This window comes from Cyanistes caeruleus, chromosome 3 (genome assembly GCF_971803275.1).
Source record: "Cyanistes caeruleus chromosome 3, bCyaCae1.hap1.1, whole genome shotgun sequence".
In the NCBI taxonomy this organism is placed as follows: Eukaryota; Metazoa; Chordata; class Aves; order Passeriformes; family Paridae; genus Cyanistes; species Cyanistes caeruleus.
In genome coordinates this window covers 7999132-8141875 of record NC_141703.1, presented here as the reverse complement: position 1 = coordinate 8141875, position 142744 = coordinate 7999132, and the positions used below count along the sequence as shown (strand labels likewise).

At 52.0% G+C, this 142744-nt stretch overlaps 1 protein-coding gene and 1 long non-coding RNA gene across 35 annotated transcripts; both read right to left on the bottom strand.

The window, feature by feature from the left end:
• Positions 1-45716: 45716 nt before the first annotated feature.
• Positions 45717-48070, bottom strand: LOC147653922 (uncharacterized). The gene is made up of 2 exons (XR_015284068.1): positions 47981-48070; positions 45717-47705 (listed from the first exon to the last, which is right to left on the bottom strand). It is a non-coding gene; the product is annotated as an uncharacterized LOC147653922 (long non-coding RNA).
• A 643-nt stretch (positions 48071-48713) lies between these two features.
• Positions 48714-131985, bottom strand: BCOR (BCL6 corepressor). Of its 34 annotated transcripts, none has more exons than XM_086879708.1 (15): positions 131706-131975; positions 88370-88499; positions 86796-86874; positions 83048-85876; positions 82297-82350; positions 81635-81818; positions 72657-72938; positions 71903-72253; positions 66141-66469; positions 65539-65808; positions 59471-59637; positions 52571-52716; positions 51347-51424; positions 50985-51135; positions 48714-49839 (listed from the first exon to the last, which is right to left on the bottom strand). In XM_086879708.1, the coding sequence occupies exons 2-15, from the start codon at positions 88453-88455 to the stop codon at positions 49545-49547; spliced, it is 5301 nt and encodes a 1766-aa protein (XP_086735834.1). In that variant the 5' UTR covers positions 88456-88499; positions 131706-131975; the 3' UTR covers positions 48714-49544. The 34 variants fall into 34 exon arrangements, with proteins under 34 accessions (XP_086735834.1, XP_086735849.1, XP_086735833.1 ...); XM_086879723.1 differs by having other exon boundaries at positions 71903-72154; positions 131706-131963; XM_086879707.1 differs by lacking the exon at positions 131706-131975 and adding an exon at positions 108661-108734.
• Between the last annotated feature and the right edge of the window lie 10759 nt (positions 131986-142744).

Sequence of the window (142744 nt, the reverse complement as noted above, 5' to 3'; positions counted from 1 at the left end):
CAAAAGAGAAGCTCCAGGGTTTTTTCCAGCAAATCTACTGCATTTATTGCTTTAATGAGGAAGCATGGGGTCTGCTCCCTCCATAAACCCTAGATGACAATTCACAGCCCCTCAAGCAGCACTTCCAAATATCATAATTGACTTTGGATGAGACCTGGCTTGTCTGAAAAGACAGGAGCAGACACAGCTTCACTCTCACTGAATCACCCAGAGCCTCTGAGGGCAGTTGTTTTTGTGGTGCGTCCCTCCAGGGCTTCCCCAGCTGCTCCCACGAGCAAGCTGACTGCTGCTGTTCCAGGCACTGAAAAACACTCAGTGGGTTGAACAGAAAGTACCATCCTCTCATGGTGATAGGCCACCATGTTCCTTTCAAAATGTGAGTGGAGAGCCATTCTGGAGGAATGTGTACTGCTTGTGCTGTCCAGCTCTAGAGATAAATAGAGGACAAGTCTCCATGGCTGCCAGTCTGGCACCTTTTGTGGGTAATAAAATATGCTCAATGCTTTTCAAGCTTTTCTACAAATAATCAGAACTGTTTGTCACTATGTTGAAGGAATTAGGGGTTTTAGACACTGATGGAATGATTAAATAGAGGCCTTTTTTTCAGAAGGGCATGAAATTTAGCTGAAAAGCAGGGTTTGTGAGTGTTCTTCTGGGTGGACAAAGTAGCCAGGACAAACTAGCAGGAACAAAGGCAGGCTCTCCAAGGGGGTGAATTTCCCCAGGGTGTGTAGGACCACAATGCCCGGTGACCTTGAGCATGCTGGCTGCCCCTAATGCTGTCCTTGTCTCTGAGTGGGATGAAGGGAACAGAGAAGACACATTCTTGTGAGCCAGTTACCCTCTGGAACATGTAGGAGGGTTGTTACCATTCCCATGGTGACATGCAAGAAAGGAGAGGACTGAGGGCCAGCCTGGAAAGAGACAATTCTTGGAGAAGGGGGGAAAGAGACATAAAGGAGAAGGTGCTCTTGTAGAATGGACTGAGTAATGCTGAGGAAATAGATCTGTGAGTTGTCAGCACAAAAACAATCACTGAAGTGGGCGGCAGGATAGAGCTATCCTGGGGACAATGAGAAGGACTAAGGCAATGTCCTAAGGAAGTCTGATAGTAGGGAGGAGAAAAGCATGTAAAGAAAACAGTGCAAGGACACCTAGAGAGGTAGGATGAAAACCAGGAGCACGAAAGGCTCCGGAGCACCTCAGGAAGGGAGCTTTTCAATAAAGGAAGAATGATTCACTTCAAAGGCAGGCAACAGACTGGGAAGGAGGCTTCAGAGTGTGCCAGGAATAACAACTGTGCCTCAGCTCATGTTGTGCTCCCTCTCTGCCTGCTGCACTGTACTCTTCACATTTCATCTGCAAACTCTTCAGGGCAGGAACCTGGTCCTCCTCCCCGTCTTGCAGTTCAAGAAATCATTTCCATTTGTACCAAGAATATTAGCTGGACAAATGTGCATGTGTGCTTTAACATGCAAGAGTTGATCTACCCCTGATATATCTGCTGTTGATTTACTCACTGTACTGCCACTCACAAGCTCAAATTCCTGCATTGGATCCCTTCACTTCTATTGAAATTAGGAGGCTGTATCAGGGAAGAAAAGACTACATCATGGGAGAAAAGAGGCCATTGTTTCAGCTTCTATTTTTTTATTTCCCAGGATCACCCCCATATAAACACTCAACCTTAAAACACATAAAATGCACTTGTAATTCTGCAGACCCTGGCTACCTCTCTTGGCTCATTTTTGTTCTTCTGCTGCCCCAGAAAGCCCCATTTAACATGATGACTATTTGCCTCCAGAACCTACCATGCACCACAAGCTGCAGTGGCAACTTGGCAACTCCTAGTTCTTCCAGCCCCATTTATGTAGTAAGAGCTGTGTTCAACCCAGAGAGTCTTTAAATTTATTGTTAAATGTTTATACTGTAGTTAGCAGTGATCCAAGAAGGAATTTAAGTGTCTGTTTGTGTCTCTCTAGCTCCAGTGGCACTCAAAACATGTACATAAGGGCTTTGCTAAATGGGAGTGGGCCTTAATGCACACTTAATCACCTTGCAGTCTGGCCCCAGATGTTTGCCTGTATTGCAGTGATCAAGCTCTGTCTCTTGATTTCCTGTCTGCAGTACAGGGATGAAGAGAACAGCCAATGATGTGTGATGGAGACTCCACTGGTCTGACCTTGGGTTTGCTGAATAACTCATGACTGGCAAAACTGTGGATTGATTTCAGTTGGATTTTATGAGGCATGGAGCTGGAAAGACTTGATTTTTTTCTCCCTTCTCATTACATGGCAATGACAAGCCTAGCCATGGCTCCTCATCTTGCATTCAATATTTCCTGGGTCTGATGGATGCCAAGTACTTTCTTTTGTTCCTGGTGTCCTGGTTTTTAACTTCTTTAATTTGTTGACCCTGTGTATCTTCTAAAATAGAAGTAACCCCCCTCTGGAAATTCAGTAGCCATGGGGCTACTTTCCAGGTCCATGGACTGCCAAGTACCTCCCCTGGCTCCTGCAAAGGCTTTGTTTGCTCCCAATTTCAAGTGACACTAATGACAAACAGTATGTGAAAAGGTTTGGATTTAGACTGGGGCAAAGTCCCTGTAAGCCAAAACTCCTTATCATTTTTTCTTCTCTTCTCAAGTGGACCTATTCCCTGCACTCAATAAATTCAAATTTTAATGGTACAGATTTTCTGCAATGGAGCACTACCTTGATAACCATTTAGTATGTAGACTAGGAAGCCATTAATAGCAAGCAACAAAGAGGAAAGAAGATTACTACCTTTTAATCTTTCATTTATTCTGTGGGTAGCTAATAATTACTTAGACATTATGGCCAGTTGCTATTAATTGCTAAGTTTCACAAAGCTCTCTTTCTACAGTCTTTAAAAACAGTAAAGGAAATTATGTATCTAATAGAAATAAGTAGTTTCTGAGCATAAAGTCACAGAAATCATAGACCAGGTAGTAAAGGTTTCTAGGTACCTGGTGCTCACTAAAACCAGTAAAAAGTAAACATTACTCATGCCCTTCCTAATCTAAATCCTCATGACTACACCACTTGCTGTTGAGTGGTATGATGGTAGAAACCTGAGATGAAAAAGCCTCCATCTACTCACAAGGGGCATAAAATATTTCTAACTGTTTTTATTTTTAAACCAGAATTTCAGGACAGGCCTTCTCTTCACATTGCTGCAGTGTTAATCAGAGCTGTATTTTCAGCTCTGCTAACAGTATGAAGAAAAAAAGAAAAAAAAATAAAAAAGAAGTGTAGCAAACCAGCTGTGACTCACTAGGTATCAAAAGCCATGGAATAAACCATGGAACATCTGTATCTTCAGCTGTCATTTCAGGGAGCAATCCTCTCCTTCTGCCAGCCAGCAAGAGAGGCCATGACAGCAAATTGGTGTGTACCGTCAGAGCTGGACTAGGGGCAAGAGATGGGTGCTGTGCCCAAGCAGCCCAGCCTATTTCTGGCTCTGGGCGAGCACAAGTGAGCTGCTCTCAGCAGCAGCAGGGCCCAAAGTCTTCACTGGCACAAATCACCTGCATGACATTGTGCAAGGGGATTGCTGTGGGTTTTCACTGTAGGTGGTGCCCAGTCCTCCTGTGTGCTCTGAAGGCTTAGTTTGAACAGGCCAGGCATGCAGAGCAGTCCACAAGAGCTCAGACCTGCTGGTCTTCCAGGTAAGCTGAAAAATCTGCCCCTTATCCTTGGCTTTCAGCAAGGGAGGGGAAATGCAAGAGTAGTGATTGGCAGGAGGAAAACCGCTGCTGGGTGAGAGCTTTATGTCATTGTCTCTTTTAATTTCACCATCACTAGCTATGTCAGAGAGTTTAAATATGAGCAATGGTGTTGCTCAGTATTGTCAAGGGCATGCAGAGCCCCAGCCCAGTATCTAAATGAAATCCTCTGAAAAATGACTAAACAGGATTAGCACGGCCTGAGTGCAGATACAACACACCTGCACGCTCATGAATCATCCTACACCCGTGTGCAGAGGTGCAGAGGCCCCCACCAAAGCCAGCAGAACAAGGATCCAGCCCCTTCTCCACACAGAGCACTGACTGTAGCTCCTTGTGAGGGCAAACACAGCCCTGGAAGGGTGCTCCCACCCCAGGCAGCCGCTTGCAGACAGCTGAGCAAGCTGGGGTGTGTGGCAGGGACGGTGTGGGGCAGGGGCCTGACCCTCCATCCGCTCCCCACTGCTGCGGCTGCTGAATGCAGAGGCTCTGGGGCTCCTGTGCCTCAAAGCAATCCCGCTGTGGGGATGAAATCCCTCTCTGTGACAGCACCTGGGAGCCAAGGAGGAAGGAGGGGACCTCTCCCGAGCTCATGGTCCTGCAGGAGGAGATCTGGTGTCACAGGGAGCTGGTGTCACACGTGGAGCCGCTCATGCACGAGCGGGGCCTCCTCGAGGGAGGGCCCCGAATTCTGACATTTGTTTCCCTTTTCAATCTGACAGGGCAGACACAGATTTTATTGAGCTGCTGAGCAACTCGTGAGGCCTGTCTACTCACTGAGGCTTTTCTGAGAACACGGGTTGAGCGGTTTATTGGATCGGGGGATAATTTAGTATCCATTTTTCACAGCATGTCCATTCATATTAACCTGCCCTCGCAGTCTGTTTCCCTCCCTGCCACCCCTGGGCAGTGAAGGGACAGGAGGGGAGGGAGTGCCCTGTCTCTGGCTGTGATGGGACCCCCGGGTTCCCAGGATCACCGTGCTCATGGGCCATGGGCAGGAGTGTGGGGCTGCGTCACCTTACAGCACCACCACTGCCTTTTTTCAGGGTGGGAGGAAAGAGGCCCCAGCGAGATCTGTCAGCCCACACCCCCAGTGCCCCTCTGCTGCCTTGCACCAGATCCTCCCAGCAGAGACAATGGGGTATTTCTAAAGGACACATTAACTGTGAAAGAACCCATACCTCCCCGACAGAACCTGTCCTCCCCACCCGTCAGGAGGCTGAGGAGCATGCCTCTCCTGCCTGGCTTCTGAGGACAACCCACAAGCAGGGGACAGGAAGGTCCCTGGCAGAGCTGCTCCAAGCTTTGAGTGCACCAGGTTTTCCTGCAGGAGAGCTTTCAAGGCTGCACACCTTTAGACAATAGTACAAATGCTGCCCAGGGGTCACTTGAAGCAGCACCCTATTGCATCTGCCCACCTCAGGCTGGGACTAGAGGCCCAGGCCTTGGAATGTGATGAGGGCTCCCCACAGCCACCTGTGATCCAGAGATCATCTAGAGTTGTCACTTGGAGGGAACATCACGGATGACAGTAAGAGCTTCTGCTACTACAGTACCAAAAAAGGCTAAACAGAGAAATGTAGGCCCATTGCTGAGCAGGGAAAGTGATCTACTGGCGTGGGCACAGAGAAGGCTGAGGTACTCAATGCCTTCTCTCTCTGTCTTCATCAATGAGGTCTTTGAGGGCTCTGGGCACAGAGGAAAACAACCAGCAAGAAAAGTGGTGTTGACTCAGGGGTTGCCTGAGACATCTCTTCAAGTCCATGAGACTCAACAGTTCCATCCAAGAGTGCCACAAGAGCTGGCCCGTGTCCGTGCACCATCACTCTCTAACATTTTCCAAAGACTGTGGAGATCCAGAGATTTCCCTGATAACTAAAGGCAAATGTGAGCCCCCCACACCCACCTACAGAAAGGGAGCTGGGAACTTCACTGGTCTGTATGGCAGGAAAACCAAACACACCAGGTGTAAACCGAAACTAGAGAGATCAGATTAGATGCAAGGTGGGGGGGGGGAAATTTGCCATGAGGACAGTCTAGCAGTGGGGCAGGCAGCCCAGGAGTCTCCACAGGCTCCATCCTGGGAGTTTTCAAGCCCCAACCAGACACAGCCCTGAGCAGCCTGGTCTGGTCTGGGGATGACCCTGCTCTGAGCCTCTCAGGGTCATGCCCAGCCTGAATTATGCTATGTTCCCATGCTGAGTTGAATTGGATAGCAACAGTAGGAAATTAAAAATACAGAAATATAATCCTACTGTTGACACAAATAACCCCAGTTCTCCAGACTGCTGTCGTCCTCTGTCTGTTCTGACTTATGCAGGAATCCAGACTAGGTCTGAACTATCCCAAATACTCTTTTGCCAGTCTGGAGGCTTGGGGCTGCTACTGCTGAGAAAAGGGTCAGATGTGTCCAAAGCAAGTGCAAAGGCTGGCTGTTTCTGTGGAGAACCAGTCACCATCACCTCCACTCGTTTTCCAGCTCCCTTTCTCTCCTCTCCCTCTCTCATTGCTCCTACAGTAAATATCCAAACATGAAAACAAGCCCCAGGAATCATCTTAGAGGCTCTGTGTCCCACATCTCCCTGTCCTCTCCACTCCCTAAACCTAGAGGGACTTCTGCCAGAGTCCCTCTCCTGGGGGGTAACATCAGTGCCCTCCAGCAACTGCAAGTTGAGCAGCCTAATGATATTAAAGCTCCTTTCATCCTCCTTCCTAGCTGAGGCTAAGCCATCAGGAACAGGAACCTCATCATGAGCAGGGAGATGGCCAGAGAGATGATTTTGAGGGAAGGCTACAGTAACCTCAAGCTTAGAAAAGATGCTTGAACTCCCCTTTTAAGTGGTCATGGAAGCTATTTTCATCTTCAGCTACTGCAGATTTGCTCCTGGGATGGTGGCTGCACCGAGTGGCTGACATAGACCTGAGAATCAATCAAAAGTAATTGAAACAGAAGAGGCTCAGCAATCAACCTATTAGGTTGCTGGAGCCAGAAAAATGCTGCTATGAGGAGCCAGAGAAAGAGGAACTGACTTCCCTTCTGAAAACTTAATGTGAGGAAGAAGCTTCAGCTGCACCATCTTTTCTTACAAGAATAAAAATTTGTGGAATTCTCTTTTATCCCATTTAATGGAAGGGGGGTAAAGGAAAGAAACCATTAAACCCTTATCTGTATAAAAAAATATGCTATCTTGATCTCTTTTATTTTCCTCATTCCCCCCCTCCATATGCAATAAAATGATTCTTCGCTCTCAATTGTTGTCTGCTGTGGCAGCGGTTGGAATGAGCTTTGTTTTTCTTCACTTCACTGCTCCTCACCGGAGGACTTCGCTGGCTGCAGCAACCCATTAAACTGGTTGCTGGCTGTCATGGTCTCTTCTGTCAGAGTGGGAGTTGCTGCCAGAGTCCAGTTATTTCCAAATGCCTGCATGAATCGGCTCCTGAAAAGCCAGACCTCAGAGCCGTCGACAAGAGCGTGAGCTGAAGTGTTAGGGGGTTGCCAACCTCCAGTAATTAACAGCATCCACCCCTCCACCATCCCTCACCCAGATTTCACAACCTTCTGGCAGGTGCCCCAGGGGGATTTGCAGCAGTGAGCTTAAATATTTCATCTAAATCATTAGAGCAAAAAAGAAAAATTAAACGTGATCTTTAAAAAGGAGGAGGAAATCTTAACCGCTTGCATTCTTGATAAGACACATGCAAAGAGAAAATGTAGCAGCAAGAGTTCAAATTTGGAAGGGACTGCTGTGTATGCTGGTGAGCAATACCTCACCAGGCTTCTCAGAGATGAAATCTGGGGGGCCACCCAGTCCTCTCTGCCCCACAGGTATCTTTCTGAGGTGCATTATTTCGGTTACAGAGGATGTACTGACTTGACCCTGACACCAGAGACTCTTGTTGGCTCTGAATTCTGCAGAACACATCCTAAGTCAGATGCAGTTATGAAACACAATAACCCCTGTTACTGTCTAGATGAGCCCTTCCCCCACACCTATCTGTAATTACTCAAGGGAATGAAAACAAAGTTTCTCCTTTCCACCTCACCTAAAAAATACAGCAGGGGAACAGGGCATAGGTTTAATGTTATGATTGAGGCTGGAATGGGAGTCAACCCGTTGACCAAGGGGATTTGGCTTTGGTTCTGGGGTGATTGCAGTGCTTGTTCCCACCAAGGAAAGGCTGCGTGCACCATGCTGTACTTGCTCCTGGCAGTCCCCTACTCCAGGGACTTTTCCACAGCTGGGCAGGCTGTGGAGGGGACACTCACAACAGTGAGGTTTGACCGGGGCGGTTCTGCCTGACAGGGGTTTTTCAGTCAGAGGGAAATGTGTCCTGGGCTCTACAGAGCAGAGCTCCAAGTTTTATTTGTACTTACTCTTTTCTGAGGGTACCACTAAAAATGTATGGGCAAAGTGCAGGTTTGGAGATCTTTGCAATTCACACCTGCACCTAGACAGTGCCTATGCTACAGTAAAAACACTGTCCAGATTCACCATCAAGCACAATTTATGTGAGAGATGTGCTCTCCCTGCGGGCTGAAGCAATAACACTCCAAACACACCTTCGGAAAGACTATTGCTTTCATGAAAGGTTTTCATGAAATACAGGGGTGAGAGAAGGGGGTATGAGAAATTAGAGGCTGAAATTGTGTCCTAACACTGCTAAGAGGAAAAAAAATCAATTTTTTTCCCACTAACCCCCTATAGCAGTACTTGATCCAGTATTACCCTCCTCCCAGGGATCAAAGATGATGATGCCACGCAGGAGTAATGCTGGAGTAATACAGGAGCTTATAACTGCAGAAGAGCTGCGACCTAAAGCAAGCCTCCCCTGCAGATGCTGAGTCATCAGAAATGTGATGCCCTTCCACCATTATCTAAGAACAGCATCTGAAAGAGAGAGGGGTGATTAGACCTGGGTTGTGAGCTGGGACAATCCGAATCCTGATGCTGGTTCTGATATATCCCCCACATGAACTGGGGAGTAGTTAATAGGACTCAGATGTTCAGAGGTTCTTAACATCCGTCACTCAAAACCCCTCAAATGCGCCATGGGTACTTAAATCCTCCAAAAAAAAATTATGTTTAACCTTCTGAACACAGGCAGAAGAGGAATTAAGGTTAATATTTGTAATGTGCTTTTCAGAAGAAAACAGACTATTACTTTTAGTTCTTCATTACCTTATGCAGTAGAAAGCAAGAAGATATAAAAAATTAACAACAGGATAAGACTGGTTATTAGTATTGGGAGTGTTGTTGGGCCATTTCTGGGTTTTTATGGGTACTTCTATCAAATAAATGCATGGATTATATGCACCATGAAGGAATAATTCTGGACAGGTGATGTTTGTTCCATAAAAGGGACACTCTCAAAGGACATACAAAGTCCTCTAAACTTTCCAGGATTAGCACTGAGTGACCTAATATCTCCTCCCACCACTGGTGCCTAACACTTTAGAGAAATTTATGCACAGAATGTGACAACTTGTCATGAAATGCTCAACTTCATCTATCCCGTTTTCCTGTAGAGTTCTCTGCATAATATATAAACAGAGGGGGGTGGGGGAAATCTCTCTGAAAGCTCCTGCCAACTCACATCTATTTCATTCTTTTCTTTTGAAAAGAAACCTATTCCAGATGGTTTATCATTAGAACTTTTTTTAATCTCTGACGTTATGAAAAAACAAGAAAAAAAAGAAATCTGTGTGGTCAGTTCGAGCACAAACTGGAAGCCCTCCTGAAAATCTTTCACACTGAACCTGGGGCTGTGGATGTGTGTCCACTGCAGGGACCAGTGGACTGCCCCAGGTCAATAGAACCAGCACTGGATATTGCTGACAGGGCAGGATTTGGGCCAGCCTGTGACTGGGCAATCTGTTCTCCTGTCCTCAAAGCTCTCGCTCTTCCCAGGGCTTGGACACCCACTGTACCACATAAGCAAATATGCTCAGACCGATGCCAGTAAGGTCATTCCTGCTGTGACCTGGGCAAGCTGTTCTGTGTTTATATCGAGGCTCCCATGGCACCCTACAAACAATAGAGGGAACAGGAGCTGCAGTATCTCCCCCTGAGCTGCACGCCCTCCTGGGTGTCAGGACTGCAGCCGGGCAGACAGCCAGCACGCTGAGGGATGTTTGAAGCAAGGCCTCTGAGACAAACCTCTGCTTTCAATAAAGTGCCACAGGATTTTTAATGCCCATGCAGAGCAGGCAGCTGTTACCCAAAGGACATTCTCCACCCTAAAATTACATGGAAATTATTTGCCTCTGAAGCTATGTTTAGCCTACAGAGATTCAAACATATAATTCTAGGATATCTAGTTATTTGATTAAAATGCTAATATAGCCACCTCACTGCTAATGCTGCCAACCGACCGGCCTCCCTAGGGCAGCGCTGTGTGTTTGCTTTTCGTGTCTCTCTCTAAGCCAGAGTCTCACCCTAAATCGGGGATCGTGATCACTGCTCTAAGCCCAGGGGTTCAGCCTCCCCAGCACGATGACTCAGAAGAGCAGCCAGCTGAAAGCTGGAGAGGAGGCACAGAGATTTGCCCATTGCCTCATTCCAAGCAGTTTCCCGCTCCTGCTAGGAGCTGTCAGGCAGCAGCAGTGGTGGCAGGTTCCTGAGGAAGGTGTGCATGTTGAGGAGGCACACCCCTTCTACTGAGAAACTAATTTATTTTTTTTTAAGAGGGGCCCCTAAATAAGTGAATGGGAGCCACGAGGTTTTTCCCAGGACTTTTCTTAACTGCCTTTTTTCTCACTGTCACTATAATGACTGGGAATTGTGCCGTCAACATTTTCCCTGTGAAGAACAGCTCCCATTTTATCCAAAATTACCTCTGTCCAACTTGATTTAAAATTTCTAGTTTGTCAAAGTTAATTATTTCCACTGAAAATCCAGGTGCCAAGATACTCAAAACCAATATCATGTACAAAGGAACTCACAGCACATCATTTTGAGCTCCTGCTATGAACAAACATCCCTTCATCCTGCATCCTTTTCCCACCTCAGGGTCTCTGTAAAGCACTATGCCACAGCAGTACTACATGATCTTATGATAAATAGACCTAGGTCCTTCTCCTAACGATTGCTGAGGTTTGTCAAAGCTGCTATTCATTTTGCTGAGAGGGCACAGAAAGGATGACCATCCTGATGATGCCAGTCCTAATGATCCAGCCTGAGTGCAGGGGCTGAGCACAAGGCCAGGGATGCTCTGCACTTCTCTGTCCGTGTCAGTGTAAGCTGCCTCATCACTGGCTCCACAGGAATCAGGAGAGAGTCTGAGGGGGCACTTTTCAGAGGAACAAGGAGGGGAAGGATGAGTGTACATGCCTGATTAGTTACAGGCAATTAAACACGTCTAGCTTCCCCTTGCCTCTCATCCCTAACCTCCAGCCACTGGAACAGAAATCCAGAACAGCCATCTCCTGATGCATGATCCCTATATCCCTTTGCCTTTATAACATGGTGCCTGCACTCTTTCAGCCCCTGGGCATCAAAACATTTGCACACAGGCAAGTGAAATGTCTCAGGCTGTCAGGAAGGAGACCACCCCTTCCCTGCAGACCAATCCTACCTCTGATCATAGGACAACACTCTCTAGCACAGTTCCTGGAGCTGCCATTGCTCATCTTGAGCCAGAGCAAAGGCAGCTTTCAGAGATACGGGATTGCAAGAAACTTCTGTCATCCTCTGGTTTGCAGGCCCTTGGGTTTCCCTGGCTTCACACAGATTTGACCAAGGGTGCTTCCCTTACAGAAACTTTCTGTCTCCATTTAATTTTAAAACTGCTTTTGCTCCAGTACCTGTCCTCCCTGCCAATCTTCTTGACCAAGAGCAGCACAGTCTCAGGGTTTTCCCATAAAATCATTGCTCTCCTTGGTAAAGAAGGATCAGACTATTTGTCCCTTTTCTCCTGTCTTCCCCCAGGGCCTGCCAAGAGCCCCCTAGAACCCTATCATCCCTTCTCTCACAGGGTTTCTACCACTGTGGCTGAGTTCTCCAACAAAAGTCTCGCCAGGCTGGGTATCATCCTCACCCACGCTCCCCATCCTGCTTCTTCTGCCACTTCTGCCTCCAGGGAACAGGCTCTAGACTGCTCCTGCCAGCAAGGAACACAGCCTCTTGCTGTTTAAGGAAAGAGGTGGGTGGGGAGAGAATCCCTCGGGCTAAGTGGAGAGGCACAATCTGCAGTCAGAACTCCAAAAGCTCTTCCTCCCCAGTGTACTCATCCCTGTCAGGCCACAGCCAAGGCCTTCTTTTTAGAGAGAGATGGTGAGGCCAGTGCTTATTTCATTGCAGGCAGTACCTCTTCCAGGTAAGCTACAGGTACATGGATAGAAAATACGGAAAAAACTAGTGCATAGAATGAGTCTTACTACAGCATGTAACTGTGTTTAAACATGATCACCACCAAAACATCACTATGACTGAACAAATCTTGTCCTTAGGTGCAGGCAATAGCAAATTTCAATTTGCAAAGGTCAATTTTCACCCCTGTGTTGCAAAGTCTCATAATTTTACTGAGGACATTGTGATACCCAATACTCTTTAAAGCCTGTATTCTAAGATTTGGGTATACAAGAATGACACCTTGAGCTCTTTTCCAGATACACTTCTTTGTGTCTTCTTGTCACTCTCTTAGAGATTCCTGATTTTGTGAAGCTTATGTTTCAAAAAATAGAGGGACACCCTCTTCCTCACCAAGATTTTTTATCTCATGACCCAGGGAACAACTGGACTTTTGATTTTATACTGGTTGGACTCAGCAGTACTATAAGCACAGTAATTCAAATATAGACAACAGATAAACTACCAAAATGCCTTTTTCTTTCTGACTGACCCAAAATCCATGTCCAATGTTCTGTAAAGAAACAGCAAATACAGTTGTGTTCAGATATGAGAAAATATCACACTTAAGGCAGACCTTAGCACACAGAAAAGAAGCTGAAAGCATCCTTACCTTTTTCTAAGGTCTGTCTTCAGCACCTCACACCATGGCCCAGGTGTACCTCATGCAGCCCAAACCTTCTCTCCTGGTCTCCCTGCATGAATTTTTAGCAATATTCTGTAAGTTACTTTTACTCAGAATAAAACCGAGTTTTACACCAGGTTATGTCCTGTCAATCCAAAGAACCAGCTCACTCTCTTTAACTATAGGCATGGGGAACATTAGGAATTATTTCCATAAAAAGGTACTAGGCTGGTATTTGATACAGGGGTCAGAGTAGAGGACGTGGTCTAGATTTGACCAAGACAGAGTTTAAAAGTGGTCTGGATAAATGGACTTTCACTGTAGAGTAGACAGGGTTAGAGGTCAGCCTTTGCAGAGAAAGAACAAAAGAGTACTGATCCAACTAGGTAATTTCTGCAAAAAGCAGACTTATTTATCAAAAACTGAATTGATCTAGCTTGCACAACATTAAAGCCAAAGAATAAATAATAAACAGCACCTCCATTTGTCACATAGTAAAAAGAACAAAAGTGCACAACTGGGAAAATGTAATTTGGAGAAAAGTCCAATACAGAAAAAAATAAGGCAGAGTTGCAGTAGCGAAATAAAACCAACCTGTGATTTATTAGCAGCCATTGTGTGCTCTGTGCCATATTTCTTTATTCAAATAAAGCCCTGTTCAGATTCCTCTGAGGTGACTTTTCAGCAGCATTTAGCACATTGCAGGGCAGGGCCTGAGGGTCACGAGTTCAAGAAAGGACTTGTGTTCCTCTATCCTCCAGCCACCTGATCTGAGCTACAGACATGACTTTCCTCAGCTGTGGTGATGCTGCTGGTGGAAAGGACCAGTCTGCCCTGCGCATTAACGTCTCCTGTAAATTATCTTAGGAACAAGACTGATACAGCTGCAGACTGAAGCAGCTTTTCAGTTGTCCTAGGTTGGGAGAAGCTACAGCAGATGACAAGAAATGGAAAGGAGGAAGGAAGAGAGAAAAATGCAATTTTGGAGGGCTCAGTATGAAAATTTTGACTGCATTATTTGCACGGGCCAGACAGCAATAAAGCACAAACTTGTTGGAATAGCTTATTCTCCTCTGGCTTCAAGCAATGCAGGAAGGATTTGCTGTTAGGTCTCCCAGTGCCACCTTCCCCCTCCCCTGTTTTATTATTAACCTCCTACATTTTCTCTGCCTTTAACGGTAAATTGCTTTCCAATCAGCATGGCGTGACAAGGCTAACCAGAGGCAGCCAGAGCCCGTGCAGTGCCGGGCCCAGTCAGGCAGCGACGACTCCTATTCACAGCACTGACACCTCTGTGTTATTTTTCCTACCTCCCCTGACCCTTTGAGATCAGGGGGCCCTGACCATAATGCTCAAGCAGTGAAAAAACACAAATCCTGCTGGACTTGCAGCTGGGGGAGAAACAACCTCAGGAGCTGGGAAAGGAGCTGTCAGCCTTCATTATTAATATCCAGCTGTTAATATTTAATGTCATAAAACCGCGTCTCCCTCTGCAGCCTAGTCATCAGACATGCAGGGGTCACAGCAGCCAAAATCCTTTAGACAGACAATTCAATGTCCCTGTGCTTTAGCTGCATGCCAGGACTGCTAAAGGTGTTCTAGATGTATTTGAGATGAAATGCTAGAAGCTTTAATAAAGCCTGAGATTGAAAAAAAATAATAATAATAGGAGATGGAAAAAACAGTGGTCACATTCCTCCCGCCTTCCCAGCCAGCCCTGCTCACAACATTGACCCCATCCACGAAGCCAAAGGGCACCTGCAGCTGGAAAAAAATGAACAGGGCCGGCCAAAGCATTATCACAGCACGGACACGGCCCACTGCTGCAGCTGCAGGGCCAGATCGCTGCTCTAGCTTTGGTGTCCAGACACAGAGGGAAGGTTTGAACATGAGGTAGAGAGAGGGCCAAGATTTAAATCCTTCAGACTGCAAAAGCCAGATGATACTGCTTTAGGAAAAAGACTGTGTAGTCCACCCCAGCCTGTGTTCCCAGGAGCTGTGGCACACACTGAGGAGTGCCAGGCAAAGCACGCCAGGAAATGCTGTTGAGTGTTTGATCTCACAACAGACGAGACAGAGAGAGGGCCTCTATCATGGGGGGCAGGCAAGGGACATTTTAGTGGTTATTTTCAGATCCTTCACCCTCACAGCTTCACAGAAGGGTCAAACACCAACGTTGTTTGCAGGCAGCTTTCCTCTCAGCGGGTGTGAGAGCATGTCACCTCTGCTGGCACAGAGCCACGGGTCCTGCTCCCTGCTGTAGATCCCAGGCTCTCCCTGCTAGCGATTCCGCTTGCGCTGCCAGCATTGCCACTAAAGCTGCCTCGCAGTATTAATTTTTAAAGACTCCTTCCTCCTCCCGGGCATAGATTCCGAGACAGCTCCAGAAGCCCACACATATATACCAGCGCAGCGTAGCAGCCAAATGCGTCAAACGAGATTTTAAGGGAGAATGGGGGAATAAAAAGCACAGCCAGAATGTTTTGGCATGCAGCGCAGAGAAAAGCGTGGCACCACATGCAACATCTGCTACCCTTTGGCCTTCCCTGCCTCTCCTGTTTCCACCTGTAAGCTCAAGATTGATTTCTTTCTTTTTTTTACAGAGCAGTGTAGTCAGAGGGGCTGGAGCACCCCAGGCAATGAAGAAACATAAGTAATGAGAAGCCTCCAAATATGTTAGTCTGCATGACATGAAGACAGCTGAGATGGTCCTCAAAGAATTGGTCAGATCCAGCAGAGCTCATTAGCTCTGGCTTGGGGCTACTTCTGCCAGACCTGGATTAGCACAAGCTCCCAGGTGTCTGCGAGCTGCACTCTGGGCTCCAGGCTGCCACATCAGCCCAGCACTGGCCTTTGCTGGCACTGTGGCTCGATAGAGCACAGCTCCTCAGCGAGGTGAAGTGCTGCAGAGCTCTGCGGAGCACGATGCACAGGTATCCAAGCGACTCTCCAGGAAACAACCTGGGCACAGCTGTGCCCGTACTGAGATGAAGCTATTTAACCTATCTGGGTTTGAGCTGGCTTTATCCAGTGCCTCTGTCCTCCAGCCCCAGTTTGTGGGTTTAGGGACGCAATGCAGAGACACCCCAATAGCCCTGCCTACAAAACCATCTTGGGTTTGCAGGGATTAGTAGTACAGACTGAGCACTCTGGGGACACAAGGGGTCTAGGTCCCTTTTGGTCTGGAAGTAGACAGCTGTGTCCTCACAGCACAGGGGCAGAGTCCAGCTCAGGCTGTTTGGCACAAAGGCAGTTCCTATTTCTTATGGATAATCCACAACCCAAATAGATTGCCTACAGTGAGGTACTGACAGCAAGTGGATACTAAAAGAAGGTGGTTATGACTGTGGTCAAGTGTGACAAGCAGGACAAGTCTCCCCTTCGACCACACTCTGGCATGGTAAGGTAAAAGTGACTATTTACACATGGCATCTCCCTGCCTATGGATAACAGTAACTTCAGACAACTCTTGCAAACTAGGAACTAGTGAACTCCAGCAGTTAATTATAGTAAATATTTACATAACAGCTGGGCCCTTCAAATTTAGAAGGAATAGTCAATGCAAGGACATGCCCTTTAACCATCCCATTTTATTACACAAATCACCAGGGAGCCCAGCACAGTAAGATTTGCAAATGAAGTGTTTGATATTGGCTGAGACATTAAACTACTTACCTCGTGCTATAAAATGCATAGGTACAGTACATCATTCTTTTTGCAGAAATTTCAACCCCATTTACTTTAGTTAACTCTTCCTCAGCACTTAATATTTTGTGTGCTACAAAGAAACACAGTACATAACCCTGAGTAGATCTAGTGCCACCGCTCTAGCAGAGTCTGACTTAAAATAAAAATGTTTTCCCCTTTGCTGTTACTAAATTTGGCATCGCTTATGTAGATTCTATTGATGTGTCTGATCTACTTAACATCCTCAATGTTCTCCTATTAGCTGGTTGCTTGGGAATTTGCCTTACGTGAAAGATTCTGCCTCTGTCCCATCCCGTGCTTTCTCCACACACACACACCGGATAATTAAACCAGGTTCTGTAAGTGGGGTAATATGTTATCATCCAAAATGACTTGGTACTCAGGAGCATTGTAAAAAATCCTGTAAAAAGAAAAAGCTGTGGGTGCTGGGAGCTGTGGCTGCATGGTTTCCAGACAGAGCACAGTTTTAAAAAGATCACGGTCTGAGTTTGGAAATCCAAGTCAGTCCCAAGCACCCTCGACTGGCAGGACTCAGATGTGCCTTGGGTAGGGTGTAATCTATACCAGGAGCAAGATGAGACACTGACAACTCTCGGGAGCCCCCAGCTCCTGAGTGGCCAGTGGCTGAAGTAACTCCAGAAATACCTGGAGACAAAGCATGATGTGCTGATCCTCTTCAGGAGCTCAGTGTGGAGGAAAGGGGAAAGTAATAAAACACAATAATCCCAGAAGATATTTCCTTCTCACCACTACAAAAAATTGCATTCCCAGATGCACAAATCAAATATGGAAAGGGGTTGACCATGGTTGCATTAGGCATAGTTTTAGGTGGTCCATAAAAGAGTTCTTCTTACTGAAACGTTACACCAGATAGTATTTACTGCTCTATGACTTCCTTTCTAGAGGATTTTTGTGTTACCTTAGGGACGAAAATGCTGAAAGGTATCATAAGTCAAGGTGCAAAAGTGTGCAGTGTAAAATTAGCTGTGAGAAGAGAGGATGAAGCAGCCCAAAAATGGTCAGGTTTAGCCAAGGGACAGCTGCTGCAAAATCAGGAACCCTAAGGACTTAATGGATGGGGGTTTTGCATGCATCAGAAACCTTCTGCCAGGCTGGCTGATTTATGTGGCTGAGAAGGCTCAGATGAACCCTCCCTCCTGAGCTTGCTCATAACATTATAGGGTAGGCTAAGAGGGTTACTCAATGTTATTACTGCTGTTGCTGTTGTTTATTTATTAATGCATCTGTATCAGAGACCGTGGCTGATCCTGGGAGTCTCGCTGTGCTACGTGCACAGGATGCAGAGCAAGAAGGAGCAGCCCTTGCCCAAGAAAACTCCAAGTGCTGCCTTTCCCCAGAACCAGAGCAAGCTCCCAAAGCTATCCCAGGGACATAGATCCCCCTTTTCACTGCCATGTTAGCCACTTATTGTTTCCCAGCATAAATATGTTTTAAAGAGAAATAAAGTCTGCAGTTCTGAAAAGGGAGTGCTTTCATACACCCGCTTCTCATCTATAAAGCCCCATGATTTGGCATCTCAGGTTAAAGTATGAAATTATGACACCAGAATTGACTTTAGAGTTTCTGATGCTTCCTTGGATGATTGCTTCTATAACTTATAGAGACAGGGGAGCGTTTGTATTCTACTGAACACATAAATTAATATCCATACATGAAAACGATGTGTAGACAGCAGGACAGAGGCAGGGATGAGTTTGCTACAGTGAATAACACCAAAGGAGGGCTTGTCAGCAGCAGTTTCTGCTGTATTTGGAATGTTGTGGTGAGAGTCTGCAAGAGTAATGAAGTAAAATAAAAGGGGTTTGTACTTGACTTGTTAAAGCAGCTGAGAAATTAATATTTTCCATCGTCATACCATTTGGGGGGGGGAGTCCTACTGAAAATAAATATACATTTTTATTTTTGCTGGTGGATATAAACCAGAATTTCATATCTTCATGTGCTCTGTATGTTTTACACCATGAGCAGTGCAGGTTATTTCGTGGCCTAAAGAACATATGTAAAGGTATTGGAATCTGGTCTTACAATGTGTAAGAGATAAGGTTCTCTTGCTCATGCTTGCTAAAAGCTTTATTTTAGTTTGTCGTGGCAGAGACAACATTATTTGATTTTGCTTCTTCCCTATGTTCCTAACAGTAGCAATATTATATGCATTGAAAAGAAATTGGAGCAAAATAAGAAACAGAATACCCCAACCCCTGCATATGCCATGGATCTGAAATCCTGTTAAATTCATGGCAAAGTTTTAAAAACAAAGGGGGTGAAAACCGTAGCCCCACTGAAGCCAGTGGAAAGCTCTCAGTGAGGGACAGGAAGTGGGAGCTGGATTTCACCACGTCCCCTGACACTGTCTTACATTAGAAACAGCAACCAGGATGTTTCTGTTTCTCTCACCTCTGACCCAAACCTTTTTAAAAATTAAAATAAAATGTTAGAGATGCAGCATCAAAGGGCTGGAGGCACAAAGGAAACGTGGGCCTGCTCCCAGCCCTACACACTGGCAAAGCTGTGATGCTGATGAGCCGAGGCAGCAGGTAAGACATTCCTGTTGTCACGGCACGCTGCCTGCCGGATGCCACTGCCATCAGGAGCAGCAGAGGGGCTGGGTGACACACACCAGTGGCTGAACCAGATGGAGGATTTGGACTGCACTGCAACGTTCAAATTGTCCCCAGATCCGATGGCAAAGTCCTGTGCCAGTTTGTTAGTCTGGAGAGCTCGAAGCGATCCTGGGAGAAACCCTTATCCCACATAAATCGTCTGGAGTTGATGGATGGCAGGAGCCTCAACTATAAAAATCTCAGCCAGAAACATGATAAATAGTTGCATCCTGTTAAAAATAGGCAGCAGAGCAGCAGGCACATGCATTGGCTGAGGAGGATTGCCAGTCAATGACTGAACTGCCAAGGCATTTTGGCGTTCAGCTTCGGAACAGGCTTTCAGGCTATTCTTGCAAGTGAACAACCTCTGTAGTAACCTGGTTTTCAGTACACATCGAATTTCCTCTGGGTACCTCAAGAGCTGGCAGAAAAAAGCCCAGAAGAATGTTTTGGTTGACTCTGGTTTTTGTATATAGCAGGTATACCGGAGCCAGCTTCTTTTGGCCAAAATCAAGTTTTTCCCTGTGGGCATCATTTAAATGTGTTTGCTTTCCCACCAAATCCTGATTTTGTATAAAGTACTCAAGGGAAAAAGTTGCCTCCCTGCCTCCTCCAGCAGAGTTCCTGTGTTTACTGTAACAGTAGCGTATTTGCATGGCGCCTCCTGCTTTGGAGGCTCAGACTCCCATAGTGCAGGTAATAAACAAATATTACTGTGAGCTTTCTGGAGCAGCTCTCTTTCCCTCATAAGAACTTCTATAGAGCAGTTGCTAGATTACAGATGGGAAAGCAAACCTTTCAAAAACATTCTCTCAACACTTAAAACTACAAGCTAAGTATGTCAGACACACGTGATTTGCTCTTTATGCAGAACCAATAAAACCTTGCAAATTTCAATTGTAGACCTCAAAACATCCTGTCTGTGACACTTGAAGCTTCCTCTCACCAAGAAATTTCCACAATAACATCCCAAATCCTTCCTAGCCCACAGTCTCCAAGCTGTTCTAGCTTCAGGTCTCTTCCATGCTGCTCAAACACCCAAACCAAGTCTTCTTTTCATCTCTGCAGTGCTCTGCTCCTGCCCTGTATGGTTTCTACCATGCTTCCATATGCCCTCATACCACTTTTCCAGCCTCTTAGCTTGGCAAGAGACAGCACATACTGTGATTCAACCAAAAAAAAAGCAGATTTGGATGGGGGAGTTGTCAGATGCCAGTCAACATGCACAGCATCTTCTTTCCAGTTTTTCTTTGGTGGAAGTACTAACTGGTGTCTTTCCTCCCCAAGTACTGCCACTGCCCCAGCCCTCTGCCAGATTTGATTCCATGCTGACCAGTGGAGTTCAAAAGCTCATAGTTGGGGACTAGCAGATAAACAGTGTGTTTGTGTAACTTTTGTGTCCCTAGGAAACAAGGCTGAAAACAGAAATATGAACTCTGTCCATGTTTACAGATATCTTTCTTGCTAATATTTCTGTTGAACTTGCCCCTGAGACTCTGAGCAACTCTATGATAAACACTGTATAAACAGATAGTAAGGCATGGTCTCTACTCCAGTTAAAGAAGACAAAGTAAAGTATGAAAAACTATACCATTCAGCTATTTTAAAAATGGCTCTTGCAAAAAAGCAGTGAGGAATAAATTGCACACAAACATGACACACAAACACAGAGATAGTTTCAGGCTGGCATCATCCGTATCTGATCAGCTGAAAACAAAGATAGATACAAACTTGTCCTATCTGAACCCTACTTTAAAAACACAGTATTGTGCATTCACAATAGCTCAAATGTTAAATATAAAGCCTCATTTATCTCAAGAGGAAATGCTGATGAAAGGGGTAAGACTTAAACCACATCTTTTGTAGGGCATCAACTTCCCAACTTCAGACTTGCAGCAGAAGCTTATCCTCTCTAGAGATTCTCTACTCCAGTGCTTTGCCATCACCCATCTGTCATATTTTCCTCAATATTCATGGGTTCAGGACACTCATAGGGGGGGACACGTGTCTTAAAAATCCATTGGCCCAGGCTTGAATTTCTATGGGTGCAGCATCTCCTGATGCTGCTGTTTCATTTCACTTTTCCCTGGAGCAGTTACTGACACCTTGCTCAGCCATAGCTCAGGGAGATGCCATGGAATTAGCAATCATCTTAGCTCTGCTATCAGTCTGTACAGTCCTGAGCTTGATGATCAGGTCACTTTGCTAGGAGAAACACGTAGATCTGCCCAAATTAGGCAGGGTGAGGCTTTGAAAACAGGTTTTCCATCTGTTGAAAGATTGCTCTAACCAATGGATGGTGGGTGGAACTTGCCCACAAACTCAGGAAGTAGCTAAGTGGGGAACATGGGCCTCTCAGCTTGCCTAACTAGAAGCCTGAATGCCTCCACTTACCATAAAAATTTGGTTCATGAGCTGAATCGGACCAGACTTGTTCTCCATCAAGGCTCTGCAGAACACTCAATCACCCTTCCTTTTCTTCGATGCATCAGGAAGGAGTTATGCAATTTAAAACTGTGCAGATCAAACTGTACAAAACAGACAAAGCCCTTCCCACCAAGAGTCCTTTTGCCATCCCAGGGAGCTCTGGGATGCATGGTTAGCTCAGTGTCAGGCTCCTAAAAGAGCCCCTTGTTGGTTACCAACACTGGCAGGGCATGACTTGAGAACTAGGGATCCTGCTTTGCAAAATACTGCCATGCAGGTAGCTTGAAGTTAACTACACACATTGCAATGAAAATGGACATGTAATGGTCCCCCTCATTATTTAGTATGGTTTGGGTTTGGGATTTGAGGGTTTTTTTTATGAAAGAAAAGAGGTTTTGGGTGGGTGTAGAAGATTTGGCAGTAAAGCATCAGGACAGCCAGTCAAATAGACAAGCAGGACTTCCATTTTTACCTCTCTTGTCTTTAATCCCAGCTTTCCTGCAGCTAAATCTAGGGATAGGGACGTAGGGAAGGAAATCTACACTTATTTATTTCTGGAAATTAGGATGAAGTCATTATGGCCTGCACAGTATGTTTGCTATTATGAAGTTGCAAACTGAGCTACAGAAAGGGCATTTAGTGGGAAATACTGTCAGCTGGCAGTCTCGGGCACTTGAGTACCCTCCATAACATGCATAACGGAATCAATTTAAACCTAGTGAAAGGGACATTGTCTGATAAAGTAATTCCTCTTTGAACACAAGATGGCAGCCTTAAATAAATGCAACCCCGCACAGCTTTTAATCTTACACATCATTAAATTCCTAATTTACACATTATGTTTTCATGGGCCAACCCATAACTCATTAGTGTTGAACTCTTGAGTTGTAAAGACCAACACACTAGACAAATGTGGGCTTCTTTATCTGCTTTTCTTTGGGTGGCAGTTCTCTTTTAATTTACCACAGAGGCAGACTTCAAATTCAACATTAAGAGAGCTTTCTAATCTTGTGTGCTTTGTGCATCCTCTACCCCAAAGAAAAACCACTCTGACTACTGTTCTATACTCACAGATTTTACTGATGAAGTGTGGAATATGGAATGGGGAATACCATCTTTCTTCAGCTTGTTCAAGATACTGGAGTTCCTTGAAAGATGTGTCTTTCAGCAGGAGAATTTCAAACAGGCCTTGAAGTCAAAACTAAAACAGACTGAAAATAACATAGGGTTTGAGCTGGTCTTCCCACTTTTCCACAAAACTTAACACAGCAAATCATGTTTTGACCTCTTAGCTTTCCATTCTCTTGTCTGGGTGCTGTCTGAAAGAAGTCACGAACGCCATCTGAGCAGAAGGGTTTCCATGGGGCTCCAGTACCATGACACTAGAAATAATTCTAGCAGAATGGAAAGGAAAGGCTATAATCACTTTCCCTTCCTTTGGGAACTACAAAAACGTCAAGCATAGAAGGAGTCTTTACAAACCTGGTACCACTGCTTTAGCATTGAATGTAAGAACATAAATGGCTCTTGGAGAAGGTCAGACCAAGGGCCCTTCCAAGACAACCCCTGGTCTCAGATTCCCCATTCAGGCAAGGGCAGTGGGAAATGCGACTCATTATGTGGGGTCAAGGAAAGCAGAGCAGCAAGGCAAAGCTTTGAGCTAAGTTTGTTCTTCCTGGCTGGGCTGCAGTTTATCATGGCCACAGGGCCACTGGTCTGCAAGAGCTGCTGCTTTGAGAAAGCCAAACTCCAGTAGCACAAGGCCCTGCATGCCCTGATGGAAACTGGACTGAGGTTCACTGATGGCTGTAAAGGCTGCTTATGCAAAGGAGAAAATCAGGATCATTCTTTTCCACCAGAGTTGAGCAAGCTTCTAGGGAAAGTCAGTGCTCCTCAGGGGAATGTTTTGCTATGCCACTGCTCAAAAAAAGCTACAAACCTAAGGAGAGAGGAGGAATATTCATACCTCAAGTGCAAGCTATTGCAGGCTCTCCTCTCCATCCTCCACTAAGCCACATGGAGGCCATGCATAACACCAGCAGAAGAAATCTTTATGAAAGCCCCCATCTATTCTCTTGCTGCTTATGCCTCCAGCAGTTCACAATGATTGCCCCACTGGGCATCTTACAGACCCTTCAACTATTTTAGAGAATGGCAGTGCTGATCCAAGTCATCTGCCTGGCACCCCCATGGAGCTAAATTGTTATTCTTATAGGATGGATGTCTTCACCCCTACCGAGTCCCTTTTCCTATCTGCTTTATTATATAGGCATTCATTTTTCTCTAGTATTCTTCATCCCTCCTTTCTCTTCTTTTTGGTGGATGAGAACATATAAATTTGTCAGCAGATAAAGAGGTAGTAACCAGTCAAAGTGTCTTCCTACTGACACCACTTTCCAAGTGGAACCTTCCAGAGAGCTTGTGGGTAGTGAGGGACAGTGTGTAGCAGCAGGGGATGGCTGTGTGGCAAATAAAGGGACTCTGGCTCTTTCCTGAGACTAAACTACCTGGGGAAGGAGGTGGGCTTGTGATATCAACTCAACATCAGCCTCAGTAGGTTTTGCTTCAATTTCTGGCACAGATTTACAGATATGATTTAAAGCCAAACTGGGCTTCCCTGCCTTAGTTTACTCCTAGAGGAAATGAGTCTAGCATTTGGAGCATTTATAGGATCCCACTGCATGCTCCTGCAAACACATTGAGACTTGGAGACCCAAGCTGCATTCTGTCCATTCTCTATATCTTCCCCATCAGAGATTGTTCTAGAGGTCTAATGCAACCCCCAGCAACATCTGTACAACCTCGAAAGGACATGATTTTAAAACAATGCATTGCACAAGCATACCAGGAAAGGATGGATTCCTTTTGTGGTTAAAGCACAGCAGGAGGCCCTCAAAGATTTAGGTTCCATTCTCAGTTCTGCCCAATAGTTTGAACAGATCATTCAATCTTTTCAAGCTCCCAGTTCCCCTTTATAAGAGGGGAACAGCTCTTGATGGGAATGCCTACGAGGATTAATGCACACAACATGAAAGAGGTGAGGGCTGTATTGCTAAGCTGCATGACAGCGAGTACTCTCCTCAGCTTGCCAAGTCTCCTACACTCCTGCCAGAGATGGGACACGGCCTCCAGAGGTGGCAATTAGAGCTCTGCCAACTATTACAGTGATGCGTGGCACACGGCACGGCCACCCTTCCTTGGCAGGGCGCCTCTCCAAACAGGGCTGAGGCACACCACATCTCCCGGGCAGGGCAGTGTCCCTGCAGGGCCCGACCCTGCCCACGCAGCTCCGGCCGGCTGCAGGGCCAGGGCGGCCGGCAGGCTCGGTGCCCATGTCCTGATGCCATCTCTGCTGCCTGAGCACGGCTGTGGGACCTGCCTGCACCCTGCCCATCCTGCCCACACCCTGCCTGGCCTGCTTGTGCCCCCCTGCCCACCCTGCCCAGGCTGCCCACACCCTGCCTGGCCTGCCTGTGCCCCCCTGCCCACCCTGCCCACCCTGCCCAGGCTGCCCATGCCCAGCCCACACTACCCTGCCCCAATTGCCCTGCTTGTGGCACTGCTCACCCCGGCAGTGCTGCTCCCCTGAGGTTCACAGAGTCCTCCACAATCTTCTGTTCCCCACAGCCCCTAGTTCTGGCCAGCCCCTCTCCAGCCATCCCCCACCATCATGTCCAGAGTCAGCACCTCCCCGGTGCCTGCCCTGCTGCTGACACCCACACACTGAGCAGGCACAACCCACCTGGCCATATGGACCAGCAGCCAAACATTTTCTCCTCATCCACAACCCTTCTGCAGTCTCCCATCTGCCCTCCTTGCTTTGCACACAGGGCTCAGACAATCAACCCTTCATGTGAGCCTCTGCAAGCCTCACCAGAATACAGACGAGACATACCCTGCAGCTACACACTGCCAGAGACAGCCCCTCACACCCTGCGCAGGGCTCCCTCTACTCCCTCTCTTTTGGCCTCCTGTGCATACCAGACTTACTCCACACCCTGCACAGACAGACCCTTTCCACCCCCAAATGCAGCCACAGACACCTGCAGCGTGCGCACACCTGTAGATCCAGAACTGCACAGGCACAAATCATTGATCCTGTACGGGCAGGAGACTGAGTGGAAAGGCAGCCAGGAGGTGTGGTCAGACCATTAGTGGAGGGAGTCCTTAAAGCCCGGTCACAAGACAGTGTGCTGCCTTTTAGGAAATGCTGTTACCACATTTCCAACTGCATCCACCTCAGTCAGACATCAGCTCCGTTGCCCACAACATCACAAAGTCTTCATCTGTAGATGAAGACTTGCCTGTGCCCCACTGACATTTATCTTCCAGGCAGCTCTCCAGCACTGCTGTAATGGACAACCCCGTGGCAGAGGCAAATGTTCTGAATCACAAGTATCTCTCCACCAGTCTCGCTCTGCATGTGCAAACACACAAGTCCTGGCTCCAGGGCTGTGCTGCATCTCTCCCAAGCACTCCCCACCTCGTTCAATACCTGCACACTTTACAGAGTATGCTTCTACAAGCATCCCATGTATAACCCCTGCACTTCCACAGGAGTGGCTTCTCAAACTCTCCACGCAACTCGAGCATCACAAATACATCTACACATCACATGTGGATTTTCATGTTACCCAAGTCAACAGTGGTCTGCTGGCAGGGCAAGTTACATTGTGGTTGCCAAACCAAGAAACAGATCCCTTAGTTCATCATTAGAGGTAGATGAAGTCTGCTGGGAATGGAGACTGGGACTGCTTAGGGTTTTATTCAGCTTATTCATTTGTCCACTTGTATTTAACAAATTATTTTAAAAATTGTAATATTTATTTCTATTTTTGTTGTGTTGTGTCTGATGTTGTATGAAAACAGATCACAGGCTGACCCTTGTACCAAACAGAACATATCCTAAGTAAGAAAACACAACAACCTGTAAATAATAGAGATGACGACAATATGCAGAGTTGTTCTGTTGTCTCCTCTTGCTGTATGTACCCCATTATTTTACCTTCAAAATCTCTCCTCATGTTTAACACTACAGTGGACTGATTTATGCCTTCCTGCACTTCAGACACTAGGATAAAACCCTCAAACAATAGGTTCTTTTCTCTCTGTCATACTGGTGGCATAATCAGCTCTGCCTTGGTTTTCCCTGGCTTCTATCACCAGTTTCTGGCCACAGGTAGTGCCTTTGGTGAGATTTTGCCCCATTTTATGCCCTTTCCATTGTCACAGGGTCGGGTCACTTCCTTAAAAGTAACCTGCTGTGGTCAAGGTTGTTTTCCTTGACCTGGTTTATTGCCTTTTAAATGTTTTAGTGTTTTGACTGTTTCTCAGGTTGAGCACAGGATGTTTGTTGCACTGGTAAGAGGTTAGTACTGCGAAGCCTAGGGAGTGATATATGGATGGTTCATGCTTTCTTTTGGATTTAATTTTTCATCCTCTAGTGCTCTGTGGTGAAAGGAATGTTTGCTGCTTGCCTAGGGAGACACCTGACATTTAGACTTTATCTTCTGTAAAGGCTTGGGCCAAAATTCTCTTCTCTGACTTTGGGAATGGCAGTAAAGGGCACAGAGTTGAAATGAAGGGGGGGACGAAGAGGGATATGTGTCTTTGTGATACCAGGCCGCAGTAAGGAACTCTGCAGCCCTCTGATAAAAGTCAGTTCCTCCAATATAAATGGGGTTTTCATCCCCAGGTGCCTTGCAGAACTTCCTCAGTCCCAGAGTATCTTTAACAGCTCCTGCACACCCAGGTAGAATACAATGGCTGACCAAAAGATCAAGAATCTTCCCCTTGAATACTTTTTGCTCAAGCTCAAAACACTGAGGGTTTCCTTTTTATATATATATTTTTTAAATTTTTTTTTTAATTTTTTTTTTTTTTTTTTTTTGCCTTTGACGAGTCCTAATTTTGCATTGTCCTAACCTGATTTGGCTGCCCCTGCCTCTGGCTTTATCTCATGTCCTGAGTCAGTAATGTTGATTTAACAGAGGCAGATCTGACAGGAGCAGAAATAATAAGGAAAGGACACCTCTCTGGAGATAACCCTCCAGTGTAAAATAGGTAAGTGTGTGAATCTTCCATCTCCAGGGCTTCAGGAGCCATGATCTCCCCCTCCAGAGCATTCACTTTCCCAGAGCTAAACACACTGGCTTTCAGAAAGTCTCCCCTTGGGTGCTTACATCTGGTTTGCCACCTGGGCTAGGAAACACCAAGAGAAGCTGTGCTGGTCTTCCCATAGCTCTTCATTCCTGGCTTTCCCTACCCCAGCCTCTGACAGCACCAGAGGACAGTTCTGAAGGGGAGAGCAGTTCTGTGAGAATATAAATGCTTGATCACAGGCTAAGATGCCAGGAGAGGTTTCTTCTGTGAGTGAAAGGTTGAAAGTTTGTGTTCCTCACCTGTGTGTGCCCACACCTGCCCCTTCCCATCATTCAGATATCTGAGCTGAGGTGACTAATGGTCCATTAATAGCTAAAAAGCCCCCTTGGCACAATTGCTAAAAGAGGTATGAACTTTCTTTAAATGGCACTGGTTTATAGCTGTTAGAATAAATGCTACTTAGATGGTTCCCCAATTTTTAAATTAAGGAACTAGGAATTTTAAATTAAATTTAAATTTAAATAAGGATTTTATGTCTTCCTTCATGTGCTCAGTGTGAGGAAGGATTGGTATGGTTGCAAGATGCATTTTTGCTGGCCTTCCTGTGGATAAGTAGTATCTGCTTTGCAGAACTACAGGTGAAGGTCTTCTGCATGATTCTTTTATTTCATCAAGTATGATGGGCTGTAAAAGATAGACCTGCAGCAAGAAGGACTCAGTTATGCTCTGCCCAGTTCTTTTTTTATCAGAAATTTCACTTCACTCTGTGGGTTGTGTCTGTCAGGTGGATTCTCCATCGTACAGAAAAGCTGGGGAGCTTTCCTTGCCACGCTTTGAAAGGAGGCCTGAACATCCTCGGTCTGGCAGAATTTAGAGTGTGTTTAATTTCCACGTCACTGAAATAACATAGTATTTGTTTTAGAGATTTTTGTGAAATACTGTTGTTGTTTTCTCGGCTGACCTTTGGAGGCTCTGCATCGCCGTGGCAGCAGGTTGCTATGGGGATCGCCTCACATGGGTGGGAGCATGAACCAGTACACACAGATCCGCTGGGTGCTCCGTGCTGCACCTGTTCTGTGGTGCTGTACCACTGGGAATTGCTCACAGAAATCTGGTAGGCTGATTCATTAACATGTAGGAGATCCAGCTCCAACTTATGTCCCTTTTTTCCTGTATTTCCCTGTATTGTTTGGCAAAAGTAACTTTTTTCTAAGTTAGTTATTTATTTTCAGTGGTGCCATAGGTTTTGTTTTCTATTAGCAAATATAACTTGAAGCAAACTGAGGATCAGTCCCGAAAAGCTCAGGTTAAGCCAAGGGTTTAAGCTATACATATTCATGATACAATTACTCTCTTCTTTTTGTTCTTGTTTTTTGTATCACCTGTAAGGTAAAAGTATGTCAGTGGTTAATTCCTCCTGGAGAAATCCAATACAAATTCAGCAATACTTTGCTGTTGGACAGATGGCTGAAAGGAAATGATTAATCTACTAACCTTGGATTTAGGAGATATGGATTTGAGTATCTGCTTGCTGCAGATTTTCCATGTGACACTGATGTGTAAATATCCTCAAATATGGCCACTGGCCTCTGTGCTTGAGTTCCCAGACTTCAAAATAGCATCTCCCTGTCTCTCAGGGCAAGGTGAGGAGAAAGAAGGCACATGGTCTCAGCCAGGTAATGCCAGCTTCTTTACAAGGGAATCTGCTGGCCCACAGCAGCAGGGTAAGCAGAAGGTGAATTGGAATGAGTATGGAAATATTTTGTTACAGTTTTGGGGTGGTGCAGATTTACGCTACCAACTGAGGCTGTCGGCTGCTGCGGGGATGGGCTCCACACAAGTGTCTGGCAAAGGCAAGGCTATTTTCAGGAAACTAGACCATAATTTGCAATTGCTCATGCTGACACAGATTTTTCTATAGTTTCATGTCTCAAGCACACTTCTGTTTTGTATGGGCATAATTAGTGCCAGTGACTGTCTCCCGAGGGAGTGTCTGAACTGGAACTCAGCCATCCTGAAGATACAATATCAGGAGAAGGTTATCTAAGTAAACAGGTACATCCTCCTAATCCACATCCTCCGTCCTCATATCCCATATGCAACCTCTTTTGCACAATCCCAAGTATTTATTATTTCCTCGGCTATCCTGAAAGACAGACCCAATATTTGCCACCCTGCATGTGACATGAGACACACTATGGACTGACTTTAAGCACCACATCCAATCTTCCAACACTTGTATACCTGCACTGTCTCCCTTCCCTCTTCTAAAACAGATCTCTGCCTTTTTGGAGAAAAATCCATCATCAAAAGTATTTATTGGTTTTAAGTGACTCCAGAAACCAAGTCTTCGAACTGCTGTCTTTTGCAATTTCCTGAGCCAACCCCAGATCTCTGCACAATTCATCACTGCTTTTTTTGTGCTCTGCCTGCTCTACCCCCGAGAAACATTCAAAGACATTGGGTACAGGCCTGAAAAGCTCACATGCCTGTGCATGGCTGTCTCTGCACATCCTGAGCCTGCATGGCCTGAATTCTCCAGGATTTGGAGCTCGGGGGAGGAATGCATCCAGCAGACACATCACAGGCAGGGGCCACGAGAAGTATTGCTAGGGCTGAGCGTAAAAGTTGGTACGTTGGAGAGAAAAATCACAAACCTTCCCCAGCAACTGTCATCATGGTCCATCTCCAAGAAGGGTTTCACATCTGGGAAGAAACTGCCTGCGGGTAATTGGGTTTGCTGGAGTTGCCTCTCTAATTAATAAGTGATTTGACTTGGAGATTGGAAATAATAGTTGAAATGATGGCATAAGCACAGGGGCATTGGGGCTGCTGTTGCTGCACTGTTCAGAAAGGACTTTCCTGCACAATCTAATGACACTGTATGGCAGTTTGAGGAATGTGAAGTTGTTTGCCCAGGAGACCAACAATGTGATAATATTGGCATATAACCTTCTAGTATTTGAGTAATTAGTTGCTTAGCTACTTTGGATAGGTCATTATTTTGCAAACTGGAAACATTTGCAAGTGGTGATATTTTCCTCGGTATGGTGAAAGAGCTAAACCTATTCTGGCAGTGTACAACTCCTAGAAATATATATGCATAAATTGTTTCTAATGAGACCATCTGCCTTTTATAGCCCCTTTGGAACTAAATAGTACCCAAAGACCACTCTGTCTTTTAGATATCCGTGGTCAGGAAGGCTGCTCCTGGCAATAACAGTATGTAGTTTTTTGCAGCTAGAGAAGCTTTTTGATTCCTACATTTCAAGACGTGTTTGTGTGTGCGTGCGTGCATGATACTGCTTATATTTGTTAAAGTTATTAGAAACCACTGTCCCAAATCTCTTAAGAGATAGCATCTGGTAACTCATCTGTTAAATTAGTATTTTCAAAGATAACAGAAAGTTCGATCTTTCACTTGCAGAGCTGGGGGCAGCTTGGCAAGGATTCTTCGCCTTGTCGGGATCTTCCTGTACTTGCAAAGAAACAGCACTGTTTTAAAGGAATACCCTCAATTTAAAAATCACAGCTGAGCTGCTCAGACTCAACATCTCACTTTGAGGCACTCACATTTTGACACTGGTGTAAAATCTGTCCGACTTCCTGGGTGCTGTGTGCACAGCTCCCACTGAGCTCAGCATGTTGAGGACACAAAGGAGCTCAGCATCCCTCAGTCTCCAAGCAGCTGCTGTCCTGGCACCCAAATCAGGCCTAGGCAACAAGTTTCTTCTTTTACTCATGTTTATAACTGCAGGATTATAAAAATAACAGGATAATCTGTAATTCAGCACTTGCCTGCTCCTTTCCGCCACCAGGCTGGAGCCAACACTGAGAATAGTGGAGTCAGGTGCTTTTCTCCACATCAAGTTTTCAGTCATATCCCCTCCCAAGTCCTTCTATAGGAACACAGACCTTTAAAAAGCCTCCACTGACTATTTGTTTACTTGTTTGTTGCTTTACTCTTCAACCACATAGATGCATTTGCTTTAGTATGAGGATTTGTAAAGTCATGCTCCATGTGGTTTCTCTTTAAATACTCTATGCCGTTTCTGTTGGAGGAGACCTCAGGCATGTGCTGGGGGACAGCCTGTGTGGGAGGGAGATCAGCATGGGCAGGGCAGTGCTTGGGTCATGTCCCCTGGCAGCTGGTGAGACCAGCTGGAGTCCTGACCTCTGGCTCCAGGCTGGCTGTGACTGGGCACACTGGGTGTACTGGGCACACTGGGTGTGTACTGGGCACACTGGGTGTACTGGGCACACTGGGTGTGTACTGGGCATGCTGGGTGTGTACTGGGCATGCTGGGTGTACTGGGCACACTGGGTGTGTACTGGGTACACTGGATGTGTACTGGGCACACTGGGTGTGTACTGGGCACACTGGGTGTACTGGGCACACTGGGTGTGTATTGGGCACACTTGGTGTACTGGGCATGCTGGGTGTGTACTGGGCACACTGGGTGTACTGGGCACACTGGGTGTGTACTGGGCACACTGGGTGTGTACTGGGCACACTGGGTGTACTGGGCACACTGGGTGTGTATTGGGCACACTTGGTGTACTGGGCATGCTGGGTGTGTACTGGGCACACTGGGTGTACTGGGCACACTGGGTGTGTACTGGGCACACTGGGTGTACTGGGCACACTGGGTGTACTGGGCATACTGGGTGTGTACTGGGCACACTGGGTGTACTGGGCACACTGGGTGTACTGGGCACACTGGGGGTGTACTGGGCATACTGGATGTGTACTGGGCACACTGGGTGTACTGGGCATACTGGGTGTGTACTGGGCACACTGGGTGTACTGGGCACACTGGGTGTACTGGGCACACTGGGGGTGTACTGGGTACACTGGATGTGTACTGGGCACACTGGGTGTGTACTGGGCACACTGGGTGTACTGGGCATGCTGGGTGTGTACTGGGCACACTGGGGATGTACTGGGCACACTGGGTGTGTACTGGGCACACTGGGGGTGAACTGGGCACACTGAGTGTGTACTGGGGACACTGGGGGTGTACTGGGCACACTGGGGGTGAACTGGGAACACTGAGTGTGTAAAGGGCACACTGGGTGTACTGGGCACACTAGGGGTGAACTGGGCACACTGAGTGTGTACTGGGCACACTGGGTGTGTACTGGGCACACTGGGGTTGTACTGGGCACACTGGGTGTACTGGGCACACTGGGTGTACTGGGCACACTGGGTGTGTACTGGGCACACTGCGGGTGAACTGGGCACACTGGGGGTGAACTGGGCACACTGGGGGTGAACTGGGCACACTGGGTGAACTGGGCACACTGGGGGTGTACTGGGCATGCTGGGTGTGTACTGGGCACACTGAGTGTGTACTGGGCACACTGGGTGTGTACTGGGCACACTGGGGGTGAACTGGGCACACTGGGTGAACTGGGTAAGCACAGTGGGGAGCGAGCAGGGTTGGTGAAACACCCGGGGAAGGAGGAGGAGAGCTGTGCTTGCACAGAGGGAGAGGAGACCAGGCACACAAGTCATGGAGCAGGGACACAGCATTCCCACTGCAGAGGTGCCTGGCTGTTGAATGGAAAGGTCACCCAGGGATGGATTGTCTTGAGGCAGTTTCACAAACCTCTCCTTCCTGAAGAACCTCTTCCTCTCAACGTGTGTCCTCAGCCTCCCCAGAGCCCTCAGAAACCTCGTGTCGGCAGGGCCTTTCACCTGGCTCAGCTAACAACTGTGGGTGCCCATGGGACAGTGCACAGGAGGCTTTTACTGGGTGTACCTGGTAGGTGACCAGCCCTGAGGCAGTCAGATGTTTCCATGATACTCTGTCTTGAATTAAATATTCTATGCCAGGTCACGTTAATTAACATTCCATCTGTCATAACACAGCAGGGTAGTGAGCTGAGGTAGGGGGGAGGATAAACACTTTCCTATTCACTACCTGCTGTTAATTAGAGGAGAAATTAAATAATAAAATTTTTTTAAAGGCTGCACTCTTTTTAAGGGTTGGTGAATCAGTGCTTTGTGATAACTCAGGTGCTTCAGGTGAATCTAAGGTCTCAGCTATAGCCAAGATTATTCCAGAACTTTAGTCAATGAGCTTAGTGCATATTCTCATCTTAATTACAGCCTGACAGTAGCCATGCTACATACAGCTCAGGACAAATGCACATTCAGGGGGCTCAGGCTCGGAGGTTTTTTCAGTCATCATCTCAGATGTCTCCCTTTGAAATCTCACTTGCCCTATTTCCTGTCAGAGGAAAGTTTTGCTGGGAAGTTTGATAAAACTCCTTTGGTGTTTTTAGAGCTGTAGCACTTTGAAATGTATCTGAACTTTCCTTTAGAGAACTTTTTTCTCTTTTTTTTCCTTTTTCTTTCTCAGCTCAAACACACTCCACAATTGCTTGGCCTTGTTGTGTACCTGTTTGAGGTAGGTTAACTAGCATAATAAAAATATTGATGAGTTAGCATTTTGTCCTATTTTTTTTTAATGCAGCAAAATCCCATTTTCTCACATCACATGTGCAGGAGTCACCACAGAGTTTGTTATTTTATCTTACTTTATGAATAAGCATTTGTACACACTGTGGTAAGGAACAATATATCACAGGAGAGCTCTGGTAGTGTAGGTGGCTGTGCACCAGGTGTGTCCCAGCCATGCCAGCTGGGAGCATCACTGGGATGCAGGCACACTCACATCCAGCTAACCAGGCATAGTCAGCTTGGAGGCTGCTGGAGCTCCTTGCTTTTCTCTTTGGCAGGGCTGATTTTGTACTTTTATCCACTCAGCTTTGCTGCTACATCTGTATTCCACGTAGAAGCCTTTTCCAGTACAGAACAGAGGTGTTCCCCCACCTGAAAAACACCCTGATGCTGACACGGTGTGACTTAGCTCTAAGAGGACAGCTCTGACGCAGAGCTTGGTCCCTGATAGCCTTTGTTGCTGAGATAATGGGATTTCCAAGATATGGGGCTTGGGGAGAGAGTTTGCTTCTCTTTTGAATATAATGGCTGGGGTTGGGTTTGGTATTGTTTCCAGTGAAACACACTTTAAAGCAGAACTTTGTTTTTATCTCAACAGGTTTGTTTGTTTGCAAATACAGAGACTCTATCATCAGGCCAGGTCTTCTGTAAATAAGTATCTTAGTGTGGTTAAAAAAGGCCATACATACATAAAAGTTACCATCTGGTTTGTAAACCACAGCCCAGGATCAGAGGGGAACTTCCCCTGCACTTTAGTCAGAGCTCCAAGATGTTTTCCTCTCGGCTGGCTCGCAGCTCTGAGCTGTAGCACTCTTTGTGTGTTTCAATAGAAATGAGCAAGAGTTCATCTCTCAGTCAACAAATGTAAGGAGCTCTAAAAAGTAAATCAACATGAGCAAATTGCTTCTGTTGCATAGAGAGCACTGGTGTGGCCAGCATCACCACCACGTACACTAATTAAATGTTATGTGCATGAAAGGACGTTCAACCAGAGGCAGGAAAAATAAAAGTTCAAAAGAAAATCCACGAGGAAGAGCAAGGCCCACAGAAGCGAATGGCCAGAGATGGACAGCAGGTGCAGAGCAGGGATGGACTGTGGGATGTCCAAGAGCATCTGGGTTTAGTCCCTTTCACTGTAGCTGTACTTTGCTTGTGTGACCAAACACCTAGGGAAGGAGGGAAGTGACAAGACAAATGGCTACACTCATTTTCATAGGTTTGGGCACCGAGGGATGGAATCCAAATTGGCAGTGCAGTTGCTGTCAAGTACTATTTCAGTGGGTAGGAGCAGCAGGAGGAAGTTTTACTCTTTACCATCTCCATCATCAGGTGGACTCACCAGAAAACACTTACCAGGGTGTGACTAAAATCAGAAGTGTACAGACAGGGTCTTCCTTTAGCTGTTCTGCCTCAAGGGCCACCCTTTGGGCATAAAGAACACAATCAGAAGCTGAAATCTTGAGGGAAAGTGTCTTCACCCCCACCTGCCTGCGTAGACAACACTGGCAGATGGCTAGAAATAGCAACGCCTCCATAAGACCTGGTGCTAAAAATCTTAAATTTTGTGTTACAATGATACAAAATGTTACAATGTTGTTAAATTTGACCACACGGATTGACAGGAGCCTCTCTGTGTTCCCCTCTTGCCTTTTCTTCCCGGTCTTCAGTTTCAGCTCCATCTCTGCAGTGCTGCTCCAGCCTTTTCTGATTTTATTTTATCCTTTCTGCACAAAGACTCGTTTCTTTTAGGACTTGTCCCTGTTCCCCGAACTATTTTTACCAGTTCCACCTCAGTCTCTTTCCCCTCTGACTCACTGCTGGGAATCCTCCCCTGGATCATTCCTCCTTTTCTCATCCCCACAGCGTCACTCCTCCTCTGCTAGAGGTCAGAGCAGGAATCACTTCTGGATTCCTAGCTTTAAAAAAGTGATATCTTGGAAATCCAGTGCCTGAGGGTAGGTTGGTGACTGCTCCTTCCAAAAGCAGAGCAAGCAGGCTTCTGTGGCTCTTGCAGGGTTTAGCCAAGGTGCCCATCACTCGTGAGGTTTGTACACTGAAAGGAGAGGCGTCCTTACTTTTTCTGTTTGGTCCTCCTGCGCTGTCCTTTGGATATTCAACATCTGCCAAAAAGGGCTGGGCACTGGGTGGGAGCAGGGGTGCTTTTGACCCCTTTCTGAGCCCCTGGTCAGAGACCAGCCACCAGCTCCAGCCTGGAGATGGCCACCTTTAAAGGCAAAACTCTGTTTCTTGCTGCTGCCTCCCAACATTGCTCCCGCAGAAAGTTGTTCTCCTTGTCCTGTTAATAAATTTTTAAAGGCTATAAATCTTCGCTTCTTTTAATAATTCATTTTCATCTGACCAGGTTCCAGGTGGGTGTTTAGGCTCCCCCTTTCTCCTGGCACTTTGTGGATGGCAAGGAGCCTGTAGACCCCATGGTTTGGAAACAGGGGCACTGACAGCCCTGCCCTGGGAGCTGCCTCACCCTGTCCACACAGGCATGCAGGGAAGCTGTGTCTTTAAGAGCATTCCCTCCCCAGTGCCATGCCTTTGGGGTTGTGCTCTCCCTCCCCCAGACCTTAGATTCCCTCTCCACAGGATGTCGGCTGTCCTCCTTGTCTCCTCCCTTCAGTGGGATGGCTTCCTCTGCTCTCGCTGTGATAAGAGTTTGTTTTCTTCTCCAACATACCCTGGGCTAATACCACTCTCTGCATTTTTCTGCTTTGATACCTGCATTTATGTTCTGATTTCTTTCTCTCTCCTGGGGCCATACTGCTTTTCTTTTCTCACCCAAAGCAGCTCTGCAGTAAAGACAGGTATAACTAATAGCACTGGGCTTCGTCAATGAAGCAGAGTTCAATTTACCCTTTGCAGAGATCGTACAGGCAAGAAACATCAGGCTAAGATTTATGTGGAACTGTTTGTCTAAATGGGCTTCCTACTTCCTTATTTCCATGGAGCGAGGAAGCCGCCAACATCTGCTCTGTGCCTGATACCACTTCCGATTCTACAAGTAGAAACTTTTCCCAAGAGACAAGAAGCAAGTAGTTTCCCAAGCTGGTGGGGATTTTGGAGGGTGTGGCTGTGCTCTGCATCTCCTGGCTGCACACAGCCTTCATGAGCACTGGAAATCATTTGCTTCAGGCAGGTTGAGCTCTGCTTGCTCTCTGAAGGGAAGGGGAGACACCCAGCTTGAAGTCAGTCTTCTCAGAGGGCATGAGGGCAGAGGAGCTCTTGTTTTGCTCAGGCATCATGCATTTCCCATCCTCTCCAGAGAGAAACCCCACTGTTGCTTCCACTGTTGCTGTTGTGCAGGGCTGATGTGAGGAGTGATGCTTCTCCTGCCCAAACTGTGGCAGTCTTGTCTCCTGAGGGACAAAGTGCAGCTACTGGAGAACGAGCAGCATGTCCAGAGCAAGATCTCTACTGCTGGGCACTCCAGGGGTTTGATGCTGAAGGAAGCCTCAGACCCACAAAGACTCTTTTACACCCAGGCTTCAACTAGAGAGAAATCCAGTTTTCTGCCTAAAAGTCTCATGGTTTATGGCTATTGGAATGTGTTCTAAAGCTCTTATGTGTCACATGTGCCCCCCTGCATGGCTATGCAAGCATCCCAGCATTTTACTGTGCAGATACTCTTGCCTTCAGATGGAAGGAGATGTTGAAACTAATGGAAAATAGTCTGATTTTATACTAGACCTGCAACAGAATAATTTGAGGGGAGTGTGTTAACTTTTGTTTTATTTAGCTTTGCCAACTTTCAAGTCAGCTCTCAAGCAACCCAGAAGGTTTTAGAAAATGTTTAATCTAACTCAGACAATTTCCTGAACTCCCTAACTGGACCACCCCATTTTCTGAAACACTGCCAAAAGGCTCCAGCGTGCTGCTCTTTCACAACTCCTTGCTGTCCTCTCACCCCACTCTGGAGCCGTTGTGTGTGCCTTAATATAGCCCAGAAAGAGGAACCTCCCAGACCTCACTGTCAGTGCCTGATGGGGCAAGCACTGCCAACAGGGCTGGGGTGCCTGATGAGCCACTGCTGCAGTGGCATCCAGGCTGTGAGCATGGACACCCAGCCTGCTTGTGCTCATCTGCTGCTCCAGGTGTGCCCTGCCCAGCCTCCCAGCCCCCCTGCCTGTGGCATGAGCCCCTGGAGAGCCAAGGGACACTCCCTGCTGGCCCTGCAGGACAGTGGTGCAGCCTTTCTTCACCACAGCTCACACGCTGGGTTTGCTGTCCTGATGCCTCTGATCCTCCCTGCCTGTGCTTGGCAAAAAGCAGCAGGGGCAGCTTCTCATGGTCACAGGACATGGAGATCCCCTCTCCTCTCACCTCCCTCACTGCTGCACACTGAGTCCATACAGCTGTATACATAGGGGCATATACAGCACACAAGGATCAGGCCAGAGCCCTCAAAGATCCATCTTCCAGACCTTAAGAATTATTTATTTCTCCAGCAGAGCCAGAGCACAGCACGGTTTTAACAAAGCTGCAGCAAACTGGGTTTTTAGTCACTCCCTCGCTGAGAGATGCTTGCTGTTTGGGGACTTATCATCATGTGATAGAAGTGTCCTCCTCAAACTTAGTTTCCTGCTCTTCTCCTGTGCTTCCCTCTGTTGTCCACCCACACTGCTGGCTCCAAATAAGGGCAGTGAGCTCCCTAGAGCTCTCCACCACCTACTCATCACCCTGCTGTCCTTCCTACTCTGCCTACTTACCCTGTCCCCTCCTGGTCACAGAGGAAGTGGGATGACAAGAAAAAATGGCTCAACTTTTCCAGGGATTTCTGTAGAAATTTGTTCTCTTGACCTGGACCTGGACCTGGACCTGGACCTGACTGACTCATCTTTAGGCTTTTTACTGGAAAAGGTGTTAGGCATCCACAGATCCAAATGAAATACAAAGCTGGAGGGAAGAGAATGAAGACAGCAGTAAGAAAAGTGATGAATGAAGCTGCTGGGGTCTGCAGCTTCTTGCTGGTTAAAACTGTCACAGACCTCACCAGAAGCCATCCAAAGTGCTGGGGTCAGAGCTTGCAGCACAGTCCTGCCATGGGATGCTCAATCCCAGCATGTGCAGGAAGCTGGGGGTGTTCCCAGCTCCCCACGCAGGGCTGGAAGAAGTGATGGAACCTCCAGAGTGCACAGCTTTCCTCCCCTGCCCCACAGGAAGCAACTCTGCTGCAGGGGGAACAGTAATTTTGTGAAGGCAAAATATTGCCAAGGGCATGGGCTTTCCTGGAGGAAAATGGGAGCAGAGCCATCTGGGAATGGCAGAGCTGGGTTCCACATAATCAGGATGGATGGCTTTCCTTGGGTCTTGTAGGTGAGATAGGTCTCTTAGGAGGTTAAACCTCCTGCTTCCACTCACTGGAAGTCTCTGCTCTGATCAGGATGGCACACAGGGCTCCACAGCTTCAGAGTCAAGGAGTTATTGCTCAGATATCATTTCCCTATCCTTCACAGAATTATTGCAGCAGGGAGAGGATTAACAGGTATGCAAATCACAGTGGAGGTGGGGGGAGAGCTATGCTAAAAAATTAATAAATGCCACGGTGGTATTGCTGTTCAAGCTCTCTGGTGCCGTTTTAGGAAAGCTTAATGTGTTTGCAGGGTGACTGCAAGCCTGATGGGAAGAGAGAGCCAAGAGCCAACCTTCCTGCTCCGGGCTCCTGCTCTGGGTCAGGCAATGGGATCTCCTGCCCAGCTGGGGCTGGGAACAAGCACCCCCTGCACACACACACACACACACACACAGACACTCACACACACACAGACACACACACACACACACACAGACACTCACACACACACAGACTGTGCACAAGTACCCCCTGCACACACACACACACACACACACACAGACACTCACACACACACAGACACACACACACACACACACAGACACTCACACACACACACACAGACACTCACACACACACACACACACAGACACACACACACACACACACAGACACTCACACACACACAGACACACACACGCACACACACACACAGACAGACACACAGACACACACACACACACAGACACACACACACACACAGACACACACACGCACACACACACACAGACAGACACACAGACACACAGACACACACACACACACACACAGACACACACAGACACACACACACACACACAGACACACACACACACACACACACACACACACAGACACACACACACACAGAGACACACACACACACACAGACACACACACACAGACACACACACACACAGACACACACACACACAGACACACAGACTGTGCACAAGCACCCCCTGCGCACACACACACACACACACACACACACACACACACAGACACACAGACACACACACAGACACACTCACACACACACAGACAGACACACAGACAGACACACACACAGACACACACACACACAGACACACTCACACACAGACACACAGACTGTGCACAACTGCAGCGTGTCCCCCCTCAGATGCCAGGACTGCTGCCTGCTGAGCAGGGGAGGTGGCAGAGGATGGCAGGAGCACAGCCAAGGCTGTCTGTTAAGCTGAGTGAGAGAGGGAAGGCGCTCACCAGAGCGTCTGTCTCTGCTGGGACTGACTGTGGTCCCTGACACGCTGGGCTGCCTTGAGACCTCATGTCATCCTGCAGCCACACGGCACAGCCTGCTCCTGCCGTCTGGCCATCATCTGCCGCTGGCCAGCAGGGCCAGGCAGCAGCCGGGGTGAGCAGGCAGCTGAGTCCCTCCTCCTCCTCCTCTTCTTCCTCCTCCCCAGCAGCACTGTCCCAGCTCCCTGCCCAGGTCTGATTTAAATGGGAGGAAGCACATCTGCACCCCCACCTCACCTACCCCAAGAGAGTACCTAGAGTTGCAGGGGGTGGCTAATGGCAAGAGTGATTTGAATAAGTCCCTTAGTGCCCAATCTCAATTTCTAAATAAGTCTGCTTTAAATTACATTGATTTATGATTCACATATTTTTATTTGATCAGTCAGTGGTGCTGCAAACCTTCAGGCGCTTTAGGTGTTTCTAATCTCTCCATCCTGTTGGATGGAGCAGTGCTCACAAAGGGCTTGTTTTTAACCCCTGAATCCACCAGCCACTCAGCCAGGACGGGCCAGAAGCCTGTCTCCTGTCCTCTTACTGGGGCTCTTCTGGTGTCATCACAGCATGGATTGTCCAGCACCTCTGGGGTCTCCTGCTCTCACACCAGGACACTCAACAAGAAATCAGGGTGAGAATATTTTGGACACTGGGTGTGACAATCCACACCTCTGGGAGTTTACATTTTAACATTTGTACCAGGAAATCAGGTCTCTCAGTGTCATGGAGTTAGACAAATACCTGATAAAGACATAAATCTGTCAAATAAATTCACTTTATAAAGGACTAAGCCCTGCAGAAGTCTCTGTTGTGTGTTTTTCGAACTGCCTCACGCTTTCACAATCAGACAGCCTGGGATGCTGCATTCCTGTGCACTCGGGAGCCACTGGCAGCAGAAGAGGGACCGTCCTTGGGGCCAGCTTGCTGTGATTCAGCAGCAGCTGCTGAGCAGACCCACTCTGCTAATCCTCCTCCTCCACATCCTCATCCTCCTCCTCCTGCAGCGCTGCTGGGCGAGGGATGGGGCTGACTCACCTTGTTCTGCCTCCAAAGCAAAGCTGGGGGCCCCGTGGAGCACCAAGAGTTACCACAGGTGGAGTGAAAGCAAACAGTGAGCAGGAAAGGCTTTAACCTTGTTAGAAACTTGGTGGGATGTTTGAAGCCCTGGCAAGTCAAACGTGGGCTGAGCGTGAGGCTGTGTTTGTGAGGTGATCTGCAGCTGTAGCTGTAAGCCTGGGCAAGGGCTTTCTGCATTCCCCCAGCCTGCACTGCCTGTGCCACATCTGCTGTGCTCACAGGATAGCCGGAGAGTGCCTGGGCAGCTGCGGGTTCCTTCCCTCCCGACAGCTCTTGTTTACTATTAAATAACCTTGAAGACAGAGACGCTGCTTTGTGTCCACAGAGCCGTGAGCCGGCCTGAGCCGCTGCTTTTCCCAGAATAACACCCTCCCTTCCCCAGCCTTTCCAGCTCTCAGAGCTGCTGCTGCCCGCTACCCAGGGCCCCGGCTCCCAGACTTACAAAGCACCTTTTTGCTGCAGCCTATTTGCATCTCTTTGTTGATTTTGCTAATCAAGCTCACTCCTGAGCCTTTGAAAACAGCAGTACTCAAAGGCACTCCATCTCTTTGGGTATGGCAGCCATTTCAGGAGAGGTAACCCCTTGGGGACCAGGCAGGTTTGGTCACTAGGCTGTGAAAGGAGCACCAGCTGGTGGATGGGCACAGCATCCAGGTTTTGGAGGCACAGGCTTACCCAACTTTCTGAGCCAAGGTAATGCCACACTGCCACCAAAAGGGCAACACTTCCCTGGCTCTCCCTGACCCCTTGCCCTGCTCCCAGACCCAGGCAGCATTGCCCTCTTCCCTTGCAGGGGGATGGGTGGGCTCCCACCCTGTACCCACCCACCCTGAGTGGCTTCTGGGTCTGTCATCTGCTGCTTTAATGAGTGCATGCAGCCCCTGTGGGGACATTCCCACACTGACATTCTCAGCACTGCCATGTGCTGAGCTGGCCCTGCAGGGAGATGACTCAAACCCCCAGAAACTCACAGCAGCCAGGGGCTAGCACAGACAGGATCCCTGGGCTGGGGAGTTGTGCTGGGCAGATACAAAGCCACCCTCATGACACTGAGCTAGGGGACAGAAGGATGAACTCTGGAAACCCAACAGCATCCCTTGCTAAACTGCCCATGGGTTGACCCAGTTCAGAAAGAAGAATTACATTTGTGTAGACTGGCAGGTCACAAAGATACTTAAAAGTGATATTTAAGTGATGTGAAGTGGGGAGACAAGGTACCCAGCTTCAAACTATTTGTTTCCCTCGGTGTCTTATGCCATCAGTTCCAGCACCTCAGCAAGGGAGCCCAAGCCTGGCCCCACTGCGTGGTCAGACACCAAATGCCCATTGGATTCCTGTGGTGGTGGTGGAGGAACTTCTCCTCAACAATCACCCACAGACCACTGACACGACACGTGGCAGTGGCAGCCCAGGTCTCCCCACTCCCAGGGCTGGGCTCTGTGCTCACCAGCAGCAGTTTGAGAGCAGCCAGGCCAGGCTGTCACACAAGAGTCCCTCTGGCACACGTTGGCTCCAGCTCTGAATTTGCATACTGTATTTGCCAAGGGTTATTAGTGTTGATCAGCTGTTAAATAATCTGCCCTTTTCATTTCAGGAGGCCTGTCAGGACTTGCCTTCACATAGGCTTTACTTAAACAGGAGTTTCATGGCACATTTGAAAAGGGTTTTCATTAGGTAGCCTTTTCCTTGAAATTTTGACAGCTACAAATACTAAACACTGTCTCTGACATCACGAGCGTCTGCCACATGTGTTGCCTAACCCTCTACATCCTCAGTGTGTGGAAAAGCCTGCAGCCACAGAGCAGTGGAAATCGGGCTGCAGTCCCACTGGCACTCCTCCCTGTGCCAAGGAAAGGCCCGAGCCAGGAGATGAAGATAAAAGCAGATCCCACATCAGAAAATGAAATTATCCCTTGTTGGAGAAGGGTGCTCTGAGCTTGCTGTACACAGGTTTTAAAAACAGCCTCACCCTGCTCTGCACCTGCAGGGATGCAGTCTTTGGGTGACTTACGGTTGCGTTTCAGCATCCTTGGTTTTATCTGTGTGTCTTCAGGGCCGTACACCCTTTGCAATTAGCCAGAAACAGGAGCTCCAGAGCCTGGGCAGGCTGGGAGCACAGGCCAGTGGTTCAAAGGGGGTGGCTTGTGACTCACAAGGAAACAGCAGGATGGGGTAAGAACCGCATTTTGTGGTTAGGCAACACCGTCAAAGGACTCTGGAAAGTCAGGTCAGGGAAAAAGCCTCACTTCAGGACTGAGTGGAGCTGCAATAACCAGCTGGTTTCCTCACATGTAATTATGCCCACTACCCTACAAGTCTTTAAAAGAACCAGAAAGGAATGAAAAATATGGATGTGGTAGTAGGGATCTGAAGAAGGGGTTGCTATGCATACTGGAGAGCCTTGAAAAGCCCTGTAGAAAAACGTTGTGCTACTTTGAGGGCAAAGAACCTTCACTTCTACCAGCAAATTAATTAAAACACCTGCCTGCAGGACAGCCCCACGCTCCACATCTCCCACTCCTCTCACCTGCAGATTTGGAGTGCCTGCTGAATTCCAAGGGCTTTTCACCACGGTTAGTTCAGCACAGGGGAAGAAACCCTGGTGCCAGGGAGGTTTTCTGCCCACCTGCCATGCTGGGGGCAGAGCTCTCCCCCCTCCTCGCCAGGGCTGAGCCAAAGCTGGTGTCTAGGTGGTACCTCCAGGTGGCAGCTGCCTGCTGGCAGAGAAAAGGGGGAGCAGGAGGTCCCTGCAGAGCCGAGCTGGCCACGTTTTCCTCAGCCATGCCCAGTAGGACGAGAGGGTGGCACTGGGTACCACAGCAAGCTCAGTCTTCACTTTCTCTCCCACCACTGCTCTGGGGACAAGAAACAAAAGCGACTGTGAAAACCAACCAATTTGACTGTAACGAAGCATAAAACATGGGATCAGCTCTCCACCTCCGGGTCACCTCGCCAGCAGAGTGCTTGGTTGTGCCTTGCTGGTACTGCCTGTGTTACGGTCATCAGGCAACAAAGCCAGCATTTAGAATTGATTAACTGATTTGTACATTAAATAGGTGTTTGTGCTCAATTATTGGCAGGTTTGTTAATAGATTACTATTTAAACAATTGTGATATTTTAAATTACACGTTCTTTTATGGATGCACATTTACTTAAAAAAAAGAGCGTCCCTTGCATCTATTAACATATTAAAAAGAAAATAAAACATTCAGGCTGTTATAATGCACAATGTGGCATTACTCTGGTACTTTCCCTAAGCTAGGGAAATCTTATTTGTTTAATAATAAGTTAACCATGAATATGCAAATCTGCATCCGTGCAGTACCTCACTGCTGTCACTATTAATGAGTTGCAAATTAATGTGACAACAAAAGGAAAATCTATTTAGTGACAGATTTGTGGTTCCTACCTGGCTCAAGAGAGCAACCATCTACAGTCACGTCAGTCTGCTGGAGGGAAATGTGCACATGGCATGGACAGGGTTTTCTTCAGGACTGGCAAACCAGAAAGAAGCCACGGCTCCCTTCACCCCAAGGGCAGAAGGCAGCGCTGCTGCTCAGGATCCATCACACTTCACTTGCAGGAAAACAGCCTCTTCACTATGCAATCACATGCAACCACATTAACGGGTGAAATGCAGAAATAGCAAGGCTCATGCACGTAGATATCATGGTGGGATGCTTAAAGCTTCATCTTCTTCAGATCTCTTTGGAGATTTTTGCCCCTGACACCGCTCCAAGTGAAACTTGGATTCCTGTCACCTTCTGCTCCTCCTTCTAGGAGAAGTGCAATGGTGAAAGAGCACACTGAGAAAAGATCTGTGTCTTCAAAATTATGGCATTCAACTCTTCTGCCTTGTGTGGTGGTGCCAAACCCTCTCCTACCACCACTGGCCTCGTACTGAAATGAAAATATGTTCTGCAAAAAGTTTGAAGCAGATAAAATGCTATTTTTCCAGTTACCTTGAATCCATGCAAGTTAAAGCAATAATGTATGCCTTTTTCCTGTGCAAACTGATGATGCTGAATGTTTACCAACAGCCCCACAGAGCCTGGGAATGGCAGCTGCACTTAGCACTCCCTGATACATTAATGCTCAAATCATGGGTCTCATAGTTTCATTATTTAGCATAGAAATAAAGGGAGGAGTCAGCTTCAAACTCTTCTGATTCATGGAGTGAGCTTAGTCCTTGGCAGCAGTTTTTAAAATAATTTCCATTCTGTGCTTGCTAACTAAAATCATAGAATCATTAATGTTGGAAAAGACCTCCAAGATCGTCAAGTCCAAATGTTAGCCCAGCACTGACAAGTCCACCACTAAGCCATGTGCCTCAGCACCACATCAACCCTTCCTCTGACCCCTGCTTGCCACTCACTGCCCCAGTGTCTCTGGCACAAGACTCCAGCTCAGCCACCACAGCAAAGGAGAAGAAATGAGAAGAGTGGCTGGAGGAAGAAATGTCCCAAAAAGGAAAATCCCAGGGCTGACCCCCCCTGCAGAACTCTTGGGTAAGGCAGGAAGGCAAAGGAGAGGTTCAATATTTTGGTCCTCAGCTGCATCACTTACCTCAGGGGAAACCTCCCAGCACTGCCTGTGCTGTGGCTCCCCCTTAGCCTCCCTGCCAGGCAGCCAGCCTGGAACTGGGTATTCCCCGGGATTTCCCAGCCAGCAACAAGTAAAACTTGACAAAGGAACCTCTTTAAAGTGAGGCTCATCTGCCTGCTCTAGCTGGAAATAGGGTTTTTCCCTACTGCACCAGTGGTTGTCCAACACCTTCACAGGGCAGCACAGACTCCCAGCTGGGCAAATCCAAGCAGCAAGCAGGGGAAATTCAAGGAAACACCCTGGCTTTGCCCCCAACAGCATCAACACCACGCTTTCACCTTGCAGAAGGCAAGAAACAGGATCAGCAGGGTTTTACCATCCCCAAAGGCTGTGTTTCCATTTCCTCATTTTTTTTATTAACCTGGAGCAAAGCCAGCAGTGTGAAGCAAGCGTGTTTGGCCCAAGGAGGATGCACAGGAAAGCGCTTTAAAGGAGAACAGTGTGAGATCAGAAACTGAAGCGCTGACCACAGCCCCCACGCTGGCTGGAGCTCGCCCAGCCCCAGCTCTGTGCCCTGCAGGATCCAGACATTCCCAGCGCTGGCCAGGGTTTCACTCCCCTGCCCACACTCGCTGTCACCACGCTCACGCCCTGCTGGCACGCTGCCATCTCTCCTCTCCCAAGGTAACTCTCCCCTGGGCTTGTCCTGCAAGATTACACCTGCATCCAGCCTCTCCTGTGACAACCTCTCCCAAAACACCCAGCACAGGGGCAGCCGAGCCAGGCTCGTGCCCGCTCCTGCCACAGCGATGTCCCTTTAAAGAAGCACATCCCGGAGCAGAAATGGGCTGTGTTACACCAAGGGACAGCGCTGGCATCAGGTGTTCCCTGCCATGGCCCTATTTTTAGAGCACAGGCGCCTGGGGCAGGCACACACTCTCCATGAGGCTGTCTGTATTCCAGCAGTGGGCAGGAGCCAGCGTGGAGAAGGCCCAGCTGTACCCAGGGAAGGCAGGGAGAGCTGACTAAGCAGAGATGCTCGGGATTCCTTCAAGATGAGCTGGCCAAAAGAGGAAGCCCTGTCAATCTTTTGTTTGCCCGAGGGGCTCAGGGAGAAATGAGGTGCCTGCCACACACCCCGGGAAGTGGCTTGAAGCTGATTTATGCCCAGCTCAAGCCATCCAAGCATTGCACAGCTGATCAGATAAAGGTGTCCGTAACAACTGCTTTCAGCGTTCTCCCTTAAGATTTTCTGGCCCTCTTCTTTCTGGGAAAATCAGGGGGTGAAAGCAGATGGCACTGGAGAGTAGAGGTGTCTGTGTTTCAGTTCCTTGCAAAGCTGGAGACTGTTTGAAAAGGAAATCCAGTATGCACATAAAACCTGTGCAGGGGAGACCGTCATCCTCCTTACCCCAAGTCTGGAAAAAGGAGGTGGGTAGATGTGTTAGGACTAAAAATTCCCTGTACTGTGCAGAAATGAGACTTCAGCATCCAGCAGCAGGCAGCTTTTGGACCCTTCTCTCACCTCCTGGCTCAGCTACAAAACCACCTTACCCACAGGAACAGCCCCACTGTGAAGCCACACAGCACAAATGTTTGGCAAAACACTCATGGGCAACACACCACGAGAGGCAGCAGCTCTGAGTCTTCCCCTCCAGGGCACCTTCAGAAATGAGGCACTGCTCTCCCTTACCTTCAGCCTTCAAGACAATGGAGAAACTTCTTCCCAGATGCTTTTCCCACTCACCAGGTGCTCTGCTCAAGACCCTTTGGGTGGGGTCCTGGCCCCCATCAGAGGAGCAGTGCAGTTTAAATACCTTAGTGGTGATTGGCTATCCTAAGACATACTGCTGTTAATAACAGCCCCAAATTAAAACTCAGGAGTTTGAGTTCACAGCAAGAATTTCCTTCCACAAGGGGAAGGCAGAGAGGGTCTGCCCAAGCCCAGGGAGCCCAGCTTCTTAGATACAAGTTCTAGAGCTGGGCAAAAGTGACATTCTGGTCACTGTCCCTTTAAATCCTCCTAAAATGTGCTCATAGCTTTAATGCTCCCCATTAAAACTAAAGCATTTCTCCTGGTAGTATTTTCCTCCACTCTGCAGGCTCCACTGAAAAGAGAATTCAGCCAATTGAAATGAGAAGGATGTCAAGGGATGGAAAATGACTGAACCTATTCACAATTCTTTAACTAAAAGACGGTGCAGAAGGTATTGTGAACACCACTTTTAAATCCTTGTCCCACCAAAAGCACCCATCTGATGTTTCCTTGCAACATGGAATTTAGAAAGCCAATACAGATTGTACCCCAGATTTCATCAGCTCTTGCCTGCCCCACTTTGGAAACCACACCCTCCTTTCATAAACACTAATGAGATGAAGCTCATGTCACAACTGGGCACAGAGTTAATGGGATTCACTTTAGCCTCTTCATTTCTCAACAGTTTTATTGCCTTTAAGAAAATTTTTGTAAAATATAAATACAAAGGCAGAAGATTTACTTACAAAGTTAAAACACAGATCTCAAACATAAACACACAATTCAGAAAATTTAGTTTATGTACAGTTTCAAGCAACTTCAACATATGTTAGTTTTTCAATATTTTACAAGGTACAGAAAAAATAGTTCAAAGTCTTCTTTAAATAAAGAGCATAAAATGTTTAAACATATATAAACAATCCGGTTTGATGTGTGAAAACTAAATTTCACAGCTTTTAAATTAGGATATAAAAGTTCTTACAATTAGTTGATGCGTATGGATATGGTTTAATTTATATTACAAACTATTGAATTATATTCAATAGTGCTTACCTGGCCAAAGCAGGTAATTCTGTAAACAAAAAAAAATGAAAATAATATCACCAAGTGCCTTACCGAATTCTATCTCCCAAACAAGCCACACGACTTTGATCACATCACCTAGAAAAAGTATGTTCTGTGTAATCAGTGCTTTGTATGAAACAAAGTCAATGTGTGTGGGTGTGTTCTTTAAAAAAAAAATGTGTTCCGAGTAATAACAAACTTATCCCAAAGCCTGTGTGCATTTAAAGAAACATTATATAACAATTTTTGTAAAAACCGATTGAAGTTAAAAAAAAATTCTTCCAAAATCCATCCAACTGGAATTCATATCTCTTATATAAAGGAAAGATATTTTCATATTTAATAGTGTCCTTTCTTTACAGAAACAATTTAATTTGAACACATATACATAAAGAAGTAGCTGTATAGAGCACTGTACATTAAATGGCCTGATGGTTCACCAGACGATGTCGAAGGGAGGGTCCTCGTGCGGATGCAACCAGTGAAGCTCGGAGCCGAGCAGAGTCTTGAGCTCGCTTGTGAACTCTACCAAGTCCAAGAGCTCTTTGCTCTCTGGGTTAAAAGCTTCAAGGTCCGTAGCACAAGAGAACAACTGGCTGAGGGAAGTCTGTTTGTAAAACTCTGCCTCCGTGATGGTGACGACTTCCAGGTTGGGGAAGTTGCAGCGGAAGATGCGAGATGACATTTTTAGCCTCTTCACCACGTCCGAGAGCAGAAGCCAGTTCCGTGGTCTGCGGAAGCCAAGGAGAAAGAGGCTCCAATAACTGACATTAGGTCAAGGGATTCCTGACTCTGCCCCACATGTCTGTGTGGCAAACCCTCCCCCAGCCCACAAACAATCCCTCTGAAATCAAGGCTGTCGCCCAGGGGTCGAATATAACAGATGAGCAGGTGTGTATTTATTTATTCAGAGTACTGCTACCTGCAGCTCTGGGAAGGAAGGATCCAGGCATGCAGGGGGCACTGGGACCTATGAAACCTGGGCTCCTCAGTGCTCACGTGGGCCAGCAGCCATCCCAGCTCAGACACCTAAAGGTTAGCCCACCTGAACCCAACTTTTGTTTCACAAATAAGGAGATAGCTTGCAGTTACAAGCACAAAATTGAGCACCCCTGACTTCCAGAGATGCCAGTATAGAACAGAAGTCAACGGTAAGTTGACTTTTTTGTCAGATAAAGAATGCAGTTTTAAAATTTAATCTTTGTACTTGTCCACTTCAGGGAATTAAGTTAGATCCATCACCTATGTAACAAAGACATACTAAAACCCACACTCCTGCAGGATCAATATTTAAAACTAGCTGTCATCAAAATTGGTGCAAATGGTAAACAACAGTCGCTTACAAATCTAATTTATATCTTGAATATAAAGGATAATACAACTTTCCAGGTATTGGCTTATTATTAAGTATCATAGGATCTTCTCTAAGATACTTGTTTGTTCCAATTCAGAGCTTTAAACCAGTTTTGCTACAAAGTCTAGAAAAGCAGTAATGGTGTCATTTTGTCATCCACAAAGGTGTGTCCACTCAGCAGCAGAACAGAAAAGCCCATGAAATATAATTAACACCTTACAAACATGATACCCAAATTTAAATGCTAGAAACACTTCTATTCTGGGAAATTATAAACAAGATGCCAGTCTGGGATGAGGGAAGGAAATTTGTGTTCAAACATCACTTGGGAATATGGCAGTAAAAACTCAGCCCTGACAAACCAGCCTTTTCACTTCTCACCTCCTATTAGTTTATTTCCAAAAAACCCTAGCAGTTAGAATATTGGTCTCTCATTTATGTTACATAAATACACTATTCCAAACTGACACAAAAGCAGCTCATCCCAGCTGTTTTTACCCCAAAAGCTGTATTTGTTCTTACCCCTGAGAGAGACACACTTGAATGTTGTAACATGGTAAGGGAGGCTCATCCAAAAATTCAAATTCAAACACATCACTGAAGCCATCTTCATCTTCATCACCCGGGCCAGGAGGATTTGCCAAGACATCAAATCCAGATTCATCTTTTGGATCTAAATAAAATTGAATAAAGGTGTTAAGTCAGCAATGAAAAGACTGTTACAGGTCTTGCTTTTTTCCCCCCAGTGACGTGATCTGTAAACAAAATCAGTTTGCTTCCTTCCTAGCTTGCTCCACCACAACAACAAAACTGCCCCCACCCCCACGTGCCCCGTGTTTTTAAAGTCTCTTCATACAAAGAAATAAAGGGCAACATTTGCTCACCACAAACAGAGCTGCCATAGAAATCCCAGTACAAACCAGGGTCATCAACACTTCGACCTTGCAGGTCAGTTAAATACTCTGGAGAGGGAAAAACAACAACAAAAACATACTGATGAGAACAAAAAGCTGGCAAGTTAGGAGACAGCGCGTCACAGAGCCTCAACACGCGTCCTCCACACCATCAAAAAACCCCACACCATATTCCTGGCACTCATGCCACAAACAACAGCATATACACACCATTCCCCCACATCAAATAAGGACCCACCACATCAAATAATCACCCAAGGTCTAACAGGGACAGACCCAACCTTAAGCTTCAGGTAATGAGAGCAGCATCTTATTTTTGTGAAGGTAGGGCGTACCACATTTTTTGGCCTTCACAATTATTCTGGACACCAACTTGAGGGTAAAACTGCAGCCCCAAATAAACTGATGAAAAAGGTTTTTCCATACAGGTATGTTCAGAAGATGTGGTTCTTTTCTACAGATATAATTTGGGAGATTTACAAGCTGAATTGATGAAAAGATACTAGGATTCAGGATGCTAGGAAGTCAAAGATACAGACTTTTACTGGAGTCCTGAAACACCTGTGTGCCTTCTATACTGCACCATTTAAACAGGCAAACAGGTGAGTTCTTACAGTCATGGACTATGAACACTGCGAATATGTTCAAAAGTAAGTTATTAGGGAATGCAAGTGTCTTCATCCAAAACTAAGAGGAAAAAAACCCCTAAAACCGTGTTACAACATGGATATGTTTAAAGGCAAGAGCCTTCAATGTATTTTTACAGTCTTTCAGATATAAAAAAAGGCAGAACTGGCAAAACCAAAAATAGTGTAAGATAAAAAGCAAGACCATGGGAAAACACAAGTATGTTTAACAAACATCTATTTGAATTGGCAAGTTTCTTATTTTCACTTCAAGCAGAAAACTGAAGGCACCGAAACAGCCCGCTGACCTCCTACCCACCTATCAAATCTGACAGTGGAATAATCCTTATGACTTATTAGGAGTTTCAATTAGAAGGAGCCCCCAAGCATGGCTGTGCTTCCCACCTGCAGCCTCTGGGTTTTTGCAGGCAAAGAGGGAGCTACTGCAGCCCAGCCCAGCCCAACCCACAGCCCCTTGGCATGAAGTCACCCTGCCTGGCAGGAGGGACTTTGGGGGACAGGGAACATCTGCCAGGACCAGAAAGCCCCATGCAGTGTGGGCACAGACCTGTGAGGAAGGTCTCCATGAGCTCACTGTGGGTCATTTTCACGATGGTCCTCCCAGAGTAGGTTGCAAGTGTTGGATCAGCACCATAGGACAGCAAAAGGCGGACAATTTCCAAGTGGTCGTTCTCGACCGCGTCGTGGATTGGTCTGGTGTGAAATAAAAGGAAAACCACGGCGTTACATTTTGACTCGACAGTATTATGCAAATGTTTTTGACAAGAAACTTCTGACTGTAGATCAAAAGTTATTTATAGAGAGTAACACTATTAATATAGCTGCCAGTCATCTTATTGTCAGCTTTACTTGCACATCATCCCCCTCCCCTCTTGTCTTCAGCCAGATTTCTCAGGGCACATATTTCTGTTACGTCTATTCCTCGCTGCACACATTTTCGAGGGACAGTAAAATAATTACACCACTGTAACACAAAGCAGGAGTTTGTGTGAAGCCTCACAAACATCATTTTGCTGCAAGTCACTCTAGCGTTCCAAATCTCTGCCAATTTAACAGCGTGTTGTGGAGCAAGGCTCATTCAGCCTGCCTCTGGGCAAGCACAGAAATCAGTTACCCGAAGCTCCTAAATTATGTACACAGAAATAAGTTATGAAAATTTGCTAGGAATTAAACTTCTGTGCAGAACATCCTCTTTAAACAGTACTTGTGAATATATTTGCAGCACAATTCAACCCTTCTAATCAGAGAATAGAAAAACATATTATTTTAAGTGTAGTCCACCCGGAAATTAACGCATTTCATGCAGCATGAGCAATCTATACAAGCTCAGACATAGATTTTGTGAGCCTTCAGAAGGATTATTCATTAATACACAGGCCTGCAATTCCAGGTTTAGAATTCCTTATCGCTAATTATAAATCGCATTAACTTTTGCCTTTAAAATTGATTATACGTAACGAGGAGTTGTCTGGAAGTAGAACATATTATCCTTCAGACTAATGAAGATGTGTTAAAATCCCATCTTTTCCTTAGACAGGGAACTAAAAGCAGAGTCCAAGGCGTGGACAGTGATCATGGCAGCCCAACTCAGCACAATCCTTTGGGCCGCAAACACTGCTGCCCCCAACAAGGCTTTCAAGCTGTCAGGGAGCTCCTATGAAAACACAAGGAAGGACTTTAACCAGGATCACACACTGCCTTCCTGGAAAGCTTTCACAGTGGTGTCACCAGGGGAAGTCACCTGGAAGCACAGCCAAGGGAACCTCTCTGCTGCATCTCCCAACCTGCCAAGCAACGCTCAGCTGACAACCAGGGCTTCAACTCCCTCCTGCCAAGAGGTCACATCCCACCACTCCTGCCCCACAGGGCAATGTCCCCTCCATGCCACCACTGCTTTGGCATGCCCTGGCATCCACGAAAACTCAGGACAGAGGAGGGGAGGGTCAAATCAGTCAGAAGAGGATGGCACACCACAGTTTTCCCATCTATCACACAGCACTGCTGGTAGGAGGGGGAGGAGGGTGACTGGTAAGTCTCAAAAGATGTTCCAGAGGTATTTACTCCAAGTATTTTCCAATAGGCCTTGATTTAGGGTGGCTAACATCTGCTACATGTGAAGGGTTCTTGCTTGCACCCACCTTGCTGGAAAGCTGCATGTTGTATCAGTTTTGATATGTGCACATTATACTGACTTGAGGAGGTGCACTTGGGGACTTGGTGGCTCGTTCCCTACGGAAAGAGCACTTATCCCATTCTGCCTGCCTCTCATACACCCCATGCACCAACAGAGTGAAGAAGCAGGTGGTCCTCGAGCTGCTGAGCACAGTCCCCAGTCTAGCCTGTGCCAGTCCTCAGACCCTTGGCTGCAGAGAGCACAACATGTGGACGCCTTCAAAGCCCAAGATACCACTCTTTGAAAAGCCACCTTCACATTTTAAGACTGGAGAGGTCCATGAGGATCTCACTGGCAAAGGGTCAGGATATGCCCTCTCAGTTTCTGAGGTAATGTCTCTAAAGTAACACTGAAACTGATGCCTTTGAGACAGTGTTGGAGGAGCCAGCACTCCTGGGATTCCCATGGAAGTCCCACCCTCCCACCTCCACCTACTGACTCAGTGCTTCCCCACAGGGAACCATCACACCTAGGATCTGGTCAATCACATCACAGTGTCACATCCCAGGTGACACCAAGCAGGAGGCAACAAATAACAGAGGTTGCAGAAGTATCAGGTGTTTCTTGCTGTCAGCAAGCATCTGAGGCCTGAGCTGCTGGGTCATGGCACTCTGAGCATCTACAGCAGGAAAGGTCAGCCTTGCTGCAAACCCTCCTGTCCCCCACTGGGCATGAAGCATCCCTGGCTGGAAGTCTGGCAGCAAGCACCAGGAACAGATCAGACTGTTGCCAAGTGCTGGGAATGCTCTTTATCCCCCACTCCCTCGCTTTACTGGAGTCTTTAATTTTGAATTCTTTTTAAATTTTTTTCAGAATTACGATTTTCTGGTTTTGGGAGAGGTTGAGGAGTGTTGTGGGATTACTGGTTTGTGGGTTTTCTTGTGTGTGCTTGGTTTTTTTTTTTTTTTAAGAGAACTTACCTAAGTGGCTTTTGAAGCAGTAATGAATTCAAGATGATCCCTTAACTTATTAAAAACAGCATCTAAATCACCGCCCAGTGTTTCAATTGATTTAACGACACTCAGATGAGTTTATTAAAGGGTGCCTGGGCATTCCCCAGGAAGGAAAAACTGCAGCACATGGGCTGTAAGGCTGTGATGGAACCTCCTCCTGCCTTTTTACAGGTCACCAAGCCCAACGTGGTGCTGCAGACAGAGGCAGCGGGGCAGGCAGAACCAGATTCGTCATCTGAGAGTACACAGGGAGGCTGCCTGGGCATGAGAGGGGAATTTATAGAGGCATGGGGAAGGAAAGGCGTAGTAAAGCAGTGCGGAAGAAGGAAGAACAATAAATAGAAGGAAGGAAGGAAAGAAAACACTGGCGGTGATGGGGTGGAGGGGGGAGGGGGGAAGGAGATTCCCCATAGATAAGTTAAGGGAGAAAAGGCCAAAACAGAGCGCTGACAGACTCTTTTACTGGCTAGAACAGCTTCTTGGCAAGCTCACGAGCGGAACCATGCAAAGGCACAGCTATTTGTTTGCTTCTCCCAGCAGGGCCAGCAGAGGAGGGAGTATTCTTCAGTCTTGGCAGAGCTTAACCATCCTCTTTGTAGGATGCAAAAGCAACTACTGGAATAGGCAACTTTTTCAGATGTGAAAATAAAAGAAGATCCCTGGGAGTCCTCTCCTGGGCTGCTTTGCCATACAATCTCTTCCACCCTGAGCATCGTGGAAATAAACACTCTCTCTATCCCTAATGGTACAGTTAACGTTGCACAGCTCGTTTCTAAAACAAACCCTTCAAAAGGCCCCAGAAGGATCTGGGGACATTCGAGAGCTGCAATATCCTACAAAAGACACACATCTCAACCCTCTCTTGTGTACTGCCGAAATCTTCCTACTATTTTTACTGCCACTAGAGTTAGGAAAACATTTCACTGGGGGTTTATCATTCCACCACCAAAATTATAAACTATTTAGAGCAGTCAGGGTTTGCTCTCAGCCTTTCAGGCACCACCAGAATTCTCCTCACTGCAGTGAGAGGTCTCTAACGCGCCGAGCAGTGCCATGCTTTGGCGTTTGGTTTTTATTTCCATCCTCTCCGTTAGGCAAGGCTGCCCCACGGAAGAGGCAAGGCAGGAGATGCAGGAGGGCAGCTACGCAGGCTGACTCTCCTTTAACGCAATTAGCTGCTGGAAGGTATGGCTCTGCCAAGCCCAGCTGAAAGGACACAGGAAGAGAGCCATCTTGGCATGGTCCTCGCAGGGATAAAAAATAAAAAAGGCTGAGCTCATCAGCTGCCAGCGGGAAGGATAGAGCAGAACTGGCTGCAGAGAATGAATCCAGAGAGCGAACTCTGAAGCAACGTGGAGCCCTCGCTAACAGGCAGGGGACGGCTGCATTTTTGGCATGTTGGCTTTGCTTCTATAATGGCACGGATTCAGCCGCAGAGGTGAGAGGAGAACAGCAAGATAAGGCCAAATACAGGCGGCAAACAGCCTTGCTAATGTCAGCTCCAACATCCCTAGTCGAGCTACTGCACTTAGTGGGGTCCTGTCAGGGAAGGGAAGCTCTCACCTCTTAAGCACGGTCTATTATTATTTATAGGTAAGACGATTAAGAGCCCTTAGTGACTGCAGCACCTCGGAGACAGGTCTTAAAGATCTCCGGGTTCTACAATAATCTTTGATTAGGCACTAATTGAGCAGCAGAGTGCTTGTGTATTCAGGGTCTGCAGGCACTGCATGTGGTCTATCAGCATAGAGTTTAAGGGGAAAAACATCCAAGACCTACCACATTTAGCCCAGCCAGATGTGCTGTGAATAGGGCAGAGAGGAGCATCCTGTGCCGAGCCGGGGTGAAGGGAAGGACTGCACCACTCCTACACCCCCAAACACCGTCTCCTCCTTGCCCCTACACCAGCCTGGCGATTTCGTTTGTTTCTGGCTTCACCGGGATTTCTGATACCATGATGAACCAGAGGCTGAACGCCTGCCTCATCCCAAAACACACAGTGCAAAGCCAGCACGCTGCTCAGAGCAGCACTTCAGGCAGGACCGAGAGAGATCCACAAACTCCACAGAACTTCCCCCCATCCTTCACACCCACACGGACATCCAGGACAGACCAAAGCCCTATCCTCACAACTTTCCAGGCTGTCCTCCACGAAGCTGACGGCAGAGGCAGCAAGGCACAGAGCCCAGAGCTGCAGGTGACCCCCGAGCTGCCTCCCCAGCACAGCTGTGCTCACAGCTGCACCGCAGCCACATCACTCCTCCACATCAACAGGCTGAACAGAACCACACACACACACTGCCGCTGTCTGCAGGCGTCACAGCTTCCACAGCACCACCAAAAGTACCTTCCGACGGGTGGTGGCAGAGGGGAAAATAAAAAAGCATATTCAGAGTCATTAAAAAAGCAGGGGAGAAGGACAAGTCTTTGATGATGCGCTTTTTGGGGTTTTGTTTTGGGGTATTTTTTCTTGTTCTTGTTAAGACTACTGTATTTCTAAGGGTCGAACATGTTCTGGAATTTAATTTTAAAAGCCACACAGCTGAGGAAGACTGACACATCTTTCCTTGTAAAATTTGAAGGAGAAAAACTTTTCAAGAGAGAAACGGGATTTACCTTATGAATGTCCTGACTTACTCTACAGAGACAGAGAAGTTCGATCCTGCCAAAAGGCAGTGCACGACACAGATCCAAAGTTCCTTACAGAAGCTTCTGCTCTCTGTCCTGCCCAACTCAGACCATCTTTCCTCTATAGAATAGTTGTGTTTTGGATTCTTGCTGTCTGTTGGGCAGCTTTCCAAATGAAAAGTAAGTCTGCCCTCAGAAAAGAGAGGCAACAGCACGCTGAGTTCTGACATTACCATCTATGATCAGATCATCATTATGTTCACTTCTAAAATCCATTTTCCCAAAAACAACTTTTCAGGGTACACTGGCCAAGTTTCTTTCTTGAAAATCAGCTCCATCTGTGACTAGAAATCAAAGGTGGACTCTGAACTGGCGGGTGATTAAGATTGCTCAGACACTTCCCAGGGATAATTTTCTATATAGGTTATTCCAGCGAGTGAGACAAAAATAATTTAGGATTCTTTTGCGGTAACTCACCGCTGTTGCACAGGTCATGTATTAAAGCTGAAGGCAGCAGAAAATGCGAGGCTGTTTGTGTCAGCCTGGTGAGCTCAGAACCCTTACAAAGACTTGGGCGACAGAGCAGGAATCTGACAATCCAGTCGGGGTTTTAATGTTTCTCCAAAAAGCTTTCCTTTGGGCACTGATGGGCTGGTGATGGGCCGGGAACAATGGACCATCATGGATTTTTAATGGACCATCCCAACCAGACCTCTTTTTGTTTTCCTGACTCCTCCCTTCCCAAGTTAATAAATAAAGAGCTTAAAAACAAAAGAAGCAGGCTCTTAGTTACGCTAATTTTACCTCCCTGGCTATTTGGATGGTGATAGGGAAGGAGATAAACCATTTAAGATAACAAGCTGCAGGAGATTCGAAGAATACAAAGCGACCTGTCCCCAAAATGCACAGACTGAATAACGCTCTGCATATGCTTAGGACGAGTTACCCCAAGGTCAGCCTCACAGAGGTGGTCAAAGAGGTGCTTTAGGAGATACACAAGAAGGTTTAAAAAAAGGTCCGGAGGAGCATTTTTTTTATCCACAAAGCTAAAAAGAAAAGCTCGTTATCTATTCTGCCAGCACAGGAACTAAGCACCGCCACCATTCTGTGAAGGAAACGAAAAAAAGGCTAATTCGGGATTAAAAAAAAGAAAAAGAAAAAAAAAAAAAAAAAAAGAAAAAAAAAGAAAAAGTAAATCCGAAATATCAAATGAGCAGATAGTTTAACAGTTCAGCAAACAACATTTTTATACAGCATATACAGGACTCGCACACCCGACCGCCACAAAAGGCTGAAGTGCTCTCCAAAGTAACCCTGCTAACAAGGCAAACTCCTCTCTTCTGGCACAACTCAAAGGACCTGGAGGGCACATGAGCAGGGCTGCAGCTCAAGTATCACTCCTTCCTGCCCTGCAGCTGGCAATTCCACTGACGAACAAAAACCAACTGAAGCACAACTTATTAAAATTCCCAGAAGAAAAAAGGAATTTCGCTGAACTCGAGTCACAACAGAAGCGTGTCCCCAGCGCTTTATTAAGCGGAGAGCAGAGGAGGTCACGCAGCACTGCCCGAGGGCCAGCAGCAAGGCAGCGCTACCTGCTCTGAGTGTTTGGGGTGCGGAGGCAGGACAAGGGGAGGCTAAAGGAGAGGCACAGAGGGAAGGGAGGCGATGCAGGGCCGGGGGTGCTGCTAACCTGGTCCCATCCTGCGCGCTGCAGTTGACATCCGCGCCGTACTCGAGGAGATGCCGCACGATGCTCAGCCAGCCCCTGGCGCAGGCCTCGTGCAGGGCACAGTAACCCGCGTTGTCACGATGATTCACATCACACGCCTTGCTTTCCAAACAATACAGAACCACTTCCTGGAAACAGAAAGGAAAACAGATGAACATCGAGTTATTTCTTGCTGTGTAAATGCGCAGATTTCTCTGCTCGAAGGAAAAGCGGGCTAAAGACAAAATCCCCGTGGTATGTTAAGTTACCCTCTATGAGATGGGTCAGTCAGAAGGAAAATAAAAAGGGGAGCTGATGACGGTCCTGTCTGTTCAGGAGACACAGCAGAGACCACGACTTCCCTAAGCAGACTCATTTGGGCAAAGAGACACTGAGAGCTCCATGCTCTGCAGGACCCTGTAACCCCCAAAATCAGGAATTGTCACAGAGGGAGAACATAAAAATTTCACAGACAAAACTCACAACGTTCCACTTCTGAGAACTTCTACATGTAAAGCTAGTGGGAAGGTTGTTGCTCTTACAGCTGCATCTTTTTAACAGAAAATTCTGCAAGTGCAACAGCAGCGCAGCCAACGTCAGTTTGATTTTAAAAAGAAAAAGTGCATGACCCGAAACAAAACACATTTAAGACACACAAAGGATGGTTTGCTATCAGCAAACAAAACCCAGCCTGGCTCTGTCGAGATCGGGGAAATCCCATTTTCACCCACCCCAGTTTTCTGTATGCAGAAGTAAAGCCAGGCGCCAGGTTCCAATAACGAGCCCGGCACTGCAGGAAGCCATGTGAATTTAACACAATTCATTTTGCAGTCAAATACACCACGCTCCACAGCCTGGGCCAGGCTCAGCCCCGCGCTGCCGTGCAGCCTTGGAACAATGACTGCTCCATCACTCAACCGAAAATTTAGGATGGTGCAACTCTTCCTCGACTTGTGTCGGATGCAAAAGAAGGCAAAACAAAACAAAACACATTTCTAAGAGATGCTCAGTGCACAAAATAGCCCCCAGTTCCCAGATTAGCGGTAAACCATTAATTTTGCGTTTGAGTGACATCCTTGCAAAGCCAGATACTGCACGGAGGGGGCGAGTGCTTGTTTTGCCAAAAGAAGAGAATAAAATGACGTCGGGCGCAGTGCATTTATTCCTCCCGTTTCAAAATAAACCGGAAAGCCCGCAATAATCTGTGCTCTGGGTACACCTGACTCGAGAGCCGGTATCCAGGATACAGCATGAAGCTGCTCTTTTAGCAGGCCCTCATCAACCAGGCTAGAGTTGAGAGCTAATGAGCTGCCTGTCCCATGCTCCAGAGCATCCCCTCCACCTTCCAAGGGGGATGCACCCACCTGTCCCAATGCCCCCACCACCGGGACCCCCACAGCCCCCACCTCCCACCAAACAGGGGCTCTGAATGCTCCTGCTGATCAGCCCAAAGGCAAAAAATCCATCCAGAATGGATGCTCTTTACCCTGCACATGCTCAAGCCCGTAAGAAAGGGCTGTGCAAAATTATACTCCGGAGGTACGAATTTTCCCTCAAAACCAGACCACCCTGCCAGGCAAATTAGCAGACGGATATAGGTAGCAGAAGCAGCTGCTGTATTCAGCACCACTTTTAGCATGCAGTTACCATTTAAAATAGACTTTGCAACTCAAAATAAAAGATGTTTCATCTATTTTTGTAAAAAGGAAAGGCTTGTCGTAGGGTGGAATACCTACTACTGGACAAAAAAGCTAATTTTGTCGGGCAATTCTGTGTTAAGAGGCTATAAGAAGAATGTCATTAACCACAAAATGTAACCATAAAGACCATAAAACTCTACATTGTTAATTAATTAAATGCCTCATTAACTTTTTTTAACATGATTTATTCAATTTACAAAAAAATTAGCCACCACTGCCAAATACAGGAACATGTGGTGCCACAAACACACTTTTGGTTTCACAAGCATTTCTCGCTAAGGCTTGGGGAAGGCTGTGAGAGTGCCACAGGGCAATTTAATGCCTGTTCAGGTGCTCTATTTAAACCAGCATTCTGAAAACCATTCACAGTTAATCCAGAGTCAAACTAGAACATAACCAGACACCTCCACTCTGCTGCTTGCAGTTTCTTAGCCAAACTGCAAAAAAGCAATGTCCAAGTATGCACTTATGCACATATGCATGGTCCATCCTCATAGGCAAGGAGCTGCCCTTCTTACGAACTCCTTTTCCAAGGGAAGAGGTCCAGAGCACCCCCCCAGGCCCCAAGGAGCTCTATTCCCCCACACCCAACCTGGGAACACAGCCCTTGGGTCAGGCATTATTTGCTGAGTCTTAACATTTCCCCAGCATCACACCAAACCCCTCAAGTGATGTCCACTCCTGGGCAGGATGCAGGAGCCCTATGGGAGCCGTGCAGGGACAGGATGGTGCTCTGGAGATTGCTCCTGTGGCAGTGGCACTGGGAACTCCCTGTGCCTGGATAAGCCCTGCCCTCACATGTGCTTAAACTCCCTATCACACATCCCACTAATTTCACTGCCTGCCTTCCCAGGAAGGATTTAATAACAAACTGATGAGGGAACTTTCCTAGTCCACTGTCATGGTTTCATCCCAGCCAAGCCCCAGACAGCCAATTCACTCACTCTCCCACCAGCAGGACCAGAGGGAGAATCAGAGAATCACAGGGGTCAAAGGTGAAAAACTTGTGGGCTGAGATAAAGACAGTTTAATAGGGAAAGCAAAAGCCATGCACACAAGCAAAGCAAAACAAGGAATTCATTCACTGCTTCCCATGGCTGGGCAGGGGTTCAGCCATCTCCAGGAGAGCAGGGCCCCATCCCACTTATCAGGGACTTGGGGAGAAAAACATCACTCCAAACATCCCCCCCTTCCCTGCCCGGTGTCAGATGGTCTGGAATATCCCTTTGGTCAGGCTGGGTCTGTCCTGGCTGTGTCTCCTCACCAGTGTGGCAGTAGGAAAAGCAGGAAAGGCCTTGGTTCTGTGTAAGCCCTGCTCAGCAGTAACAAAAACATCCCCATATTATCATCACCGTGTTCAGCACAAATCCAAAACACTGCCCCATACCAGCCACTGGGAAGAAAATTAACCCTACCCCAGCCAAAACCAGCACATCCAAAAAGCAACATGCAGCAGAAAGACAGCCAGCGTTTCCTCTCACATCAAATTCATTACACAAGCCTTTTGTAATTTTTCTCCCAAAAAGACTCTACAGTCCCTGTAATTCCCTCTTCACAAAAAGTAAATTACAGTTTTAAGACTACCATTATCTCAAGTCATTTGTTTCAGATGGGGAAAGCAGGATGGATTTGAGAGCGGCCATACACTGGGATGGGTTAACAGCAGGTAACATCCTGCTGAAGCAGGGCCTGCCACAGAAGCCTAGGAAGGGAAAAGCAAAGCTTCCCACCAGCTTCATCAGGGATTTCCAGGGCTGAAGACCATTTGCTGCACTGTCTTTAAGTAGCCTTGCTGGCTGCAGCCCTGCAATTTATCTGACCAGACACAAGCCACACTTGTCCTTCGACATTTCACACTCGCGTCAGCTTTACACACAAAGTCATATCCGCTCGCCTCCTGCTTCCTGCGGTGATCTGGGGCACATCTGCACCGTGGCACTGAGACAGGACACAGGCTCGTGGCCTCGCAGCATCTGGGCTCCCCATGGGTCCAGGAGCGATACACAGAGCTTGCCAGCACCTCTGCGTGCTGAAGGGTTTGGAGTGGGATCTCTGCACAGCCTCAGGGCATCCCTGCTGCAAAGGCAGGCAGGCTGCCAAGGGCAGGCACGAGCTCGTCCGGTCTCAGGGCCATACAGCATTCCTGCCAGGGCTCGGTGGTGCCCTGCGGTGCCAGCCGCTTCCAGCTCCAGTCCTGAATCAGCACTGGGCTCCCTCTGTGGCCCTGACGATGCAAACTCCTGCCTCCCCTGCCTCCGAGCTGGCAAAGGGCCACCGGGCTGCCATCGCAGCAGCCAGGGAAGCCCCCGTGTGCCCACCACAGGCTGCTGCCCTGCTAACAGGGGTGGAAGAAAACTGACCTGGGTACTTTCCACACGTCACAGATCAGTGTAATACCTTGACTCATACAGATTTTTCTTCCTTTTTTTTTTTTTTTTTTTAAATAATTTTCTTACTTCTTGGCCATTCTCATTCTTTGTGCAGACAGAGGAAACTCAGCTCTCTACTAACTCCAGTAGTCTCATGGTATCCAGGAAAACCCCTCAGCTATGGAGCTTCCAAGGATGATCAAACTATCACAGCTCAAACAGAGCTCCGACAGGGTGGCACAGACACCCACCCCTCTGAGCCTTAAAAAACACAGACAACATCAGATTCTGGCAGCACTTTGGGTGCATGGACTGGGCTCTTTCCCTGCCCTGCATTCTACCAGCAACAGAACCAACTGCTGCACCGCCAACACCACCTGAACAATCCAATCAAACAAGCTGGATATTAAAGCCTATTAAAAATATGGTATTCACTTGACTTTTGGGTGAATTCAAGTCAGAAAATGAAAATCCCCAACCAGCTGACCATGGGAAGGCATGATGGCACACAATGTTATGCACACAATGTTACCCACACCTTGGTGAGCGTGGATGTCCCAGCTTTCTGCAACCAGCCAATCTGATAGCAGAGAGCTCCTGCTTTGAAAGCAAATGGAGAGCCCTCGGCCTCTGCTTGAGCAAGACAGCAGCCCATCACCAAGTCTGGGAGCTGCTCCCATTGAGCTGTGCTCAGCAGAGGTGCTTGGCACAGAAATCCAAGTGCCCAAGCATACTCACCCTGACAGACCCCATGGAGGAAGAAGATACACACCAATAGCTTGGAGCACATGCTACAGCACATTTTGATTTTGCACCCACAGAAAATCAAACCATTTCAATCAGAGAATACCATAGCAGTGTTGTAACAACCACCTCTCCCAGCTAGAGATGAAGTGCCCTGTGTTAGAAGAAGCCTTTGTCTACGGTAAACAAAACCTTTCCAATAAACCCTGCTTTCCAGAGTGGGACAAGGTCTTGCTCCACACAAAGCTCTTTCCAGCTATACAAAGGGCATTTCAAGGTTTCAGCAAATCCCCAAGGCTGGGCAGGCCCCACCTGGACCTGGGCTGATGCCACCTTCCCACGTGGGGCTCAAGCCCAGCTGCAAGGTCCAAGCAGCCCTCTCAGCAGCACAGCAAACCCTGCAGCCATGCCCAGCCATCAGTCCCTGCAATGAAACACCGCTGCACCAGATCTGAAATCGAGCAACAACGACGCTCATACCTACATGCCCATATTTCCCCAATAAAAGTGTGCTTCAAAACGGCAGAGCTAAGGGATTCATCGGTTTCTGATTTTTGTAGCAACAGGGGGCCCCTTTCATTAGTCAACATTGTTCCAGCTACACCAAGCAGCTCCAGACGCCGAGTATAAAGCATGCAGAGTGCTCCTATGAAGCGTCTGATCATGCAAGAGGACACTCCAAGTGCTACATCCTGTGTCACATACCAGATACTCCTTGGAGAGAAGAACAAAAATAAAACCCTTCTCCTAAACTACACGCTCTTCACAAACAACAAAAGCAGAAAACATACAGCTCATTAAAGATCACCATAAAGATTACTTGGGAGGGGAAAAAAAAAAAAAGACATTCGTTCTGTTTGCAGATGGTTTATATTTGAAGGGAAGTGAGGGTTACCAATAAAACTTTACCCTTTGCTCATTCCCAGGGGATGGTGCTCACCCCACATCCCTGCCAGCTGACCCAGCAGTGGTGTGGAGTCATTCCCACAGCAACCTGCCTCCAAACCCCACACACCAGGGAAGGGGAAGCAGCAGGGGAACGGGGGCTACAAGTTTCAATGACCCAACCGAAAGCTGCTAAATCGCAGAATTTCTCACCTATAAAACCAGGAAGAGGATTTTAACTTTTGAAATTTCAAAAGAAAAAAAAAACAAAAAAAAAAAAAAAAAAAACCAAAAAAAAAAACCACCACAACCAAAAAAGCCATCATCCCCCAGGGCGCCGAGGGAGCCTCACCTCATAGCCCAGGCGTGCCGCCCGCTGCAGCAGCGTCTCCCCCGCGTTCTTGTTGACGATCAGGCGCCGCGCTTCGGGCGGCATGGGCCGGCTGGGGGTGGTCTCCGGCGGGGGGCTGGCGATGGGCAGCTGTGCGGGCTGCGGGAGCGGGAGCAGCGAGGGCGTCTGCTGCAGGCGCTCGTACGGCTTCTGCTCGTACGGCTTGGCTGGAGAGGAGTCGCAGTCTGAAGTCGGCTCCGGTCGCTTCCTGACTTTCCTCGTTACCGTTACCTGTCAAAACCATTACGGTGGGGGGGTTTTTAATCTTTGTTTGCACGGCACAGTGATGGGACTGCATTTTGTCAGCAAGGAATTACACTTTTCTACTCGTGTTTAATTTTTAAAGGAAGACCAGCTACAGCTTTTTAAACACAAGATGCTTCACCTCTGCAACAGTGCCTTCAACTAAGGTTACAAAAAGCAAACACCAAATGTGCAAAGCATCCACAGACAAATCTGAACGCAATCCCCGCTACCCCGCATGCACGACAGTGCGTTAGTTTTAAGCAAGCTGGCTCTGCCTTCTCTGAGGCCGGTGGACAATTAAGTCTAAATAAAGATACCTTATCTTCAGCATTTTCGATATCTGTGGTGTCATCCCCTGTCAGAGATGACCTCCTTCTCCTCTCCTGCAGTGCCAAGTGTTTTGTTTTACACTGACGTTTCCCTGATGGCTTCTCACACTCGCTGTATTTCGGCAGCAGGGATGCATGTTGGAAATCCTCCTCTTCGTCTGTGTACAGCCCATCTGTCTTCCGGCTTTCTTTAATTTTCTGCTGTTTGGCAGCCAACCTCGAGGCTGGAGTACAGCTTGGCTGAGCCTGCCTTTTGCTGTTTGCATTGGTGGATGAAAGGCTCTTCATGTGCGGAGACACCGGGAATACGGGCAAGCCTAAATGGGAAGGAAAGGCATTACACATCGCATGGTGCGTTAAACGGAAAATGCATTGCTAGCACTTAACACAAGCTCCTCGGCTGCTTAAGAGATCTACAATTACATTTTCAAATCATTAATATTTTAAGCGTTCCACATCCAAACTGTAAATAGCATCTCGCCCATTGAAGCTAACGCTTCTCGGGCTCTAATAAAAATCCCTGAATGAAATGCCCCGCGCAGGTGCCGGGCAGCGCCAGGGCCCTGGGGACGCGTGCCAGGCCAGCTTGGCAGTGCCACAGCCCGACCACCACGGGCAGAGTGGAACAGCTGCAGGGAAAAACTCGCCTCCTTACCCAGGACTGCCTGGTCTGAAGGGGAACCAACTCCTCCAGCAGCCTGGGCCCAGCCCGGCTCCTCTCAGTGGGGTGCAAGTGCAGACACAGGGATGGCCAGGGAAGAGGGGACAGGAAGAAAGGTGGGAGCATGGATCAGATTTTAATGGGACAGCACAGGTGAGCATGTTGAGCTTAGCCCCAAGACAGCCATAAGACAGGGAACACCTCTTTGGCAGCATTTAGACTTCAAAAACAAACCAAGAAAAGAAAGACTACTCAAGGAGCCGTCCCTACAGAAGCTCTGTGCAAGCTCTCCATCAGAAAGCACAGGGATTTTGCAGGAAAAGCAATCAGATGTTTTTCTCCCCAAGAACTCCATTCAGAAATGAGTCTTTCTGGGACATTGGGACAGTAAGGCCGGTGCTCTGCTGCCTGTGGCAGGATACTGGCAGGGCTGGGTTTTCTTTGGGGGTTAGCTCCAACAAGCTGGATCCCACAATCTGGGCCACATGCAAAAAGCATGGTTAGTTTTGGGGTTTTTTTCAGAGTGCAAGCAGGCTTACAACTAAACAAGGACAGGAAAGTTGACTTTTTATAGTCTGAATTTCCCTTGGGAGGAGAATTGAGGTGACCTCAGAACCAACTCCTCTGCAGAAAAATTAAAGGTTGCGGGAAAGGAAGGGACATTTCAGCCAAACAATACCACACCACCAAGGGAAGGTGTGTAAAAAACTTTAAGAACTTGGAAGAGGCTCCCTTGCTCTGAGAAGTCTCTGAAGTGATACTACTTTCAGAACAGAAGAGACGGCAGGAGCAAATAAGCAGGTGCTCAGGGGAGAGATACCCTGACTTAGAGAGATTCCGTCCAGAACCAGTTGGTAAAACAGAAAATAAAATCTAGAATCCTCTTGGTGGGCAGTTTCACACTTCAGTCTTCCTTTAAATAGATCTGTGAAAGCAACTCACAGAAGGCTTTCTAGATTAAGGATGAAAACAGAAATCCCTCAGTTCTTTGGAGCCACTTTCTAGAAAAAGACACATACCACGGCTTGCCAAGCAGATGTCAGGGAATTTATGGGACACATGATGTGCAGATTGTTCAGCAAAAATCATATAAGTTTTTCAGGCTTTGCAAAACTGAAGGAAGGCACCTAGTCGTAGGCTGAGCCTATGGATGCAAGGCTGTCTTTCCAACTCTGTAGACAGCACGAAGTAAGGAGTGTTTCATGTTCACATTCCCAACTAACCCAATTGAGTAGCATGTGAAAAGCCCAATTCCAATACAGAAGTACCATCATTACCTACTTAATCATCTACTAAAGAAAAAAAAATAAAAGATGGAAAAGATGGAAAGCAACAGTGAGGAGCTCTGGTGAATGCAAATGGAACAAAACAGCTGCATGCAGAAAAACTGCAATAGAATGAAAAACTCACAGGTCTGGAGAAGGACAGAAACACTGAAAGGATGGAGGGAAAAAAACCACAGGAAGCTTATCTCAAAGAACTGCAGGCTTTCCCATGCAGAGATGCCGAGGCATTGAAAGCAGAAGTTTAATCACCACAAAAAATGTGTACTCCTGATGTGGAGTGTGCCTGCAAACTCCACATCAACTCTGTGCTTCACTCTGACCCTCCACAGTGGTGACAGCAGGCACCAGACTAAAAGTGCACCGGAGCTAAGAGATGGAGAGTAGCTGTGCTCTGCACCCAGGAGCTTCAGGATCAGTAACACTGCAAGACGCCAGCACTACACATAAAAAGCCAAGCATCAGCCTGGGAAAGGCAAGACAACAGGAGCAGAAAAGCAGCAAGTGATTAATCCCAGAATCCCACCCCATCTTTCTGACCACGTGAAGAGAGAAGAAAAAACAAGAGTGAGCAGGAATATACCTAAATATCCATGGAAAAAAAAAAAAAAGAAAACCCAAACCAAAAACCCCAAAAAACTCAGGCCTCTGACTGATGTGGGTTGTGGCAAGTCTGACTCAGAGCAGGACCTGTTTCCCTTCCCGCAGGAGCGGGCTGCTGGAGAGGTCCGCGGGGAAAAGCAGCTGCTGCCGCGTCACCTGAATGCTCGCTTGTTCAGCTCCCACCCCAGCAGCTGCCTCCTCCTGCCTGCCAAGCCCGTGGCCACCACACTGCCTGCAGCCCGAGGCAGCTCCGAGGGGCTGGCACAGGCTTCCCAGGGGGTGAGATCCTCCTGGCTCCTCTCCTCGGAGCTTTTGCTTCCGCGCTGTTCGGGCTTTCTCCTGGCACCGGGTGAGCGGCTGCAGCTCCTGGGGGAGCATCACTGCACCGCCAGCAGCACGGGGTTATTGCTCAGCTGGGACCCCAGCACAGGTCATGGCTTCTGCCTGGGTCACAGGGCTGGGCAAGCAGTGTGATGCCCTGAGGAGGCAGTATCCCCATGTTCATGGACCTGCTGCACCCCGGAAACCCAAGATCACAGAACCACAAAATGGTCTAGGGTTTGAAAGGAGATCATCCCTTAAAGATCATCCAGTTCTAAACCCCCTGCCATGGGCAGGGACACATTCCACTAGACCAGGTTGTTATGTCCTTGTCAGAAGTCCCTCTCCAGCCCTCTTTCAGGTTTTAGAAGGTGCCTAAAAGGTCTCCCCAGAGCCTTCTCTTCTCCAGGCTGAACAATCCTAACACCCCCTTCCCCTCAGCCTGTCTTCATAGCAGAGGTGATCCAGCCCCTTGATCTTCTTCATGGCCCCCTCTGGATTCACTCCAGCAGGTCCAGGACACAGATTTGCAGGTGGGGGTCTCACAGGAGCAGAGCAGAGACAGAATCACCTCCCTCGACCTGCTGCTCACACTTTTTGGATAAACGGGGGTAACAAGCCCAGAAGTCATAAATCTCCACATTCCCAGAGATTTGCAGGCAGGAGCAGCAAATCATCCTGCTAGTGTTAGACTGAGGCTTCAGAGGCACAGAGGCAACCCCCACATCCTGTTACAGCCTGCTCCTTGGGATACAACCTGCTGCCACAACTGCAGGCAGTGCTTGAGCACGGAGAACAGCTGTTCCCAGCCCCAAACTAAAAAAAAAAAAAGGCTACAAGTTACAGTGTATATTCTCATATTGCTTAAGAAAAGTCTGACTAGTCCTGAGCAAGACAGACAAGCTGGAAGTCTCCGTCCCCTTAAGACTGTCATGCAGAGGATGCTCTGTCACACAGTGGGGAAAAATGTCCTCATCCCAGTCAATTAAGAACAAGGAGATTCAAAAGTTTACACTTCAACAGGGCTGGAGAAGCACCAGCAAAATTATCTGAATGATATTCAGTGTCTTTGTTGCAACTCTTTGTATCAGCGGGGCACAATTTAGTCAAGTTTATGGTTTTATAGCAGCTTCCAAACCCAAGAGTTTTTTCATATCCACAGAGCAACTGGACCTGAATGCCTTTGGGAATGGTGCATAAATTAGGATCCACCTCTTTTCCTTTCCTGAAGCCATGAGCCTGTCACTGCCACAGGAGGCATTGCAGGGGAAAGCGAGAGCATCCCTACACAATACAGCTTCTTGTTAGTGACCCTCGTTTAATCTCTACAAGGTATCTCTCTCTCAAAGTACAAAGGTGAGGGGCACGGGTGTCTGAGCCGATACCATGCTCACCAAGGCAGCACATAAAGCAAGGAAGTAAGAGTCAAAGCTCTGTTTAAACCAAGTTTTGATCTCCTGCTCCACAAATTCTTTTGGAGAACCTTCCCCATCAATAAGCATCAAACTTCGGGGGTTTCTGCCCTTAGAAAATCGTACCAAGGAGAAGGACAGATAAGGAGCTCCAGTACCAAAGGGAAGCTGATACTTTTGCCTTGACTGTTTCACAGACACTACCAAGGAAAATCCTCACTGGCACAGGATGATCTGGACTCGGTACCTTCTATGGTGTGGGACAAGAGGATCCACTCTCCTCTTGCTTCTCTCTCTTTTAAGGGGATCTCAGCTAAACTACAAGTTAGGCTAGCTGGAATGTGAATGTCTTCCAGTCGATGAAGCTCCCAGGTTTGTGAAGAAGGAAGGAGCCCAAATGCTATACATGGAGCTCCTGCTCCCAGAAATAGTCTTTCCTCAAAAACAAGCAGAGGGCTTGGAGAGGTAAGAGCAGGAAAAGAGAAAGAGAAAAGGGGATTTGCCCTGTGGACTGTTTGATTCCATTCCACATCAGTTCTCCAGCCAGGCTACAGCAGCAAAATGTTGTGGGGAAGGAGAAAAACATGACAGAAAATGTGCCCAGGGGCTGAGGACAGTGAGGACAGGAGAGTGACCTGTCCATCCCAATGAAAATTTGGTGGATTGTATCCACGGGCTCTCCCCCAGGATAGGGAAACAACAGAAATGGGAGGGAGGATGGGGAAAGGAGGAAGTGGAGTGAGGGGGAAAGAAGAAGCCAAAAACAAGTCAAGGAAAGCTGATACACTTTGAGGAAGCAATCCCTCAAGACAGAGCTTCTGGAAGACCTCTGCCAAGGGGCCGGGAAGTGGGGTGAAAGGGGTTTACAGGATGTGCTCAGAACCAGCAAAGCATCCTTGTCAGGAGGACAATGAGCTTTGCTCTTGAGCATATGGCCTGGGAAAGGCAGGGGAAGCCAGCAGTGCTGAGGGTGCTGGAGGTGTTGGGTTCCCAAGATCAAGAGCTGCTATAGCTGTGCTGACGCTATTTCCCAAGCTCGAAGCCCCTCAAATCCTATGTGTGGTTAAACATCAAACACCCTTACACCAACTAGCAGCCCATTTGCTCCCTCTCTCACCCAAAAGCATGCCCACATTCTGTGCCCTCCCCAGATCTCCTCTAGAGTTATGAACTTCATCTTCACATCATCTACGAAAATATTTAAAGCCAAAACACACACGCACACACACACAAACACATAGTTACACACACATACACAAACACGTTTTCTTGTCTGACAAATATCAGCTACAGTAAAATTCTTAAAGAAGAGGTGTCAGTCCTTATAAAGGTGGACATCTACAGAAATATATATAATTCAAAAAAAAACAAGAAAGAAGAAAAAACTCTCGACAATTCCTTAACATCGGTGGCAGCATGCGTCACTGTAAATGCTAAAGCCAGCTGGTTTCCCTAGTAGTCTCTGCATACCTTGTTCATTGTCACTTGTTTTGAGGGACTCTTCAGACCAACTTCTATTGCTTTTGGCCTCTGACCTTTTCTTGGTGTGCCTTTCTTCTGTGAAGTCTTTGACCTTTGCAGTGGCCTCTGGCTGAACAGCCTCAGCTAAATCTTTCCTGCTTTGCCGGCCCAACTTGCCGGACGGGGATCTCTCTGGTGACACCTGCTGCTCCCATAGTTCCCTAAGATGCTGCAGGTGACGCTGCTTTTTGGGATGGAGCCCTGTTAATTCAATGCACACCTTCAGGTTGGTCACCTCATTACAATTGGGCTCTTCTAAGTGGTTAGAGGAATTTGTCATTTCCCTCTCAGGCCAGTCATCTAATGGAAAAATAACTAAAAATTAATCAAAAAGCCCCCTCAACTTAAAACAAAAGCTACATTTCACTTTCGGGGCATATAGTCTCAGCTTTACCACCACACTATGCATTTTAAAGCTTCGCTCATTAAGGGTTACATGCACTACAGTAACTTGCACTGCTGTGGCTACAGTGTCCAATGACTAGTGCTTTATCCTTACATACCAAGTTTGGTTTTTTTATATATACATATATATATACACATATATATACATACATATATATACATATATATAATTTAAAAGTGAAATGACAGTGCTCACATTAGTAACTAGCAAGTTCAAAAATGGAAACACATTAAGCCAAAGGGACGTTCCTTTCACAAGACATTCCTTGAGAGAGACCAAAGCAAAATGCTGTCTTACCTTTGGAGTTCTTCTTCTTTTTTGCTTTTGATACAACTTCGTCCTGCAGTTCATCCACAAAGCTCTCATTTTGGCTGCCATCATTTTGCACTCTCTCACCAGAGTGTTTACGTTTCCTGTCCAGACGTGGACATGAATGTTGGCCAAAATCTTCTGCTGGCTGGTCTTCTGCCTTTTCATATACAGAATGTCTCTCTAAATAACATTTCTCATTTGAGAGATCTTTTTCCTCTGGAGTTTCGAGAAAGTGACCTCGGTTGTTTTCTGTACTAGTAAAGTTACCTAAAAATAAAAAACAAACAAACACCACAAGACCTAATAAATATGACACAATTCATTGTGAGAAGGCTTTGCTCTCTGTTCTCTTCAATGTCATCTCCCTCACGACTTACAGCTCATGAGGCATGCAAATAAACACAAAACTATACTTGGGAACAAGTCTCCTCTGCCCAGCCTAAGGCAGCAGTTTTCTCAATAGTTAAGCACAAAACCCCCAAATGCACACTACTTTGTGTTGGTTTTACATTAATTTAAGAAGCACAATATTCACTATACTTGTATCCATAGAAACATCACAATATGCTTTTTTAAATAAAGAAACATCTTTAGATACTGAAAGCACAAACCCTTTTCAGAAAGCAACCTCACCCCCCCTAAACTGGCAAGTAACAATCCAGTTCAAAAATACCTTCTGATGACAACCAAGTATTAGTCCTCCCTTAATTCCTCATCTTTCACTAACTTCTCCCATCAAATTGCAGAGTCTGACTTAAAGGCAGTCATCCCTTCTTCTGGAGATATAAATGGGATACAGAACATGCACACACGGACACAGAAATACCACTAAGAATAGCTGTGATATTTTGCAAAAAGCACTACTTGAATCCAAGGTTATAAAAAGGCTTCCTCACTTCAAGTAACCCACCAGTCACTGTACCTCACATGATCTCTTTCACCTCCTTTTAAAACAGACCTCACTTTTTTCAGGGAGTATTTCCAGCAATAGCTAGAGGGTGAGCTCTGAAAAGCTTACTAGAAACTAGTCTGACAAATTAGCCACAAAAACACCCAGGCTGCCTCGCCTGCACTAACTTCAGCTTCCCTCCAATACTGTTTGCTCAAATTCAGAGACAGCCTATGCAATTTTAAATGGATGCTTGATTTAAAATTACACTTAATCACCATCTTGAATAATGTTATTTTCTTGGGTTTAACCAAACTAGCAAAGGCAAGGTTAGGCAGAGATGCAGTACAGACTTCAACACAGATAATCAGCTCCTATTTACAATTCCCACAAACAAGCTGGGGTTCCCACGTGGTTTAGCCCTCCTGGCTGACCAATACTCCACACCTCTGCTGCTGTTTGGCAAACTGTATGTTCCATCCTACTTCCCCATGGCTCACTGCCCCTTTTCCTCTTCCCCCTTCTTGCTCTTCCCTCCTTCTCCCACTTCCCTTCCTGCAAACACGTTTGCTGGTTTCCTACCTGGACTCCCAACAGCCTCCTGCAGATCCTCTCTCCCTTTTACTCAGTTTCTTGCCCTGTCCCAGCCTGGGCTTCAACTTCTGCTCTTCCCCCTCATCAGGGCTGACACTGCTCCCCTGCAGCCCCTTCTCCACTCCTGTGCCCTCCAACACCCACCTCTGGCAGTGTCTGGAGGCAGCCCAACTCTATCCCACCTTATCTTGACAGCACCTTCCTACAGCTCTGCCAACCCCTCCTGGTTTCATGACCCTCCTCAAAATACCTGTTGTCAGTAATGGAAGGCTGGGGGGTGGTGAGGGGAAACTTCCCTAATGAGTTTTCTCTTCACCACAACCTGGAAATGGCTCCAAGTAGCACCAAGGGCTCTGGAAATGTTTGTGGGCACCGAAGGACACCCCAGCATAATTTTTACACTGCTTGGGAAGCTGCCTGCAGGGCTGCTTGTGAAACAGCACAAGATATCGGCCAAGAAAAATCAAAACAAAAGCTGATTTTCTGCAGGCGAGCGGGACGCTCGGGCTGTTCCGCTGTTTGGCGATGCTCCTCTCCACAAGGCCGTCTGGCCAACACATGCTCCTTCCAAGACTTTAAAATGCACTTTGTCACACTTCTTCCAGCCAACAACGCTGAGATGTTCCAGAGAACAGGTATCTCAGCTTACTGTGACCGTGCCTCTAAATCACAGAGTCCCCCCAGACCGGAATGAATCTGGCAGCGCCCCGTGCTCGCACATCTGGCATGAGGACGCCGCCCCACAGCTGTACCCTATAACCACACCAGAAGCACCAGCAGTCCTGTTTCACACAGCATAAAAGCAGCTGGCCCAGCCACGTTTTAAGTATCACAATAGAAATAAATGCTTCTATCAGATTTCATTTTACATTTTTAATGCAGTCTGCTATTTTCCTCCTTTCATAAGGAAACATTATACTTCTGTGGTCATTTTCCCTGAAGAGATCAGGTAAGGGCACTCTCAGCCACACTCCTGCTTAGAGCCTTCTCATCTCCAGCAGCACCAACAGCTACACGCCATGGTTCTTGCTGAGAGTCACCACACTGGGATAGCTTTCCTGCTCCTAACACTGTCTGGCCTGAGAAAAGGCAGGCACATCCTGACCAATTCCCAGAGAAGCTCTTGCAGGGTCAAAGGAAGTAGCAGGCTGTAGGGAGAGGGGGGTGATGGTCTTAATCTTTACGGCTTGCAGGAAACAGCAAGCTAATTCCAGCTTGCCACCACTAAAAGCAACCTGCTGCAGATTAATTCCTCCTCTATCTGCAAGAGGACTTGGCACAGGGACGCGGCTCGCTCAGAATGTGCTGAAAAATAAAGAGGGGAGAACCCTCGCTAACAGCTTGTCACTGTCATCGTTCCTCTGGGGCTCCACATGCTGGGAGGAACAGCACACACCTACTGCGCTTCATCCAAAATTCAGCCCTCGCTGCCAGCAGCTCCGTGACACCTCGGCCCCCGCGGCCGGTCACACCCCGGAGGGACCCTCAGGGGAGCAGAGCTCCATCTCCACAGCTGCCGAGCCAGAAATCCCTCTCGAGGACCTCCCGCTGCACACGCGGCTCTGAAATCCCGCTCGCTGCAGCTAAGACCATCAGGGAAGCGGCATCTCCGCACACTAATCCCGGTTGTGTAATCACCCTGCATCGAGGCAGGAGTGCAGCCCCAGAGCAGCCAGGGAGCCACAGCCAGGGAGTCACAGCCCAAGAGCCACAGCCCCAGAGGAGCCAGGGAGCCACAGCCGGGGAGCCACAGCCAGGGAGTCACAGCCAGGGAGCCACAGCCAGGGAGCCACAGCCGGGGAGTCACAGCCAGGGAGCCACAGCCAGGGAGCCACAGCCCAAGAGCCACAGCCCCAGAGCCACAGCCCCAGAGCCACAGCCCCAGAGCAGCCAGGGAGCCACAGCCCCAGAGCCACAGCCCCAGAGCCACAACCAGAGAGCCACAGCCCCAGAGCCACAGCCCAAGAGCCACAGCCAGGGAACCACAGCCCCAGAGCCACAGCCAGGGAGCCACAGCCAGGGAGCCACAGCCCCAGAGCCACAGCCCCAGAGCCACAGCCCCAGAGCCACAGCCCCAGAGCCACAGCCAGGGAGCCACAGCCCAAGAGCCACAGCCCAAGAGCCACAGCCTCAGAGCCACAGCCAGGGAGCCACAGCCCCAGAGCCACAGCCCCAGAGCCAGAGCCCCAGAGCCACAGCCAGGGAGCCACAGCCAGGGAGCCACAGCCAGGGAGCCACAGCCAGGGAGCCACAGCCCCAGAGCCACAGCCAGGGAGCCACAGCCAGGGAGCCACAGCCCCAGAGCCACAGCCCCAGAGCCACAGCCCCAGAGCCACAGCCAGGGAGCCACAGCCAGGGAGCCACAGCCCCAGAGCCACAGCCCCAGAGCCACAGCCAGAGAGCCACAGCCCCAGAGCCACAGCCCCAGAGCCACAGCCAGGGAGCCACAGCCCCAGAGCCACAGCTGGGAACCCACACAGGACACGTCCCTGCCTGGGCACTGCGGTGCTCCCGCCTCTCCCGCAGCCGGATTTTCAGTACCAAAGAACAAAGGTCAGCCACTGCTGGGGACACAGCACAGCCCACGGGCTGTCGGGCTCTCCCTGCTGCCTGCACCGACACGGAGGTTCTTCCCCCGGCACAGCTGCGGCCGCCCCACGGAGAGCAGCCTCTATTAATATTTTACCACCGGATTCCACTCTGTCCTCAAACTGTTTTGCAAGCAATCGGGATCAGACGCAATGTCTCCCCAAATTAAGATATAAATGTCAACAAGCACAGCAACATAAGCATAACGTGCGTACCCAACAAGGATGAGGAGAACTTATCTGCTTTTGTTCCCACCACCCTCCTCCCATGCCATGTATCTACAACATCCTTTTCTCTGCCTGAGGAAGAAAACAACAACAAAATACTTGGGAGTTCTCATATAATCATTATTCAAACAGTGGTGAGGTAGCCAGAAACACAGGATAAATGCTGAGTTCTCATAGCAACACACCTCTATGAGTAAGGAGATTAAACTCTTAAATGTGTTGCTTCCTCAAGCCTCCAGTATTTGCCAGTCTCACACCAGCTGTGACAACCAGCACCAACAATTCAAACCATTTCTCACTGTCCTACCAATGTAGAAACAAGGAAGAATTAAGAGGATTCTTTCTTCACAGCTGGTTTCTGTCTGAAGCAGTATCAGTGCACAGGTTACAATCTCACAAGAAACAGTTACAGACACAAGCAAACACGCTACCCAAAAAAACTTTCTTTCATTTTTCCATCTTCCTGTTGCTGTCAACTGCTGTCAATGAGACCAGATCCTCCCATGCAATGCAAACAAGGAAACACATCTTAGTGTTTAAGCTGCAGATTCTTTTGTTCAAAGAACATGGCAGCTAAAAACAGCCTTTCCTCTTCCCTGGAGCAACCTCTCATTGCGCTCACTTATATGCAAGGCACCCTTTATTCATCCAAGAGCAGTAATGACTATCCAAATGCTTTGGTTTTAACCCAGTGTTCAGCACAGAGACCACAACAACAGTAAGAGATTCCCTAAGACATGCTCAGAATTCAATTCTGAGTATCCCATGGGGCAGAGAGAACCCAGGTGATTTCACTTTTCCCTCCTCTGCTTCGGAGCTTTCCACATTTGCTGCATTCTGCCCAAGCCTGCCACACTGCACAAACAAGCAATCACCACTCTCAGTGCACAGCTCTCTTATATTTTTTTTCCTTTTTTTTTTTTTTTTCCCCACTATGTCCTGTGGCAGGAAGGTAATAACTGACCAGGGCAAAGGACATGTTTACTGCTTCCATCTTTCATTTGTTCCAGAGTACACACAGCCCAGCAAGAAAGAAGAAAAGCAGGGCATCACCATGCAAAGGGACACTGGCACCTCACTACAAGGCTAAGATAAATTGTGCAATGTGTTTTGGCACATTGAACCATTTACCTTCACACGTACCAACTGCTTAAACTTTCTCCTCACGATTTCATGCCTTAAGATCAGGCTTCTATAATATATTGAGATAATTTTGTCCAGCTAAGGCTTAAACAGGCAATGTCTTCCATCCTAAAAAATTAAATAAACAGGCAAAGTCATGCTCCCCAATCAAGAAATTCAGTTTGCAGAATTCATTCAATCTTTCACACTCAGGTATGATTTTCAGAACCTCTGGAAGAGCTTTCTTACGAACATGCAATCGTCACATGCCCGTATTGATGCATGTGTCCATGCCAATAGCTTAAATCACTTGATCTCTGAACAATTCTATGACTCATGACATATGCATCCCATAATTTATCATGTTTGTGCTATGAAAATGCACTGGAGCAGCATTGCCTCAGCAACATTTACAAGTCACCTTGGCAACAAAGCAGCTTTGCGGCTGCTCTCAGATGCCCGCTCTCAGATGCCCAGCAAAACCTAGATGAGATGGGAGAGAACTGAAGCACTTCTATTTTACTACTCAGCTTTAGTTGCTCATTAATTAGCTAACATGGATACCTGCCTTAAATTGAGCCTTAAAAAATATAAAGAGGGCTAAACAAAACAAAAGCCCACCTCTTTTACCCTTCTCTGGAAGGCTCGATGCTCAAACTTAAAGTACAGCAAAGCCACACACTACCAAGTCCAAGGAAAAGTTTAAGGAACCGGATATTGTGCCTTCGTGTGCTTCCAAAAAAGTCTATACACGCGCAATACAGCCAGGAAAAACGGCAAACACTAAGACAAGCTGAAAAAAAAGCAGTTTCCATCCCATCAAATGCCTCTGTATGCATCACCTGCCTGTGTTATTTAGCCTTTTGTTGCACTGTAGGTTTAGAGGAGCCAAGGGGGCAGGCAGCTGCCAGGGCCCCGGCCGGCTCTGGCGCTCCATGCCAAGCACGGCTGCCACCGCGCCGAGGCGGCAGCAGGGGAGCCCCGGGAGCTGGCTCCGTGCCACAGTCACAGTTTTGGATGCAGTTTCCCTCTTCCCCGCTGACACCAGGCAGGTGAAGCGCTGGCAGCGGGGGCAGAACAGCTCGCCGGTTTCACTCCTCAGTTCCCTCCTCGCACAGGTAAAGACTCGGCTGTTTCGCTTTCGAGCTAGCGCCAGACGAACGTGAAACAGAGGGAAACAACTTTTCAAGCAGCAAGATCGCTTGCAGGAGGCAGAAAGGAAACAGAAAAGGCTGCAAGCCATCAGCTCATTCCCGTTCAGGAGCTTTAAAGCCAAACACACCAAGAGCGCGGTCAGAAACTGAAGGCAAAGGGAAAGCAAAAGATAAGCAGCCCTTGCTCTCACCGAAGGCGAAGAGAAGGGAGAGCTCATCAGCTCTTCGCCAGTCGCTCAGTGAGAGATGCATTGAGGCTGCTGGTGGCTCAAGCCCCAACAGAGAGCCCAAGCCACCACAGTAGAAGCATTCAAGAGGTGTGAAGCTCAGCTTCCTGATTTATCAGCTGCTATCCCGAGGGGCAGGAGGTGAACCACCACGATAAAAAACTTTTACTGAGACCTGAATCTGTACTGGTAAGTATTTGCTGCTGCCCAGGCGGGCGTACAAAAAAGGAGCTCCCTCAGCAGAACAGATCCGTGCTTTTAGGAGTTTAGACATTTGGCCAAAATCTGAAATAGCCTGTTAAGTCAGAGCTAATTAGCAGAGGAGAGGAATGAACTAACACAAGACTGAACATACTTTCCCTGCTTCCAACAGTTATTTAACAGTCTCAAACAAATTTCAGCCAGCAGATTCAAGTGCCAGAGATCTCACTAAATGGTGAATTTACAGACAAACCAAATCATCAGCCTTTTGCAAGGATGGTGGGAGGGGTTTCAGCATACAATTATGATCTAGCACTCATGCTCTCCTCCATAGCCCCCTGCCACCCTCCACAAGCAGCCCCATGTCCCTGAGCAAGCCTACCTTCCCTCCCTCTGTTAACCCCCTGTGCCCCCCACTCAACTCCACAGCCCACCATCCCCCCCCTTTGCTGAACTCTCTTTGCAGCCAGAACAAGCCAGCAGGCCAGGTGCTGCTGCTGCTCTTCCAGCTTTCCTAGAAATTTCCACACTCAGGCTGGAATTTAACAGAGGACATCACCTCTGAGGAGCAAGGGAGGCTGTGATGGGGACAGCCAGGGCAGCAGCCTGCCCAGCTCTCAGCTTTACCACAGGGACTGCAAAGGCAGCTGTGCCTTCCTCCCTGCAGCTACCTCGACGTAGTCTGGAGAAGGAAAAGGCTGCCCAGATTCCACAGGCTCAGTCTCCCTCTCCCCAACCCTGCCACCCTCTCCACTTCCAGTTAAAACTTCCCCTTGCTATTTTGGCCTTCCCCAAGCCAATTTTTGTTGAGGCTGTCATTTCAGCGATAGCAATGCCACAGTAACTTGAATTTAGGTGAGTAACAGAGCAAGTATGATTGACCAGCATGCCCTCTGCCAAAAGCATTAACCAAAGACCAGAACAATAATTCAAAGTTATTAAATTGCCTGAATGAAATTTTCTACTAGCCCTACTCATGAATCTCCACCTACCAAAGAGCACACTTAACCACCGAGTTACACAGCCGTGCACACACTCACAGAGTGCAGTCTGCAGTACAATTCCTCTTGTTTTGCAGTGCTTTCAGCACAGATCTCTTTTTTTCTGAGTTGTTCAAAACAAAGTAGCAACAGAAGGAACTGATCCATTCCTTAAATACCCAGGTGAAACAAAGGTGGAAACTGGCAGAAGCCATATGCTCACCAAGAGTGCAAACCAAGAAGAAGTGAGCTTTCTTGCATGCAGCAAAACAATCCCCTAATACCATTTATTTATTTTTATCTTACTTCTAGGATGTTGCATTTTCCATAGTCCTTTGACACCGTGTAACAGCCTAGAGGGAACAGACAGCCCCATGGGGAATTTCACAGACTCTGCCTGCAAGAACCTGAGCCTCACACACCTCCCAGCCACTCCAGCAGAAGTCACACAGGCAAAGTAGCTTCTTATCATTTGGAGTTATTACTGCCAGCTTTTATGGATAAGCCAACCTAGCAGATCACATCCTTCCCCACTTCCCTTCACTCTTCTGTCCTCCATCCCTGCTTTGGAGATTGCAACACTGGCATATCTCAGTGCTACTGCAACTTCAGGAAGCTGAACTCCATGTTTTCCTCTCTTCCCCCATATCCCTTCTGTATTTAAAATATAACCTTGGACCTTTGCTTTCACTGCCTCTTGTAGTACCCCATCAGTTAAAAAGAGGATCTTTCCAAGGCAGTAACTTAGTGACAGACAGTTAACTATCTCCTGAAAAGCAGGTGCAATGGCAACCAGAAACTTGCAAGCCCCAAAACAAGCGCAGGGGGTACCAGCCGTGACAACTCAGCACCTGCAGAGGATGAGATCAGTGACTTTCACCAGCAGCACGGTGAGAACACCAAGATTTGCTTGCTTTGCTGCAAGCTGCCATGGCAAAGAGACACATACACGCTTCAGAAAGCCATCTAAATTCGCTTACATCTGTCATTGTCATTTTGGTCAGCAATGGCATCTTCCAGAGCAACAGACTTTGGCTTCTTTTCACTGTTTCCTTTCAAGTTTTCCCAGTCTGCCTGGCTGAATCTGCAGACCTCTGAGTCTTTGGTAGCTGTTTGGCCTTCTCTCTCTTTCATCTCCAACTCTGAGAAGCGCATCATTGCACGCTAGAAAGAGAATTGATATGAAAAAAAAAAAGTCTTGCAATAAAAACAACTTCATTTACCTTACCTTATATGAAAGCATTTCCAAAGAAAAATTGACTCAAAACCAGGGTTTCAGATAAACAGCTAAGGGTAGGATTTTAACACACCTGACTTGTAAAACAGTGTTCTAGCATCTTACAGCCACACAATTCTTTCATATGTAACTATATATATATACACACATATATATGTATATATATATATATAAAATATATTATAAAATGTATATTATATATAAAACAAAAACATTCCATTTTGGAGGTAAAAAGAGACAAAAACAAAAAGAAATAAAAAAAAAACAAAATAACAAAAACAACACAAAACCGTACAATGAATAAAAGACGACCATGGCCCACAAACTTCCCTTTGTGTATTTGGAAATGAAATTTAACTCAAAGGTTTATGTAAGAGTCTAGTAATAAAAATTTGAAGAACTGACCTCACAGTAAGCAGCAGGTAGACATAAAATACTGTCCTCTTGTAATCCTTCCATCTATGTAATTAAAATGGGCACTCAATGGATCATTTAGATAATTTCATCCATTTTTATAAGCATAAACCAATTCTTTTCTTAACAATGCAAAACAATTTGGCTTAACTCATCCCTTCATTAAAAGTAAAACACCCTAAGAATATTCCTACACAGTATCTGTCTATCATCCCTTAGCATCAACCTCAATACCACTCCTACTCTTCCCTGTGCACTCGCTTGGCACCAACGTTGCCTGAGACCCACTAATGCATGGCTGCAACTCCTCACCATCCAGTGGCATGTTTGGCATACTAATCACAACTTCTGGGTACGCTGTGCTAGCTGGCACTACAGGCCAGCTCAGAAATTACAGCCAGTGCCAAGGTAACATGCATGCCTGTCCAGCTCCCCTCAAAACTGCACAAACATTGCATTAACGTGCATTAACATTTGTATCAGAACTTAGTAAAAGCCCTTTAAAGCTTGCTAGCCCATACATACCTATAAGCCACACATACTATTCTTTACATCGCCTCACTCTCATTAACAAACTTACTTTGCTATTTAAAACCATTTATGGCCAGTACGCCCCAACAAAAAAAAATTTTTCTGGTCTCCCCACCTGCGTCGCTTTTCTCAACTTTAAAAACTCAACTTTGACTTGCAACAGAGAAATAACGAGAAAAAGCGCGGCGGTCGTTGGACCGCGCGGACTCACCTGCAACGCCCGCTGCTCCCGGCTGAGCTGGCTGGAGTCGGCGTAGAGTTCAGTCGTCACACACTTGAATCGGTCACCTACATAACCGGCAGAGTTTGCGATCCTCTTGGCCAATTTGGACGGCTTGGGTTTCAGTATTTTGCCATCAGCAGACTCCGCCTCGTCGGCTCCGTCTTTGGTATAGGTCTGGTTGGCATCGATGCTCGGCGGCGCGGTCCCCATGCAGAATGGCTTCGCGTCCTCCTGCACCTTGCCAAAAGCCAGAGCTGGAGCATCGCTCTCGTGCGCGCTTTCCAAGAAAACAGGAGAAGGCTGGACCGCCACTCTCTCTTTAGGCTGGCTCACAGATAAATCTTCCTTCCTTAAGCCGAACACTGATGAACTCTGGGATTGCTTGAAATTGTAAGTTTCGTGAACATCATTATTTCTTCCAAACTCCTCTCTCATTACAATAAAATCTCTGTGCTGAGACGCCTGCTCTACCTTGTGCTTTGTAGGGTCATTAGTCTGATTACTGCTTTCTGTAGCAAAGCTGGCTTTTGTTATATTTGCTTCGCTCTTAGCCTCTTGCTCGTCTCGCAGAAGATCCGGGAAGAGGTGTTTGTCGCTTTTTGCAGAGTTTTTACTATGGCCAGAGCTCTGGTGCAATTTCACACTCTTGTCACTGGGCATTTCGAAATGCATCTTCCCACCGCTCTCCAAGAGCTCTGGCAATCGGCCCCGCAGAGCTGGGTCCTCGTAGCGGACCCTCTCGTGAGACCGTGACCTCCGTTCTGTCTTCTCCTCCTTATTGATCTCCAAAGCTGAATGCTGCAGCAGCATGGGGTGCACCATCCCCACCCCCAGCGCATCCTGGTAGGTCATGAACTCCCCTCTCCCCGCTGGCAGGCTGTAAGGGAGGCCGGGTTTGGGAGCCAGGTGGGTGGGGTAGAGGCTGCCGTTGGGCAGCAAGACAGGGTGAGGGTAGACATGTCCTTTCCCATGGAGGGTGAGAGGGCTGATGGCAATCCCCTCCGGCACTGGATACGGGAGGTAGCTCCTGGGGTAGGGCAGAGGCGGGGAGCGAAATGCCTCGTTGGGTGGCAGGAAGATGGGGCTGGAGGCCAGGGCAGTCTCGGTCGCCTTGAAATTGGCTTCCTGACCACAGGACTTGGCCACCTTGCTGCTGTGTTTCGCAGGGGTGGCGACGGGCTGCCCGACGTGCTGTATAACCGAGGCGGTGCTCTCTGCAGAGCTCCGGGCCGTCTTGGCGCAATCCACGTTGGCATTGGGAGCTGGTGACGCTGACGCTGGCCGCCCCCCCGCTGACACTGTCCCCGAAACACTGCCAACCACTGCCTCTGTGCCACCCATCCTGGGGCAGGAGGAACTCCGCGGCTGTGGCATAACCCAGTCCAGTGCCTTGTTTTTCAGCTGGACATTCTTCCCAGCCTCCTCACTGGGGCTGGGACCAGGAACGATCCAGGAGGATGGCGCCGTGCTGATAATTTCGGGCCTGTAGATGGGGCAGCTGTTCCCGGGAGAAATGGTTTCTTTCTGAACCATGTCACTGCCTGGCAAATGTGTCCCCCCTCCTGCCCTTCCATGCACCAGCACCGTTGGCATGATTTTCTTACCGTGATCTGACTTGCCAGCAGCTTCCGCATCAACCACTTTTGCCGACAAGTCCAGCGGTTTGTCGGTGACGTCTTTGGTCGGGGTCTGCTTTTCCAGGAGTGGGGGAGATCTGCTGTCCTTCCGGTCATGGCCAGCTTTCCGTGCATGGGGGGCCGATGGCAGGGGTGCCTCCCCAGCATCACTGCCTTTGGGAAGCTTCCCATTGGAGAGGCGAGCAGGTGGAAATTCACTGCCGATGTTGACGTAGGGCTTTGGGAGCGTAACAGCAGAGGAGGGAGAGGTGGTGATCCTGGGGAAATGTTTGTGGAAATCAGCGTAGGCATCCCCGACCTGGGCGGGCAGGGGGAGGCGGGGAGACGGCCGGGGCGAGTGCGGCAGCAGGAGCGCGGGATCTGCTGGCAAGTTGGCAGGGGCTGGCTTGGCGGTGGGGACCCGGGGCTGCTTGCTGCTCTGGATGTGGGGGTAGGCGTGCGTGTCGACAGGATTGCCTGGGCTCACGCCCATCTTCCACGACAAGCTCTTATCCGGACAGTGCACCAAAGGTGGGATTGCTGGTGAAGCTGAAGCGGTCGAGAGCCTCATGGGCGACGCCAGCGACGAAGGGATGTGAGGGGCGACATAGTGGGAGGGAGGCAGGTATAAAAAACGTTCACCATTCGTACATACGGGCGAGTAAGCCAGGTGCTGCGGTAAGCTGTAGGTGGACTGCTGAGGTAGCAATGCCTTGTACATGTTCAAAGAATACTTATTTGGTGAGTCAAGGAAAGGGTATATGGTGGGTGTTGCGCCCTCCATGTAGGGGTTCACCCAGGGGAGCCTTAGGTAACTAGCACCATTGACACCGAGGGGACTCTGCCTGTCACCCGCAGCTCGGTCCAAACCCAGTGTCTCCCCTGTCGGGACAGAGTTTTTTTGTATTCCAGGTGGTGTTTTGTATATAGCGCTGAAGCCGTTCGGGGCTTTTCCAGAGACAGTTGCGCTTTCCACCGCTTCGGGAGGATTAGACTTAAACTGTATCTCTGGATTTCTTTCAGGAGTAAATCCCAGGCTGGCTATGGAAGCCGTAGCATCCCGCGATTTCTCTGAGCCAAGTCCGCACAAGCTGGAATAGACAATGCTGCTCGGGACTCTGAGTCCTTCTCGCATGAGCCCAGACCTGTCCATACTCAGAGCTGCAAGACTGTCGATGCGATGTGCTGTAGTTGCATCCACCTTTACAGAACAAGAAGCATGTTACTTTCACACCTCACTAACATGACTACGGTTCAAGCCACAGATAGATCAGCATTTTGCATGAGAAACAGTAACAATGCAAACATGCTGTTTGTTGTGAAAATGTACAGAGGCTGATTACACTGGAAAATGGGAGAACAGGAACCTACGGAGCAGTATGTATAACATCACAAACATCAACAACAATCTTTCCAAATCCAAAACTCAAACAGCCAGGAACAAAAGTGTGAGGACTCAAACAGCCAGGAGTGGCCCAGAGACAATGCTCAGAGGCACTGCCCCAGTACAACTACTGGCTCTTCAGCCCCAGCCCAGCCAGAGCAAGAGGATGTGGGCTGTGGCATGGAGACCAGAAAGAGAAGGATGGAGTGTCTCTCCTCATCCTCCTCTTCCTCCAAGACCTCTCTGTCCGCTGCAGCTCTGCTCTGGGGCTCACCACCACCACATGATTCATGGGGCAAGGCATCTGAGGATGCAGCATGAAGAAAGGTCCACTAATTTCCTTCCCACTTGCTGTTCCCCATGTAGACTCAGAGAAAAAAAAATCCCACCAACTTTGCTGCAACATTGATGTTCGTAATGTTTACATGAACTATTTTTGTTACACATGCTGGTATTCCACATGGCATTATTCATAACAGCAAAACTAAGAATCTGATATCATACAACAACCCATATCACAAAGCATCAAGAGATTAATGAGATAAATAAAGAAAGCTCCAACTTCACGGTTTCACAGGAACAACCTGAATGTGCCCAAGCCCACTAAGGCTGCATCAGGAAGGTGTTTAATCATTTCTCAATCATAATGGATCAAGTAATAACAGCCAGGGGCAGGACTCCCAGTGGGGAGGACAGGCACGGACTCATCTGCAGCATGAAGCTTGTAACTTCTTACCACACTGTGATTCAGGTGATTTTCCTCCCTCAACTCCAGTCTGCTTTTCGGTGCATCACCATCATTAACGGGAATTTTCCTATTGAAAAACAGAAGCTTACTAATTTGAAAACATCCTGCACATCTCAGATCAGTACAGTATCATATCACCTCCATATTTTGATTCCCCTAGAGAACTCCCATGAGATAACATATTTATCCTTCTCTGTACCCATACATGCTGACTACTTTGAGAAGCAAGGACCATTTGAAAATAAGCATAAAGGGTTATGACAACAAGAACACACCAAGTACACCTCAAAGCAGCCTCTTCCAAAGCAAGCAGTTTTTGTCAAGATCTTCTCTTTTGCTCCTCACCCTTTCCTTTTTCCAGGGGGAGAATACCCCATTTTAAACATACTCTGTTCATATATCATCCATAAATACTGCTGAGGATAAAATTAAAACACACACACTAGTATCACACGAACATCACCTCTTCCATGCTAAAGAAGGAGCTGCACATCTGTGCCATACCAGTGTTGCAGCTCTGGGACTTGTTATCACAGAAATCACCAATAAAGAATATACCTTAGTGCCAAATTTCAAATCCCAGGGAAAAGAATCACTGACATGCAGCAGAAGGAAAGTTTCAGCATTACCCAAAAGAACTCCTTTCAATCAAAGTACTTAAAGGCACATCATCACCACAAAGCAGAAATGCAATTTTAATCCATTTGTTTTTAAAAGATTAACCTTCCCTGCAAGCAGCACATACAGTTATTATCCCTGAACAACTCAGAGGAAAATGGGGAGGGAGGGTGAGAAAGCAAAGTGAGATGCTTGGCTGTTTTCCTTCAGCTTATGTTTGCAAATAGTATTCCCTGCAAAGACCAAAAACTTCCACCAGCTTTTTGGAGGCTTTTCACACAACAGTGAGAACAGGGAATAAGAAGAGAGAAAAGCACTAAAACCACACAAAACTGGCACAGAGAACTAGAGGCACATATGCAGCTTCTGTCCAGCATCATTTTGCTTTTTAAAAAGCTGGGATTTAAGGGAAGGGGACACCTGCCAGTGCCTGTGTCATCCCATCAAACACTGTAATTTTGATCATCAACTGAATTATATTCAGCAAGAAAAAAGGTGGGGAGGAGGAGAAATTAACTTGTGGGAGACAGACACTACTGGTCCTATTTCACATGACAAGCCATTGGTCCAAAGGCGGGGAACACCAAGTTGCAGGCACGAGCCGATCTGCCGCACAGAGTCACCACAAGAAAACGTGCACTACTTGGTTTAATTCCCCTTCACAAATGCAAAATAATAAATTAATTGTGAAAGCACATTCAAAGGCTGCTTTGAGGGCGTCCTCACTTCACTGACCCAGGTTGCCTGTTCCATAGTAAATCAGCATCTGCTCTACTGCTCTCAGGCACGTCTTGACTCTCTCCCTTTGCCCTCCCTCCAAGCTGGGCTGATCTCGATGCAAGGTGGCAGCTTTCTGCTCCAGTATTAGGGAAGCGAGCAAACTCCGAGACCTCACTCTGCAGAATTACAGTGTGGTTTAACTTGCCAGAAGCTTAAATATTTACCTGTCTTCATTAATTCCACACATGCGGACCCTTTCATTGCTCATCCAGCTATGAACATTGCCATACAGGGGAGTTGCAGAAAGCATGACGTCTTCTTAAAAATCAACGCTTTTCTCCACGGTTTTATATTCTATTAAAAAAAAAAGGAAAGAAGAAGAAAAAAGAAAGAAAAAAAAGTTGAGCAGATTTGTCTAGGAGGAAGTGCAAACATCACAGTGGAGCAGCCAGGCTCCCTCCGGGTAATTAATAATGAATGCAGGATTGGTGCGGGGAGTGAGCTGCCTACGTTAACCGCTAAGGGAGATACCCGGCAATAAAGGAGCAAATTGAGGGCATTTATAGGTCAGAGGAGATGGATCTTTTCCCCAGCGCACATCCAGAAAATTAAGAATCATTCCAGACTATCGACAAATAAAAGTTTCTCCACAGCATTTCATTTCCACAAGAAATGACTCAGCCAGCCAAGTACACACCAGTCCCCAAATCTTCATCTCACTAGGACTGAACCGAGGAGGGAGACCCCGTGAGCCTGGGGGAACATTCAAACAACCTACAGGCGCTCACAAAAGCCCTGCATTAGGAACACATAGGAGCAGGAGAGCAAGGCAAGAACAACCACATACCGGCGTGTATTAGCTATGCTGATTGCTGATAAGGCTTTTACACGAGGACTTAAAACTGAAGAGACACTGCTACAGAAGGCATCTAAATAAAAACCTCCCTTTTAGCGTCTGCACATGACTAACTTGGAGAAAGGGGTTAAAAATAGTAAGTGGGTTGGCGAGCTCCCCACCCCTTGATTTGATTAAGTGAGGAGCCCTGGTGGCTTCTGCATCGGAGCTGCTGCTGCTGCTGCTGCTGCTGCTGCTGCTGCTGCTGCTGCTGCTGCTGCTGCTGATGCTGCTGCTGCTGCTGCTTCTGCTGCTGCTGCTGCTGTTGCGAGTGCTTTCAGTAATTCAATGATGCCTGCTCACTCCAGGGAAAGAAATCATTAGCAGGCTCACTGGAGAAGTATTAGCAGTCCAAGAGGATCGGCGCTGTGTGCAGCCAGAGAGGCAGGTGAAAGGTAACCACATTTTCACGTCCAGCGGCAGAGGGGGAAAGGCTTTTCCTCCCCTCTGCCTTGCCTAATGCCACCTCCGCTCGCATTAAATTCTAGTTTGCTGCATGAGCGAAGTGTCAGGACAAGCTGCGTTTTATTAACAGGATTATCGCGGCGCATGATTTATTCCAGTGCAAGATTTTAATTGCTCTTCGGAGGTTGAGTCGTTTCTTTTGACTGAGCTTCAGCCTGCATCCTGCTGCTAAATGCTGGGTTAATAAGTAGGGGGAGCCTTTAATGCACAGGATATCCCTCAGCTCTTCCTCTCTCACAAAAATAGAAGCCTTTAAGCAGGAGGCATGATACTCCTTTTACACACACACAAGCCAGTAACGGGCGATTGACCACTGGGAGTTTAATGCCTAACGTCTCCCAAAGCATCCATGCTTCCCCAGCAAACTCATTTCCTTTGTCAGGCTACAAAATATGCAAATGATCACTTTGGCATTTAATAGGGAAGAAGCCCAGATTGGGCCTTTAACACAATACTTCACACACGTTCCGAGAGGTTTAAGAACTGAAACGGCAGGAAAGCCTTGTTCCCCAACACTTTTTTCTCCCCTCAGAGAGGCCTTTTGTGCAAAACTCCACGTCTGGAACAAATGTATATTAATGAAACGGCGCGTTGACCCTCCTTTCTCCACGACGGTTAGCTTTTCCTAATGAAGTCCGCACAAATCGCCGCGAGGAAACAAAAATCCACGGAGGTTAGTTACTGCGCTATCATTCAAAAGGACTTATTTCACTGGAAAGACGTTTTCTGGACAGATTTACTGGTTTCCAGATGCGCCGCTCGTAATGTTTTCAATAGAGGCAGCAGCAGCATGGAGAGAGTGATTTAGGGTTTCAAGTAGGGTTAGTAGCCACCCCGTGCGCTGCCTCATCGGGAAGGGACAGCCACCGGCTCAGAGAAGGGCACACAGTCCCGCTCTTGCCCCGCTTGCCTTTGGGGCCAGGGCTCCTCAGAGGGGCTGCCTGTTTCCTCGGTGGAAATGGATCATTAAGATAAGGCGAGGTGCCTGCACTAGAGCTCATCAATCCCCTGACACGTGCAGATAGCGAAATGCTGAAGTTGCACGGGGGGAGCGAGAGCTTCCCCAGCCAAAAGCGGATAATCTGGAGGCCCCGTGTCCCACAGCCTCCGCCACCCGAGCAAGGGCAAAGCCCGCCCAGCTCCAGGGACGCGCTGGGACGTCCCGGGGCCACCGGGCAGGTCAGAGCCCGCGGCCCCGGCGGCTGCCGGTCCCTTCCCCAAAGCCAGCCCTTGTGGCTGTGCGCCCCGGGAGCGCGCGTGTGCGCGGCTATCACCATCGCCCTGATGAACTTCTCGTGAACTGTTTAAAAGTGGAGGTCTGCTGAACGAGCAGCGGCGCCACTGCCAGCCATAATTTCATTGCAACAAGCAGCCGACTTTTAACTCTTCGCACACCCCGTCCCTCCCCCTCCTCTCTCTCCCCACGAGCAGCTGCCTCGTCGGGGATACGGGCTCACAGAGGCTCGGCCACAAGCGCTCCCCGCCGCGGGGCGGGGGGGCACAGCGGAGGGGGTGCGGGGGGCACCGCACCTATTTATACCCAGCTTCCGCGGGGGTGGCCGCAGCCGGTCCCGTTATGCAAGCCCGACGGCGGGCTGAGCGCCCCAGCGCCCGGAGGAAACCGAGGACACGTCTCCCCTCCCTCCTCCTGTCACCCAGCGGGCCACCGCCAGCGCGCCCCAGGGCGCCGCGGCCCCCCCGGAGCGGAGCGGAGCGGGGCTCGGCAGCCGGAGCGCGCACGGCATTTCCTCCGGGAGGTGTCTGGCCGATAAAGCCATTTGCGGCTAAATATAGACGGTGATGCACGGAGGAGGGAGGGAGGGAGGGAGGGAGGGAGGGAGGGAGGGAGGGAGGGAGGGAGGGAGGGAGGGAGGGAGGGAGGAAGAGAGGGAGGGAGGCGCGGGGAGGAGGGGGGGGGAAGAGAGTGAGACGCGCAACGCACACGCGGTTCCGCAGCGATGCCGCCGTGTGAAACCAGTTGTGAAAAGCGCCTGCAAGCACTGACCTGCCTCCCGGCGCGGTGCCGAGCCGAGCCGAGCCGAGCCGCGAACACGCAGCCACCTCCCGCAGAGGCAGGCACGGGCACACACCGCACTGCTCGGGCAGCTGATTAAAAAGGGAAACGTTTGGGTCTCCCTCGCAACGTCAACAGACTTTTGGCAGCCGCTGACGCCAGCAGCAGCAAAGTTTTGTTAACACGCTCCTGGCGTGGAAACGAGAAAAACCCGATGCCCGCGGGGAGGGGGAGAAGGAGGAGGAAGGCTCCACTTCTCTTGCCTCCGGGGGAAACAGGAGGGGATGGCATCGCCACCCGGGACAGGGCAGCCTCCTCTCCCCCCATGACCCCGGGGTGCCCGGCGGAGGCTCAGTGAGAGTCTCAGCGAGGGGCTGGGGGGGCGGCAGGGGGGTGGCCTGGAGGAAGCCCGGCGGCTGCAGCGAGCCAGGAAGCGGCTCGGGAGGAGAATTGCAGCGGCGCACGAGTTCCCTTTTGGCGCCTTTACTCGTTTCCACCTCCGAGCTCCGCCTGGCAGCCTGCCAGTTTCCACTGCACAAGCCACGGAGCCGGCAGCGCAGCGGCGGCCGGCGGGGAGGGCTACGCGGGGTATAAAAAAAATCCTCTGCGAGAGCCGAGGGCACCGATGGAGCGTCGGGACCTTCGGCAAACAACCCAGCCTTTCGGATATTAAAAGCGATGCAATAAATTACAGGCCTCTGATCCCTCCCCCATATCATCCCCCCCTCCCCCCGGGACTCCTCCCCACCCCCCCCACCACCCCCGCCCGGTTCCAGGCCACTGGAAGGATCATTTCTAGATTTGTGAAAATCCCTGAGAAAGAAGTGAAAAGCAATCGGGGACTCGTAGCGATCTACTTCGATTAAGCCCTCAGCCCCGTTCATCTGGAGCTTGATTTAAAGGGCAGCGCTCGCACGGTATTTATAAGCTTAAATACGGGCTGATGCTTATGAATGTGTTTAGGTACCTCGTTTATCTTGTACCTCCGACTTAGATATTTACGACTTATAGGAACAACGACCTGTGCCACGGCTAGAAAGGAGACTTCAGAGACACCGTATTGCTGCACCGTTTACAATGCGCCGTATAAAGCTCTGGCAGCAGCCAGCGATCTAATATTAGACAAGTGTTAAAAGAACAGGGTTGGCTGCGCTTTTTATATATATATATATGTATAAAAAAATAAAATATACCGTGCGTTATTTTTTGCAATCTCCACACGACATCGCCGCTAGTGACACGTTTTGTAAACCAGAGGAGGAAGCTGCAGACTAAGTAGCCGCCGCACGGATCCGCGGATTAGAGAAGAAGTTTGACCTTTACCCGGGACGTGTGGCATTTCATTTAACCATAAAGCTAAGCACAATGCGCCAGCGAGATCGCTAAACCGATTTAAAATACATATTGAGTCATGCACGACAGTAGTGCATCTCGGTTTAGGCAGCGTGCAGGCAGCACAAGGGGGTCGGCGACTATTTTAAGGCTCTTGCCGCAGCCACCCCCACGGTTCCCGTGTCCCCCCGTGTTCCCCCCTCCCGCGGCTCCCACACCGTCACGTGTCGAACAGCGACCGGGACTTTCTGCCGTGTAAACACGGCGGAGCCGACCGGGGGCACCCGGGGCCGCGGAGCCAGCGCCAACGCCCGCAGCAGCGCCAGCGGGGCATCCTCCCTGCCCGGGCACCGCCAGCGGGGCATCCTCCCTGCCCGGGCACCGCCAGCGGGGCATCCTCCCTGCCCGGGCACCGCCAGCGGGGCATCCTCCCTGCCCGGGCACCGCCAGCGGGGCATCCTCCCTGCCCGGGCACCGCCAGCGGGGCATCCTCCCTGCCCGGGCACCGCCAGCGGGGCATCCTCCCTGCCCATGCACCGCCAGCGGGGCATCCTCCCCGCCCGGGCACCGCCAGCGGGGCATCCTCCCCGCCCGGGCACCGCCAGCGGGACATCCTCCCCGCCCGGGCACCGCCAGCGGGGCATCCTCCCCGCCCGGGCACCGCCAGCGGGGCATCCTCCCTTCCCGGGCACCGCCAGCGGGGCATCCTCCCCGCCCGGGCACCGCCAGCGGGGCATCCTCCCTGCCCGGGCACCGCCAGCGGGGCATCCTCCCCGCCCGGGCACCGCCGCCCCGCGCTCGGCTCCGGCCCCACGGAAACAGCCTCGGGGCAGCGGAGCTCCGGCGGGCTCGGAGCCCCCGAGGGAGCGGCGGCCCCGCGCCCCCCCGGTCACGCCTTGCACCCCGCACACACGGGCGCTGCGCCGGAGCGGCAGCGGCGCGATCCCCTCTCCCATATGCTGCGAGGCCAATCATTGCATCTCTCTCAGCTGCCGGCGGCAGCCAAAAGGGAGAGGAAAAAAAGTTTTCAATTAATGATAAGCCTAGGAACTGGGGAAGGGGGCGGGGGAGGAGGCCAATGAGGGAAAGTTAAAATGGCTGGCGATCCTTCAAATAACCCTGGCTGCCTTTCCCTGGAGCCCGCACGGCACCGCCTGCCGCGGAGCCCCCGGGGAACACCCGGACCCCCGGGCACAGCTCCTGGAGGCCGAGGCTGCCCCGCACACCGCGATGCCCACACCTGAAGGTTACGGGACGCTCGCATGGCGGGTGCACTCACGTCCCCCCCCCTCCTTCCCTCCGGTTAAACCACATCGTGGGGAGCGACAGAGAGGCTGCAGAGGCTCCCACACACAGCGGGGGGAGGTGAGGCGGCTGCTACCCAACTTTGAAGGCATCACCGCATGAAGGAATTCCCAGAGATTCGCGGGAAACACCGACCCCATCCGCCGCACTGACAGCCCCGCACCGCCGCTACGGCGCCCGCCCCCGGGGCCCCCCGTTCCTCCCCCGGGACCCCCCGTTCCTCCCCCGGGACCCCCGTTCCTCCCCCGGGACCCCCCGTTCCTCCCCCGGGACCCCCGTTCCTCCCCCGGCGCGGGCGATGCCGCTGTCCCCAGGCGCGGGTGGCGGCCGGGGCCCGGGGGGCCCGGGGGGGCCGGGGGATCCCCGCCGCCGCTCCGGCCGTGCCGGGAAACGACACTGCTGCAAGAGGGAGCCACAAACCGGCTCAGCCGCAGGAACCCCCGCGGCCCAGCGCAGACGGGGCTCCCCGGAGAGAGCCCGGGCTCCCTCTCGTCACCCAGCCGCCACGGCATCTCCCTGGCCAGGCCGTCCGCGCCATTTTAGAGACACACACACACACACACGCACTCACACACACGCACTCACACACACACACTCACACAGTCACTCACACTCATTCACACACGCGCGCACGGGAGCGAGGTTTCCGCTGCCGCTGCCAGAGACAACAGGCAGCAGCCGAGCCCGGGCTGCGCAGGCGGAGCAGCGGCAGCACTGGGAGAGAGGGACACACAGACAGACACACAGACACACACAGACACACACAGAGACACACACAGACACACACACACACACAGACACACAGACACACACACAGACACACACACACAGACACACACACACACACACACACACACACACACACACACAGACACACACACACAGACACACAGACACGCACATACGCACACAGACACAGACACACACGCACACACACACGCGCACACACACACACACACACACACAGACACACACAGACACACACACACACACACAGACACACACACAGACACGCACACACGCACACACACAGACACACACACACACACAGACACGCACACAGACACACAGACACACACACACAGACACACACACACACACACAGACACACACACACAGACACACACACACAGACACACACACACACACACACACACACGCACACAGACACACACACACACACACACACACACACAGACACACACACACACACACACACACGCACACAGACACACACACACACACACAGACACACACACACACACACACACACACACACACACACACACACGCACCGTGGGCCAGGCAAAGATGTGCATTTCAGGTAATTTAAGGCCGCATTCCCGGCGCGGGGAAGGAAAAGCGCAGGCCTGCGCCCCCCCCTCCCCAGCCCATTAACCAGCCGCGCACTCGGCATCCCCGGAACCTTTCACTGTTGCCTTTATTCCGTATAGCTTTTGCTTTCCAGGAGTGGGATAGGGAAAAAAAAAAAAGGGGGGGGGGGGGGCTGAGGGGAGGAAGGGAAAAAAAAAGAAAAATACCACCAAGCCAGCCCCTTCCCCCCGCTCGTCCCCCATTGTTCGTCCGCGGGAGGCTGGGAGAGCGCAGCGCCACGGGCTCGCCATTAGCCGGGCGCCGGCGAGCCCTCCCCTTCCCCCAGTAGCTCGGGAAACTTAGGAGGCAGGGTGGGGGGAACCCCCCCACATGGAACACCCATGTCCCAGCGCTCCTGCCAGAGTTGGGCGAAGGCCTGCGCTCACTTCCGCAACGTTATCCTCGCAGAAACAGCGGAGCACGGCCCCCGTTTCCTTCCCGCAGCCCCGGGAGGGGTGCGGTGATGAATGGGCCGAACGCCCTGGGTCCCCTCCGGCCACCCCGGCACTGCGCTCCCCGGCGCCGCACGCTGGGCGGGGGCGGCCCCCCCGCAGCCGTCGGGGACGTTGGGAGATATTGATCACGGACGACTTCATTTTGCATAACTGCGGCTGACAGGGCCTGTGGTTCCCTCATTTACGGAGCAACAGCTTCGCGGGGCTGATGGATGAACCCCCCTCTCCGCTCCCCAGCGCCAGCCCCGCCGGGGGACGGAGGCTCCGCGCCCCACGCAGCAAATGGCACAACAGGCAAATATTAAACTTAGGTGCCTCCGTCTCTGGTTTTACCTAGCGCGGCCGGCAGAGAAGCCTCTCGCTTCCCGCAGGGCTTTGTCTGCACAGCCACGGCAAGGCCGGGGCACGGAGACCTTCGGCGACCGCATGCAAGGAAAAGTGCTTGGGAAGTTGGGGGTGGTTTCCTTTTTTATTTATTTTTTTTTTAATTCCTCCCCCTCCCAACAACAAACAAACAGCCTGGTTTCTGTTGAACAATGCCTAAAAATTAGGCTCGCCCCAAAGTTTATGTCGGGTTTATGGCGCTAGCGTTTCTCCTCAATGGGAAGCGCTTCCCGAGCGCTTCTGGAAAGCGCTGGCTAGCCCTCACTTCCGAAAGCTGCATTACGAGCACCTCGAGCAAACGGCTCTGCAAACGTGTCCCGACCTCTCATCATCCATCCACCACCTTCTCCTCCGCTCCGAGCTCCTGCCCAGTGCCAAGCACCGCCCGACTCGGCGTGTGGAAGACACCGGGGGCAAAAAAAAAATTAAAAAAAAAAAGAAAGAAACCAAACAACACGTGAAAAAAATTAAAAAAAAAAAAAAAAAGGAAGTAAAAAGGACATAAAGTTGCCGGTAGTGGCGGTGCCCCCGGCGAAGAGGAGGCCGCCACCGGCCCTGCCTTCCCATCCCAGCGCTCCGCACCGAAACAAAGCAGCGAATCAACTGCGATGCAGATGGGCGGCTATGAATTTTTTGCTGCTGCTTAGAGCTTTAATTACTCGTTCTTGATCCGTGGGACTACTACACGACACCGCCAAGGTTAAAATGCCCTGAACAGCTCTGAGCAGATGTGAACGAGTTGGCAGACGCGCAAATGAGGTCTGCCTCTAAGCATGATAACAAGTGACTAATACATTGCATATCGCTGAAAGAAAATTATTTTTCTCTAATTTGCATTAGCTTCTTTTTTTTCTTTTTTCTTTTTTTTTTTTTTTTTAAACGCCGCCGACATTCCCTCCTCAGAGGCAGCAGCATAATCCTGAAAATATTGCTCCGTGACTTTAAAAAGATTTGGAAGGAGGCAGCAATTGCCAGTGTTTTGGCTATGCAAGTGTTTTGGCTATGCAGGCTTGTTTATCTTTCCGCCTTTGCTCCAAGGCGAAACTAGTTTCGCAAGCAGTATTCTTGCAGAAAAATGGCACATGTCATATAAAACACCAGTTTATAGGAATTGATGCTAAAATTGTTGAATGACTACTGGTGTACTTTTGCCACTAATAGCACAGTGTAATCCATAAAGGACCAAGGGGACAGTCAAGGCCAAAAGAGAAAAAAAACCATAATAGATTGACTGGAGAGAAACAGATAAAGACAACCCATCGACCAAAACGACTAAAAGGGGGGAGAGGGAGGAAATAAGCATCTCCCCTTCTTACCTGCTTTCCACCCCAGAGCCGCCTCATCAAAAAGACAATAGTACGTGGAGGTCACTTACTATATAAAACACAGCGGTTCTCGTAGGTAGCGAAATTATGTCAGGTACAAATATAGGCCAGAACCTAGTTCTCCAAGTTTCCTCGACTTTCCAGAGGCTCTTCTGAAAGGGCCAGGAGATCACTCTGGGTACTGGAGCAAACTTCTAGAACAGACAGCATTTTATACTACACTCAGAAGGCAAACCGAGTGGCTCAGACGCAGAGGCTTTGAGCAGAAAATAGCCACTCGGGAAATTTATGCACGAGGAGTTTTTCCACTGAAGACCTACTCCAGGGATCCCCGCACGTCCCGGTTTATCAGGGGTCGTACGCTGCCATCTCCAGCGGTAACTTCTCTGCCAACACGTGTTTGCCAGGTTAACGCGCTGTGCCGTGCCCCGGGCCGGCCGAGGCTCGCAGCCGGGCTGTCCCTCCTGCCGCGGGGCTGCCGGGACACCGCGCCCGCCGCTCCCGCAGAGTCACCGGGGCCAGGCGAGCCCCGCCGGGAGGGATTTCCCAGCGCCGGGGCCGGGCACGGAGCCGGCCGCTCCTCCAGCTGCCTCCCTGCGCTTGTAAATCAAGCGGAGGCGGAAAGAGGGGCCGGGGGGAGGGGGCGGAACGCTTCTCCCCGGCCAGCGGCGTTCGCTCGAGCGTCGCGGCGGGCGGCGGGGCAGCGCGGCTGGGCACCCCGCCGCCACCGCCGCCCGGGATGCCGCCGGCTCCCGGGGTGCCCCGCCGGCTCCCGGGGTGCCCCGCCGGGCCCCGCAGCGCCGGGCGGTGCCTCCGGGAGCGGCCCCGGGGCCACTCCGGCCGCAGCGAGAGCTTTTGTGTGCGAGTGCCAGCCCGGCGCGGGCTTTTCGCGCTCCAACAGCTGTCACATTATTTGCACTGGCTGTAAACAGCCTTCGCCTTCCCCCCCCACCCCCCAAAACCCCCGCCCCCCTTGCCACAGAGTTAAATCCAGACTAACAATCCCCAGTTAGAGATCAAACCAACAACAGCAGCATTGTGTCTGCCTTCATGGCTTTACCATCAACTACTGCAGCTGGTTTACTCGAAACAAGGAACACCCTCTACCCACCTCCCCCGCCCCGGGGCCAGAAACGTGCTCGTTCCCGGAGCTCGGCCAGGCGGAGCCGCGCTGCCCGGGGGGTTCTGCGGGCCGGGGCCGGGGCCGGGGGGAGCTGCTCCGCCAAGCCGGTACCGGCGGGTGCCGAGCGCCAGGGAGCTCTCCCCCACAGCACAGAGGGGTTTCCAGTCAGCACTCACGCGCGACGAAACGCCTGCACAATCGCAAGCAGAGCTCCGCTCTCGGTCTGGCTTTTGGGAAAGGCGAGGGGGAAGCCCGCAGTAGCGGGGAAAGCCGCGCCCGCAGCTGCGCAGCGCCCCGCGGCACACGGCGAGCTCGCCCCCGCGGCGCGCCCCCGAGCAGCCCTGCCCCGGCAGCGCCGGCCTTCCCCCGTCCCTGCCCGGCCGCCTCGCTCCGGGCCGCCGCCGGCAGCGAGCGACCTGCCGTGGCAGCGAACCTCCCGCCGAGGGGCCCCGCTGCCACCCCTGCCCGCCGCGCTGACCCCGCAACCCGCGGTGGCCCCGGCCCCTCCGCTCAGCCGGGCGACAGAGACGCGCTTCCACCTTCTCCTTTCCACCGTAAGTAGGAAAAAAAAAAAAGAAAATGCAAGGAAAGAAAAGAAAAAGGCCGATAACCTAAGCGCTACTCCAGCTTCGTTCATGATACAACCACCTGGAAGCAAAGGAGTGCGCCGCGCAGTCTCAGAGGGCCTTTTTGCTGGGCACAGCTGGAATTTGAGTGTACATCCTCATACCTCCTTTCCCCGCCCTTACTTATTTTTACATCAGCAGCAAAGTTGGAGGAGACGTATAAATCTGTTAGAGGAAACCTTTCGTTGCCCGTTCTGACTCCTGGCATTACCCAAATTGCGCATCTCTTAAGGGAAAAGCGAGACACAGCAACTTTCTCTGACATTTGTGCCCTGCACAAACTCTTTAGGAGGCCACAGGAGCTGGAATAACACTTCCTATGTACCTCTATGCAGTTTGGGAGCCAGCAGCGGTAAGGAATAATAGGAATACGGAATTATTGGAAGCATGCCTCCATCTTGGCCTAACTCCTGCCAAAGGGCAGTACCTCCCCGGCAGGTATGGTGCTTCACACTGATGTGCCAAGTCTCCAATCGACTTCCGAATCACCACCCAAAGTCGCCTGTACATATTCGCAGGTCAGTATCATCGACTATTCATTGCCTATACGTAGCTAGAAATCTGCTGGCCTGGTAAAAACCACTGCTAACAGAACAATGTCAGCAAAGGCTGCAACACAGTCTTGTGAGAGACAGGCGATTCGTGCCTACTGAGGCTCTTTCAGCACAAAGGCTTTTAGAGGAAGAAGAGAGAGAAGGGGGGAAAAAAGGAGGGAGGGCTCTCGTGTTTCAGGGCTGCTGTCCCCTGGGAACCAAGAACCAAGTGTAGCTTCAATCAAATGCTGACTTCTCCTCTGGGAGCTCAGTAGGAAACCTGATCTCACTAGCTCATGCCTGCCTCCATGCATATAGGCTGGGTTTTCTTTCATACCAGCAATTTGTATAAAGAGGGGAACCAATATAGTTTATTGCAAACGAGATCTTGCAGTAATGGATCTAGAGAGATATTTCTGTAGCTAAAATAAGACAACCTTCAGCCACCTGCTCAGGGCAGGCCGCGCCACGGCCGCCTCCAGCTCCGCACACACGGCTCCGCTGTGGGCGCCCCTGGCACTGCACGGCACAGCCTCCCACGCATCTCCCCGAGCCCTGCATCCTCCCCAGCTGGCAGCAGCCGCCCTGGCTTGGGGTTTTGTGCAATGCCAGGTTACACTTCCATTAAAATGTTTGCCCTGGGAGATCACTTCCTGCTTGCAAGTACTGTTCCAGCTTCCCCTGCTGCTCCCAACTTTAGCCAGAGGTATTTCTCTCCTCGCCCAGCGAGGCATGGAGACCCCGTGAAGCATCCATCCCTGCCCGCTGCTCCTGGGCTGGCCTGGCACGGCAAAGCACGGCACAGCACAACAGGTCTGCAGGGGAAGACCTCAGAGCTCCACATAACTTCACACCGGGCTGCTTAATTCTGCACAGGGCTTTGCTAATCCACTTTGTGCTTGACTACTGAAACGGGAGGAAAGGAAAACACTGCATGGGGAGCACGACCAGGCCAGAGCAAGGTGAGCCTGGGGGACTGCAGCCTGTGGGAAGGGCTTTCCTCAACACCCAGCTCATCCTCCTACTGCTGTGGGCAAGTCGGAGAAGCTTAAAGCACAACCCAGCACACCAGGGCGTGGGAGCAAAGGGGATTGCCCGAGGATCAGAGATCCTTGTAGGATCTCTCCATAGCCAGGAGCTTTCACATGGAGAAAGTTTGGCTCAGGGAGGGAATTTACACTTAGAAAGAGGAACTCAGCCCATTCCTTCTTGTGCCATTAACAAGTTCTCTGTGAATTTCAAGGAGAGCTGAGAATACGCCCCTCCAGCTTTGATTTCACTTCTCTGTCCCTACCTGTCACCATACATAAATGCCACAGTCAAACCATGACTAAACCAGCCCTGCAAAGCTCTCTCACCCCTCCAGGAGACTCCCAGATGCAATGCCACCCCACCCCAGGAGAACACGGAGGAAGCACAACGGTGTGTGAGGGACAGGCAGCCCCACAGCACCTGTCCACACGGGGACAAGGACAACCATCAGGCTGCCCCGAGCACGGAGTCTGCTCAGTGTGCAAGTACAGGTGTCCTTCTCTCTGCTACCAAATGTGCCAAGTGCCAGTCACTCCACTACTCCTGTGATGGTGGAATTCTCGGTTCTGTAAGAGGATACAGGCCCAAGTGTTCCGTAATATGCAAATATTGAAAGGCATACAAGGCCCCCAGGTGAGCTCCTGGGACAAGACCAAGAGTTACTCCAGCTGAAAATGAAAAGCAAACCACGCTCTCAGAAAGAACAAGCTGGCAGACTGCAACCCACCGTGGGCCACCTAGAGGTGCATGGGGAAGAACCCCACCAAAGCACCAAGCCACTGCAGCTCCTGGATGTGGGAGATTACTCCAAGGGCAGCAGGAGCCACAGAAAGGACAGCACTGAGGCTAGGAGCACTCTGGGCCCTCCTGGCTGAGGAGCAGGCAGAGGAAGCACAATGACAGGCTTTCCCAATGCAGGCTCAGCCGTGGAGCACAGCCCCGAGTCTCCCCTTTCCCCTGTGCTCTGCTGAACACACTCAGCTCTTTATATGAGCTGTTCCCAGTGTGGTTGGTGGATTCTGCGCTTTCCACTTTAATTGTCTTATCCAAATAAAGCTTTGTTTTCCTTAGCACGACAATCCCAACATTCAGACCGAGATTTTCATTGGACAGAGGAGATATTTTATTCTCTGATTGTTTAGGGAGTCAGGGCTTACACGGAACAGCCCCGGCTTGTGTGCCTCCACTCACAATGGGCGCTTTGCAGCCCCTTGTCCCCATCATGTAGATTCATTTTACGGAGCACTCAGGATGAGAATCATGCTTCTATCAATTTCATAGCTTTCCAAGTCTACCCTAGACTTTAACAAGTCTTTTAGTTTGCACCTAGACAATAAATTTAGTTTAATTTAGCTTCCGGTCTTTAATTTTAGCAGGTCTTCTTTTTGCATGCAAATCAATATGGCAATTACCATCTAAAAGCTCACCCAGCCCTAGGTCAATGTAAATTGATCATTGTCCGCCTTCTACAAAATAACACCGGGAGTCTGTGGTGCATAATGAGATTATACTGGAAACTGTCTTTCAAATCACAAATTATATTTCATGCTGTCAGGATCTTCTCCAAACGGACTTCCTTGCACGTCTAATCACGTGGCACCAAATCTATCAGCTCATGAGGTAGTTTTGGGGTGCAAAGAGTGAAGGAAGAGTCCCAAATAATTCAGACAACAGTTCTGGAAAACAGGCAGGCAGGTACTGAGGCGTGCTCTCACTCGCTAACTTTTCCAGCAGTGGAAGAGAGGAGGGGAAAAAAGTCTCCCCTCAGCCAAGAACTGCTGTCCAGCAAACAAGGAAAAATGAATTCCCTGCTGGAAAGCAGCAGAACTTTCCTAAGGCCACATTTGTAAGGAGTTCTTGGCCTCCTCCTTTCCGTCCCCACCTCATCTGCTCGGCCACTCAAGGGAGCGCTGGCATCCTGCTCCGGAGGCAGCCGGCAAAGGACGCGCTCTCCTGGCAGGGACCTCTGCCCGCCGCAGCCCGCGGACCCGAGCGGGTCAGCTCGGAGGGAAAGGTCGCTCCGGAGCAGCGGCTGCTGTAAGCCGGTTCCCTGAAAGGCCAGAGGATTAAGGGGATCTGCTCACAGCCAGGGGAACTCCCCCTGCCTGCAGCCCGGGCCTCCGCGCTCCCTCCGGCACGCACACGCCATGCAGCCATGCAGCCATGCAGCCATGCAGCCATGCAGCCATGCAGCCATGCAGCCATGCAGCCATGCAGCCAGCGAGCGCTGCTTGGCGCATTGCAAGGGCTAAGCCCGGCTCTCCGTGCCACCATCCAGGTTATTGCAAAAGCAAGCAAGGGGGGAGCAGGCCCGCTCTGACCATCAATTATTTCTAAAGCAACACCAGCCTAAGGAGGAAGTATTAAACTCGGCTTCATGCTGCTCGAAGCCCACACTAAAATGTGATGTATTGCAGCGTTCGGGGGAAAGACAGTGCGTCGCACATCACCTGTGCAACCCAACTATGCTGCAGGGTCCCAGCAAGAGCACAGACCTCTGCACAAGACATGCAGAAATCGGAGATCACTTGTCCTCCACACTAAGCACCGATTTACTCCAAGCCATATTTAGTCTGAGGGAAACGTGGCTGCTTAGCTATGACCTCAACTGCAGCAGGCCTTTTGCCTGTCTTTGCAGGGGCCACTCATCAGTCTCAGAACGGAGAGACCTTGTAAACCACAGCCACACATCGCCAAAACTACTTTGGTATGTGTGGCACTCATTATTTTGGGCTGTGGTGACCTGGGTCCATTTTCTCCACAAACAGAGACATGAAAACATATCAACAACTTTATGCGCTCTCGCAGCTGCACAGATCCAGCAAGTTTGCTTGCATGGACTGTACGGGAGCCCCTGCAGCTCAGTCACTCTTGGGGGACCTTGGCTTCCTCATCAGTCTTCAAAAACGTGGATTAACGCAGGGTGGAAGGAGGGAAGAGCGACAATTTTGAACTGCCTGAGAAGCTGCAGGTCTTGGCACATTCTGGTAAAGGCAGATACAGTGTGTGACACGGAGCCTAGATTGTCCACCAGCACAGGAATAAAGCCAAGGCACCAGTATTGTTTCAAGACCCAGTCCATATTTGGGCATTCAGCTCACACATCCCAAGTATTGCTTTAAATATTAGAGACATTCGCCAATGTGGTTCATAATGTACTCAAATGGGAGAAGTCATTTCTGTTCACTCTCAGATTACTGCCTTGGTCTTGATGGTGGGGAGGTTTTTTGTGGGGGGAGAAGAGAGGGAAACCCTGCTGAGTCTGTTTGCACTGGTCTCTATTAGATATGCAACAAATCTGCCATTTCCGGCGCTGCTTCTATCTAATTAGAGATGTATTTAGATGTGACGTGTAAATAAGCGCGAGCTGCCTGCTGCCCTGGCTGCGTGGACTGCTCGGGAGCATTTCCAATAAGGCTGTAGCGCCCGGAACCAGGGCTCAGACAAAGAGGGATGGGAATGGTGTGTGCTGCAGGCAAATCCAACAAAACCAGCTTTTATCTATCGCTCTAAAGCCTTAACTGCTTTTAATCTGTACCGCCCAGGCTTGCACGCCAGGATCGCATCTCATGCACCGAGGACGTCTCAAGCACAAAAGGAAGCACACAGGCACGGAAGAGCGGCGAACAACCCCCGACCCACCCGAGCTGCAACGCAGACCCCGCTCTCCACCTGCCCTAGCGTTCCACGAGGGGTGTTTGCTCCCCTGGGCTTCCAAACACCCCGAGGCGGGTACGCCCATCTCCTGCCTGCACAGACACGAGGGATGCCCCACGTTGTGAGCGCAGATGCGGCCCCGCGGGGCGAAGGGCACCGAGCTGCTGGGAGAGAAGTTGACGGAACCTGAAGGCGGCCACGGGAAGTCGCTCCCCCCGCGGGGCCGGGAACCTCCATCTCCATCCAAGGATTGTCCCTTGCGGGAAGAGGGCGGGCACGGCAGGGCCGCGGGGGCGGGGAGCCCCGGGGACGCCCCCGAGCCCGGGGGGCTGCGGCTGCCCCGGGCCTGCGGCTGCCCGAGCCCGGCTCCAAGCGCTCCTCGGAGTTTCCAGAGAGGAAACTCCTGGGAACGAAATCATCTGGCACTCGCCTCCTGAACTCTTTTTCCTGTTGTGGGAAATATCTCGGATAAAGCCATTAGATAGACGAGGCAGCGCCGGGGCCCGAAGGAGCGCTGCCCCCGTCTCCCCCCGCTCCGACATCATCCCTACGATCGCTCCAGTGCTGCCGCATCTTTCCAGGCTGGGATAGCCACCCCCGATCCCCTTCGGCGTGAAGGGTTAACAGCCATCACCACCACCAAAAAAAAAAAAAAAAAAAAAAAAAAGAGAAGGAAGAAAAGAGGGAGGGAAAAAAAGAAAAAATATCGCGGTGACCTTTTCCTCTCCGTCTCCCCCACTCTCCCTTTCAGGCTCCGGTTCCTGTGCTCGCAGGGAGCCTGAGCGGCTGTCTAGACCGATCTATCACAGACGGACAAACAATACCAGGAGAAGCCCCTGCCCGGTCCCTCAGCCTCCGCCACTCACCTTAGAAATGGCGAAGAACAGAAAAGTGACCGCGATACAATCCTCCCCGGTATATTTATAGCTTTCCACACAGCCCACCTTCATGCCTGACAAATGAGATTTTGTCTGCTCTCTCAACGTACGCTCCAATAAACACACACACTTTTTTTTTTTTACTTTTTTTTTTTTTTTTTTACTTTTTTTTGTGTTGTTGGTGGTGTGTGTCTGTTTGTTTTTAGTAACATTCCGGGGCTCGTCCCTCCGATCTCGGGGCGGGTGAGGACCCACCACGCCCGTCCGTGACGGCAGGTTTGATAGCGGGGCCGGGACGGACTGAGAGGAGCAAGAGGGGTCTCGGTCACTCGTCCATATACAACCTCCCAACCTGGAAGCTTCAATATCCGTATTCATCACGCCCCTTCTCACCCGGCCCCCCTCACCCGAAGTATTCCCCGGTCCCTGCCAGCCCTTCAGATTGCGTATTAAAGAGGTATACGGGGCGAGGAGCCGGAGGTCCAACGCTGCAAAAGGCTGGGGAATAACTAATGAGCTGTGCAGCCCATTGATCCGGTGCATACTTCCTAATTAACTCTGAGTCACCTATTTGTGACAGCAATTCAAAGAACTGCACCAGGGATAAACTGCAACCCCGGCGCGCGAAGGCAACCCGCCGGGGGGGGCGGGGAGGGAAGAGGCGGCGAGGGGGGGGTGCTGGGGGAGGAATTTTCTCCTAATCCTCCTAAAAGCAATTAGGGTGAGCGCTGCGCTGGCTACCTCTCGGGAAGAAAAAAAAAAGAAAAAAGAAAGGGAAAAAAAACCCACCCAGCGGCTCCAACAGCAGAACCGAAAGGAAATGAATCGGTGTGTCGCAAGGGCGACAGCAGCGGGCTTCAGACAAGACAGGCAAGCCTGAGCACCTCGGGGACGAAAGTCGGCGAGAGCGGCAGCCGGAGGAAGCGGAACGCCGGTCTCGGCGGGCACGGAGCCGCGGGAGGAGCGCGGGCGGCGCTGACCCGGGAGCGGCGGAGTCACGGGCGGGGGGTGCGGGCGCTGCCCGGGGACCCAGACCCCGCACCGCCCTCCCGCTCTCGCCCCCAGCTTTGTTCCCAAGCGGCTCTGGCGGGGCATTGCTCTTCCCGGCCGCCCCCCGCGGTAGGGCCACAGGGAGGGGGCGGGGAAAAAAAAGTTAATAGAAACCTTTGGAAAATCCGGGCTTGGCTACGTGGTGCGGGTTGGGCTCCCCCCCCCCCCCCCTTTTTAATGCAAACACGAATACAAAAGCTGCGGGCTCTAAAGAGCAGATGAAAGCAATGAACGGAGTTTCTGGAAAAGATTCATTAGTGGGAATTAATGCTGCGAGGAGCTCAGAGGCGATACCATTAAAGTCAGTCCCCACACTTTGTCAGTTTTACACCACTCGCTACGGTCGGGGCTTTTTTTACTTGTCGGGGTAGATGGGGGAGGTGCTCTTCGCCTTCCCCTCGCCCCCTCTGCGATCACCAAACCCGGAATCCGACAGACATCGCGGAAACGAGAAGGAGGGAGGGAGGAAGGAGGAAAAGAAAAAAAAAAACAAACCAAAACAAAAAACACCCAACATACACACATCGAGAAAGAAAGAGGAACGTGAACGCTCCACAGCCCTCGCCCCCGGACTCGCTCCGCGAACATCAAATGCATGCCTCATATGCTGCGCAGAGCCGCCCCACTTGGCCCTGGCTTCACAAAGCAGCCTCCGCTGCCTGGCCGTCCCCCTCCGGCCGGCCCACGGATGGCAAGCCCCGAGCCTCCCTCCGGCTCTCTCTCCCAACTCCAAACTACATTTTCGGCCTGACTAAAGTTCCGTGTCACGCCGGACCTCACGCCAGCACAGCTCCGCGCACGGGAAAGCCCCGGGCCGCCCTATCCCACGTGCGCCGCGGCGCCCGCCCCGCCGGGGCGGGGGGACGGGGGGGATCAGCGCCTCAGGTTCTCCCGGCGGGGAGAAGGCAGCCGGCAGCGGGATCGCCCGGCGAGAAGGAGGCAGCCGGCAGCGGGTTCTCCCCGCCGCTCACCTGCCCGCCGCCGGCGAGGAGCGCGGAGCCCGGCCCGACCGGCGCTAAAGCTCTCCCCGCTCCGCGAGCCGGCAGCGCCGCTCCTTGCTCGCCCCGTCCCACGGGATCCCCCGTAACGCCGCTGCTCCGGCGCCTTCCCAATCACAAAGTGCGAGACGACGGGAATACCGCCACCACCGCTCTCCACACGGGCGCACCGGAGCCGACAACGCGATCGGGGGCTTACCCCCGCCTCCGCTGCCCCAAACACGCATCTCCACAAACAACTGCCTCCAAACTTCCCCTCCGACACGGCGGTCCCGGAGGCGCTCGCTAGACCCTCCTGCCCGCCGCTCCCGCCCGAGCTCCGCTGCCCCGCGCCGTAACTTTGTGCCGCGCCGCCGCCGTGCGTTCCCCGCGGGCGGCCGGGGGAGCCCCGCAGCCGCCCCGGCACCGCGGGACCCGGCGGCGCCGCTTCCGCACGGGAGCTGCTCGCGGAGCGGAACACTGACCTTCCTGCCGCGCCGCGGGGCTGCGGCGAGCGCGCTCCGACACGCGGGTCCCCACACCGTGCCTTGGCCCTGCCGCTCTCCCTGAAGGGCAGCCCCGTCGGGGGTGGGAGGAAGAGGCGAGAAAAGTTTCACGATTCCGCTCCCCCTCTCCGTGGGTGCGTGTGTCGCGGCTCGCCCCAGCGCGGGCGGGTCGGGGAAGGGGCGCGGAAAGACCGGGGAGCTGCGGAGCGCGGGGAGCAGGAGCGTGGCCGCCCTCTGCGCCGACGGGGCAGGTGCCCCCGGGAAGGGCTTTGCTCCTCGGCTCGGCTGGGCTCAGCAGAGGGAGTGGGAGCGGCAGCCCGCGATGCTCATTCCGGCTGCCGGCTCTGGTTTGGCAGCGCCATGTTGCTGGCTTGCTCCGGGCGAAGTTCCTGCGCTGGCGAGCGCGGCGCTCCCCACATCTCGCCCGCGCCGCCGTCTCCCGTGCCCTGGCCGCCGCGGCTTTGTGTGTGTGTGGCTGGGGATTTAATTCTCCTCCTCCTCTTCTCCTCCTCTCTCTCTCTCTCTTTTTCTTCCTCTCCCCCCCCTCCCCTCTTTAGTCCGCCGGGAAAGCCGCTCTTCCTCACCTTGCCGCTGGGAGACCGGGCTCCGTCTGCTGCACGCTGCGCTCCCCTCGCATCCCCCCTCCCTCTCTCCCTCCTCCTCCTCCTCCTCCTCCAGCCGTCGCCTCCCCTCCCTTCCCCTCCCCCCGGGCAGGCGCTGCACCGAGGGAGCCGCCGCCAGCAGCAGCAGCGGCAGCAGCGCCGCCACCGCTTTTTCCCTCAGCAAGTTTCCCCCTCCCCTGGCTGCGTTTCCCTGCTCAGGCAGGGATCGCCCGGCCGCTCGCCCGCTCCCCCCCTTGCCCTGACTAATTGATTTGCCCCCCCTCGCCTCGCCCGCTCCCCCCGGCTGGCACAGGTCGCTGCCAAGCTGCGGCGCCCCGGGGGGGGGACTCCGCGCTCCCCGGCAGCAGGAGGGGAAAGCCGCCCCCCCCGCCCCGCCGATACTCCCCTCTCTCGCTACCCAGAAGGCCAGTGGAGAACCGCAATTACCATAAAGCTCCGTTCACTCCGCTCCGCCAAGCTGTCAAAAGCCCGGCGGCGGCGGCGCTGCCAGACATCGCTGCGAGCCTCCGCGGCGGGTCGCGCCGCGCTGCCACCCCCCGCCACCCCGATCGCCCCCGGCTGCTCCGCCGGGAGCCCCCGGCACCCCCGCCCTGCTCCCCCCGTGATCCCAGCGGCGCCCGGAATACCCCCCGGCGATGCTGCCCGCGCCCCCAGTCACACCCGCGGGCTCCGGGTTCCCCTCGTCGCGCAAAGGCATCCCCGCTCCCCCAGGACCTGCCCAGGGCTCGCGGCCGTCGTAACCCCCCGCAGGGGTCACACCACGAGCGGACCCCGCAGCCTCTCACGCTCGCGGAGGGGGGCGGGGGGTGTCGCCCCCCAACCCCGGGGCCCCTCTCTGGTCCCACCCGCCGCCCCCAACTTCGCGTGGTCCGCGGCTCGGCCGCGCTGATTTCCGCGCTTCCCTCCCGGTCCGCTTCTCGGAGCTCTGAATCGGGATGGGAAAAAAAGCCACTCGTTTGTCAACGTCTGCATTGCGGGGGGCGGGGGGGCCGAGGGGGACCTTATTAAAGCGCGTTTTCGCCTGATCCGGCTTTGGCAGCCCTTAACGCGCTTTTTACCCGGCGTGAGCAGTGTGGCAACCCGGGGTGGGGTCACGACTGAAGAGCCGTTTCCCTAGCTGGCATTTCTAAGGCTGCTTTAAGATTTCTGCCCGGATCGTGGAGCCCTTTAATCTACCCGGGTTGGTAGTTATCGGCCGCATCTATTTACTTTGGCAAGGCAACTTTTGGCTCGGCGAGCTCGACTCGTAAATTTCACGTTCATAACGCCCATCCCCGCTGATACTCCCAGGTTTGGTCCCGCAGAGCCCGCGGCGTGGAAGCTCCCGGGGCGGCCCCGGCCTCGGGGCCAGGCGGCTCTCGGCCCCACTGCTCCCCCGCACCTCCCGGCGCCTTCCCGGGGAAGCCGGAGTTCTGCCACCTCAGCGCCGCCGGCGCCGCATCCAGCCCTTCTCGCCGCCGCTCCGTGTGGGAGCGACTGCCAGCCAAACGCCAGGCGATTAACGCGGACAGTTTGCCCCGGGGGGGATTTTAATCGCCTCGTTCAGGACCCTGCGCGAGAAGGCTGCAGAGACGCTGTGAGCTGCCAAAGCTTCCCTCACCGAGGGCGCCGGAGCAGCACGCAGGGCGATGGGAATTCAACGCCAGAGCAGGACGGCCGGGGCTGCCTGCCTGCTCTGCGTATCTCTGAAGGTGGAAAAATGAGAGTTCTCCAAAGTTGTCCCTACTAAAGCTCCCCCTCCTCCCCCAAATCCAGAAGCTTATAATAGAGAACCTACGCTACGTCTGGGGAAACAAAAAAACCAAGAAAAAAAAAAAAATAATTAAAAAAAAAAAGTGGGGGTCGCCCAATGCTCGGGAAAAGGACACAGAGTCCAGAGAAAAGCACACACACCCCACACATACACACACGCATGTGACACGGGTCATGGCCAGAGGGTTGGTATTTCATGAAACTGCCATCACGGGCATTGGAGTTTCACTGCGTCTCTTAAAACTCAGTGAGTGAGACTCACTGAGTCTCTCCCGTCTCAAAGCAGAAGTGAAATATCCACCATCTGAAACCCGAACCAGCTCAGCTTCCTCGCAGGGGAGCCCTGGAAGTCGCCGGGGAAGCAGGGCTGCGGTCCCACCGTGCTGGCCGCCGGGGAGCACTGTCCCGAGGAGCGGCCGGGTTTGATCCTGGCGCGGAGGGCCACGCATCTGAAAAGGCTCCCACATGTTTTTTTAATCTCCAATAATAAGCAGAAGGACACCTGGCCTATTACGCCGTAAAGCTATTTTTTATAAAGATGTTTTAGGGCTAGACATTAAAAGTTATTAGACTGAACACACGTGAGTTACAGGCACACAGCTGGAGGGGAGGCCTCTGTTGGATTTTTTTTTTTTTCCCTTTCCTAGGAAAACCTCATTAAAATTGCTTCTTTCGATATGAAAGCAGAACTAGCGCGTTTCCTGGCGAGGTGGCCGCAGCCGCGGCTTCCCGGCTTCATTGATCTGGGCTTTGTCTCTCCCCACAGGTCTGGATCTGCGGTGCCAGCGGCCCGCACTTGTATCACAAAAGTCGCCCGCTTCCCTTCCCCCTGGCTGCGAAATCCGGATCACAAGCGTGTGCCTACAGCGTGGGGCTGGATGCTTGGGGCAGTGGTGGTTGTTTTTTTTTTTTTTTTTTTGTTTTTCACTAATGACTTAAAGTTATCTCGGGGTAAACTTGCTCCACTTTTATTTTTAACCGTAAACTTTCTTTGTGAACGCAGCTTCTTTCGTGGCGGGGACGAACAGACCCGCGCTTGTTCGCCTGTGTGCCTTTTTTGTTGCCCGGGTCCCCGAGCTTTGCAGCGGGAGGCTGGCGAACACATTGGGGCTTCAGTTCGCTCCTCCCGCGACCTGCCCCGGCCGGCTGCGCGCCCCGCCGCCTTCCCCAGCGCGGCTCCCAAGGGTACCGCCGAGCTAACCCCGGAAAATTCAAAGCATGCTCTTGCCTTGCGGATTACCGGGCGGCCTCCCCCCCTCCCACACGCCCCGGAGGGAGCTGACCCCCGGGTCAGGCCGCTGCACACTGCTCTCTCCCCGGGAGGGGAGGGGGGCTCCGCGCTGTCGCTGCTGTTGCGGCCGCCGAGGAGCCGGGCGAGGATGCGCTCGCAAAAACGGCTGCTCCCGATAATGCTAAGTACTTAACCTCCTCGTAAAGACAAATCCATTGTTAATGGCAGAATAGGCTTCTCGCAGGAGGCTTCCAAGTGGGATGGCTTTATGCCGGCTTTCATTTACCTCCAGCGCCGCCTCTAATTGGAAGCTTCCCCGCGCCCCCGGTCCGCGCACCTCAGAAAGTTGGGGGTTAAAGCGCAGGAGCGGCGAGGCCGGGCCCTGGCCCCTCCATGGCCCCGCTCCCCTGCTCACCAACCGGAGCACTCGAGTCCCTCGGGCACGGGGAAATGAGACAGAGGGGAGATGGGCGCTGCGAAGGTAAAATGAATTAATGCGAGCGAGGTGCTCAGACAGCCTGGTGATGAGTGCTAGGAAAAGCCTATAAATAACAGATCACTGTCCTAAGCTCTGAATTGCCCTGCTTGAGTGTGTCTTAAATCAGACCTTTATCATTGGTTATTGTAAGGCTGTTTTTAATGGAAGTGTAGAAATCTGAATAACAAAACAAGACAAGCCTCAATTGGCGTTATACAGGGTCTGCAGCGCTTTCAGACCTGACACGGCGTCAGCATATTGTTACACTGCCATGCAAACTCCTCGTGCAATCAAAGGGCTTTTGCATAGCAGAAGAACTATAATTTTACTTCGTAGTTCAGGGCTACTCCGTTGACAGGAGATCCATAATTTTCTTTCCGTCTCCCCAAAAGAGCCCGAAACGCGCTCGGTTCACGGACTATGCGCCGCTATCTTTCTTATGACAAATCGCTCCGGTTGCGTTTGCTTCGCTCCGCACCCCTTCCCTACTCCACGAAAGAGCGGAGATGCCCGCTGTCCTCCGGTCCCCGCTGTCCTCCGGTCCCCGCTGTCCTCCGGTCCCCGCTGGCCGGCCGCAGCGGACAGCCCGGCAGGGCCAGGCAGGCAAACACTCGCACTATCGGCCTGTCCCCAGCCGGGGAGCTCGGCCTGTCCCCAGCCGGGGAGCTCGGCCTGTCCCCAGCCGGGGAGCTCGGCCTGTCCCCAGCCGGGGAGCTCGCACCGCAGCCGAGGGAAGCGCTCGCCGGCCCGGGCAGAGCTCAGAGCTCACAGCGCCGAGCCTACCGGGACTCGATGCGTGGCCCGGGCCCCGGTGTGGGGAAGGAGGGCGGCAGCCCAGCTGCAAGGGGAGGGCAGGCTGGCTGCGAGCTGCCCCCTCCACCTCTCCCACTTGCATACCACGGCCATTTTGTGCGCTTGCGGCGCGCCCGTGTGCGTGTCCCCCACCCCCGCCCCGTCCCCTCGGGCTGCTGCGGGCGCTGCCCCGGGCGCAGGGGCCGGGCCGGGCCGGCGGCGGGGCCGGCGGGGCAGGCGGAGGTGAAAGGCGGGCGGCCCCGGCCGCTGCTGAGAGCGGCGAGATGCAGCCGCTAGGCAAGGCCCTGCAGGGGAGGGGGCGTGCGCCGCACAAGTCTGGAGAGGAGTAAAAATAGCGGCGGCGAGGTTGTCGCTCTCCTCGCCTCCCCCCAGCCCAGCGGGGGGCAGCGGTGGGGATCGGAGGGAGGGCGGCGTGGAGGGCTCAGCGGGCGAACGGGAACGGGAGCCACACAAAACCCCGGCCCGGCGGAAAGCGACGCGGGCGAGGTTGAGCCTTCGCCTTTGAAGGCGATGCGCGGGAGCTGGAGGCTACAAGCCCTTTTCCCGGTGGGGTCCCTGAGCCCCGCGAGGTTCGGGCTGCGGCCCGGCCCCGGCTCTCGGCGGCCTGGGGAGGAGCGGCAGCGAGCGGTGGCTTGGCGGAGGAACAGAAGCCACCGTGCTCCCGAGTTTAAACATAATACGGCGGCCGGGGGAACCGCCATGGTTTGAAGGTGTGTTTGTGCAGACTACAGCTTGTATGTTAATAATTGGATACAGTCGATGAATCACCTCCGTCCTCCTTCTGGTTTTGTTTTTGTGTTGTGTTTTGTTTCGAAGGGGGTGGGGAGTGAAAGCGAGGAGACGGTGGCTCGGCGCTGAATACCAATTCCGAGCCCGGGTTCATAAACACTGGGGTTATTCACTCCGCCCCAGAGGTGACAGCGGAGGCCTCCGCCGCCCTCCGCGCCCGCGCCCCGCGGGGCGGCCCCCGGGCTCGCCGGCGTGCCCAGCGGGATCTGCGGCCCGGCTGGAAGCCCGGCAGCGGCGGGTGGCTCGTCGGGGTGCATACATACGAAATGAGAGCCTGCAACATCAAAGCAGCAGCAGAGCGAGGGCAGGGAGGGGCTCTTCGGCGCGTACACGTGCGTACCTTTCCAGAGAAAAGCCCCTAATTTTTAAAATCGGACAACCCCCCCGCTCCCGCCCCTTCACTCGCATGGCAGACACGCGGAGAGATTCTTTAGTCCTGTACTTAACACTTCACAGTGTTTTTAGCAATTAAGGCGAGAGGGGGGTGGGTATAAAGATAAGCCACTTTTTCGCCCTGCAAGTGTGAAAGATAAGATAACAGTAAGCTGGGGCAAAACGTCTGCTTACAACCTCCCCCCAGCGATTCTGATCGGTCACCTCTTATCTCAGAAAATGTTCATTTCGAAAGCAGCTTCAAAAATCCAAGGGAAAATAAAAGTATTTTCCGTTCAGAAGTGCCATTTAAAACCCCGTCCTCACTTCATCTCTGTACACCGTCATTCCCCCGCGCCCCCCCGCCATCGCGGTACCCAAACAAGGGCAGCAGCCGCTTCATAGAGCGCCTCTCGGAAGCCAAATCACGCAGGTAATCAGAGGACCGAAACCTGTCAGGCGCCGAGATTAGCGGCTCCCCGCCGCTTCCCGGCCGTGCCCGCTCCCCGTCCCCGTCGCAGGCGGGGGCCGCGGCCCCTCGCTCGCTGCCCGCGGAGTGGGCAGAGAGCTGCGCTAGGGAAAGCCCCACGGGCTGAGGCGGGTGAGGCAAAGCGAGAGCCAGGCTGCCTTTCCCGGTGCGTTCGGCTGCAGCACCCCCGACGGCGACACTCCCCCAGCCCGGCCTGTCCCCAGCCCAGCTGCGGGATCCGCTGTGGGCGGCCGTGCTCGGCGTCGAGCCGGTTGTGACTCTGAGCCTCTGGGCCGCCCCCGCGCCCCGCTGCCCGGCAGGCACGGGCGGAGGCCGTGTGCGGGCAGGGTGCCCGGTGCGCACGGCGGGGCCCTGCCCTCTGCGGCACCGGGCACCGGGCAAGGCCCCGCCGCGCCCGCCCCGAGCCCGCGGGCAGGATGCGGGCGCTGTTCCGCCCCGACCCGGCGCGCCTGCCACGGCCGGGGTTTCGCGCTGCTTCCCAGTCCCCGGGGGCCTCCCCCTGGGCCCGGAGTTTCCCCCTCCAGTTCTTGAGTTGTCGCCACCTGCGATGAACTGAGATGTAGAGTAGAAAAGGCTTACGGACACCTTCCCGAGGCAAGGCGCGGCAGCACCGTGTCCTCGCTGCCCTGGGAAACCTCCACACGGGCCTCCACGTGAGGCAGCGGAGAGTGTGTGGAAAGGGGTGTGTGTGCGTCCCCTTGTCCCCCGGCAAAGACACACCGAGGGCACCGCACGGGAAACGTGATAGCAGCGACCCCGCGCTGCCCCAACGCGCTCAGGGCCGGAGCGGAGCCGGAGCCGGAGCGGCTCGGCGGGGAGCCAAGACGTGGGGGGGCTTCCCCTGGCTCGCCACACCCCCGATCTCCTCCTGCCGCCGTTCTCAGAAACCCGTCGGTGCCGTGCTCTCGAAGTGAGTGGGTCAGCTGCTGATGACAAGGGGAAAAAAGGAGAGAGCGAGCGAGCGAGCGAAAAAAAAAAAAAAAAAACTCCCTCCCAAACCCTAGCCTGGCGCGATTACTCATCCCCAGAGTTCCCCTAAGTCAGAGAAACTTGGCGAAGTCCCAAGGCCGAGCCGTTAACACGGTCTGAGGCTCCCCGGGCACCTTCCGCCGCGGGGCCGGGGCCGAGGGGGCCGGAGGCCAAGGCCATCGGGGAATGCGCGTCCCCATCCTCGGCGCTGTTCGCGCTCGACTTATTGTGGAGCGTTTTATCTTCACAGTCACATCGGCAGCTAACGAAGCTCGGCGGCTGCAGCCCACACGACTTTGGTTCTCTGCATTTATCCTTCAATAAAAGCCGATTCCTTTATTAGAAACAGGAGACGTGTCTCCTACCGCCCCTATCAAATCCCAACTGGCAAGGCGCAGCCGACACCTCCCCCTCAGCCCCCCCCCCGCCCGAGAGGGGCAGGCGGCACCACCCCGTGGCCTCCGCCCCCCTCCCGCCGGACCCCCCACCGCGAGCATCCCGCACTCCCCCGCTTCAGCCCCCCCACCAACAGGGGCAGCCCTCGTCCCCTTCCACCGGGGCGGCCAACGCCCCCTCCCCGTGACCCCTCCCGGGCAGGAGCGGCCGAGGCCAGCCGGCCCCTCCCGCCCCGAACAGCCCGCGCCGGCACGGGCAGCCGTCACCCCTCCCCTGCCAAATCAATCGCCCCCACCAGGCGCACCCACACGACTTTCGTTCCCCTGCATTTATCGTTCAATAAAAGTCGTTTCCTTTATTAGAAACAGAGGAGACGCTTCTCCCACCGCCCTCACCTCATGCCCCTTCCGCGGGCGCAGCCGGCGGCCCCCCTACCACGTCGCCCCCCGCCGAGCGCGGACCGCCCCACCCCCCTCGCTCCCACCATCGCCGCCCCCTAAAAATAACAATAACAGTAATAACAATAATAACAGCCGCCGTCCTCAGCAGTCGCGGCAGTCAGCACCCCCTCCACCGAGCTCAGCCCCCCTCCCCTTCCCTCTCAAATCCCCCATCGCTAGGCGCAGCCAACCGCCCCCCTCCCGCCCGCCTTTCCCCAGGCGCAGCCAACGACCCATCAAATCCCCTGGCCAGGCACGGCTCGGCCCCCGCCCGCCTCGCATCCCCCCCCGGGCACCGAGCAGGTCTGCGCGGCGGATGCTTGTGTGCGACTCCGATTGGAGCTGTCGCTCCACCGCTACCGGGCAGGGAATGTTTCCCCGGGCGCCGCCGGGAGAGCCGGTGCTCGGAGGATGCCAGCCCGCTTTGCTGTGCCGTGCCGTGCCCCGCCGTGCCGTGCCGTGCCCCGCCGTGCCGTGCCGTGCCCCTCCTCCGCGGCGCGGAGCGCCCGGCGGAAATCTCCCCGCTGAGGAGGGGCCGGGAGGGAGCGCACTCTGTATCGCATTAAATTAATCGCTCGGCTCCGGAGGAGGCAGGTGATTCTGCCAAACACAATGAGGGGTTTGAGCGCTGCGGAATAAAGCGCTGTTCATGGGGCCGTGGGCGGCGGTGCCCGGCTCCACCGCGGGATCGTCGGCTCCCGGGCGATCTCGGCGCTGCTCCCCGCCGCCGGCCCCAGTGCGGGGAGCTCCGGCTCGGCACACCCCACCCTCGCCCTCGGGATGGATAAAGGGAGGGCGCTGGGGGGGAAACGAGCAGCCGCCCTGGCAGCGGGGGAGCTGCCGTCCTTGGGGACGGGACGGGAAACGGGGGGCAGATGGGGCTGTAGGCAGCTTTCCCCACGCCCCGCCTAGCCCCCGCTGTGCGTCCCATCGGGGGCGGCCCATCGAGATGGGGGGAGCGAGAATCGGCCTCCCGAGAGGAACAGGGGCCGAGTGCCGGGGGCCGTGCGGGGAGCGCGGGGCCTCCGGGCGGCCTCCGGGCGGACGGTGCGGGGCGGGCGGCGCTGCCACGGCTCAGGCGGTGGCAGGCGTTGTTTTCCTCGGAGAGCGGAGGAGGAGGAGGAAATCTCCGGGTTTTTAATGAGGGGGTGCAGAAGGGCTGAGCGCTGGGATTACACGGCGCGGAGACAGAGCTGCGGGCTGTGTGTGCGCGCAGGGCTGGTAGTCTCCGCCCGTCTGCCTGCTAATCGCACGTTTTCCGCTGTTAAAAAGAAACCGAGACACTGTGGCCGAGCCCAGCGCTGTCTCTGTGACTGTGACATGAAAAGATGGCGCTCTCTCCCCTCCCCCAGCCTCCCTCTCGGTTTACACTTCCTCCCCAACAGCTTTTGCCTTCCAGTTTTTTAAAGCCCTCTTTGCTCCTTCCTTCCCCCCCTCTTCCCCGGCCGGATACCACCAGGTTCCCAGCCGGTCGGTGGGTCCCTCTGTTGCGACGATTTTTTCTTTTTTTTCCTTTACCTCGCTATTTTCGCCTCTCCCTTTTCTCGGAAACCTCGATCTCTTTATGTCTCGCTCTTTTGTGAACTTCAGCGGCAGTTTGCAGGAGGCGGGGGGGAGGGGGAAGGAAAAGCGGGGAGGGGGTTACCCCGTCGCTTCTGCCCCCCATCCGTGTCCTCCCGCTCCCCGGGGGCAGCGGGGGCAGGAAAGCGAGCCGGCTCTCGGTGTGGGGGTGTCGGGGCGGGCAGCAGGGAGGCTCAGGGAGGTGCCTGCCCGCGCCGGCGACCTGGTCACGCTGCCTGGTCGCCACGGGAGCGGTGGCCGGGGAGGCATCTCTGTCTGAGGAGTTTACCTGTCTGGAAACCTCCGCGCACCAAGGTGGTCCCGACTCACGGAGAGGGTCCACGGAACTGGCCGCGGCCCCGCTCTGAAGCAGAAGGGGCTACTCCGCCGCCTTCCACATCACTTCTTGCGTTCATCACCAGACCGCTCTAAGTGCTAAGTTTTTTTGTTGTGGGGTTTTTTTTGGTTGTTTTTTTTTTTTTATTTTTTAATTTCCTAAGCCTGCAAATTAAATTCAGCGCCGCTCTCCTATTTTAGTGTCTGTTATGTTAATTGCACTTAGCGCTGGGGCGCTGCTCGCCAGGGATGTTTGAAGGCCTCGGAGATTAACCGCAGGCTCTTTCTCGGACTTTCCTGAGGCAGCAGCAAGTTCAGAGGGGCTATCAGGGAGTCTTCAAGATCCCATGTGCTTTTGGGGAGTGCCGCTGCTGGCCGACACCTCTGAACTCGGGGCCAGCAACTCTCGGCTGGCAGGTCAGGCTGCCAGCAGCTCCCTGTGCACCCGCAGATCTATTTGCGTAAGGATTTGCATTGCGGGACGACAGGTATTTTTCTTCCCTGTGGATGGTAAAAATGCAAAATTAGCGTGACTGTTTCCAGGCAGAGAAGCCACGACTACGTGATCTCGCTGAACCTGTCGGTTGTGCTCTCTGGAGCAGCAGGGAAACCGGACACCTTTATCGGTGACCCCCGGAGCCGCTCTCTCGGGCGTTCGCTGTATTTATCACCATCTAACCCTAGCAGCCCCTGGGTGCCGTGTCACGGCTCCCTGCCCTGCCCGGGGATGTCCGTGCGGCTGGCTGTGCCCCGCGGTGTTACCCAGCCCCTCCGGGAAGGAGCAGGCGTGTGTGGCCTTCCCAGGCATGTCCCTTCTCCGGCGTCTACTTCATCTATTCGTTATCAGGGGACGGCGTGTGGAGTGACTGAGCCTAATAAGTTGTCCACTTGTTCATTTCAGGAGCATTGATTTCTGGTTCCAAGGCACTCTGTTCTAGCTCTGGCTACAGCTGCGGGGCATTTCGCAGCTGGTCTTTCGCCTAGACAAATATCAGCGAGAATGTGAGCGTTATTAGCCACATAAATAAATCATTAACGTGCACACAAATGTTATTTTAGCATAACTTCCAGGGAGAAAATATCCTGGCGGAGTAAGGCGGCCAGGCGTGCTGCGTTGGACCGGCCTCGTCGCGGGCTGCCCGGCAGCGGCGGGCGGGGGTCGGCGCCCCCCCGGCACGGAGAGGCTCGGCTCTCCGGCTCCCGATTGAACATTAACAGGGCCGGCCGGCGTGGCACGGCCGCAGGGCCTTGCTTCGCAGACCTTTGTCTGCTCTCCCGAGGCCGGGCGGGGACGCCGGGCGCTTTACTCCCCAAACGCGACGGCACTAATGGGATTACCGGCCGGCTGGGAAGCGCCGAGCCCGGCCCGGCCCGGCCGCTGCGCCTCGTTAGCGCGGAGCTCACGGCAGGAACGGGCCGCCGGCTCCCCCCGTGCCCCGGCGGCGAGCGGGGAGCGGCAGCCGCCGCCGCCCGGGCCGCGCTCGCCCTGCCCCGCGGAATCCCGCGGGTGCCAGTAAAGCCCTGCCTGGGAGCTCTGCCAAGGCGCTCTCGCTTTGATATTCCGCGCCACGGCCGCTCCTCCGCTTGCTCCTAATCACGCAAACGCGAGCTTGCCCCGGCACTCTCCATAATAAACACCGAGCGCGTTTCGCTGGGCGCCCAAAGTAAATACTGGATGGGAGAAGCGGGGCTGCGCTGGGAAGCTGAAATCTTCCACTTTTCCGCACTTAGCAACAGACTGAGGCGCCGTGCGCGCCCTCCCCGAGCCAGGCTCGCTGTGATTTACTTTCTGGTTGCAATGCAGATATTCACTTGTCAGTTCAAGGGCAGGACAGAAACTGTGCAAGCGGAGTCTTGTGAACGGAAATCTCCCATTTACGAGGTTCTGCTCCAGCACCAAAAGCCACCCTCCAGCACCTTTGTTCTGCATGCAGCTGCTTTTACACACACACACCCCCTCCACCCAGCCACATCACCATCCAACCCTTCTCCCGCGGCTCACTCCTCAGATGGATTCCCAGTTTTTTCCCGACTGACCCTGGGGAGGCGGTGGGGGGGAGCAAGGGGGAGGGAGCCCAGGAGAGGTTGATGATGAATGACAAGGCGAATGATAAGAGCCGAAGCGACAGCAAAAGCAAACAGAAGTGGTCTCTCGCAGGGCCCAGAACCGTCGGCGGCCACGGGAGTTGTGCCTGTGCCATGAGGGCAGGGTTGGCCTCCGCAGGCAGCCCGGCTTCTCCGGGGCGAGATAAACACATTTCGGTCACGTGGCGAGCCTATACGGTGCCATGCTCCTATTTGCCTTCCCCGCTCGCTTTTCGCTTTTCACAATAACATGCCATCCGCCAGCCAGCTCCGAGGCTAACCTCACCTCCCTGGCGCCCGGCCAGCCCGCCCGGGCCGGCCGTGCACGGAGAAGCCGCGACTCCCGCGGGGAGGTTGCACCCCGGCCTGGGGCTGGCAGCTGCCCAAGCCAGAGCTGGGGAAGCGTTCGGCCGCATCCCGGATTGGGGCTGGAACGGGAGCTGGCTGCACGGGGGCAAAGCAGAGGCCAGGAGTGGCCAAATCCCCAGGACGGGGCTCAGGAAGAGCGCGGTGTCCCCGCGGGGTGGAGTTTCACCCGGGGACCGCAGGTGCGGGGCGTATGCGGATGGTGCTGACTGCAGGGCGGGGGGAACCCCCGCATCTCCGTCAGGATCGTCCGGGAGTAGAATGGGCTCCGGAGAGAGGAGGAGGGAACGGGGCACCCGCGGCCACACGCCAGCTTTGCTGTTTTAAAATGGCTGAAAAGGGTGTCCCCGGGCATCCCCTTCCCGCTAGCAGCAGCGGCGAAGCCCGTGGCGCCGGCGGCAGCCCCGGTTCCGTACGGGAACAATGCCGCTGCCGGGGCCGGCCGGGGGCAGCGCCGCGGGGCCGGGGCTGCGGGCGGCGGGGGAGGCGTTCGGGGGGAGCGGGAGGCTGGAGCCGGCCGAGTGCCTCCCCGCCCCTCCCGGCGGAACGAGCGTGCCGTTTAATCCCTTTATCCCCGCTCGCTGGTGGCGGTGCGAGCCGCCGGGCCGGGAGCCACCCGCCCGCCGCCGGGGAGGCAGCGTGCTGGCTCGGCGCCGCAGATGTCGCCGGGTGGGAGCGGGGAGCCGATCCCCAGCGGCACCGCCTCCACGACGGCGGCAGCCCCCGGGGACACGGGCACCGCTCGGCCGCGCACCGGAGGAGCCCCCGAGGGTTTCCTGCCGTCGGGCACCGCAGCCGTGCCCCAGCGCTCCGCTCGGGGCCCGGCCACCCCCGAATCTCCCTCCCGGGGCAGCCCTCTCTTCTGTCCCCGCGGTGCACGGTCTGCAACCTCCCCTCCGTCCGCAGCCCCCGGGCGAGCGAGGAGCTGCCCTCGGTGAGGTGCCCAGGTTGCAGCCCGTGCTCCAAAATCCGGCAATTATGTAAATGCTCGGGACGCTTTCCCCTTTGATCTGAACTTCCTCGGAACGATCCCTTCTCATTACGGGGCATGAAAATGCCTTTCGGACTTGTAAAGTGAGCTGCAGAGCTCCTTTCATTCCCTTTTGTTACCCGCACCGGGCTCGTCTCTCCAGCCCCGCATTCCCCAAGCGCCGGGAAAGGACGGGAAGGGGCTCCCGGGGGAGGCGGCGGGACGTGGGAGCAGCCCGGGCCGCCGGTTGTCATGGCGAGGCCAAGCGTCTTCCCAAGTTATGTGCGACTAATGGGTTTGTGCCCCGCTCGGCTCCGGGTTCACCTTTCCCCCCGCTGCTCGGCTCCCCGCCGACCTCCCCGCCCGCGGCCCGGGAGCAGCGGCGGCGGCCCCCGCCCGTCCCTGGGACTCACCGCCCGCAGGGCAAACACCGCGGGGCTTACCAGCGCGGCCCGAGGGAGGCGGCTGAGGACTCCCGTCGAAGGGAGTGCAGTCCTCCAGCGACTTTAAACTCCATCTTCTGCTGCGCTCCTTACCACCTCTTGTTTCGGTTTTGATAACTGAGGCTAACGAGGCACTGAATGTATCAGAGCTTTAGAATGTCTACACAACGGTGGATATGGTTTTCAAGACTCCCAAGAGCCATAGCTTGGATTTTCTGTTATCTTATTTTCTCTCTTCTCTCTCTCTCTCTCTCTCTTTTTTTTTTTTTTTCCCTTTGAAAGGATATTAAGAAAGTTTATGCTGCCTTGAAAACTGTAAGAAAAACATTCTGACCATTTGCTGGAGGCCATTTTATGAAACCTCAAGGAGGTTAATAGCTTGCATAATGTCAGGAATACCACGTCTCTCCTTAATCCTTCTTCTCATTCTCTGCCATTTACTCAGACAAACCAGGAGCTCTGTAGGCCAAGCACTCCTGTGACAGACAATGGATTCCTACCTATCTGAGGGGCCTGCACCAGAAAACGGATGGACTTCTTCCCTGCTCGGCTCACACACGCTGCTGAGAGAAAACCTGCAATGTGTCTCTGAGACTAAGGGACATGAAAGAGGAGACAGCGAAAGGAGCCCATCCTAAGTATGGAGATTGCTTTTTCATTTTGCTGGAATTTGCTATTTCATCTAGAGAAGCACTGGTAGATGTGGCATGAATGAAATTGCGCTGCTGCGAAACAAAGCTGAGCAAACGGGAGAAGGAGAATTATTTGAACTGTTTCTAAAATGTTGTCATGTTTGTTAACAGCTGCTTAACTCCAGTGTCTAACAAGCTCTTGGAAAATAAGTTTATTAATAAAAAAAAGAAAAAGGCAATGCCCCTGCTTGCTTACAATTAAATGATGACAGCTTATAATGCATTCCTTTGAGACCTCCAGTAATATCAGGACTCAGGGGACTGGAAATACCTAATTCATAGATTTTTTTAAACCAAGAATGGACTGTTATGATCAGCTGGTCTGACCTGCCACATATCATGGGCCAGTGAATTTCAGCCAGACGTTCTTGTATCAGACTCATAAATTTTGCCTGAGCTTTTAACCTGGCATCCAATCTTGCTCTGAAGACTTTTAAGTAACAGGAAAAAACACTGCTTGCCTCAGTTGTTCCAGTGATTATGTCCCCTCACTGTTTTTTTTTTTTTAAAAGTACCTATTTCTGCTCAGAATTCATAGAGCTTCATTTTCCAACGTAGGATCTCATTATGCCTTTGTCTGCCACATTAAAGAGATCTTGACTATCAGAAATCTCCCCATAGAGACACTTAGGGCACTTAAAGACTATGATCAAACCAAGTCATAGCCTCCTCTTGGATAAATTAATAGATGGGATTTCTTTAGTCTTTTGCAATAAGATGCGATTCCCAGACCTTGAATCACTCTTCTAGCTCTCTTCTGATCCCATATTAATTTGCCAATGCACTTTTAACATGCAAACACCACAACAGAGCCGGACACAGTATTGCAGCAGCAGCCTCATTCATGTCGGAAGCACTGATGGCATCATTAAGTTTACTTGTTTAAAACAGTATGCAGATTACTTTTATAGATAGCATTAGCAATACTGACTTTATTAAAACCCCATTTAAAAAGTCACCTGTCTTCATTCAGACTAGTGTTGTTCATCAAAATCACAGTGCTGAGCATCGCTTGACCGAAGTGCAGAGCTGGCTTAGTTTTTCTGGCTGGGGCTTTTTCAGTGCTCCATCAGCCCCAGCCTTCAGTAGGGCTTCATATATTTTTCTTTTGTTTGTAAGAAGCAACTGCTGCATATTATCACAATGGCATTAGCCCTGGATGTACAGCAGCAGAGAAGCATGGACAGAGCTTCACTACACCGTTCCCTCTTTCCCCTGCTCCTCTCTTGCCGTACCAAAGCCCTCATTAAGTTGCTCCAAGACTCAGGGTAGTTCAGTCCTTTCAGTGCCCCGGTGATGGAGCTTGGTTTTGGGACACTCCTCCTCAGACAGCTTGCAGAGAGATTCCATGAGGGCTTTTTCAACTGTGTCAAAGGGTCTGTGTTCACACCTCAGCCCATTGCCCATCCACCTTCTCATGAACATCTGCTCCAAAAGATGGATATTAAGCATGGTAGGGCTGTGACGTTGCATCGGGTGCTGCAAGCCTGGACTTTGTTCTGCGTGAGAGGTGGCTTGAGTTGAAGCCAAAATGCCCTGGATTATTAGGGTGAGACGAGCTCCCAAAAAACCTCAATAGTAGATGGGACTGCATTGTGCTGGACTTTGTACAGCAAGGATGAAATAGTCTGACCCAACAACATCTTTTCATATTATTTATATCCTCAAAAGCAGAAAATCAAGTAGGATAGACACATTCTAGGAAATGGCTGAGCCTCAGCTTCATACACTATCTGTGCTTCCTAGCAGGAGTCACACCTGAGCAACACTCCTTTATTTATTTTCCTCACAAATTATAGGTCTTTTTTCATGGTTCCAGTTCAGGTTGGTCATGGTCACGCATCAGACCAAAGGTGCTTTTCCTACCAAGGGCAATCAGACTGGCATCTTCTAGCTCACTTGGTCTCCCAGTGAGCTTAGTGGGCCTGCACCATGGTCCCCTCCCACTGGGAAAGTAACTGGGACCTGCCCAGGAGAGCTGGTCCCCATACAGGAGTGATTCTCCATTTGCGCAGAGCCACTTATTCTGCCACTACATCTGGGAATGCGGTGGCAGAGCGTAAAGCCAGTGTAACTACGTTTTTCATGCTAAGTGATGAAGTTCACATTACATTAGAGAACCTTGAGGCTGCTACCTGTCAAGGCCCAGCCTGCATAAACCAACACCAGGACAGGGACAGCACGGGATCAAGGGTTAAGTTTCTTCTATGCTTTTGTCCCATCTCACATTTTGCACTATGCAGTTGCACCGCATCTGCCCCTTTAATCATAAATTATCCATAAGCCTAAATTATTTTTCCCATGACACATAGCACAGCCTTCAAGTCCTACTAGTAGCAGCCCTCCCTTCGTTTATACTTTCCACGTGCCCTCGTTTTACTATGAGTCAGACACACTTGCCCTCTCTTCCTATGACTTACACTTTCCTACCTCAGAGGACACATATATCAGAAGACACATCTGATGGCCCAGTTTATGGATATCCTCTCATACAATGAGCATTACTCCTTTCCAGAACCACTGCTAGATAGCCATTGGGTTCAAATCAAACTCTCCATTAGACCTGACTATGAAAAAGCGAGCACAGAGAAGTCACCTTTGTTATAACAAAACACCCTTGAGTTGCACTTAATTCTAGTAAGCAGCACATTATCCTCACTTGCTGTACAAAAATGTGATTTATAATTTTAAAAAGCAATAATCATTCAAACCATCAGACCTGCAGCTTTGAGGCACTGCATACTGCAGGATGGGATTGCTTCTCTTCTGTCTAATTTACCTGCAAGCACACGTCGCCCAGCCACTCATGACATCCTGCACTTGCTCCTTTGCCAGGCTGTTGCAGCCAACAGTATCTGGGTCTGAGCAACTCTTTTGGGGTCTGCTCCCCTCCAGCTTTCTTAGGGGTTTGCCAGTGGTTTTCGTGGAGAGCAGAACGAGGCTGTATGTGTAAAAACCAATGTTGACATTTCCTTGTTTAAATATCATACATCAGAGGGGGGTCACGAGAGCCAAGGCCACCAGAAAGGGTTCCCCCACAAGCTATTATTTCCTTTTAAAAGCACCAGGGACCCAGCAGTCTCAGTGGGGCCTCACACCCCCTTGTCTGCCCTTCTCTGTGAGCTGGCTGACTGCTCCCGGTGCCACTTAGCAAATACAGATGTTCAGGTCTTTTTCTTTCACCACGGGCCTCACTTGTCCCTGTGCAGAGGTCTGCTACTAAATGAATGCAACGTTTAAGCCCTGTTTTCAAGGCCATGCAAAATACACACTCCATCCACGCTCACCTCACTTTTTGCTTGCAAAAAATCTACAGTGCTTTCCTATCAAATTTGAAACAAATGGCATTCAAACTTATTTTAAAAATTAATTGAACCAATACATCAACAACTTTCATGTTTTCAGAGCCTGCATGGCCCTCGCCTGGGAAATTAGAACTGCAGGAGGGTAATTCTGCATTTAAATCAATGGAACTCTCTTTCCTGACAAGGTTGCCTTCACACTAAGCCAAGCAGTTCTACCAGGGTTCCAAAAAAGGGAGACCATTAGGTGTCCTGCACCTATGGCACACCTGTTCTCCCTGCCAGGAGAGTTTCCTGGGAAGCTGTGGAAGTATAATCCTCACATCAGCACCGTATGGGAAAATGATGCTGGGGAGTCCTTCTGCACCCTGTACCCTAGCTCCTTTCTCTTCCTGTTCATCCAAGCAACACCTCACCTGCTGTGCCTTATTCCATGCATTTTTCCCCATTCCTAATGTGGGAGTGTCATGCTGAGAGTGAGCAGGCTGTCAAGGTGATATCAGATGCTGAGCTAGGAACTGCTCAGAAAAAGGAGCAGAGAAAGTGATGGAAGCCATGCCCTTTCCCAGAGAGGGAACGGCTGCAGGATTTATCTTTTTATCTAAACCCCTGAACAGATTTGCTGCCAAAAGAAAGATAATCCACATTATGTAGAAACACAATTATATTCACATGAACACACACACACAAATACACACTGTTCCCTTCTAACCACAGGACACAGACTTTAGGAGTGGTGGCCTTGGTGAGACGTTGCAAAGGAGCCCATGACTAAGTTCAGGAGCTCACCTGCCTCCCTGCACCACCATCAAAGCACTCGTGGTCATCTGCCTCTATAGACTTTAGAGATTTTCTTCCATTTTTGGGGCAGGCAGGAGCAATCTGTCTTCTGTGCCTACAGAGTGCCCAGCACTCAAAAGTTCCTGGCATATAACACAACATTTGTGAACGTGGAAAGATGAAATACTACTCAAATTTAGCATATATTGATCCCCCTATTTATGTCAATGTGTCCTGAGTCTTACTCTAGTCCAAAACCTCTCCTTACTGTTTTATATTTTCATAATAGGAACAGTACATTAGATGGTGCAAGGCAGAGTCCACCCCACAAAAACAAGACGGGCGGCATAAACAGTGTTTCTAAGAATATGAAGGTATAATTTAGGCGGTCTTGTAGTGGTCTTTAAGAATTTTCAATGACAAAGGACGTTTGAAATAATTTTTCCCCTTCTCAGAAGTGTTCTGAGGGTGGTGATATGTCAAAACAGTGAAAAAGAGAGACAAGACTTGACGAACTGTAACTGGGAGAACATCAAAGGTGTAAGCCTGGCTGCAAGACTGGCTGCAGGCTGGTGGGGATTGGGTGCCTGCAGCCTGCTGCTTCTTGCAGAATTAAGACAGGCAGCAAAGCTCTGGGGATATAAGAGGGGCCTGAGGTGTACCTGTGTTCCAAACTGAAGAAGCTTGCATACCTTTTGGTGTACCAGCCAACTGCTCCAAGCCCCTGGGGTTTGCCCATTCTGCTTCAGTAATGTTCTCCACTGCTTTGTTTCTGAGGCTTAGCCATCACCACATAACAGCACTTCCATGGAGATTTTAAAATGCCTTTGGAGCACAAGGGGACAGCAGTGGGAAGGCTATCAGAACCACCTTGGTCTGAGATGCTGGGACTTGGATCCATCCAGGCATTAATTCAGTGAAAGCCAGCCAGGATCAGGCTGAAAGTGGCATAATGCACTGTTGGAAAAAAAATCCACATAGCTTCAAGTACACACAAACCATTTTCTATGGGACCTTGGAGTGCTTTACAAGAGCGCTCAAGGGACCAGGTGACTTTAAGCACGGTGAATTTCAGCTGCATAACCAAGGCTTAACACTGTGACCACGGCCCTCCCTGAGGTAGGGATGGACTGCAAAGGCCAGGCCAAAAAGTTGGAAAGGATTGCTTTCCTTTTTCACTGCTACTGTCTGTTTTTCCATCTTCTTGTTATGCATACTGCTTGAAAGGTGATGTATGTTACCGTCACAACACAAGGCTGTGTTTTCTCTCCCTTCTAAATGCTGGATGTACCAGTCAGAGAGCAGCTCCATGCAGAACCTACAGGGACATGTGGAGACCCTGGGGCTGTTTTTGCCAACTGCTCTTCAGGTTGCTCAAAAGTTTCAGTCCTGCCTTCAGATAGTGAACAACAAGGCTCAGGGCTAGGAATAGTGATGGTATATAATACCTATGCAATACCTCTCCCCTCACATGGCAGGGATGAGTCAACTACACCCAAACCCCATCAGGCCCCTGGGAAATAAGTTTTAGTATTCGTTTGCCACAAATCTTGTCTGAAATATGGAAGAAGGGCCTTGTCTCAATCCAGCCTGAAAGACTTGCATAGACACACATATATCTACTGTTGTCTCATTCTTGCTTTCTTCTTTCAGGTGCTTCCTTGGCATGGGAGAGGGTATCCCCAAGCCCTCATTCACACATACTTACGGGAATGCTTCCCAACCACAGTTTATATTCAGTTTTCCCCAAACAAGAGTTACTCTGATATCTTCATACACATACACACACATTCACAGAGGGATCTTTCTGAATGCCATATGCATCATCTTTTGCTCTCCTGCTCCCAGGCAGACCAGGGCTCAGCCTGCCCAGGCATGTGCCACACCACACCTCTTCCCCATGGTCTGCCCAGAGTCCATCCCCATTTCCTTCACCTTCCGCTGTGCCAACACCAGCCGCTTCTGGAGGACCAGAGCAACTGCTCTGGTGCAACAAGGGCACGTGAATCATTTATCTAGCTCTGTGCTGTGCTCCAGCAGGATTGGCACAGTGCTCTTGCTCCTGCTCCTCAAGCAGTGCTCAGAGGTACAGGGCAGGTTACAGATTTTTGCCTGTCTCTGATTTCTGGGCTCAGCAGCAGAACCTCTCCTTGCAGGGCTGCACAGGCAGCTGGTTTGTTGCAGTGCCCTTTTGCTTCTTCTGCCGTCGCTGATACATTAAAACTTCCTCCAAAGGCCAGGGGGGTGGAGGGGAGCAGAGGGAGAAGGCGGAGGTCGGTGGGACAGCCACCGGGGATGGGAATGGCTCCAGGGTGCTGGTGAGCAGCGTGAAGGCAGCTGGTCAGCTCTGCAAGCACACGGCAGTCGGGAGCAGGGGGCGCGGGCTGGGAGGTGTCACTTGCTTGACCTGGGGGCCGGGGCCATCACCGGGGGACAGAGCGGCTCCCGTCGGGCTCCCAGGGGCAGGGACATAGCTCGGACACCGCTCCCAGCCCCACGCCGTGCTGCACATCCTCTCGGGGACCCGGCCACGTCTCACCGGGATGTCTCTTGGCGCCGCAGTCCTCCCGGCTAGCTTAGCCCGGGGGACACCCGGAGAAGCCGTGTCCCGCTGCTGCCATCCCTGGCCCGTTCCTGCCCTGCCTGCCTCGCCCTGGGCTACGACGTGGTGCTGGCCCCGGGAACTGTTTTCCGAGCTGAGAAACGTGGCCTACATCAGCCCGAGCCAAAACTCCGGCCGTGCAAGTCATCTCTGTCCTGGGAAGAGCCTGCGATATCCTGGCTGCCTGGGGGTAGCAGGGAGCTCCAGAAAATACCGAGTGCGTGCTTGGACTGCATCAAAGGTATTTATTTTGATTGTCCCTTGGCTATAACTTTCATCGTTCGCCTTTGTTTTATAGCTGCTCAAGTTTACTTGCAGAATTAAGACAGATTTGGGGGGGAGGGGGAGGAAGGGGGTAGGAAGCCTTTGTTCTCCGGAGTGTGCTTGTCTTACTTTTGCATCATGTGGCCCGAGCGGCACACACACACATCCCCCCCGCCCCGACCGTATTTACTCTATCTCGAGTGAGTCCTTTGAAGGAGAGGGCAGAGTCGTCGTTAACCCCCTGCGTGCCTGCTGGGCCCTCCTCCGGCAGAGCCCGCCTGTGGCGGGGCCGCAGCCGCTCCTGAATCCCAGAGCCACGGGTGTCGCTTTGCCGGACGGCATCCGTCGTGGGTCTGTCCCCCCAGGAAAAGCCCACAGCGGCCATCCCGTGGCGGTCTCCGCTCCGGCAGCGCTCATGGAGATCCAGCGGCGGTGGGCCTCTCGGAGAGAGCCCGGGGATACCCCCTTGATCACTAGCAGACTGGGCTGCTTACACGAGGCTGGAGATGCCTACAAACTCGAAACAGCTGCCGGGCTTTGCTCTGGCCTGACTGCTAAAATACGCCGATCTCCTTTTAATCTGTTTCATATTCACAAATTAAGCACTTAGCCTAGGTAATAAATCATGAGGCAGTTTACGAGGCTAGCAGGAGACAAACAAGTGGAAAGGGAAAACAATCGCCTAAAAGTAGATTCCGTATAACTGAAAATATAACTCGGAAATGTAACAAATGTAACTCGGAAAACATAGTCCGCGCTCCCCGGAGCGGCGGCGGAGCCCCGCGGCCCCGGCAGAGCCCCGCGGCCCCGGCAGAGCCCCGCGGCCCCGGCAGAGCCCCGCGGCCGGCGGGGGGGCCGCACCGGGACCGGCTGAGCCCGCACTTGGCGCAGCGAGGCTCCCTCGCACCCCGGGCTCCGGCCTTTGTCTCCCCGGGTACCGGCTCCCAGCACCGGCTCCACCTGGGAGAGACTCCCGCGGCAGTCGGCCTGGAAATAATGACTCGAGCTGGCTATAATCTCCTCTTGCACACACGCACACCGGCTCCTGGCTGGGGCGGGGGGAGGAAAGTGATGACGGAAAAAAATAAAGTCCGGGATCGCCTCACGCCGAGCCGCTCGCAGGCGCCCGCGTAGGATGTGGCACTCGCCGGTGTCCCCGGGCAAGGCGGCCCCGAGAGGTGCCAGGGGGCTCCGGAGCGCACGCTCCCGGCCGCGGGGGAGAGCAGCAGCTGCAAAGTAGCGCCTTGGCTACCGGAGCTGTCCCCTGCTCCTCCTTCCGGGATGGCCGGTTCAGGGGGGCACCGCGGCCGGCGAGGGACCCACGCCCCCCCGGTCCCCATCTGGGGCCAGTGTCACCACCCATGGGCGTCGCGGGGCGGGGGACGGGGCTCCGGTGGGCAGGTCCCAGCCCCTCGGCTCCCGCGGCTGGAAAGGGGAACCGGGAGGCGGGCGAGGCTGCAGAAGTGCCGGCCGGGCGCTGGCAGCGGGGGCCGGGGCACCGCTGCCCGCGGCGGCAAGCCGGGACTCCCCGGCGCTTTGCCCAGAGGCTCTTCCCGGGAGAGCCGCCAGCCGCTCCGGGGCACGGAGCCGAAGTCCCCAAGACAAAAGATCCGACGCTAAGACCCCTCCTGGCAAAGTCGCAGCGTGCCGAAAGTATTTCACCAGAGAGTTTTCCCCCTCCCCCGGTGGAGCTCCGTGCCGGGCCGGTGGCGCCGGGCCGGGGCAGCGGGGCCGCAGCGCTTGCGGGAGGGGGAGCGAGCAGGGGAGGGCGGCGGGGCTGCTGTGTGGGGGACGGTCGGGAACATCCCCCGGGAGAGGTGAGGGGGGAGTGGAGCCGTGATTTAAAGGAACTCCCGCGAAAGGGAGCGACACAGACCTGCGGCCGTCCACCGAATCCGATCTGCCGAGCTGTGGGTGCGAAGAGGCGCTGTCAGGGGCTATTTATCTCTCGCCGGAGCGGCGGCTCCGGTCCCCGCATCGCCCGCCGGTAACAATGGCAGCGGCCGGCGGCTTTCCACGCGCCTGGGCGGCGGAATGGATGGCGGAAGATGCCGCCGCGCTCCGCTCACACGGGCTCGTTCATGCATCCCTCTTGGCCAGAGCCTCTCGCTACTGCCGCTCCGCCGAGAGCTCTGGCCCGCTCCCCCCACCCCCCCGCTCCTCCACCCACCCCCCACAGCCCGCCCTTCCCCAATTTTCCATTTTCAGGACTTTGGCACGGAGCCAGACGTGTCAGGAGGGGATGAAACTTGACACAGAGATCTCAACCCAGAGCGATTTCCTCCTACCCCCGCCCTTCCCACCTCCCCCGCCCCCAGCCCCTAAGTTAACTTGAAGATAGTTTGGCCATATTTCAGTTTGAAAAGAAGGGGAAATTGCAGGTCACTGGTGCATGGTCGGGCCGGGTGTATTTTTTTAATTTAAAACGGTAGACATCGAGGCCTGAAAAGCATCTGCAGCCCGTGCACTTTAACTGCTCCTCCCGGCCGCGGCGCGGTTAACCCCTGTGTGCCTCGGCCGCCTGCCCAGCTCTGCCGGCGTCCCCTGCCCGGAGGGACTTCGGGCCCGTTCGGGCGGCTGGCCCGGCTGCGGAGGGCGGCCGGGGCGCAGGAACCGAGCTCCTCGCCTGCCTCCCCCTCCCCGCCCCCTTCGCCACCAACCATCGGGGCTGGGTCGTACCCGCCGGCAGGATGAGGCCCTCGGCGCGGAAGGGCGGCCAAGCGGCAAGGAGCTCGCCGAGGGGATCCCCCCGCCGCTCCCCGCTCCCTCCGCCTCCGTCTCCGCCCTCGGGCGGACGAGGCAGCGCTCCCCGCGGTGCCCCCGCAGGGCCCCGGGCAATGGGAGGGGATGCTCGGCTGCTCCTCTCGCCCTCAGCCGGACCCCTCGGTCCGGGACACAGCGGAGGGCTTCCCTCGCCCCTGGCCAGCTGGGCACGCTGATAAGGGCGAGCTCTAAGGGGGGGTTGGAGGGTGGGGAGGGGGGACGGAGCCGGAATGAGGGAGGGAAAACTCCCGAAACGAGGAGAGCAGGGAGCGAAGCCCGAGCTAACTCCGGGGAGGATGCCTCAGCACTTTCTCTATTATGCATTTCCAGCACAAGGAAAGCTAATTCCTCCGCTGAGGGCCTCAATCAGGCATTTATTTGACACTCATGATGCATGAACGGCTAAACACTAGTCTAAGCGGAGGATCAGCCGCTGGTTTATAGCTCGCAAGGTTTTTTTTGATGCAGGTGAATTATGTTGATCTCTGAATGCCTCGTATTCCTGGTGGCGGCCGGGGGCGGGGGGGCGAGAAGGGGAGGAGAGAAAAAGAAAACAAGAAGGGGAGAAAGAGGGGGGAATGAACTTCTTCAAGCTCCTCTACCGCACACCCGGGAAACAATTTGGCCGGGAGTTTTGGCTGGCACCCCTCCTCACGGCTCTCTCCTGACTCCCAGTCTTGCCCTGCTGTTCCCGCTCGCTCTGCACGCTACCATGCAGGCCCGGCTGAGCCCTCAGACACTGCGGCCGGGCCGAAGTAGCGTGGAGTGGGGAGAGTCACGGAGGCAACGTGGAGGGGGGAGAAGAGGAGGAGGAGAGAAACCATATGGAGCAGGAGGGAGGGAGGCGACATGGAACGAGCGAGCAGGGGAAGCGGGAGAAGCCGGGTGGGCGCCCCGGCCCGGGGCCCTGGGGCCTGTGGGGCCTGTGGGGCCTGTGGGGCTCGGCGGAGCGTCGGCCAGGCCCTGCTGCCTTCCCTCCCTCCCTCCCTCAGGGCTGCACTTTCTCTCCATCTCCCCCGCACTCTCCAGGGTACTGCCCTTTATTCCCCTCACCTCCCTCCCCGGAGAATTTATTTTTAATTTTTTTTTCCCTCCTGCTGGCCTCTTTCCAACTGTTGTTCCAGGACCGAAAAAAAAAAATAACAATTAAGTAGGAGTCATGTCTTGTGACTTGCACAATCTCTTCTAACGCCTGAGTTCAATTTTACACAACATTTAATACAAATATTAAAAATCAATAAATCAGGGAGGTTGTTAATGAAATGTTACAGTGAGTGTGTGTCACCAGATAGGATTTTGGTGGGAAACATGTCTGATTTAGCAAAAGCTGAATGCAGTTGTATTATTTATCCTTCTGCTAAAAACAAAAGATAAAGGTGTTCATTAAATCATATCAAATCGAATTAAACTCTATTGGCGGGTTCCTCCAGCAGAACAGAAGTATGAAAAGCAGGGATGGTAAATGAATCTCAATGCATCTCTTGACAACGGAACAGGAATCGGAACGCATTAAAAATAAATCAGAGCGCTGCTGTAGGTCACAACAGAAGGATTCGACTGTAGTGGAATAATGGGACGAGAGACAGAAAGGCAGAGACTACCCTGCAGGTACACCCTGGCACTAGAAGGGGAAGCCAGATTTTTTAACGATAGGTCACACCAGGTCTGTAAGAAACATTCTTTGCCCCGTTCACGCTGCTTCTTCATGTCCCCTTCCCTGGCTGTCGGGACTGCAGTGCTCCCTAGCTCCTCGGCATGCTGCCAGCTCAGCATTTTTGCAGGCTTTGGCTTTGCCTGTCGCCCCCCCCCGGGCCTTTGTACCTCTCCCTTTTCTCCACCCTGGCCGGTCCCCGCTCTCCCTGGCTCGAATCCGCCGTGCTTTAGCCCGGCCTATAGCACTCCAGCTATTCCCCGTGACCCGTCTCAGCCCTTGCAGGAGTCCTTGGGAGCCGTCTGCAGAGCGATCTGCCAAAAGCCTGGCAGCTGTCCGGGCACTGAGCAGCGGGAGCGCCGCTGACAGCGTTGTGCCCAGCTGCGGGGAGCGGCGTGGGGTGACGGCACCGGGGGGATTCTCCCCTCGGCCGTGATGTGGCCGAGAGATGATGGTGGCGGTGTATTACCCCTGGGAGCCCAGGCCTCGGCTCCGTGGAAACTCGAGGGGCGCGGCTCGCTCCCGTTCTTCCTCCCGGCGCACCGAGGCCCCAGCTCGGGCCGTGCTACGGTGGGAACCATGGCAGCGGCAAGAGCTCCTCTCCTGCCACCGCCACGCCGGGAAAGAAAGGTCTGTGACCGCCGGGGCGAGTGTTGCCGGCCTCTTCTCGAGCTCTCGTCCAGCTTCCCCAGGCTTGGACTTTGCTCCCGGCTCTCCTGACACCGCTCCTTTCGTCCACCTCTGTTGAGGGCATGCAGGGTCCTTCCTGACCCCGGGAGAGCTGCGGCTTTTCTTGCCCTGTTAGCAAAAGTGGTGTCCCCCTCCGAGCCCTCTGCGAGCTGAGGGGCTGCACAACCCCTGCTCAGGCGGGGGCCGCCTCTCCCCCCGTGTGGGCCTGCGGCGGCCGGCGCTGCAGGAAGGCTTGGGAAGAGCGATGGGGACAGCGGACCCCAGCTCCCCCAGCACTTCCTCGGGCTCGTTCCTCGAGGGAGACGCGCAGGCCAGTCGGGGCCAGCGCCACTGGAGAGGCTGCGGGATCAGCTCTGCCCTGCCGCCTGCAGAGCCGGCAGTGAGCGAGGCGGCGGCGGGAGGCAGCGGGGCGGCTGATGCGCGGCAGCCGAGAGTGCTCGGCACCGAGCCCGGAATGCGCCGCCAGAGCGAGCGGGAGCGCGGCGCCCCCGCGGTGCGGCCAGCGGGGCCGACACGGCCGAGCCCCGGCGGCGGAGGGAGCGGGAACCCCCGGGCACGGCTGCAAACCCTCCGTATTGCCGCTTCACGATCGGGAGGCTCCGCTCCCGCTCCCTCCGCCTCTCCCTTCCTGCCTCTCCGGGGCCGGCCGTGCCGCACAGCAGCGGTTAGGCGTGCGGCACCGCCGGAACGCGATAAACAAGGGTGGCCATCTACCCTCCCCCGCTGCCAGCCCGCCGGCACCGCGCCCGGCGGCGCAGGGGGTTGCTTGCCCCGGCCCCGCTCCTGTCCCGGGGCCGCGGGGCCGAGGTGAGGGGTCAGGGGACCTGAGATGCTCTCCGCTGCATACTCGCCCCCAGGACCATGCCGCGGGCTCATCTCGCCGGGAGCGCAACTTCTGCTCCGACCTGAAGTTGCAGCTCCTCTGTTTGTTTATTTCCCCGGCCGCGATGGCCGGCTGCCAAGCACGCCGACCTTGCCTATTAAAAACCCATTTCTCTTGCCCTGCGCGGAGCAGCAGTTTGCTCGCCGCGCTCTGTTGTTCCGTTGAAATAAAGCGCTGCAAAGGCTGCTCGGGGGTGCCGGGGGAGGCTGGTAATGGGAGGGTGGTGGTGGAGCTCTGCCCGCTTCACGCGTCCCGCCCGGGGCCACCGCGGTCTCCGGGGCGCCTCCCGGCGCAACCCGCGCCGGCCGTCGCCGTTCGCCGGGATCGCGGCCGGGCGGGGTGACCGCCCCGGCTCCCCGGCCAAGCCATTTCCTGCCCTCCGGAGCCGCGGGCCCTCGCCGGCGGCCAAGCAGCAGCTGGGTCTGGCCGAGGGACGGCGGGCATCGGGGCTGGGCGGAGAGGTTGGAAAAATCAACACACGGCAGCGGAGGCAGCGGCTGATCCCATTAGCCTCGTCAAGCCGGAGCGGCTGAGCCGGAACAGCGGGGTCACCGCTGCCAGGGGCGCCCCGGGGCGCCGGCCGGAGTGCCGGGAGGGCGATGCTGGCTTCCTCCCCTCCTTCCCACCGTGTCCCTCTGGGTCCCCACGCCCTTATCGGCCGAGACAGCCGGGGAGGGCCGCGGAGGGGTGGTTGCTGCGTACCCACCTCCGGGGGCAGGAGGCCGGCACCTTTGTGACGCTGAGCTCAGGGGGCCTTTTCTCCTCGCCGCTTTGTTCGGCAGCGGCACTGCCCGCCCGAACGCGCTCCGGCCAGCCCGACCTGGCCGGGCCCCGGCTCGCAGCTCCCTCACCCTTGGCACCACCCCTGTGCTCAGAGCCTCCTCCAGTACCCGAGGGTGGCCTCCCTCCTCTTCTCCTCTAGGACGATCTAGAAGTCGTCCGAAGCAAGTTGCTTTTAGAGCAGATACAACAATAAAGTATATTGAAATAAGTCTGCGGTTGGTGAGTTTCCAGCGATACTTAATGGCACTCGCGGTAAACAGTCCCTCTCTGTGCGAGCGGGGAAAATCATCCAGACACAAGCACATTCCACCCTCTTTAGGGCTCCCTGGCTGTTATTATAGTTATTGCATTACTCTGGTGTAAGCCTTTTGTAACTAAGCTTCTATAAAGCCCCGCTTACAAGCACCCTGATTAGAATTTTCCTTGCCAGTAACCAAAGGCCACCCGCTTTCCAGTGCTATACAGAGGGAGCCGTCAACAGCCACCCCTCTGAATGTACGCTTTGTTCCTGGCAACAAGGAAACGAGTGGGCTTCTATTGGGGAGAATGCAACCCTTCTTTTAAATATCACACAGCGAGAGCTGATGGGGCACTGAGCTTCGGAGAGGCTGCGACGGAGGGAGAGAGACACGGCGGGGTCACGGGAGCGCGGAGTGGCCGAGCCCTAATGCTACCCACGAAGCGGCTGCCACTCAGCCGACGGCCGGAGGATCATCTGGCTGATCCCGGCTCAGGGGCGGGCGGGGACGGAGCCAGGGCCTAGAGGGAGAAGAAAAGGAGGACGCTGGATAATGGTTTCCCAGCAGCACGCTCCGCTCCGGCACCCTGTCTTCCAGCTCTCCAAGCAAGGGGAGAGCAGCGGATCACAGGCCTGGGGTGGACCCCAGTGCAGAGAATGGTGGTGACCTTCCTAGGATCTCACCCAGCACACACAGCATTCCTGTCCCAAGCCCGTCCACCCGTCCCATCACCCCTCCAGGGATGCTTGATGCCCTGGGAAAGTAAATGTCGAGCGTGGGTAGGACATCGACATTTCTGCACACATGGCTTAGCTGCCGGGCACCCCCATTTCCAGGGAAGAAGAATGCCCCGGTGGTGAGGAAGGAGCCCGGCTCCCCCGGGCCGCTCCCTGCGTGCAGCTGCGGCCCTGCAGCCGCGCCGGTGAGCGAGCAGGAGGCGAGCGGGCAGCCGGCCCGGCTATTGTGAGCGCCCGAGAGCCCCTCTCTCCGGGTGTGAGTGACTGCTGTGGTGTGTCCAACGTGGATGTTAGTGACATTACTATGGAGGTGAGAGCTTGGCGCTCTGAGGGCCGAAATGCTGGGCTTTCACTTTCATTCAGGATGTGTGTAACACAGAGTCTTTTCTCAGCTCGTCTGATTTTTAACTTCCTCTAAACCCCTCTCTCTTCTATTTCCTTTGCTCAGAGAGCAGCAATGAGAGACTGAGAGGAAACACGCTGCTGCTGTGCAAAATGTGGACCATGTGTGGGAACTATGTACTGAGTACAGAGTGCAACTGCAGGCACCAGGCGAGGGGCTGGCAGAACCGGGGGGCGGTGGTGTATGTCTCTCTCGTGCTTTCACCCCCCCTTGTCTTCCCTAAAGCCAAACCATATCACTGTGTGTGTAACGGTGCGTTTTACTGACTTATCGCTGAGCTTGTGTTGTATTTTTTCTTTTATTTTCTTTTCTTCTTTTTTTTTTTTTCTTTCTTCTTTCAGTCCAAGGCTTTCACGTTCTTCTTTTGTGCCTCACCCACCTCAAGCCTCAAGCAAAGGGTTAAATATTTGGAGCTCTGCAATGAGCCAGAGTTTAAAAAAAAAAAAAAGGAAAAAAAGAAAGAAAAAGGAGGGGGAAAAGGAGTGAGAGTGTGAAGAAGCGGGCAGAGAGGGCTGCACGGTCCCCTGATCGTCCTTTTGACGGCTGCAGAATAATAAAAATAATTAATAATAATCCCTAGCCTTTCTTTTCTATTTGGCTGTACCAGGAAGTGCCTCTGGCCTTGAAACTCCCTATTACCTCTCTTCCCCCCACCCCCGTCCTTTCCTTGGGAAGTGAGAAGAAAAAGGTCTGCAGCTGACAAATATTATCCATCCTTTTCATCGATCGGAGCATATACAGATGTGATAGCTTGATGTACGCTGCAAACCGGCTGATCCATCGCTTTCTCCGTCTCTGGCTGGCTCTGGTTCGGCCCCCTCCTCCTCCCCCTTTGTTCTTCCCCCCCCCCCTCCCGCCTTTCCCTCTCTTTAAATAGATTTCAAGGCGCTGCCTGTTGGAGAGCAGCTCTCCAGAGAGAGCGAGCTATTGCTTTCCTGCCGATAGCCTCCCCCCTTCTCCAGTTTCCAAACAGAAAACAATCCCCGGCCCGAGGAACCTGTGCTGGGCCTGGCGGAAGGAGTTAAACTAGCAGCGAAGAGCGAGATAAGGAGGCAGCTCGCTGCACCATCGCTTTCGAGTCCCGTGGAAAAAAAAAAAATAAAAAAAAATTAAAATAAATAAAGGAAAATTAAATTTAAATAAATAATAAACAAATAAAAATATAATTCGTGTCTCCCCATCCTGACCATCACGAGGAGAAGAGGCAGTTTATCCCGAGGCAGCAGCCGAGCTCGTCCCGGCGGAGGTGCCCCGAGCCGGGGGTGACCGGCACGGCGCGGCTCGGAGCGAAAGGGTTAAGCCTCCCCTCCACCGCCCTCCTCTCTCGCCAGAGAATAAGCGTTCGCACGAAGCGTTTCTGAGGAGGCAGGCTGCGAGCAGGCCTTTCGCAGGGGGTCCATGGCTACCTCGGTGCTTGCCACCGGAACGCCGACCCTGCCCTGGTGCCGTGTGCGGCCAGTGCGGGCCGCTACCAGGCACTTGCGATCAGTTTTTCGAAAGGTTAGCCAAGGTCCCCGGTCCTCGTAGACGGGAGGCATTACGAAACCGCCTTTGTATCTGCAGGAACTTACATAAAAAACAGGCGAGAAGGAGGCGAGGGGGAGAGAGCAGCTCTCTCCAGCCCGGGCGGCGGGCTGGGGGCTCTCCCCGGGAGGCTGTGGGGACCCCCAGGTACATCTCTCTCCTCCAGAGCACTGCGCCCCACGGCAGGCAGCTCGCCCGCGGAAGAGCCGGGGTAGCCCTCGCCGCCAGCCCATCCAAACCTGCCCGGTGCTCGTCCGGTGCCGGGGAGAACCGGCCGGCGCGGGGCTGCCGCGGCGAAAATGGAATGGGAGGAGGGAAAAGTGCTATCCGGAGAGCTGTTGTGACAGATGCTAAGCTTTGCCCTACGCATGCTGGTGAGAGAAGGAGTTAAAAGCAAGCTGCTTTTTCGATCGAGCTGCTTCCCCGAGCGTCGGAAGGAGCGGCTTGCTAGAAAGCCGTCCATCAGCAACCAGTCCAACCTGCCCGTGATAATATGCGATCAACACCAAATCACCCCCGCTAGGCACGATCCATCATCGCTACGATGCAATGGGCCCTTGTATGGATGTGTCTACACGGGGGGCGGGCGGGGAGAGAAGGGGAGGGAGCGGAAAAGAGAGAGGGAGAGCGTGTGTGGATGTGTGTGCGAGGGGGGGGACAGCATCATTCACCGGAATGGGAATCGCCGCCTCCCCCGGTTCTCGGCGAACGGAGCTGCCCGAGCCAGCGGAGCCGAAAGTTGCTGGGCCGGGGCTGAGCGGGGAGCCTGGCACACGGCCCCGCCGCCGCCTCCGACTGACATCAGCCTCCCCTCCCCCTCCTCGCTCCTCCTGGGCAAGCTTGACTGGCGTAAAATTAATAATTAATAGGGTGAAATTGATTAAAGGGCTGGGCGCGCGATGGGGGCGCTCGGAGAGCCCTTCCCCTAGCCGGTCGCTCCGCATCCGCCTCCCCGCCGGCAGCGGCCCGGGAGCGGGGACTGGGCGCCGCCGGCAAGCCAGGGGAGCTCCGGGGCAGCTCAAGCCGAGCAGGAAGGAAAAGGGCGGCGGGGACCGGGGAGGAGGAGGAAGGCGGCGGCTGCAGCAGCCAACCCCGCTGGGTGGCTGGCTGTAACCGAGATCGGCCGCACGGGCAGCGGCAGCGGCAGGCGGGGGCTGGCCCCGGGGCTGGCTCGGCTCAGCGCAGCTGGGTGTGTGTGTGTGTGTGTGTGCGCGAGTGTGTGTGTGTACAAAGCCGGGTCCCGGGAGCTGCCCGAGGGCGGTGCTCGGCAGCACAAGGCCAACCCCCCCGGGCCCCCCCTCGCTTCTCCCCCACCGTGATCAGTCTCTGCCACGGAGGGAGTGGGGAACCGCAGGGGACGCGGCCGGGCCAACGCACGCCTCAGCCTCAAGCCCCGCGGAGGTGGGAAAGGGTTAAACGTTGGAGGGAGATGGGGAGGAGGACGGGGGATGGGGAGAGAGGGAAGGGGGGCCGCCGAGCACAGCGCTGAGCGCAGGGAAACCACAGCGCACCTGGGCTCGGCTCGGGAGCCGGAACGAGCCGCCGCCTCCTCCTCCCTCTTTCCCTCCCTCCCGCCCTTCCTCCAGCTCGGTGCCTGCCTGGCCCATATCGCGGCTCTATCTCTGCAGCAGCGGGAGCTCAGCTCCTCTGTTTCTATCAGCTGCTCCCTCTAACCCCAGTGACCCAGATAAGCGCGGCGGCCTCTCCCCACACCCCCGCCCGCAAGCGCGCCGGGGGCCCCGGTCCTGCTTCTCACCGGCCCTCCCCGCCCGCCGCGCCGCCTCCCGCTGCCTCCCTGCGGAGCCGCGGGGCCACCCCCGGCCGGCAGCCTCAGCGGGCTCCTCCCGGCCCCGTGGCTCCGGCCCCGACCTCCGCGGGAGGGAGCGAACCTGGCCCCGCGCCCGCCCCCTCGCTGGGCTCTTTCCCCCGCGGCTGGGGCGGCACTGCTCCCCGGTGCCCCTCTCGGACAGCTTGGGGTTATTGTTTGCCTGCGCTGCGTCAGCCCGCCGTCAAAATAATAATTAAAAGCAAAACAAACACCCCGATCCGGTCTTTCCTGGACACGCGGGTCGAAGCCACCGCAGCCCGAGTGTTGTTATTCCCGGGCTGGAAATAGCCCTGGCTCCGCCCTGGACAATCGCCTGTCAGAGGCCTCTTCTCTGCCCTCCCTGGAGGCCCTGCCCTGCCCTGCTTTATTTACTTTTGAAGTGTCTGGATTGATGGAGAATTGCGAACGGCACTTTCTTCCCCCGGCTCCCTCCTGCACCAGGGCTCCGCCGGAGCCTCTTCCCGCACCCGCCAGCATGACCCAAGATAACCCGGCCCCGGGGAGGACCAAACCAAACCAAACCAAACCAAACCAAACCAAACCAAACCAAACCAAACCAAACCAAACCAAACCGATCGATTCATCCCCAGCGGGGCCGCGGAAGCCCAGGGCGGTAGTGGGGGTACCGGGGCACCCCTCGCAGCGCTTCCCGGACAGGGGGGCAGGGGGCCGCCGTCCCAGAGTAGCCAGCGCTGTCCACCCAGCACGCCCGCCCGGGAGGGAGATCGCGGCAGGGCCCGAAATGACACAAGGGATAAACACCAAAGTTATCACCAGCCGTGACCAAAATAAATGCCTGTGATAAAAAAGCACTGACAGGATGATCCATTACGCGGGTGTCACTGCCTACAACGAGGTTCAATCAGATACGCCGGTTGCCGTGGACAACGGGGGAAGCGGCGGTACCGGGCTGACGACTTTTCTGGAGAGGCGGATGGTGGTTGCCATCAGGGAGGTGACACGGAGCGATCTGCATGAGGGTGGCCTGGCATCGCGGGAAGGGACAGACCGCATCTCCCGCGGCCACCGCTCGCCCCGCGGCCCCTCTGCTCCTCTGGGAGCCAACCCCGAACCACCGGCACATCCTTGGGGAGAGGAACATCCTCCCTTGCAGGCGGCCCCGCGGAAGTGCGCACACCCTCCCATCTGGGATGCGGTCGGGTCCCTCCCCGGTTCGTGGCCCCCTCCCCGCGGCTGTTTGCAGGGCCAGGAGCGCGGCACTGCTGGGCTGCCCGCTCCCCAGGCTCCCCACGTCCCTCCGCAGCCCGGCGGTGGAAATCAATGAACGTTTGTTCCGTGCGGCGCGACCGTCTTGCGAGCGGTGCCCTGTTATTAGTGGGGAAAGGGGGAGAGAAGAAAAGCTCTCTGCGGACTCCTCCGCACGTCCTCGCCTCCGGCGGAGCTGCTCGCAGGT

What these genes read in the sequence shown, in the direction of transcription:
- BCOR (XM_086879708.1), bottom strand. Translation starts at nt 88,455, where the DNA reads ATGCTTTCTGCAACTCCCCTGTATGGCAATGTTCATAGCTGGATGAGC. An exon ending in AGCGCGCAGGATGGGACCAG is followed by an intron (nt 52,717 to 59,470) that starts GTTAGCAGCACC and finishes ATTTCACACCAG; the next exon opens with ACCAATCCACGACGCGGTCG. An exon ending in CAAGTGTGTCTCTCTCAGGG is followed by an intron (nt 49,840 to 50,984) that starts GTAAGAACAAAT and finishes TGGCTTCCGCAG; the next exon opens with ACCACGGAACTGGCTTCTGC.